Here is a 142500-nt window from a genome sequence, read left to right as displayed (position 1 = left end):
CACACTCACGACACCGCAGTCATTTAACGGCCAGAGAGACACTGACCTCATGTGAAGGAGAGATCATGAGGCGTTCAGTCACATGACTCGCCGACATCCAATCCCGACATCATGAAAGACGCGTTTACAGCCTGAAATCACAGGAAAACTGTCCTGAAGTCAGTTATATTAGACCGACAACACTTTACAATACGGTTCCAGGACACTGCAAAAAAATTATTTTCATAAACAGTATTTTTGTCGTTTTCCAGCACAAATATCTAAACATTCATAAATCAACATTTACTGGAAAAGCATTTATATAATTAAGAAAAATGTATAAAAATTTTTTTTATTTAAAACCAGAAATATCAATAAATATTAATATACTTAAGAAATAATTGAAATAATTTCATGATATAGGCCTAATTGTTTTTTCTTTAGATTAAGTTTATTTTTCTGAGCCCATTTTGCAGATATTTGTTCTTGTTTTAAGCACAAACTCACTTTATTTTGATACTTTTTCAGAAAACAAGTTAATATTTTCAGTCATTTTGCTTCTCCAGTAAAAGTATCTTCTTGATTAAAGAATTAGATATTTGAACTGGAAAACAAGACAAAAATACTGAGAAGAAATCAGTGTAGTTCCGTTAGTTTCCATAAGGTTCCATTAGCTTTTTTCCTTCCTTCCCATCTTTTTCCTTACTTCCTTCCTTTCAGTCTTCCTTCCATCTTTTTTCCTTCCTTCCCATCTTCCTTACCCTTCGTTCCTTCCTTTCAATCTTTTGTCCTTCTTTCCTTACCATCTTTTTTCCTTACTTCCTTCCAACTTTTTTCCTTACTTCCTTCCATCTTTTTTCCTTACTTCCTTCCATCTTTTTTCCTTACTTCCTTCCAACTTTTTTCCTTACTTCCTTCCATCTTTTTTCCTTACTTCCTTTCCATCTTTTTTCCTTACTTCCTTCCAACTTTTTTCCTTACTTCCTTTCCATATTTTTTCCTTACTTCCTTTCCATCTTTTTTCCTTACTTCCTTCCAACCTTTTCCCTTACTTCCTTCCATCCTTTTTCCTTACTTCCTTTCCATCTTTTTTCCTTACTTCCTTCCATCTTTTTTCCTTACTTCCTTCCATCTTTTTTTTCTTACTTCCTTCCATCTTTTTTCCTTACTTCCTTTCCATCTTTTTTCCTTCCTTCCTTCCAACTTTTTTCCTTACTTCCTTCCATCTTTTTTCCTTACTTCCTTCCATCTTTTTTCCTTACTTCCTTCCATCTTTTTCCTTACTTCCTTTCCATCTTTTTTCCTTACTTCCTTTCCATCTTTTTTCCTTACTTCCTTCCATCTTTTTTTTCTTACTTCCTTCCATCTTTTTTCCTTCCTTCCTTCCAACTTTTTTCCTTACTTCCTTCCATCTTTTTTCCTTACTTCCTTCCATCTTTTTTCCTTACTTCCTTCCATCTTTTTTCCTTACTTCCTTTCCATCTTTTTTCCTTCCTTCCATCTTTTTTCCTTCCTTCCTTCCAACTTTTTTCCTTACTTCCTTCCATCTTTTTTCCTTACTTCCTTCCATCTTTTTTCCTTACTTCCTTCCATCTTTTTTCCTTACTTCCTTCCATCTTTTTTCCTTACTTCCTTTCCATCTTTTTTCCTTACTTCCTTTCCATCTTTTTTCCTTCCTTCCTTCCAACTTTTTTCCTTTTTTCCTTTCTTCCTATCTTTTTTCCCATCCTTCATTCCCATTATCTTCGTTCCTTCCAGTCTTCCTTCCTATCTTTTTTCCTTACTTCCTTCCATCTTTTTTCCTTACTTCCTTCCATCTTTTTTTTCTTACTTCCTTCCATCTTTTTTCCTTACTTCCTTTCCATCTTTTTTCCTTCCTTCCTTCCAACTTTTTTCCTTACTTCCTTCCATCTTTTTTCCTTACTTCCTTCCCATCTTCCTTCCCCTTCCTTCCTATCTTTTTTCCTTTTTTCCTTTCTTCCTATCTTTTTTCCCCATCCTTCATTCCCATTATCTTCGTTCCTTCCAGTCTTCCTTCCTATCTTTTTTCCTTACTTCCTTCCATCTTTTTTCCTTACTTCCTTCCATCTTTTTTTTCTTACTTCCTTCCATCTTTTTTCCTTACTTCCTTTCCATCTTTTTTCCTTCCTTCCTTCCAACTTTTTTCCTTACTTCCTTCCATCTTTTTTCCTTACTTCCTTCCATCTTTTTTCCTTACTTCCTTCCATCTTTTTTCCTTACTTCCTTTCCATCTTTTTTCCTTACTTCCTTTCCATCTTTTTTCCTTACTTGCTTCCATCTTTTTTCCTTCCTTCCTTCCATCTTTTTTCCTTCCTTCCTTCCAACTTTTTTCCTTACTTCCTTCCATCTTTTTTCCTTACTTCCTTCCATCTTTTTTTTCTTACTTCCTTCCATCTTTTTTCCTTACTTCCTTCCATCTTTTTTCCTTACTTCCTTTCCATCTTTTTTCCTTACTTCCTTCCATCTTTTTTCCTTACTTCCTTCCAACTTTTTCCCTTACTTCCTTCCATCTTTTTCCCTTACTTCCTTCCATCTTTTTTCCTTACTTCCTTCCAACTTTTTCCCTTACTTCCTTCCATCTTTTTCCCTTACTTCCTTCCATCTTTTTTCCTTACTTCCTTCCATCTTTTTTCCTTACTTCCTTCCATCTTTTTTCCTTCCTTCCTTCCATCTTTTTTCCTTCCTTCCAACTTTTTTCCTTCCTTCCATCTTTTTTCCTTCCTTCCTTCTTTTTTCCTTACTTGCTTCCATCTTTTTTCCTTACTTGCTTCCATCTTTTTTCCTTACTTCCTTCCATCTTTTTTCCTTACTTACTTCCATCTTTTTTCCTTCCAACTTTTTTCCTTACTTCCTTCCATCTTTTTTCCTTACTTCCTTTCCATCTTTTTTCCTTACTTCCTTTCCATCTTTTTTCCTTACTTCCTTCTATCTTTTTTCCTTACTTACTTCCATCTTTTTTCCTTACTTACTTCCATCTTTTTTCCTTACTTCCTTCCATCTTTTTTCCTTACTTCCTTCCATCTTTTTTCCTTACTTCCTTTCCATCTTTTTTCCTTACTTCCTTCCCATCTTCCTTCCCCTTCCTTCCTATCTTTTTTCCTTTTTTCCTTTCTTCCTATCTTTTTTCCCATCCTTCATTCCCATTATCTTCGTTCCTTCCAGTCTTCCTTCCTATCTTTTTTCCTTCCTTTCTTCCTTCCAGTCTTTGTTTCCTTTGCTTCCTTCCCTCCTGTCGTCCTCCTCATCTTCCTTCCCTCCCTTTATAAATCACTAAAACCGCAGTCACACCAGACATTGAGCACAGGAAATTTATACGGACACTGTAACTATGTCACTCCACGGCGTCTTTTTTATAAATAAATTCAACATTCAATAAACAGTTATACATGATTCTATCCATTCCAAACTGTAAAAAAAAATACAGTCTACTCGTCTTTGCTGCAAAAATATCTTTCTTTTAATGCAGGAAAGAGGTCAGACCATGACATATCTTCCTTCTACTGGTCAAATGTCTTCACGTGATGCGAATTCGCAGGTCAGAGGTCACCAAACTTGAACTTTGGAACACAGTGAAACCTTTTGGATGAGCTTGCGTTTGCGGTCTTACGTATTCGAATGCGTATGAATGTAAGTCAAGGGAACGAGAAGTGTAGTGTGATGCCTCTTAAGCCTGTCAATCACTGAATTCTGCACTCCCTGTGGCGAGCAGGGCGGGACGGAGAGCCGCGGGAACGGAGCGAACACTAATGAGGGTCACCTGACTGCCACACCGGCCCCGAGTCCCACGGAGGAAAGGAGGAGGGACGACAGTGAAGGACGAGAGAGGACCAGGCCTGGACTATATGTTTTGTGGTTTATTTTAGTTTATGCAGCAGTCATCCCTATTGGCTGCCATAATATTAGTACTTCAACTTCAACTTATTTCAGTTCATTGGCAAGGTAATATTTCTAATTTTTTAGTTAAATATTTGGTAACACTTTACAATAAGGTTCATTAGTTAACATTAGTTGTATTAACTAACATGAACTAACCATGTTCAATACATTTGTTACTGTATTTGTTAATCTTTTTAATGTTACTTAATAAAAATACAGCTGTTCATTGTTTGTTCATGTTAGTTCACAGTGCATTAACTAATGTTAACAATATTTTAATAAAGTATTAGTAAATGTTGAAATTAACATTAACAAAGATTAATATATGCTGTATAAGTGCAGTTCATTATTAGTTCATTCTAACCAATGTAGTTAACTAATGAACCTTATTGTAAAGTGTTACCAAATATTTTAACTAATATTTATATTTTATTTAAAAAGATTTTTATTTTTGCTTCTATTTTTAATTGTTATTTTCTAATTTAATTTTCTATTTTCAATAAAAAAGGAAATTTTATTTTAAGAAAATTATTTTTGATTGGCCTCTAATTTATTTTCATTATGTTCTTAAGGTTTAATTTGGTGATTAAATATGTTTACTGTTCGCCGGTTCCCACCTCCTTTTTCCCTTAGCCTTTAACAAAAGTTTTTTTTTTATCATAACGGGATTGTAACAATGTTACAGTATTTTTTATCTTTAATAACTCTAGTTAAATACAACGGTTCATTGTCAGTTCATGTAAGCATAATAGCAACATATGGGGGTTTTTAAGGTGTTATCTAATGTTCAAAAATGAGACCTTATTGTGAAGTTTAACCCACTTGTTATGTGGTGAAGATATTTATGGATTTTATCTTGCTTTCCATGAGAATGAGTTGTTGGACAGGAAGGGCTCATTTCCCTTAATTGTCACTGTAATAAAGAAACACAGGAAGTTGATTTTGATTCAGATTGAATTGTAGAACGGAACAAGGACAGAATGCATTGTGGGTCGGCATGTTCTAAATGGAGAACCAATCAGAGTTGCGTTTCTGGCAGCGCTTGAATAAATCTGTCTCGTGAAGCTTCTCAATGGTCTGATTGGGTCCGGTGCCAAACGTGATGATGTATTCTGTTCAGATAAAGTACGGCTGAATGTTAATCAGATATTTGCTCCAGATTGCCAGAGTGGCCCCTCGCTCTCGGGATCAGAGAAAAATGCTCATCTTTGCTTTTCTTCTGGGAACAAAGAAAACTGGATCTTTTATGAAGGATCTTCTCTGTCCTATTAAATGCATTTCTAAATCACTGCTTAAATATATGTAATGGACGATGGACAGTCAGTCAGTTATTATCACACACTAGACGTGGACTATATATTTACTAGATACAAAATAGATGTAATACATTTTTTATAAAGAAATACTGATATGATTTGACAATTTTTAAGCTTCCACTAAGAGAAATATATTAGCATGTCCAAGTCCAGGGTTTATAACTAAAACTATTAAAAATATTTCTGTTAAAAGAAATATAGCTGAAATGAAATAAAAATAAAAATATTAGTTTGAAATATGCAACTAAACAACAACTAGAAATGTTGCTTTGGCTATAAAGTGGAAAAAAGTTGAAGTTAAAGTACTAAAATTATTATCTGGAAATAAATAAGTAAAAACTAACTAAAACTGAAAAATAAATTGAACCCTAAATAGCAATATTTATATTTTAAAAAATTCAATATACTCAATGACAAAAGCACATAAAAAATTAAACCAAAATTAACATGAAAAATAAAAGCAAACTCAAAATATCAATTATATTAACTATAATAAAACAGTGTCCAACTTTACCAACATGCATACAGTACACTCAAGTAAAGCGATATATATTCTATATAGCAAATCTCAACTGTTTGATTGTTTATATCATTGCAAAATGTAACTGTAATCACTCAGGTCTAATCTAAATCAGTCTAAGGCATGAAGATATTAAAATATTATAAACGATTTTCTGTAAAGCTGCTTTGAAACCATGATTATTGTGAAAAGAGCTACACATATTTAGCTTAATTTAATATTACCATTAAGCTAAGATGTAACATTTATTTCTCTGTTTAAGGTTCTCTCTCATTAGACTTTCTTATTGATTACTACTTGTTCTTCTGAGCGATGTTTTCCTTTTCCTACTTTAACTGGAGACTCCTGCGCTAGACATCTACAGTATCAAAACCTTTATGTTCATTACATATTTTAAAATTAATTTTCTGTCATCGTTTACTCGCACTCATGTCGTTCTTTATTCTGTGCAACACAAAAGCAGCTATTTTAAAGACCTTTAGGGTCTAAAAACAACATTGATTGGAGTCCATTGACTTTGATTGTATGGACAAAAAAAATTAACAGTAAAGGAGACATTTTTCTCAATTTCTTATGTCAAACAGGATAATTTACATTTTTAAGTGAACCGTCTCCTATGAAGATCTCCAATGCCATTTTCACTAGTCAGCAGCAGACAAATATATGGAAGCTTGTTTCCGCATAGAATTAAATAAATAGAAAGGTAATTGCAACTTTTTTCTGTCACAATTCAGACTCTTTAATCTTGCAACTGCAGCAAGTTTATATTTGACAATTCAGAATTTTTCTTATATTGTGATATAAACTCACAATTCTGATATAAACTTGAAAATGTGACAAAAAAGGTAGAACTGTGAGACAAACATACAATACACCAAAAGTTAGAATTGCAACTTGCGAGATAAACTCAAAATAAACTTAAAGTCAGAAAGAATTGTGAGATAAAAGTCGCAATTACCTTTTTTAAACAAGCTTCCAAATATACAATCTAGCCTCATTATTCAAAAATATTTGCTCGATTTCAGAAAAAATCCATTAAAATTTATAATAAAACAAATATAACTGAACACATATGTTTTTTACTAACGTTTCGGCAACAAGCCTTGATCAAGGCACCAAAAGGCTGGTGAAAATAAACTTAGTGAGAGTGCAGTTACATTCTTCTTTACAAAATCTTTTACACTAACTTGTACTTGTAAGGCAAGCGGAAATTTAACGTTTCATTCACTCACGCTGCAGGACGCTGAACTTTAGTACTTAGTGCTTGAGGTTTACTAGTAAAACCTAAATCGCAGGTATAGAGCTTAGCATGTGCTCAGTCAATCAGCTTTATAAGATAAAGAATCAGCGTGATACTCATGGTAATAAAATATTAGCCATAATCCGTCTGATATATATTCAACAAAATCATGGTCACAGACTCCCACACTGTTAAAATAATCATCGTAAGCTCTTTAATGAGCTGTAACGAGTGTAGTGTCCTCTCTGCGTGCGCCTGAGAACCCAGAATCCTTTGTAAAATGCCCCCTGCAGACGTCTACCCATCACGCACAACACACTGATACCCCTGTGTGTGCTGGCATCTGTGTGTGTTGATGGATGCGTTGCCAATTTCCGGTGTCACGTAAACGCTTTGGTGCTCTTTTTTTCCACTCTTGCATGCTTTTAAATATTTGGAAGCCTTTAGGGAAGATGCATTATTCATTCAAATTACATTTCATTTGCAGTTGGGGAAAAAAAGAAAACCTGTAAAGCAAAAATCTTATAAAATCAATTATATTCCTGCCCTCAGACGACAGGTCGGCCACACAGAGGGCCTGGCATCACATCAGACCCAGATCTTACCTTTTATTTCACATTTAACAGGAAAATAGCAGTTCTAATCAGGAAAAGAGTCAATGAAAGTTAGAAGATTAAAGCTGGAGTTGAATTAATGATGCCATGCCATGTTTGTAAAACTTCACTTCACTGACACATTCAATCATACACAAAAACAACACTTTGTAATACGCTTTCATTTGTTAACATTAGAGTTGAACTACACATTGAGGCATGACAAAAGACTATTGAACAAAACCTAAAGACTAATCAACATAATTCAATCAAAACACAAGACTCCTAAATAATAATAATCAGACAGGAAGTGGCAGAGAAGACCACAAAAACACTGCAAGGACAAGAAGTCCCTGTAGTCAATCATTTTATCCCTTATAGAGATAGTTCACCAAAAAATGAAAATTAGCCCATGATTTACTCACCCTGAAGCCATCCTAGGTGTATATGACTTTATTCCTTCAGATGAATACAATCAGAGTTACATTTAAAAAATGTCCTGGTTCTTCCGAGCTTTATACTGGCAGTGAATGGCTGTTTCTGTTCTGAAGTCCATAAAAGTGCATCTATCCATCATAAAAGTGCATTTATCCATCATAAAATTGCATTTATCCATGATTAAAGTGCATCTATCCATCATAAAAGTGCATCTATCCATCATAAAAGTGCACTTATCCATCATAAAAGTGCATTTATCCATGATTAAAGTGCATATATCCATCATAAAAGTGCATCTATCCATCATAAAAGTGCATCTATCCATCATAAAAGTGATCTACCATCATAACAGTGCATCTATCATGATAAAAGTGCATCTATCCATGATAAAAGTGCATCTATCATGATAAAAGTGCATCTATCCATCATAAAAGTGCATCTATCCATCATAAAAGTGTCTATGCATCATAAAAGTGCATCTATCATCATCATAAAAGTGCATCTATCCATCATAAAAGTGTATCTATCCATCATAAAAGTGCATCTATCCATCATAAAAGTGTATCTATCCATCATAAAAGTGCATCTATCCATGATAAAAGTGCATCTATCCATCATAAAAGTGTATCTATCCATCATAAAAGTGTATCTATCATCATCATAAAAGTGCATCTATCCATCATAAAAGTGCATCTATCCATCATAAAAGTGTATCTATCCATCATAAAAGTGTATCCATCCATCATAAAAGTGCATCTATCCATGATAAAAGTGCATCTATGCATCATAAAAGTGCATCTATCATCATCATAAAAGTTTATCTATCCATCATAAAAGTGCATCTATCCATCATAAAAGTGCATCTATCCATCATAAAAGTGCATCTATCCATCATAAAAGTGTATCTATCATCATCATAAAAGTGCATCTGTCCATCATAAAAGTGATCCATCCATCATAAAAGTGATCTATCCATCATAAAAGTGCATCTATCATCATAATAGTGCATCTATCCATCATAAAAGTGCATCTATCTATCATAAAAGTGATCTATCATCATAATAGTGCATCTGTCCATCATAAAAGTGCATCTATCCATGATAAAAGTGCATCTATCCATGATAAAAGGGCATCTATCCATCATAAAAATGATCTACCATCATAACAGTGCTCTATCCATCATAAAAGTGCATCTATCCATCATAAAAGTGATCTATCCATCATAAAAGTGCTCTATCCATCATAAAAGTGCATCTATCCATCATAAAAGTGCATCTATCCATCATAAAAGTGTCTATGCATCATAAAAGTGCATCTATCCATCATAAAAGTGCATTTATCCATCATAAAAGTGCATCTATCCATGATAAAAGTGCATCTATCCATCATAAAAGTGCATCTATCCATCATAAAAGTGATCTACCATCATAACAGTGCATCTATCATGATAAAAGTGCATCTATCCATGATAAAAGTGCATCTATCATGATAAAAGTGCATCTGTCCATCATAAAAGTGATCTATCCATCATAAAAGTGCTCTATCCATCATAAAAGTGCATCTATCCATCATAAAAGTGCATCTATCCATCATAAAAGTGTCTATGCATCATAAAAGTGCATCCATCCATCATAAAAGTGCATCTATCCATCATAAAAGTTATCTATCCATCATAAAAGTGCTCTATCCATCATAAAAGTGCATCTATCCATCATAAAAGTGTATCTATCCATCATAAAAGTGATCTATCCATCATAAAAGTGCATCTATCCATGATAAAAGTGCATCTATCATGATAAAAGTGCATCTGTCCATCATAAAAGTTATCTATCCATCATAAAAGTTATCTATCCATCATAAAAGTGCTCTATCCATCATAAAAGTGCATCTATCCATCATAAAAGTGTATCTATCCATCATAAAAGTGCATCTATCCATCATAAAAGTGCATCTGTCCATCATAAAAGTGTATCTATCATCATCATAAAAGTGCATCTATCCATCATAAAAGTGCATCTATCCATCATAAAAGTGCATCTGTCCATCATAAAAGTGATCTATCCATCATAAAAGTGCATCTATCCATCATATAAGTGTCTATGCATCATAAAAGTGTATCTATCATCATCATAAAAGTGTATCTATCCATCATAAAAGTGCATCTATCCATCATAAAAGTGTCTATGCATCATAAAAGTGTATCTATCCATCATAAAAGTGTATCTATCCATCATAAAAGTGTATCTATCCATCATAAAAGTGTATCTATCATCATCATAAAAGTGTATCTATCCATCATAAAAGTGTATCTATCCATCATAAAAGTGTATCTATCCATCATAAAAGTGTATCTATCCATCATAAAAGTGTATCTATCCATCATAAAAGTGTATCTATCATCATCATAAAAGTGCATCTATCCATCATAAAAGTGCATCTATCCATCATAAAAGTGCATCTATCCATCATAAAAGTGTATCTATCCATCATAAAAGTGTATCTATCATCATCAAAAAAGTGATCTATCATCATAAAAGTGCATATATCCATCATAAAAGTGCATCTGTCCATCATAAAAGTGATCCATCCATCATAAAAGTGATCTATCCATCATAAAAGTGCATCTATCATCATAATAGTGCATCTATCCATCATAAAAGTGCATCTATCATCATAAAAGTGCATCTATCGATCATAAAAGTGCAGCTATACATGATAAAAGTGCAGCTATCCATGATAAAAGTGCATCTATCCATGATAAAAGGGCATCTATCCATCATAAAAGTGATCTACCATCATAAAAGTGCATCTATCCATCATAAAAGTGATCTATCCATCATAAAAGTGCTCTATCCATCATAAAAGTGCATCTATCCATCATAAAAGTGCATCTATCCATCATAAAAGTGTCTATGCATCATAAAAGTGCATCTATCCATCATAAAATCAGAAGATCAGAATCAGAAAGAGCTTTATTGCCAAGTGTGCTTGCACACACAAGGAATTTGTTTTGGTACTGAGGCTTCCAGTGGACATATACAAATACAATATGAAACATAATACTACAAATTATAAGAATAAAAAATAAAAATATAAATATATGAGAATAAAACTATCACAGTTGGGTTTAGTCAGAATAGACATTTTCAGATTTACAGATTATGAACCTATTTACAGTGTTTTGAATATTATAAATAAATAAATCTACATATAAGTATCACCTGAGTTGTGGGATATTGCACTAAACAGTGGGAGTATTGCACTTACAGGCATATGCCTTGGGAGGAGTGTTAACTGTTCAGGAGGGAAATGGCCTGTGGGAAGAAACTGTTCCTGTGCCGAGATTTTCTTGTGGCCAGTGATCTGAGTCTCCGTCTTGACGGTAACAGTTCAAACAGGTGGTGTCCAGGGTGAGTGGAGTCTGTGATGATTTTACCTGCTCTCTTCCTCACTCTGGAAGAGTACAGGTCCTGGAGGTTTGGCAGGGGGGCACCAATAATCCTCTGCGCAGTCCGGACTGTCCGTTGTAGTCTCCTGATGTCTGATTTGGTAGCTGAACCAAACCAGACAGTGATGGACGTGCATAAGACTCAATGACGGCTGAGTAGAACTGAATCAGCAGCTCCTGTGGCAGGTTGAACTTCCTCAGCTGGCGAAGGAAGTACAGTCTCTGCTGGGCCTTTTTCACAGTGGAGTCAATGTGATTGTCCCACTTCAGGTCCTGAGAGATGATAGTGCCCAGGAACCTGAATGACTCCACTGCTTCCACAGTGCTGTTCATGATGGTGAGTGGGAGGAGTGCTGAGCTGTTCCTCCTGAAGTCCACGATCAACTCCACTGTTTTGAGCGTGTTCAGCTCAAGGTTGTTATAACTGCACCAGGCAGCCAGCTGTTCAACCTCCAGTCTGTAAGCAGACTCGTCACCGTTTCGGATGAGACCGATGACAGTGGTGTCGTCTGCAAATTTCAGGAGCTTGACAGTGGGGTCTTTAGAAGTGCAGTCATTAGTGTACAGGGAGAAGAGCAGTGGGGAGAGAACGCACCCTTGGGGAGCACCAGTGCTTGTGGTGAGAGTCCTGGATGTGTGTTTCCCCAGTCTCACTCGCTGCTGCCGGTCCGTCAGGAAGCTGGTGATCCACTGACAGATCGAGGATGGTATGGAGAGCTGGGTCAGTTTGGCTGTGAGAAGACCAGGCATGATGGTATTGAAGGCCGAACTGAAGTCCACAAAGAGGATCCTTGCATAAGTCCCTGGTCTGTCGAGATGTTGCAGGATATAATGCAGTCCCATGTTGACTGCATCATCCACAGACCTGTTTGCTCTGTAAGCAAACTGAAAGGGATCCAGCAGGGGTCCAGTGATGTCCTTCAGGTGGGCCAGCACCAGTCTTTCAAACGACTTCATGACCACAGACGTGAGAGCGACAGGTCTGTAGTCATTAAGTCCAGTGATTTTGGGTTTTTTGGGGACAGGAATGATAGTGGAGCGTTTGAAGCAGCAGGGAACTTCACACTGCTCCAATGATCTATTGAAGATCTGTGTGAAGACCGGGGCCAGTTGGTCAGCGCAGGCTTTTAAACAAGCAGATGAGATGCTGTCTGGGCCTGAGGCTTTCCTAGTCTTCTGTTTTTTGAAGACGTGTAAAAGTGTATCTATCCATCATAAAAGTGTATCTATCATCATCATAAAAGTGTATCTATCCATCATAAAAGTGTATCTATCCATCATAAAAGTGTATCTATCCATCATAAAAGTGATCTATCATCATAATAGTGCATCTGTCCATCATAAAAGTGATCCATCCATCATAAAAGTGATCCATCCATCATAAAAGTGCATCCATCCATCATAAAAGTGATCTATCCATCATAAAAGTGATCTATCATCATAATAGTGCATCTGTCCATCATAAAAGTGCATCTGTCCATCATAAAAGTGATCTATCCATCATAAAAGTGCATCTATCCATCATAAAAGTGATCTATCCATCATAAAAGTGATCTATCCAAGTGCATCTATCCATCATAAAAGTGATCTATCCATCATAAAAGTGCATCCATCCATCATAAAAGTGCATCTGTCCATCATAAAAGTGCATCTGTCCATCATAAAAGTGATCTATCCATCATAAAAGTGCATCTATCCATCATAAAAGTGCATCTATCCATCATTAAAGTGCATCTATCCATCATAAAAGTGCATCCATCCATCATAAAAGTGATTTATCCATCATAAAAGTGCATCCATCCATCATAAAAGTGCATCCATCCATCATAAAAGTGCATCTATATCCATCATAAAAGTGCATCCATCCATCATAAAAGTGTATCTATATCCATCATAAAAGTGCATCTATATCATAAAAGTGCATCTATCCATCATAAAAGTGCATCTATATCCATCATAAAAGTGCATCCATCCATCATAAAAGTGCATCCATCCATCATAAAAGTGCATCTATATCCATCATAAAAGTGCATCCATCCATCATAAAAGTGCATCTATCCATCATAAAAGTGCATCTATATCCATCATATAAGTGCATCTATATCCATCATAAAAGTGCATCTATATCCATCATAAAAGTGCATCTATATCCATCATAAAAGTGCATCCATCCATCATAAAAGTGCATCCATCCATCATAAAAGTGCATCCATCCATCATAAAAGTGCATCTATCCATCATAAAAGTGCATCTATATCCATCATAAAAGTCCATCTATATCCATCATAAAAGTGCATCTATCCATCATAAAAGTGCATCTATATCCATCATAAAAGTGCATCTTATCTTGGGATGCTCCGATTGATCGGACGCCGATCATGATCGGCCGATATTGGCTAAAAATAGATTGATCGGCGAACCCCAAAAGCGCCGATCAAAAAAGCCGATCAAGTGACGTAAATTACTCGCGCGACTTTTTCCCACCTGCATGCGTGGCGCACGGGCACACAACAGCAGAGTGGAGCTTGGCAGTGGCAACATGAGTTCTCCTTCACCGGAACGAATATGGAGTCTCCCAACGGATTGAAGCGCGCGTCCGAGTGAAGACCGTGCACCGCACGAGCCACAACAGAACGCAGTATCTGCGCCTCTGATCCCTGCGGCAACGAGCACTTTGATCACTTGATAAAAAAAAAAAACATTTCAGTGCTAGATCGCCTCTTATTTAACAAATGAACAAAATGTATGCTCTGAGTTAACTGGAGAAGTTTTTATTTATTTGTATTGGTACATTCCTGCCGCGAGATGTTTAAAAAGTGGTGGTGGTATTTAATTTTTTTTGATCTGACGTAGTTGGTTCCTCAACTACATCAGATTCAGATTCAGATTATTTTATTTAATGCCATGTCAGCATTCAAATTTATTTTCATGGCAAAAATTCAATTATAAAAATACAAATATCATATAAATACAATAAAACAAAAAACAACAAGAAGTCATTTTATACAATATATATTTTTAAATGAACATATGATAAAAAATCCAAAACCTTTTCAGGCATAATCTCATTAAATATGTCCTTTAATGAAGTAACTTCATAAAAGAGCATTCTGCTCAACTACATCAGACGTTCATATTAATAACAGAAAAAAAACTTGCCATAGTTTTGTCCTTTTATCAGTAGCCAGTTTTGGTGTAACAAGTTGTACATTTTGTTGCCAATTAGTAAATGTAGTGGGGGTATTAAGAGGCTACAATTTCCAAATATGCCTAAGTGTAACTTGATCCCCTCCCATTAGGCTGATCTGATGTGTGTTGGTCTGCCTGACCCCTCTTTGTTTGGAATAATTTAATGTTACTCTGCCTTATTTGGGAAAGCTGGCCTACAGTAGCCTTAAGACATCTAATTTTCTAAATACAAATAAATAAACATTTCTACAAATGGTGCAAACTCTGCTAGATTATAGATAAAACATTCAAATTCCCCTGCCATTCTGTGATCGGCAGTGATCGGCAGATCATGATTTTGGTGATCGGTAATCGGCCCCAAAAATGTTGATCGGAGCATCTCTATCAATATCCATCATAAAAGTGTACCTATCCATCATAAAAGTGTACCTATCCATCATAAAAGTGCATCTATCCATCATAAAAGTGCATCTATCCATCATCATAAAAGTGCATCTATCCATCATAAAAGTGTATCTATCATCATAAAAGTGCGTCTATCCATCATAAAAGTGCATCTATCCATCATAAAAGTGCATCTGTCCATCATAAAAGTGCATCTGTCCATCATAAAAGTGCGTCTATCCATCATAAAAGTGCGTCTATCCATCATAAAAGTGCATCTGTCCATCATAAAAGTGCATCTATCCATCATAAAAGTGCATCTATCATCATAAAAGTGCAGCTATCCATCATAAAAGTGCGTCTATCCATCATAAAAGTGCATCTGTCCATCATAAAAGTGCATCTGTCCATCATAAAAGTGCGTCTATCCATCATAAAAGTGCGTCTATCCATCATAAAAGTGCATCTATCCATCATAAAAGTGCATCTATCATCATAATAGTGCATCTATCCATCATAAAAGTGCAGCTATCCATCATAAAAGTGATCTATCCATCATAAAAGTGCATCTATCCATCATAAAAGTGCATCTATCCATCATAAAAGTGCATCTGTCCATCATAGCAGTGCATCTATCCATCATAAAAGTGCAGCTATCCATCATAAAAGTGCGTCTATATCCATCATAAAAGTGCATCTATCCATCATAAAAGTGCATCCATCCATCATAAAAGTGCATCTATCCATCATAAAAGTGCATCTATCCATCATAAAAGTGCATCCATCCATCATAAAAGTGCATCTATCCATCATAAAAGTGCTTCTATCCATCATAAAAGTGCATCTATCCATCATAAAAGTGCATCTATCCATCATAAAAGTGCAGCTATCCATCATAACAGTGCATCTATCCATCATAAAAGTGCAGCTATCCATCATAAAAGTGCGTCTATCCATCATAAAAGTGCATCTATCCATCATAAAAGTGCATCTATCCATCATAAAAGTGCATCTATCCATCATAAAAGTGCTTCTATCCATCATAAAAGTGCATCTATCCATCATAAAAGTGCATCTATCCATCATAAAAGTGCGTCTATCCATCATAAAAGTGCATCTATCCATCATAAAAGTGCATCTATCCATCATAAAAGTGTATCTATCATCATCATAAAAGTGCATCTATCCATCATAAAAGTGCATCTATCCATCATAAAAGTGCATCTATCCATCATAAAAGTGCGTCTATCCATCATAAAAGTGCATCTATCCATCATAAAAGTGCATCTATCCATCATAAAAGTGCATCTATCCATCATAAAAGTTTAGCTCACATGAACTGCTGTTGTGTTCAAGCTTTAAAAGTGACATAGCGTTGACAAATTGGTCCTAACAATTGTAAAAGATGAAATAGTTGCATTATTTTTGTTATCGTTATCACCTCTTATAATTACACCTGTTCAAATACACAGAAAAAAGATATTTAAAGATCGCAGATAGAAATCAATCAGTAGTGTGTTAAATTCCCAGCGCCGGTGTTAGATTCTCCGTCGAGTCCGTGCTAAACTGTGTTCCCTGTAACGCGAGCAGATCTTGGATGTGAAAGTTGGAAGGCTGAATTCCTGCATGTCTGAGGCACAGTGTTGATGTTACTGTTTATCCTATAAAACTTTGATATGACACATATAAATCATTCACTAAGGAAATGATTGCCTCAAACAGAATGCGCCGCCTCTCGCTGCATGCTGAAACATTAATGCTTTATAAGTCATAAATTATGACATGGCAATTTCTGTGCCGCAGGGGTAGAACTCCTCTTCCTCCACACACACACACACACACACACACACACACACACACACACACACACACACACTCTCTCTCACACACACACACACACAGCTGGGATGAACGGTCCTGCAAACACGACAAAGATCTTTTTTTATTGTGACCTAAATGTTTCTCCACACGAGAGAATCTCAATAAATAACCTTCTAGTTTTCCAGAACAGAAACAGCTCTTGGTCATCATATCAGAGAATATTTACATTAAAAAATGCAGATTCAGTGCAAAGCTTTTTGCACACGAGTCAATTTTTGTAATGTAAAAATCGTATATGTTGTTTCCAACCTGTATGACTTGTCAGTGAAGCACACAAAACTAAAGGAGGATTGTGCAGCTCCATCAAACCTGACATGAATATGACTTAAAAAATGTCCGTTTCAAGCATAAAACTATCATATGTAGGGCCCAATGATTTCTTCAATCAGACAGAATCCAGTGATAAAAATAGAATTTAGTGGGTAACGTGGAATGTCGTGGAATTTGGCAAGTTAAATAATTAAATCAAATTCAGGGCTGTACACTTAATCAAGTTGCGATTTGGAATAGTGTCAGGGAATATTAAACCACAAAAAGACTGAGCAGGGTTATCATTAACTAAAACTAAAACATCTGTTAATAGAAATTAAGCTGAAATAAAATTAAATATACATGTTAGTTGAAAAGCTTAAACTAAATGAAAATTAGAAATGTTGTATTGTCAATAAACAAATAAATTTAGCTAAAAACTAAAACATCTGTTAATTGAAATGAAATAAAATATAAATATTACTTGAAAAGCTTAAACTAAACGAAAATTAGAAATGTTGCCTTGGCAATAAACTGACATAAATGTATGTAAAAACTATAACTAAAATTGAAATAAAAAAATAAACCTAAAAAGCAGTAAAATGACAAAAGCACAACAAAATTTTAATTAAAAAAGTCATTTATCCAACTAAATGAGTAAGAATTTTAAGGCAAACTATTGCATTCAAAACAAATTCTACAACCTAAATTCTACATAATAAGACAAATAAGAGTCAACTGAAAGAGTTTTAAAGCATGATTGATGCCTTTTAAAACCTTCGTGTACCACAGATTGTCAGGCTCCACACTCTTGTCTGTGTGTTTTTAGTTCAGGTGTGATGTGTCTTAAGATGCTGTAGCATATGTGAAGAAGAGAGCGCACAGAATCCATATAAAAGAGACACAAAAGCTCAGCGTCTGCCATATGCCAGCGCTGACAGCCTTAATAACACACGCCGCTGATATCCCAGATCTGTGTGTGTCTCTTCATATCCACGGGTTTAAAACAACACGTTCTGTCCTCTTCCACTTCACTAGACACAACTAACGCTCTACGTGACACCGGGTTCATTCTAGACAGATTTAAAATCAGAACTGACCACACTGAAGAGCAGATGTACAAAACAGCAATGAATCAATGACAAATGCACTGACTGAAAGATAAACAGACACCAACCAGCAGTCCCCACAAAGAAAACTACTCAATAAACTATGCATGCACGATATATATCGGCCGATTGTTTTCAATGTTATCGTTATCGGCCTGATTAGAAAATGAGGCCGATATATTGATAAATAATGGGTTATTTCCTTCAGCTGAGACACTTCAGATGCGCACTGTTCAACATGATGGTTTTGAATTGCTTTGGAATCACTTCAAAAAAGAAAAATAGAGTAAAGTGTGACATGTGCAGTGCATATCTGTCATATAAGGCCTGGGCTACATAAAATGATGGTGAGAACGTTATAATTGTGTGCTTGAGACGTGATTTTAATGGTGAGACTTTTGTTTTTGTAATCAGCCTCTCAAAAATTATATAAAATTTTGGATTGAGATTTATTGGCCAATATATTGGTTAAATAAGGTATTTCAGACCTTTTTTTCTTATAAAATTGAATTGGTGTTATCTTTTGAACTCTTGGCATGAAAACAAACTGAGCTTTTTACCAATCTTTCATGAATTTTAATGTTCATTGCTATTTCAAAATAAAGGCCTAAACAGGCCTAATGAATATGAAATATTCTTGTTGCAAATTGATAAATAACTGCTCCTCTGTAATTTATTTAAAAAAAAACAGCCACCGAATATGAAAACTAGAGATTGTAAGCTTTCAAATGATATATAGTTTGTCAATATTACTTTAGGTTTTTACTAAGATATTATTGTTCTAAATATGTATATGTATATATATATATATATATATATATATATATATATATATATATATATATATATATATGTGTGTGTGTGTGTGTGTGAGTGACAATTAAAGGGTTAAGCCAATCACAAGCTTTTTCCAAAATACAGTGCACTGCACTTTTAAACATCCCACGAATCAAGAATAGACATCGAACGAGCAGATCATCTGGTCAAAACAACTCAACATTCATGATCATGTGATCTGTTTTTCTTTTAAATAAATATCCTGTGTGTGTCAATATAAAGAGAAACAGAATTTAGGTTACATCAGCACAAAGAAATTTGAGAAAATGTGCAAACATACATGATTAAAACCATGCTGTCAGGCATCTGGCTTTCTGTGAAACTTGTGCTTCGCATGATGAGTATGTGTTTGCGAGGTCAGGCTGAGACGCAGGACTTGAGACCCTGTGAGACTGATCACATGATTCTGAAGCGAGATCAGTGTGTGTGGTTGAAATGAGCAGTCACCTGGTGCGATGGTAATGAGCACCTGAGACTCGTTCACGATCTGCAGACCTGACTGACTGACAGCTGAATCTCAACGCCTGTAAAGATGCACCACAACTAGAACAACATTAGATCTAATCGACAGAGTCGTCATATGGACTGTTCTGAAGATATTAGGGATGCACGATATATCGGTCACGAACGATATATGATCATTTTTGATGTTATCGTTATAATTTATTATTATAATTTATAACTCAAAATTAAAAAAATTTGATTTAGATTTATAGGCCAATATATCGGTTATCGGCTATTAGAATTATCGGTTATTGGTATCAGCCAAAATTTCTAATATCGGTGCATCCCTAGAGGATGATTGTCAAGTCAAGTCAAATATATTTATATAGCGCTTTTCACAATACAGATTGTATCAAAGCTGCTTCACAGTATCAATCAAAACAACTTAACAATGTTTGTTTATTACTGGAAAAAAAGACATCCAAGTTTGGTAGAGCTAATCAATGGTATGATTGGTTAATTAATTTGAATATCCCCAATATTGTGACATTTAAATTCCAATGCAATGGAAAAATGACTCTGTATTGTGATGTACATCAAAGTCCAGGGTTATTATCGTTAACTTGAACTATAAAATACATTTCTGTTAATAAAATATAAATATTAGTTGAAAAACTTAAACTAAAATCAGAAATGTTGCATTGGTAATAAACTGGAATAAGTTTAAGTTGAAGCAATTACATTTTTTAAATGGAAATAAATAACTAAAATTAAACTTGACAAAATCTCAAAGAAATGACTACAAAATTTACTAAAATTAACATGAAAATAAATATATAGAGATTAATATTAATAAAAATAACACTGATCCCAGTGTAACAAATAATACTGTAACAATCACCATCAGAGGACAATCACCACACACCCACAAACTACATTTCCCATGATCCTTTGCCCAGACTATCACATTCACCTGTATGTCATTGTTTAGCTCACCCTATATAAGCCTGGTTTTCACATTCATTCCCGGCGAAGTCTTGTTTAGTGTTTATACTGCATTTTTAAGCAATTCCACTGTTTTCTATGTTCCTGGCTCTTGATATCTGCCTGTGTCCTGGTTTTCCCGTTCCGGTCTCACCCTCTGGATTTGTTTGTTTGATTGGATTGATTTACTGTGCTCTGTCTTTTACTACGGTTGTGGATTACACTTTCAATAAAGCTGCATTTGGATCCTCAATCTCCTTGTCTCGGAGCAGTTCATGACAAACACATTTAGAAAATGGGGTGAATTTTCAAAATGTTAATTTTAAATTAATTTATTTGTATTTATTGTAATATGTTTGAGTAAAGTGGATGTAGTGTTTTAATTGTTACATTTGTTTATTTAATTACTTGAATGTTACTGTTAAATACTATAGAGGAAACATTTAAAGCACGGTTTATTTAATTTGTAGATTACATTGTAATTTTTTCCCCCCTATTATTTCTAATTTGCTTCTTTGCTACAAAGATAAAACAATGAAATAAAGGTTATCATCTTCGCCCAGCCCTACTTTGGTCTAAATGTTCTGTCATTCTTTTTTTCTCTTATATTATGTTACCTTACATTCGGTGACATTTTTAAAATAGGCAAATAAGTTTAGCTGTTCTGCTCAGTGACTTATAATACAACCATATGAAAAAGAATCGTGATATTCGAGGGGGAAAAAACTTGATAATATATTTTTGCTTTTATATAACAAAGATAAAACAATGAAATAAAGGTTATCTTCATCCACCCCTACTTTGGTCTAAACATTCTGTCATTCTTTTTTTTCTTTTATATTTTCCTACCTTATAAGGTGAAATTTTTAAAATTAGTGCTCAATAATAAAACCAATATGAAAATGAATCGTGATAAAATCTCAACCTTCCTGATTAAAAAAACATGATATGATAGGCCTATTTTTTTTGTCATATAGCCCAACCCTAAAATTTTAAAACACTGTTTATTTAATTTGTATATTATATTGTAATTTTTTCACTATTATTTGTAATTTCCTTCTTTGCTCTTATATGACAAAGATAAAACAATGAAATAAAGGTTTTTATAAAGGCACCCCTACTTTGGTGTAAATGTTCATTCATTTGTGAAAATGAATCGTGATAAAAATCGCGATCTTCCTGATTAAAAAAACATGATATGATATTTTTTGCCATATCGCCCAACCCTAAAAAATGCAGTGCATATTGTGCAGTAGTAGCAGAACACACAGGCCTATAACTGGCAGAATCCGCTCCAGTATTGCAGCTCATGCGGGGGCACGCGGGCGCTGGCGGGCGGTCTGATGTCTGGTGGAATGATGCCAGTTGACTCCAGGGCATGGGGGGGGTGGGGGGAGGGCTGTGAAAGGAGTGTGAGTCTGTGCCAGGATCAGCCTGTTCTCTGGGCAACAAAAGGCGGCACACATTCAGCTAGTGCCGTGCCAACCGTAGGCCAGCGTCAGTGCCATCGAGGAGGAACTCAAGGGGAGGTGGTGTTTCTGAACAATGTGCCAGGCAGAGAGACGGCAGCCAACCAAAGATCAGTGCCTGACAGAAACATGGACAGACGACAGGAGAGAGAGAGGGAGAGAGAAAGAGAGATGGAGGCTCATGTCTGCGATGTATTTTTAAGTGATGAATGAATGAAAGACATGTAGAGACTCTCTCCTCACATGGGAAGATGGTGTGTTGAAAGATGAGGTCGGTGACCAGTAAAATGACTAATTTTGCTTTCGCTCTTCTTTTTATATTTATATATTTAGGCCGATAAGCAATTACTTAACTACGCCCTGGCAACCATACAGAAAACCTTAGTAACTGCATAGCAACGCGGTAAAACAATTCAGAACGCCAACTGCATAGCAATGCCCTGGCAACCTCCCAAAACACAACAATAGTGACTGTAGCAATGCCTGAAACCCAAACAGAACATCATAGCAACATCCTCTAAGGAGGACAACATAGCAACGGGCGCTAAAACCACTCAGAACACTATAGTAACGGTTTATAAAGGCTAAAAAAAAAAGCCTCAGAACCATAGTTGAACACACAGCTAAACACCATAACAGTTTTTTAAAACCACTTAGAATATCATATCAGCTGTTTAGCAACTCAGAACACCATAGCAACGGTTAAATAATGCACTTAAATCCACTCGTGGCATCATAGCAGCGGGTTGGAATTTGTAAACGCATTAAAACTACTCAGAAGATCATAACGGTTTAGAAACGCTATAAAACTCACTATCAACCCTTTAGAAAAGCGATCAGAACACCATAGCTGAAATCCAGCAAAACACCACAAGAAGGGTTTGCTAAAAACCACTCAGAAGTCCATAACAACACCTTAGCAACGGCACAGAAAAACACTGATTCCAGTTTTGCGTGTGGTTCAGGTAACGTTAGGCCTACAAACATTACTTAGCCTGCATTTTCTTCAGAACAAATATTCAGTTATCCATGCAATTTCACTTGTGTTTAACATCAAATCTACTTATATTTATGTGTATTATAATGCTGAATATTATATGTTCTGTATGTAACTTTAATTTAAACTTAGAAAACAATGCTGACCTGTTGGCATTGTTCTGGAAACCGCCACCATTTTGTTTAATTTTCAAACAGAAAATCCCGCTTGTTCCAACGGCACTTCAACAATCGCGAGCGCGCAAAATTATTGACCCTTATTACCGGTGAATGAGGAAATACATTAAATACATTTATTGTTTGTTCCCCATTTGCTCAAAAAGCAAAAGAAAAACTCCACAATAGTGTTTTCACAACTTTCAAAAAGAGGGAAAAATATATAGAGATTAAGATGTCGATTTAGCAGCAGTATTATTACACCCTCACAAGTTTTGTTTTTTTTGTTTATGCAAAGCACAATAATACAAAGAATAGTGTTATCAATGTAACTTACATTCTTTTCTTTCTTTTTTTTATAAAAAAAAATCAATTTATATAAAAAATACATATTATGCTCGTGACCGTTAAAATCTGTGAAAATAATGTTTCTGGTTCGGTTTAAATGAAAGTGGCGGGCCACTTCTATTTTTGCTCCTTTTTATAACGCGTGTCGTAGGCTGTAGTTTTTGAGACAGACTGTGTGATTTCACACGACACCTGCTTCATCTGTCAGCTAGTAGTGATCCGAATTCCTAAAAACCCTTTCAAATGAAAAACATCGCGTCTGATCTTGACTCCAGTGTAATGCGGTTTGAAAACCGATCGTTCATTTTGTTGACTCTTTTATTTGAACTACCGACCTAATCCAGAAAGCAGCTCCACACTGACCGCTAACGCTGGACTGAACCCTCTTTCATACACTTATTATTACATACTGAACATGTTTCATTGCCTTCCAACATCCTGTTTAACCAAACCATCTGACCTCGAGTCTGTTAAAGCGCTCAACATCTACAAGAACCTCAGTTCTGTTTCAGATCATCAGGCCTGTGAGTGCAGTCTCTTTTACAGAGCAAAATGGCAACATAACACCTCAACATTTATTACAGAGAAATGAACCCGCGAAGGTTTATGAATATAGGCTATGCTGAATCTGCCGTATTTAATATGGTCCACGTGTACATTTATAACATACGGCTTGAAACGTATGACTGGTTTAATTATAGAACATGAATGAAATTAAATTGTAAAAATGTGTAAATTGAAAATACAAATTTAACCTTTAATTAAAAAAAGCATAATTCGTTTTTCTAATGAACGTTTAACAAAAATAATGCATGTTGTCCGTTATTAAATTAGCAAAAAGTGTAATTTAATTAAATGTGTCGTTTAAAAAAAAGCTTTGAGCATATTTCATTTAGCCAGTGTTTAAAGCTTTTTTTTTTTATAAACAGAAATGTATTTTCATGTGTTATTTATGCTCGATCATAAGCCCAAAGAAAACAAGCGCGTTCATGAAAACACCTAACAAATAGTCACAAATTAACCCCCCAAAATCGCTTACAGAATTAAATTAGAAATAAAAAAAGATTTTGGTTGTGACCGGCGCTTGATATTAGGAGCATTATTACAGTGATCATTTAATAATAACCAAATGTGACATAAAGCGTAATTTAAATAGTGAGTTTATGCGCGACTTTTTCCAAATATTCATCTCGATCGATTTAAGAGACAATAAGATTCACAATCCGAGATTGAACAGATTTATCAATAATGTTTTTATTCTGTTGTTGTTATTAATATCCTGATTATAAAAGGCTAATTAAACAATCATGTCAAATTAAATAATAAAGTCACATATATATTAAATATTTAGTTTTTCTATAAATAGGCCTAAAAATCAATAGACCTATTTCCTGGAACAAAATATTCAGCAGAAACACTAAATTTTCCATTACTGTTTTTCCCTTATATTTTCCAAAGAAATATAGGCCTATAGTTTGCGTTTTCAATATAATGTTTTAAACATATGTTTTATGTAAGGATTTTTTATGTATTCCTTCATGAAAACACGCCGTTATTCAAATGATTTAATTATATCTATAATAAGTTTAATGTAAATTATTGTAAATTGTCAATTATTTGATTTAAACAAATGAAAGGATTATATTCTAACTAAACGCGATGGGTTTTGAATGGCTTTATCAATAAACCCGTTACCATTTTTCGTTTCGTTTTTACATTGCGAAGCTCCTCTCACAGGAACGCGCTCCAGACGCGCGCCCGCGGACACGCGCTGATTCCATGGCGTCTGCTGCCACCCAGCGGCCAGAACAAGAACAGCAGCACATTATTTTCAAGAAAAATGCCACAAAATACGCATTTAGAGTAATGTAAAATGATGTAAAGCCAAGAGTTTCAGCTCTGAATGTTAGGACAGATAGACAGTAGCCACATGCCTTTGAAAAAGGATCGACTTTATTTACAGGAACATTTTCAGGAGGTTTTCAGATAAAAATTATTGGTGATACACGGCCTCATTGAGACAAAGCTGTATCTTCTCTCGCTCTCTCTCTCTCTGATGGCGAGCTGAGGGACGTATCCGGCACTCAGCTCCGTGTGTGTGTGTGTTGATTCTGCCCAGTCATGTTGGCGGAGAGAGACGCCCGTGGAGAGATTGCAGCAATATGTCGTGTCGTCTTTTCCTCTTCAGTGACTTTCTCCCTTCTTACCCACAACCTGCATTTGACACATGCAAAACATCAAATGTACCACATTTAACTTTCATCATGCAAAGCAATACATTTTTAACCTGACAATAATTTCAGACAGACTGGATCATCAGGATTTGACAATGTTGGAAAGTGGGTTATGATATTGTTGGTTAATAACGTTTACTCACCCGTTTGAAGTCATTCATGTTTGTTGCCTGGACAGGAGTGCCGATAAACGTCAAATAGTTCACTTTTGTCGTCTCCTCGTCTCCTTGGTTTGACTTGATAAATAACTGAAAATAAAAACAGGTGGAAAATGAGAAACTCAAGAGGCTCAAAATACCATCATATTATTATTATAGATTATAAATATTTTAGTTCACCCAAAAATAAATTTTATCATCATTCATTTACCCTCATGTTGTTCCAAACCTGTGTGTTTCTTTCTTCTGTTGAATACAAAAGAATATATTTTGAATGTTGGAAACCAAACAGTAGATGGTTCCCTTGAATTTCATAGTATTTTTTTCATACTATGTTAGTCGATGGGCACCAGAAGTTTTTTTTCATACTATGGAAGTCAATGGGAACCAGCAACTTTTTTTTCATACTATGGAAGTCAATGGGAACCAGCAACTTTTTTTTCATACTATGGAAGTCAATGGGAACCAGCAACTTTTTTTTCATACTATGGAAGTCAATGGGAACCAGCAACTTTTTTTTCATACTATGGAAGTCAATGGGAACCAGCAACTTTTTTTTCATACTATGGAAGTCAATGGGAACCAGAAACTATTTGTTTCATACTATGGAAGTCAATGGGAACCAGCAACTTTTTTTTCATACTATGGAAGTCAATGGGAACCAGCAACTTTTTTTTCATACTATGGAAATCAATGGGAACCAGCAACTGTTTTTTTCATACTATGGAAGTCAATGGGAACCAGAAACTATTTTTTTCATACTATGGAAGTCAATGGGAACCAGCAACTATTTTTTTCATACTATGGAAGTCAATGGGAACCAGCAACTTTTTTTTTCATACCATGGAAGTCAATGGGAACCAGCAACTTTTTTTTCATACTATGGAAGTCAATGGGAACCAGCAACTTTTTTTTCATACTATGGAAGTCAATGGGAACCAGAAACTATTTTTTTCATACTATGGAAGTCAATGGGAACCAGCAACTTTTTTTTCATACTATGGAAGTCAATGGGAACCAGAAACTATTTTTTTCATACTATGGAAGTCAATGGGAACCAGCAACTTTTTTTTCATACTATGGAAGTCAATGGGAACCAGCAACTTTTTTTTCATACTATGGAAGTCAATGGGAACCAGAAACTATTTTTTTCATACTATGGAAGTCAATGGGAACCAGCAACTATTTTTTTTTCATACTATGGAAGTCAATGGGATTTTTTTTTTGTATTCAACAGAAGAAAGAAACTCATACAGGTTTAGGACAACGTGAGGGTGAATAAATTACAATTTTAGTTTTTGGGTGAACTGTCCCTTTAAATGTAAAAACTGTACATTTAAAGATGGACTATTTTTTACAAAATTTGTATTTTAAGAAAAACAGGCTATATGGTTTAAATCAGCTGTGCTACTGTATCAGCATTACGAGAATAACTGAACATACAGTCACACTGTTGACGTTCTGAAACTTGACGTATCGGAGCGGGATGAGTCCGTCATCTTTATAGTCTTCCTCGGACAGATCCAGCGCCTGCGTCGCTTCACTTCTCTCCGCGTCGTCGAAACCCATGGAACGAGGAAGATTAATGAAGATCTTCACACTCTTCGGGGCTTGAGCTGAAACACATGAAGAGACGCTTTATATCAGATGCATCAGGTCTGAAGGGGATACAATTAACAACCATTTGAACTTCTTGCTCAAAATCTCAAGAAACTTATTAAATGTAAACACATTAGGATTGTCTGAATGTAAACAGACGAGTATTAAAATATCAGATCATTTTGCATAATAAATGCAGCTGTTGTTTTCAATTTTTTCAGAACGGACAAAATAGAGAAAACCTCTAACTCTTCTTGATTTATTTATACAACTTACATTTACAGCATATATATTTTGAAATACCTGTACATATCAGTAGCTTTAGCTTCTTTTTTTAATTGTCTGTATTAGTTTTAGTAACAAGTTGAACTAAATAAAGTTAATTGCTGCAGTCAATTTAAAAACATTTTTAATTAACTAGTATTTATTGTTTTAAAACTCGGTTTTAGTGATTGATTCATTGACTCGCTCATAAAGAATTCACTCGTTCATTACTGGATGAATCAGTGTTTTTTGAACGAATCTCGAATGAATGATTCAATGACAAACACGTTTTAACAGTCTCTTGTCTCCACCTACTGGTGTAATGATGTAATGTTTCAATCTTTATTTGAAGTATCAAGTTACTTTCAAAAGGTGATTTACTCTATTTTGATCGCTACTGTAGAACATCAGTGTTTATATCTGAACTATAAACTTTTATTCCAGTGCTTCTGTGATAATCTGAATGATTGTAAGACAGAAATAATGAAACTGTGGTTGAAAAGACTGTTTGTGAAGCGGATTCACATCTACACAACATGACAACGGCTCTCTCAGGATCTGAATGTTCGCTGTGATTTTATCAAAGGTTTAATAGACAGAGGAGAATCACTGTCATTTAGGAATAAGATCACGTGTGTGTTTGCAGGGTTCCCACACCTTGATTAACTTCAAATTCAAGGACTTTCCAGGTCCAATACCCTCAAATTCAAGGACTTAATGTGTCCAACAACAAACGTTGAGGTATCATTGTAGACTTGGAATTAAGCCTTTCCCCGTTATCATTTGATTAACGGCACCGGACACCAGTTATCTTGCCAAGAAAAATCGTATATGTCCGGGGAGAAACATGAGAAGATGTTGTGCTCATGCCAGATCTATGCGTTTCCATGCCGTAGTGCAGTAAGATTGAGCTTTATACACAACTGAGAGACTTTCAACTTCCTTGTAAGTAAAAAAAACATGTTGCTTATGTTTAAAAATAAAATGTATACCTCATGCTTACACATGGTACAATTCACTATCCCTCTGTGTGTACATTAATGGTACATTTGCATCAGTTGAAAGAACTTGTAAAGAACATGTACACATTTAATATATCATCATCATTGGAAGATCTCTGCTCAGTGAACGTGGCATTGCACACACACCTCTAAACAAAATATAAAAATACGCTCCTAAAACACGTGTTTCCATGCAATCTATAGTCTAACTCATGCATTATAATACAACTGATTATGAATACTAATAAAGATTAATAATACAGATACATAATAGCAAATAATAAAATTGTTATCAAAGGATGAAAATTTAGTTTTCAAATCGTAGTAGTTACGTGCGCGCGTGAACGTCATGGCAACGGACAACACAAAGTACCTCACGCGTAAATGCGCGTAACTAAGGTAAATCAAGAAGCAAGCTAGTGTGCATAGGCCACGAAGTGTTGGCGAAATAACACATTAGCTGACCGGAGGGAATAATATGGAATATTTTTCCAGAAAATTTATTAATATAAATTCAAGCACTTTGAAGGACCTGTATCTATGCATGTTTATTTTCACAAACTTTCAAGGACTCGTGGGAACCCTGTGTTTTGAATTGAGATCCCGATCTTTTAATGTCAAGCAACGAGAGCTGGTGTCTTACCGAGTTCAGCAGAAAGCAGTTTCAGAGAGAAGAGTTTGACGGGTTGATTGAAGGAGATTGTGATGAGAAGCTGCAAACATATACAGAAGGATGAGTCATAAGATCAACAATACAGATCATAATTACACACACGGTCTGTCAACTCCAGAAACTCACACTGAAACTCTTATAACAGATCAACAGTACAGTTTCACTTTCAGAGTTTAACGGCCATTAGATACAGCAACAAATGACTAGAAATAAGCTAAACTTAAACTGAACTAAAGGTAAATTAAACCTAAATAGTAATATTAAGAAAAAAAAGGCTAACACTTTACAATTAGGTTTCATTTGTTGACATTATTTAACTAGATTTGTTAATTTCGACATTTACTAATGCATTATTAAAATCAAAAGTTGAATTTGTTAACATTAGCATAATGCACTGTGAGCTAACATGAGCAGCTGGAATTTTATTAACGAACATTAACAAAGATTATGAATACTAATTTATTGCTCGTAGTTAGTTCATGTTGGTTAATAAAATAACTAATGTCAACTAATAAAAAAGTTTTTGTAAAGTGCTACCAAAAAATGTAAAGGCACATAACAAAATTACACCATTGTTTAAAATGTAACAATTTACTAAATTAAACATTGGATGGATAGATATAAACTAAATAATAATATTAATAATAATTTAATCAAATTAAACTGAAAATGTAAAAATAAAAAGGTAATTCTAAATATTCATGAAAACTAGGAATAGTATTTGAATACTAAAATAACACATTATTCAGTGTCTTAAAAACAGTAGTTAATTTATAATAATTAATAAAATCATAAAAAGTCAAATAAAAATAAAAAAAACTATTTTTTTAATAGTTAAATATTTAACTATTTTATTTGTTGAACATTAGAGAACATGTGACTAAGTTGTTAAATTATTGAAATATTAACTTTAAATCTGAAATGGACTTTTAGCTCAAAGGGGTTCAACTGACAAAAGTTTGTGAATCCTTGTGACACCGGAAAAAACAACAACAACACACACGCCCTTATGTCAACATTGCATTAAATTATTACATTGTTTAAATTAATAAATGATTCGCTAACTGTGATTTTGTATATGTAGATTTCTGAAAAACTTAGTTTCCTCTGATAACAGATCACTCTAAATTGTGATGTGGACTCGTGCACTTTCAGTAAAGCTGCTTTGAAAAGATGTGTATTGTGAAAAGCGCTATAAAAATAAAGGTGAATCGAATTGAACATTGCATTAAAAGCCCAAGAGCGTGTTCACCTGTTCATCACAGTCAGACTCCAGGTAGGTCGAGTCCTTGATTAAGCAGTTGTCGAAGCCACAGTCGTCGCTCTCATTGAGACACTCACAGCCCGCTTTACTCACGAACGGCATCAGGTCCATCTGAACACAACAAACCACAGACATGACACTCTCAAAGTTCAAAGTTCACGAGTGAGAGGAACCCCATCAGACCCGGCCTGCATGGACTCACGTAGCCTTTGGGGATATCCGAGTCTTCGTTGCTCCCGGGATCGTTTTCCACGTGCTGTTTGATTTTCTCTTCCAGTCCGGAAGCGTCTGCGCCCTGATACTGGTCCACGCGCACTTTGTTTCGGAAAAACTGGAACGTCGGCGTCGCTGAGATGTTATTGGCTGCGGCTGTTGCCTAGGAGACGGGCAATAAAACACTTTGGTCACACTGTAAAAAATTACGTGATTGGTAAGTCATGTATGTTTTTACATAACATTTTAAGTCAATTTAATATAATTTAAGTTTAAATGACTTTACAGCAAATTTGTTTAAATAACACATACATTTTATGTTTTTACAGTGGTGTAATTTTAGTATCATAGAGATGCGATTATAGTTTTTATCCATATTTTAACATTTTAACTTTTACATCAAGTTTAAGTAATTTTGATGTGTGTTTTTGTCATTTTTATTAGTTTTTTTGGTAACACTTTACAACAAGGTTTCATTAGTTAACATTAGTTCTACTTTTAGAGCATTTATTATTCTTAGTTAATGTTAATTTCAACATTTTCTAATACTTCATGAAATGAAATGTTGTATTTGTTTATTAGTAAATGCACTGAACTAACATGAACAGCCGGATTTTCATTAACTAATTTTAACAAAGATTAATAAAAAGTAATTAAATGTATTGCTCTTTGTTAGTTCATGTTATGTAATACAAAAACTAATGTTAAAAAATTAGACCTTACGCTAAAGTGTTACCTCTTTTATAATGTCTAGTTTTTATACTATTAACTTTGAGTTCATCTGAAGGAAAATAATCTCACCTGACAGACGTGGACGTCGACTTCTAGAAACACAACCTGAGGGTATTTGTTGCTCAACATGTTGAACGCTGGAGCTATTCTGACACAAGGACGACACCTGCACAAAGAGAAACCATCATTAGTTAAACATCATTATCTCAGAGTCAGACCGAGAAATAGGAAACTTTTTCCTTAAAGTCGGCAATTCACATTAGTCTTTTCTTCTCTATTGTGCCATATATCCGAGTGAAACGCTTCTGGAACAAGAACAAATGTATAGGGCGGGGCTTGATTGGATGGTTGTGGTTTGCTATTGGTTGATCTCCTCTGATTGACAGGTTGCCCCGCCCTCATCATCAGAGAAGAGATGCTGCAAGATGGAGGGGAAGTTATTCTGATTCAACATTATTAACGCAACAATGATGTGCACCAATAAGTCATTTAGAATAAACACTGGAATATTACATAAAAACATAAGAACTGAAAGTGACACAGAAAAACACAGAAAATCATTCTGACAGATAATGTTGTTTGAATCATCTGAAAACACCTGACACCAAATTACATTAAAAAATAAATTTACTAAGAACATTTCTCCTAAATATTAGATTATAAACGACACAGTCAACCTGATAGTTATTAATTAATGTATAATAATAATATTAATAACAATTAAATCATAAAAGTACAAAACTAAAATAAATGAATACACAAATATGTATTATTAATAATAAGTGTTTAATGATTATTCTTTAATAGTTATACTTTATTGAACAATTACTAAAATATTTAAATCAGTGCTGGGCAACGATTAATCGCGATTATACACATCAAATATAACATACACATTAAATATACATGCATATGTGTGTATTTATATATTATACAAAATAGGTTTTCACAGTACAAACACGTATATTATGTAAACACAAACTTTTATTTTGGATGCGACTAAATACTTCGAAGTGTTTACCTGCATGTCATGTGACCATTATCCAACATGTGAATGTGTTAACTTTTTGAAATATCAGAGAGACTATATATGTTGGGTCAACGGAGTTCAGCTGACAACAGAGCAACAAAACACAGTTAGTTCTTTCAACACGCGTGCGTGTGTTCGTGTGTGTGTGTTTTGCTAAGTCATGCCGGTGTGTGTTCTGTTTGTGTCCTTCGTTCAGTCTTGTATCTTGAGTGGCGGGTCTGTCTGTGCTGTTCTGACCCGGCTCGGACTCTCGATGTGTGTGTGAGTATTCTCGGTTCTGTCAGGTTCGGCTACAGGGGCCTCACACTCACTCACTCACTCACTCACCCGCTCATGGTGAACTTCACCACGGCCAGCCTGGATCCTGCGCCGCTCAGCTCCGCCTGGAACTCCGAGTCATTCCCGATCACCTTCACCCCGACCATGACTCAAAAACACGGGGAACGAATCGCTGAAAAGCGTTATTAATCACCTATAATCGGTCAGATTGATAAAAATCACTGAGACGCTCGGCGCGGCACGACAATTGTCCCGGAACACACTTCCTGTGTAGTGATGACGAAGAACGGCGGGCTGACCAATCACAGGTGGCGTTGCCCGGTGTGCGTCATCACCGAAACCGTTCATGAATTGTCGCAAATCCTCAGCAACTGTCGTGAGGTACAACTAACTAATATTTATGTTTTTTTTATCTACATTTCTTATAAATTAATTTACACTTAGCCTCTATGTATCTATGTGAATGTTTTTATAAAAATAAGAGTAAACTTTTTTTCAGTACGTTTGTGTTTCTATGGTGACGGGTCAATTCAATTTGACCTAAACATGAGCAGGATCAAAACTTTGATGGTTTTATTCCTAGTTTCGTTAGTTGCGCTGAACCAGACGACCGCCGAGTACGGTGTGTTTTTAGTCTAAGAATATATTATAGATATAATACGAATATATTTATGGTATTATGAATGAACTGTTTATTTGGTTGCTAGACTCCAACCATTGCTGTCAATATAAGTTACCGTTTCATCCAACAACAAAACAAATCAGAAAGTTGACTAACGTTAGCCACAAAACAAAAGATGTTAGATGTATTTCTTTACATATATGGATTTACAGCTCAACTGTTGATCTGTCGTTATGAAGAAATTATTCTCTACTTTCAAAAATGTGAAATATTCTGTGATGCTCTTGTTTATATGCATGTTTCTTTGTTTATTTTTATAGTGAAGAAATCGCTGGAAAGCAGATTTGGTGTGGCCTCGTTAACTAAGAAAAATAAGGAGCTAACAAAGTTGTCTCCTTTCTTAGAGCCTTATAAAGGACGACAAGAGCAGGTATGATCATAACCAATGATCTATATATATATGAATGTATAAGATCAGTGATTAAAACTGAGAAGCTCAGGTCATTTCACAGTGAACTACTGTGTGTTAATGGTGTCTGTGTAAAAGTTTAGAGTCAAATAGTCAGTGTTAAAAAAAATTAAGATTAGAATAAATAAAGGTAACACTTTATTTTACAGTGTCCTTGTTACATATGTTACATGTAATTACCATAGTAATAACAGTGAATTATGCCTAATTACATGCAATTAACCCTCAACCAAATCCTAATCCTAACCTAACCCTGTAGTAAGTACATGTAGTTAATTAATATTACACTGTACTTAAATATTTAATTACACTGTAACAATGACACCTTAAAATAAAGTGTAACCTAAATAAATAAAATGATACAAATAATATATCATAAAATTGCTTAAAAATGAATAATAAAAATTATAGTTACAAAAATAAACTATAGACAGTTGCATTTTGCCTACATAAATAAATAATACATCTATCAGTGCAATACTATAGTGAGTAAAGAACAATATGAAACATTTTATAGAAATGCCCCCACAAAAAAATGAACACACAATAGCATTTAAAAGGTTTAGATTGGTAAGATTTTTTAAGGCTTTTGAAATAAGTCTCTCCTGCTCACAAAAGCTGCATTTATTTGACGTCATATTTACATCATATTTCAAATAAATTCTGTTCTTTTGAACTTTCTACTCCTCTAAGAATCCTGAAAAATAAAGTGTATCGCAGTTTCCACAAAAATATAAAGCTGTTTTCAGCATTGATGATAATCTTAAATGTTTCTTGAGCAGCAAATTATCATATTAGAATGATTGCCCATCCCTTCGCATAATAATATTTCAGATACAAATAAATCAAGCCTTGGTGAGCAGAATAACATTCTTTCAAAAATGTTGTAAAAATTGTAACACACTAGTATTATGTTAATTTTTGCACAGGCGGAAAATGTAAAGACTGCCTTTTTTACTGGAACGTTCTGTTGTTGAGTAGTGAAATATGACTTATTGAATGAATTGTTGTGTTGTTTCAGCTATTGGAGAAGCTGCCTGAGAATTTCCAAGAGCTCATTAAAAGCGCTATTTCCCTGGAAGCGACTGTTTTCTGTGTTGCGCTCCTGTATGGAATCTTTCACCTGCGTGGCTGGGATCCTGTAAGACTTACTTTTGTGCAAAAAAACATTATTAAAGACCACAGGGGCCGGTTGCATAAACACAGCCATTACGTTAAGACAGTGTCTTAAGTTCTAGTATGACCCACTAGCAGTTAGTCAGGGGCAGTCAGGGTTACTTTTCAGTATCAAATTAAGCCAATATACATTTTTATGTAACTGATTTTAAAAAATTATGAATTGTCTTAAAGAAAAAAAATGATGTCTAAGTTGCAAGACTGGTCTTAGAGGTTTATGCAACCGGCGCCAGCAGATAACTTTCAACTAACATCCTATTAAGGTTACAGGAAAAATGTTTGTCCAGAACGTTCCCTGTGAGCTGGGTAGAAAAACAGTGCTGTAAATGAAGTCTATTCATTATTCTTGGCTCATGAATACTTGTTCCTCTCTTTTTATTGTTGCTGAATCGCAGCTCTGCCGGAAATGGGTCCGGAATAAAGAATGGAACGAGGAGTTGGAGGAGTTGGAGATGGTGGAGATCGGATGATGCCGACAGTAATGTGAAAGTTCACTGTTGTGATGAAGAGATGTAGATGAAATACACAAAACACAAATTTGTTTCTTAAATTGCTTGATGTTTTATGGACTTTGAACTTTTTTTAATTATGTATTAAGTTTTTTTGCACTGTCACAAACTTTGATGAAACCTTCACCTAAATGTTTACTAAAGTATTTATATATTGTTTGTAGAAGTGTAATTAATATAAATAACATATAATCTTAATAAACTACTTGCTCAGTGTCTCTGATTTGATTAGGACTCATTCATATTTAAAATGTCACGTATTGAGACCTGATTGAAACCAGTTAGAAAAATTTGATAGATTAAAATAAATAAACAAACAAATAAACAGTAGATTTGCGATTCTATAATTGGTTGTACCTTTTACTGTCCTATTTTTATTTTATTTTTTTAAGTGACTGAACCATAGACTGTAAAGGACTGAACCAACGCAAAACGCTTTTATTTAAACTCCCGCCCCCCATCCTCAAAACCAACCAATCAGCTTTCCGGAAAAATCTTCATCTTGCGAACGGGCCAATCCCCAGCTGAAACGACAAAGTTGAACAGTTCGCACATGCGCACGAGTCTCCAGCCATCATCTCGTGTTCCCAGCGTGCGGTGACAGACGGACGAACCGATCACCCGAGCGTTTACGCGAAAACACCAAACACTCCCGAACCGAGCCGACTCAACTCATCTGAGGCCTAAAGAGCAGAACATGGCGGGCGAGGGTATCGCTCAGATGGCGATCAGTGAGTTTGATGATGATGATGATGATGATGTTGGTGATGAAGATGACGCTGCATATTGTCTGCAGTGTTGCGTCAGATTATGATCTAACTGTTACTGTACTATAATACACATACTTTATGCTATTTATATAGACTGCAGTACACAACATACTATATATATATATATATATATATATATGTGTGTATATATGAATGTGTGTGTGTATATATATATATATATATATATATATATACACACACACACACACACACATATATATTTATATATATATATATATATATATATATATATGTATATGTCTTAATATTTAATCATAAAGTGACAAGGTCTGTCAAATCTAACATGTGCACTACTTTAAATATAATGTGCTTCAGATTTTTGATTTCTCAGAAAATCTATAGCAAAATCTGAAGCAAACTTTCAAATGTTGATCAATTAAGTGAATCTGACTAATCAAAGAATAGTTTTAAATAATGATCCGGCGATATTGATTATTTTATAACTGATTTGCGTGTTTATGTGCCCGATAAATTATAATTATTTATTGTTTTATTTCTATTTTGACAATTATACCGACAGCACTGAACAAACTCATTTAACACTTTAAAAAAAAAATAACGGTAATTTCACTGGCATACAAAACAAAATAAGTAAAGTGTACTGTCACTAAAGTGTCTTTTTAAATAACAGTTAACAAATAAAGCATGTAAACATAATTCTCTAACTCATTTTTAAAAAGGATAAACATTCTAAACCGCCTGAATAAAAAAAAAATTGCTACTTTAACGTAGATTAGTACTCCATTTACATCTTTTTATTTATAACAACAGCAATGAATATTAATAACAAAAGGAAAAACTCATTTTCAAAGTAATGTTTTCAAATGGAGAACATGAATAAATACAAAACTTTTTTCATAAATATAAGCATTCATTTTGTTGCACGTAATTCTCAAGATGGCTCCATTTATCGGTGAATCCGATATTACAAAACTGCTTAAATATCGGGGGAAATATCCGTAAAACCGATTATCGGTCGATCTTCTACTTTTAATCCTAGTAGTGCTGGGGATGTGCGATACCAAACATTTTTTTTCTATGCTATACCGATGCTTTTTGTTACAATTTTTATTTTCAAAATAATGTACATTTTAATACACAAAAAACATCATTACACTTTAAGGAAATGTAGCCTACATCTACATGACATACTTGCCATTAATAAGAATGTATTACAAAAGCACATTCGAGCACAATTAAATAAAAAATGTTTGTAGCAATAGTTGTTATTAAATAATTAGAATTTTTTTTAATATTTTTTAAATAATTATAAAACATGCACATTTGCACCAGGCCATAATTTGTCCAGACCAACTTCCACTTTTTTTTACATATATTCATCTATTTATGCTTCCTGATGTTTTTAAAAGGAATCGATACCAAATAAATAGCTTGAGAGTGTCGATGTATAGGACATGAGCCTTTTCCTGCTCTTGCGAAATGTTAAAAGTGCTGTTGTTTGCTCCTGCAGAAGAGCTGTATGTGTCTGATAAACACGGCAGTGATGTGGATGGAGACGGATCCGAGCAGAAGCCCTTTAAAACGCCACTCAGGGTGCCTGGACATCATTCACATCTTCTCATGAAATATGATTCTGGTCATTTGTTGTATTTAGTTTCATACTTTTTCATTCATATTTCTTAAATGTTCTAGGCACTGTTGTTTGTGGGAAAAGAGCCATTCCCAGTGATCTATGTGGATTCACAGAAGGAAGGAGAGGTGTGTAAACCTTACAACTTACTCAACGTTACAAGAATAAACATATAAATATTAGGGCTGGGCGGTATATCGAGTTTGTACAATATATCGATATTTTTTTCCCCACGATATGGAATGAGGCAATACCGTTTATATCGATACAGTAGTTTGATACGAGCACATCTGAAAAATAGTGGAGTACGCAGTGTGAGCTCCTGCAGTGAAGGAACAGTACAATTAGTCCTAAACATGACACAAGCTTATTAAGCGCTTCAGAATAACTGGTAAGATAGTTAACAAGTTTAAAGCAGCTTGCCCTGTCAGATGCTCGGACAGATAGCCTACTGTTAGTGACTGACAGATAAATACTGGCGCTGTTTAATGCGTTTGAGACGTGGTGCTTTCTTCAGTGCTTGACTTACATTTCACAGGTATATTCTCCATCTGTAAATGTTCAAACAAATAAAACAAATATGTCTATTTCACTGTCAGGAGAGGACGAGCTTCTGCAAATGAATCTCCGCTAAAATTCAAGCTTCCGTGAATGAGCGCCGCCGCGCCAAACAGACGAGCACAATAGAACAGTAGCGCAATAATTCTGACTAAAATATATATTACTAAAATATTACTTGTTGGAGACAATAAATGTGCCATATGTGGAATTTTAAACCTACAAGTATATTTTTATGAAAGTGAGCATTATAATGGGTCAATCAATGCAGGCTAATATAATTAGTTTGTGCTTTTGTTTTTATTTACATTTTTAGTTTAGCCTTTAGTCATTTTTAAAAACAAAAGCATTATTTTTGTTTTTAGTTTGTAATGTTACAAAGTTAGAATGTAATGTGATTTTAACCACCTTTTTGCACATAATAGATTGCATAGCCTACATTACATTCCCTATTTGTTTCCATATCCTTCAATATCATTGTTTGGATATCATTGAGCAGGATGTGAAATATATATATTTTTTTAAATAAATACATTTTCTTTATCCAAATAGAAAAACGCAGAAAGTACCGAGATATATATCGTATATCGCCATTTAACCAAAAAATACCGAGATATGATTTTTTGGCCATATCCCCCAGCCCTAATAAATATATTGATTTAAAAGATTGGTTCCTGACATACACCTGCACTACACTAATTATTACAAAATTGCTTGAGAGAGAAAAAAAAATTTTCTAGACATTTAAAGATCTTACCTTTATTGAACCCATTGAAAAAATGAAGATCATATAGAATTTAATGATCAAAAAAATCATTAGAAAAAATGATAATGTAATGTAATTTTCTTTCAGAAATCTCAGCTCCCACCACTAAACATACATTTTATAAAGGGTTTATTTAGTTTTTACTTGCTGATACACAATTTGAGCAGACTCGAGTGAAGAAAATTATTTTCCCAGTCTATAGATAGCAGGGATGCACAATATATCTGCCACCATATCGGCACCGGACCATATATGTTAATTTTTAAAGTTATATTTATTGGCCCGATAAGAAAACTTGGCCGATAAATAATGGATTATTTCCTTTATTTGAGACACTTCAGATATGCACTGTTCACCATGATGTTTTTGAATTGCTTGAAATATGATTGAAATCACTTCAAAAAAGGAAAATACAGTAAAGTGAACATGTGCAGCTCAAGCCTGTCATATAGACTACATAGAATCATAATGAAAACATTATTATAATTGTGTGTTTGGGACATGGCTTTTAATCGTAAGACTTGTTTTGGTAATCAGGCTCTCAAAAATTATATAAAATTTGGATTTAGATTTATTTACCAATATACCGGTTATTGTCTTTCAAATATAAAGAATTATCGGTTATCGTATCGTCCAAAATATTCCCTAATAGATAATGTTTTGAAATTTATGAAATAAGGAAAAGTTATATTAGATGTATCTGTTTTGAAAAAACCTTTTGACGAAGATTGTCACACATATGCATTTTTTTTTCATGGTGCATGCAAAATGAGTGCATATGTATTTAATAGATGCATATTAGCACATATGCATTATTTGCATAAGAGAATGTTTTAAGGTGATTCATAATAACTTGGCAAAGTTTGATGGGAAAAGCATTTTCCCTGTAGCGTATGACCTCTGGAAATGATGATGTGTTTGTGTTGTCAGCGCTGGGCCGTCATCTCTAAGACTCAAATGAAGAACACGAAGAAGCTCTTCAATCGAGAGCAAATGAAGAGTGAGAGCAAAGACCAGAAGGAGGTACCTGGAACATTCTGGGGTTCACCTGTCCTCTAAAGACTTGTAATAACTCCTGTCGTATTGATCATCTTCTGACCTCATGATTGACAGGCTGAAGACGCTGAACGCAGAGAGAAGAATCAGGAAGAAGCTAAGAAGATCACCATCGAGAACGACCCCAGCCTTCCTGAACCCAAAACCGTGAGTGCTTTCTGAATTGCGTACAAAATATAATATTGATTATATATTAGCACTGAGTTACAATGGCCCTCATTTATCATTCTTGCGTAGAAACGGGCGTATATGTTGGCGTAAGATTATGCTTACACTCCTCTCACCACCTGATTTATGAAGCTGCGCGTACCTTTGAAATCCAGGTGTACGCAATACCTGCCCTTGATAAATGCCGCGGCTGAAAACGATCGTCATTAGAATAACACGCCCCTATATATTCAAGTATCCGCTTCCCCCAAACCCTCATTTTACGCCATGTACACACTAGGGATGGGCATTCGATTAAATTTTCTTAGTCGATCGTCGGGAGAATTAACGATCGACTATCGATTAATCATTAATATTTTTATATTCAAATTCATTATTTATTTTTATATTATATACTTTTTATAAATTAAAAATGCAATGAAAATACAAAAATACAGCGCGTTTTTCCTCGATTAGGTCTTTATTACACGATGATCAACTTGTGGCAGTAAAACTGGACGTTCGGTTAGGCTAAACTTGAAGATATATATGCGCTGCGGTGCTCGAAAGCAACGGAACCTGCAGCTGCGAGTTTGCGTTCTTAAACAGAGACCCTCGTTTGTTCCAAAATAATAAATAACAAAAAAAATCATGTTAAACAATAACTTAACCAAAAACATAATAATACTTAGATCTGACAGGTTTTGTCAAAATGTAACTCAAAACTATCCAAGAACGGAGTCGAGAAAGAGGGTGAGAGAGATTAGCCTACCTACTGTAACAATCAATTAGGCTAGGCTACTTAACAAAGCCTCATAAAAAATAACTAGTAACTCACATACAACTTCTACACCAGTCTACTGATTTTTGTTGAGAAAGATAAGCATGTTGATGACATGATCTGAGGTCAGACGCGACCGCAACCTGACCGTCAAGCCTCGTTTACACTTTCGCCTGGCTCTGCAGCGCGAGTCTCCACAGATTGCGCACGCACCTCCCCAAACAGACGAGGCGTTTATACTCGACGCGCTCGCCTGTGAAACACCGAATACCGCAATGACGTCATTTTTGCCGCGCTCACCTTCGCGCTCGTGCGGACGCGTCGAGTGTAAACAAGGCTTCAGTCCACCCGCTGAAAACACCCATTTGGACTGACGTTGCCGGGATGCACAGGTACCTCCGCGCTAACTTGACCAGCCCGGGGAGCACGTTCACTTTCCACTCACACTACGCAACGCAGCAGCATAAGTTTAATGATAATCGATAACAAATTAACGTGATCGACGAAATTCTTAATGATCAATAATCGATCGTCGATTAATCATGCCCATCCCTAGTACACACGGAAGACGGCAAAGAGGAGACACTTCTCCGACATGGAGATCAAGACCATCACCATCATGAAAAATTATTATTAAATCAAACAACAATATTGTTGATGATAAATTCAAAGTTAATTGTATTTCTTTTTCGAAAAACGCTATAAATCCATCCATTTTTTGTCTGAAAAAACAACAACAAAAACAACAAGAAGAGAACATGCAACATACAGGTCCTTCTAAAAAAATTAGCATATTGTGATAAAGTTCATTATTTTCCATAATGTAATGATAAAAATTAAACTTTTATATATTTTAGATTCATTGCACACCAACTGAAATATTTCAGGTCTTTTATTGTTTTAATACTGATGATTTTGGCATACAGCTCATGAAAACCCAAAATTCCTATCTCAAAAAATTAGCATATCATGAAAAGGGTCTCTAAACGAGCTATTAACCTAATCATCTGAATGAACTAATTAACTCTAAACACCTGCAAAAGACTCCTGAGGCTTTTAAAAACTCCCAGCCTGTTTCATTACTCAAAACCGCAATCATGGGTAAGACTGCCGACCTGACTGCTGTCCAGAAGGCCATCATTGACACCCTCAATCAAGAGGGTAAGACACAGAAAGAAATTTCTGCACAAATAGGCTGTTCCCAGAGTGCTGTATCAAGGCACCTCAGTGGGAAGTCTGTGGGAAGGAAAAAGTGTGGCAAAAAACGCTGCACAACGAGAAGAGGTGACCGGACCCTGAGGAAGATTGTGGAGAAGGACCGATTCCAGACCTTGGGGGACCTGCGGAAGCAGTGGACTGAGTCTGGAGTAGAAACATCCAGAGCCACCGTGCTCAGGCGTGTGCAGGAAATGGACTACAGGTGCCGCATTCCCCAGGTCAAGCCAGAAACAGCGGCAGAAGCGCCTGACCTGGGCTACAGAGAAGCAGAAGGACCTGTATAATCAGGGACTCATACTATAAATTAATATAAATTAAATGAGTGCAACTGCATGAAATAAATAAAAGCCAAACAAAATAAATAGTAAAATAAATTAAATTGTAAAAATAAAATAAATATTTCCAATGTCACGTTCCAATATTGTCCACCACATAAAACAAATAATTTAAAAATAAAAAAATTATTAAAAAAAGGACAAATACAGTCCTTAAATACAACAAGGTTAAAAATATATTCAAATCATTTAGTAACACATTTAGGCTAATAGTAATTCGTGCCGAACTTGAAAAAAGTAATGATAACAATATTCGGGCCTACTATTAGGCTACGTGTTGTAGCCATTAACTAAGTGCATTTAGTTTCATATTTGTTAAAAAATAATTATGTTATTTTTCCCCAACTATGTTGATTATGAAAAGTGAACATAGGCTAAGATAGGATGCGCAATATATCGGGAGACATGCTCAGACATGATGTTGGCCAATTAATTAAGTTTTGTTTTGTAGAAAGCCTTTCTTTAAAGTGAATTTCGTTTTGTATAAATTGTATCTTAATTTTAATATTTTTTTTCATCAACCAATTGCCTGGATTTAATAAATAAGAAGCAAGTAGCAGACAATATAATCATGAGTCGTGACATGGAGGCGTGGGCGCGGTCCCTTGAATTGCACGTGAACTGGAGTGCATCTCATCACAAATTAACCGAAACTCATTATATGCCTCACAGACATGAGAAATATATCTATAAAGAAAGCTTGAAATGTCTTTAAACAAAACAATTATAAACGAAAAGAAATAGGCTACTCTCTCTATAGGCGCGTTCACTACGGAGATGGTGATCATCAATTTCATCTTTGCAGACACAACAATAGTTTATTAATAGAAATAAAATACAAATTTATTTTTAAAAGTTGTGTCTATCGCGTTTTGGAAAAGAGCTCCTCATATCTTTTAGTTTGTCAGTGCGTTTTGTGGTGTTAGGAATTGTTTTTCTGCGCATTTCCGCACTAACTCAAAACGTGCGTACATGTACACCACCTCCTGAGCTGGCGTAGGATTTGAGCGTGCCGTACGCCAACGTCCATATTGATAAATATCAAAGTCACCGTGGTTTTGGGTGTACGCTGGAAATTTGGTGTATGCAGTTTTGATAAATGAGGGCCAATATGAGGATGAATTCTGACGACTTGGAATTCTGAGTTTTCATCCCGCAAATCTGACTTTAATCTAGTTTTGACTTTTCATATCAATTCTAATTTTTTTATATGCGAGTTTATATCTCAATTGGGACGCTGTATTACAAGTTTATGTCTCGCATTCTCATAATTGTGAGAAAAAAGTCTGAATTGCAAGACGATTAATGTTGCTATTTTAAAGATGGTAGGTACTTCAAATGTTGGCACTTCACATAAATTTGATCCGATTTCAGATTCAGTCATTGCGTTTGTAAGATGTAAATAAATATACGCACGGTATTTTTCAATCTGGTTGAGAAAGTAGCTAATATTTGCCTTTTAAATTGATTATGTATGGTCTCCAGCACCCCTGTTAATCAGATTTAAAACCTCTTTATGGATTGAGCTCCATCGGATCCATGCGATTATTAATGCATTTCTAGGTTGTGTTCTGATCTGCTTTATGAAGTTTTCAGTTTTATTTTGTGTGCCGTTCAGGTGAAGATTGATAAACTGGAGCCGTTCAGAGAGAAGAGGGTGAAGGTGTACGGTTGGGTCCATCGCTTACGCAGACAAGGTGAACACATTTTCTAGAATCAACATACATTTAATACAATATACATATAAAACAATAATATATATAATAACAAAAATGTTTTTGCTTATGTTTTCTCAGGAAAGAACCTTCTGTTTATTGTGCTGCGCGACGGAACCGGTTTCCTGCAGTGTGTTCTCACGGATAAACTGGTACTGTGTGTGTTCGTTGATATTTTACACCGTTATAAATGGGTAAATTAGTCCGAGTCTTATCTATCCGGTTAGTTATCAGAGATCTTGGTTATGAGGATAAAGGCTAGGCGATGCCCTAATTAAAAGAAAATAAAAGCAAAAATATATATAAAATATAATTATTATATACACTACCGCTCAAAAGTGTGGGGTCTGTAAGATTTTTGAATGTTTTTGAACAAAGTTTCTTCTGCTCACCAAGGCGTTGCATTTATTTGACAAAAAATACAGTAAATATTGTTCCAGTGTAAATCAGCTGTTTTCTATGTGAATTTATAGTAAAGTGTAATTTATTTCTATGATCAAAGCTGAATTTTCAGCATCATTACTCCAGTCTTCAGTGTCACATGATCCTTCAGAAATCAGTATAATATGATGATTTGCTGTTCAAGAAACATTTATGATTATTATCAATGTTCCATATTTTTGTGGAAACTTTTATAAATATTTTTTTTGCTGGATCCTTTAATGAATAAAAAGTTTACAGAAATACAGCATTTATTTGAAATAGGATCATTAGGTACATTATAAATGTTTTTACTGTCACTTTTGATTAGTTTAATGTGTCCTTGATGAATAAACATATTTTAAAGAAAGTTAGTGTATTATATTTTAACAGCCATGTTTGACGATTTTAAATGTAAGTGAAATCCAATGGGAGGTCTAGTTGAGATGATGGGTGTTTGTGTTTTCTGTGTTCAGTGTCAGTGTTATAATGGACTGATCTTGTCTACGGAGAGCACCGTCGCTCTGTATGGAACCCTCAAACCTGTTCCTGAGGGCAAACAGGTAATTTGATTTTAATATAATAATGATTCATATTAATTACCTATATTTTTTAAGGGACAGTTCATTAAAAGGAAAGTTTACTCGAACTTAAAAGGTCATGAAACCTGATTTTTTTATGGTTGTTGAATGTTACCATCCGTTAGTTTTAATTGTAGGAGAAAACTAATACATTTTAATCTTTTTTTTTTTTGCCCTGTTTTTCAACTTCTAGTTTTAAATTAGTCTTTGTGTCGACAGTTTTCTTGTACTATAGTACTTCATGACTGACCGATCACTGTCTCATAATTATTCATAAGACTGTGTGTAATTATCCAATGAGAAGGCACCTGGCTTAATTAATGAGGAGACTCCTTGTTTAATTATTCATGAACCTGCATGTCCTTATCCAATGAGAATATGCCTGGCTTAATTATTCATGCAAAAACATGGTTTCATGACCCTTAAAGCCTTTTCCATGCATGTTATAATTCTGAAACACACAAAAAAATTGTTTTTTTTCCCCATGCAGTTTATGTTTTTGTGTTTTGTTTTGCGAGGCTCCGGGAGGCCACGAGCTGCTCTGTGATTTCTGGGAGCTGATGGGTCTGGCTCCGGCGGGCGGCGCTGATAACCTGCTGAACGAGGAGTCTGACGTGGACGTGCAGCTGAACAACAGGCACATGATGATCCGCGGGGAAACTGTCTCCAAGATCCTGAAAGTCCGATCTGCCGTGACTCAGTGTTTCCGGGATCATTTCTTCAGCCGGGGTTACTGTGAGGTCATTCCTGAAGCACACACACACATTAAGCACACGCTCCTTAATTAGCCCATGATTTACTCACTCTCAAGCCATCCTGGGTGTATATGACTTTCTTCTTTCAGACGAATACAATCAGAGTTATATTAAAAAAATGTCCTGGCTCTTCCAAGCTTTATAATGGCAGTGAATGGCTGTTTCTGTGTTGAAGTCCATAAAAGTGCATCCATCCATCATAAAAGTGCATCTCTCCATCATAAAAGTGCATCTCTCCATCATAAAAGTGCATCTCTCCATCATAAAAGCGCATCTATCCATCATAAAAGTGCATCTATCCATCATAAAAGTGCATCTATCCATCATAAAAGTGCATCTATCCATCATAAAAGCGCATCTCTCCATCATAAAAGCGCATATCCATCATAAAAGTGCATCTGTCCATCATAAAAGTGCATCTGTCCATCATAAAAGTGCATCTATCCATCATAAAAGTGCATCTGTCCATCATAAAAGTGCATCTATCCATCATAAAAGTGCATCTGTCCATCATAAAAGTGCATCTATCCATCATAAAAGTGCATCTATCCATCATAAAAGTGCATATGTCCATCATAAAAGCTCTCCACAGGCTCTGATAGGGTTAATAAAGGCCAGTTCTGAAGCGAAGCCATGCGTTTGTGTTGGAAAAATATCCATATTTAAAACTTAATAAAGTAAAATAACTAGCTTCCGGCCAAATGAACATACGGATTCAACTTAGGTCTAAGCCCAACTTCTGTGAGTAATGCGACGCCCTGCTGATATTTACACTACTTCTGACATCTGAAGTTGCGTAAGTAGACTTATGTATGTTCGTTTGGCCAGAAGCTAGAATTTTACTTTGTAACGTGTTAAATATGAATATTTTTCGTACACAAACGGAAAACATTTTAGTGCATCTATCCATCATGGGCATCTATCCATGTTTTGGATAGATGCACATGATGGATAGATGCACTTTTATCATTAAGAGATGCACTTTTATGATGGATAGATGCACTTTTATGATGGATGGATGCACTTTTATGATGGATAGATGCACTTTTATGATGGATAGATGCACTTTTATCATGGATAGATGCACTTTTATGATGGATAGATGCACTTTTATGATGGACAGATGCACTTTTATGATGGATAGATGCACTTTTATGATGGATAGATGCACTTTTATGATGGATAGATGCACTTTTATCATGGATGGATGCACTTTTATGATGGATAGATGCACTTTTATGATGGATAGATGCACTTTTATGATGGATAGATGCACTTTTATGATGGATAGATGCACTTTTATCATGGATGGATGCACTTTTATGATGGATGGATGCACTTTTATGATGGATAGATGCACTTTTATGATGGATAGATGCACTTTTATCATGGATGGATGCACTTTTATGGACTTCATCACAGAAACAGCCATTCACTGCCATTACAAATCTTGCAAGAGCCAGGACATTTTTTAAATAACTCTGATTGTATTCGTCTGAAGGAATAAAGTCATATACACTTAGGATGACTTGAGGGTGAGTAAATCATGGGCTAATTTTCATTTTTTGGTTAACTGTCCCTTTAAGAAGTCCTGAAGTAAAGGTGGCGGTTTGTGTTGTTGTGGTCCTCAGATAACTCCGCCCACTCTGGTGCAGACGCAGGTGGAGGGCGGCTCCACCCTCTTCAGTCTCAACTACTTCGGCGAGAACGCGTACCTGACGCAGTCGTCTCAGCTCTACCTGGAGACCTGCATCCCTGCGCTGGGAGACACTTTCTGCATCGCACAGTCCTACCGCGCCGAGCAGTCCCGCACGCGCAGACACCTGTCCGAGTGAGTGTGTGTGTGTGTGTGTGTATGTGAGAGAGAGAGCACAGTCCTACCGCCTTCGAGCAGTCCCGTACGCGCAGACACCTGTCCGAGTATGTGTGTGTGTGTGAGAGAGAGCACAGTCCTACCGCGCCGAGCAGTCCCGCACCCGCAGACACCTGTCCGTGTGTTTGTGTGTGTGTGTGTGTGAGAGAGAGAGCACAGTCCTACCGCCTTCGAGCAGTCCCGCACGCGCAGACACCTGTCCGAGTATGTGTGTGTGTGTGTGAGAGAGAGCACAGTCCTACCGCGCCGAGCAGTCCCACACCCGCAGACACCTGTCCGTGTGTGTGTGTGTGTGAGAGAGCACAATCCTACCGCGCCGAGCAGTCCCGCACCCGCAGACACCTGTCCGAGTGTGTGTGTGTGAGAGCACAGTCCTACCGCGCCGAGCAGTCCCGCACCCGCAGACACCTGTCCGTCCGTGTGTGTGTGTGTGTGAGAGAGCACAGTCCTACCGCGCCGAGCAGTCCCGCACGCGCAGACATTTGATTTATATTCAAATTCTAGAGGAAAAAAGTACAGTATTGTCTCCTATGCCCACTAGAGGGCGCAAGCGAGCGCAATCAGCAAATAAGCATTGCATCTTTTGAAACAATTGTTCTGAAATAAAATATAATTTCCTTAATGTGCATGCAAGGAAAATTAGACTACAATATTGTGTAAAACTGTGTTCGTGCAACGGTTTTTGCATTCTGATGTGCAGTGGGTTTTTTTAATTCAAAGAATATTCTAATTTTAATTTGACTGCCCTAGTGTGTGTGTGTGGTTTAGATATTCCTTGCGTTGTGGGGACATTTTTTTGGTCCCCATGAGGAAAGCAGCTTATAAATCAGAATAAGTGGTGTTTTTTGAAAATGTAAGAATGCAGAAGTGTCTGTGTGAGAGAGACAGCATGTACAGTATAAAAACCATTACATCTATGGAGAGTCAACATGAAAACCCAATGTGTGTGTGTGTGTGTGTGTTTACTCTCAGGTACACCCACATTGAGGCTGAGTGTCCCTTCATGAGTTATGAAGACCTTCTGAACAGGTTGGAGGATCTGGTGTGTGACGTGGTCGACAGGGTCCTGAAGTCTCCTGCCGCCCAACTGCTCTACGACCTCAACCCTGTACGACCCCTGACCTCTCACAACATCATTATATACACAGTCATGGAAAACATGGAAACATCCATTTTAAAGGCCTTTAAACAAAATCCAGGCCTGGAATTGAAAATGAAATTGACTGGGCAACATTGTGAATATTCTTTTGAATAGTTATTATGTAATAATATGTTGACCTCAAAATATAATATATGATCTCTTTATTTTCCTCTTGCAGGACTTCAAGCCTCCCAAACGTCCGTTCAAGAGGATGAACTACACCGAGGCCATTGATTGGCTAAAGGAGCACAACATCAAGAAGGATGATGGGACGTTTTACGAGTTTGGAGAGGTTTGTTACATTGAGTCTCGTATGTTATTGCCAAGAGCGCTGAACTATGAAGAAACGCTCGAGTTATGATGATGTTTGACCATTTGTGTGTCATTTCCACAGGATATCCCAGAAGCCCCCGAGCGCCTGATGACCGACGCCATCAACGAGACGATCCTGCTGTGTCGTTTCCCGGCTGAGATCAAATCCTTCTACATGCAGCGCTGCCCTGAGGACCGGCGCCTCACTGAATCGGTCAGGATCACACACACTTTTCTGGCATTAACCCGTCATAACTAGGGCTGGCTTTGGCACCGGAGGAACCTTTTCATAATTCCTAGAACTATTGGCTGACAATGTTGTTGAACCTAGAGACAATGTAGGAACTCCTTTTGGAGGAACCGATTTACTCCTACTTCAGAGTCGGTCTAAACCAGCGCTATAGGAACTATCCGTGACGTTACTGTACGCTGATTGGCCGAACACACACAAAACACAAGCATCCGCCGTTTTTTAAAAGGCTGTGTAAACACACAGAATGCCCAAAAAAACTGCGATAGAAATATATTACTCTTGTGCATGTACATCTTAATGTAATACTACTACTAACAATAATAATACAATTATTATTAAAACTAATTTTCTTCCATGTTATAATTCTAACAATAAAGGGCTTGTTTAATTTTCATTTGAATAAAAGATTGATTAATGTTTAAATATTAATGTTTTATGCCTTCATTTACCAGAAAAAGTCAAGAACAAAAAAAAATGTCATATTATATTTGTATAATTTTTATATAAATTAATCAATTAAGTTGTTTTTATGAATTCAATTAATTAGATATGTTTTTGATTAAACCATTTAAATTGAATATTGACCCAATAAAGCTGAAATCAAAGAACTGGGTAAAAATAAAATGAAGTTAAGAATGTCATTTTTGTTAAACTGTTAATAAATTGCTGTTAAATTAAACAAGTTTCATGATTTTCAATTAATTGCACATACTTTTTGATTAATAAAATTTAATTTAGCCATCCAGAAAAATTAAAAAAGGGAGAAAAAAAACAGAATCCAGAAAAATTAAAATGGGAAAATGGAATTAACTCGCATTAAAGTTGGTATCTTGTAAAGTCCTTAAGGGTGGCTGCATTAACAGTGTTATAACATTATCTATTTAAAAAAGTTGTATCGGAAAAAGTATCGTTCAGTAAGCGGTATCAAAGTCATGGTATGGATAAAAATGTTGAACGATATCCAGCCCTAGTTATAACCAGCCTCGTAACAAAAATATCTAATAACATTATTTTTCCCTGTCTACACCAAAACCATTGCATTTACAGCCAATCAAAACTGATGTGGTGTTTAACATGCAGTTATGTGGACCAATGGGAATTCACTGTGGGCGGAGCTACCAGCCAGGCATTGTAAATGAGTTCTCAGTGTTGTGAAAGGCTGATGTGTGTGTGTGTGTGTCAGGTGGACGTGCTGATGCCTAACGTCGGGGAGATCGTGGGAGGATCCATGCGTATCTGGGACGCTGAGGAGCTCCTGGACGGGTATAAGAGAGAGGGCATCGACCCAACACCCTACTACTGGTACACTGACCAGGTAAAGTCTCCTGCCAATGGTTCATAGTCAGATTACAGAAAGAAATGAATATGTGTATTTTGCATGATTGCATTAAATTGATCAGAACTGATATTTATAATGTTACAAAAGATTGTATTTAAAAAAAATGCTGTTGTGTTTTATATTCATTAAAGGATCCTGAGAAATAAATTCTATCACGGTTTTCACAAAAATATTAACGTTTTTCAACATGTTTTCAACATTGAGAATAATCATAAATGTTTATAAGAAGCAAATCATCATATTATAGTGATTTCTGAAGGATCATGTGACACTGAAGACTGGAGTAATGATGCTGAAAATTCAGCTTTGATCACAGGAATAAATTACACTTTACTATATATTCACATAGAAAACAGATGATTTACACTGGAATAATATTTCACTGTTTTTTAATAAAATAATTCAGCTTAATAAAACATTAAAAACCTTAATGTACACTTTTAAATGATCGTGTACATCTTGATAGTTTTGTATTTTCCCTGAAATGATTTAAATAGTGAATTTTGTTTTCAATTAGCTATTCTTGGCAACAGTGTTTAATGTTAAACTAAAAACTAGTTAATAAATGTAATTCTATAATAATCAAGCCCTGTTTGCAGGAAGAATATTAAATAACATTTTAATTTACATACACAAGTGTACCAATACAAAATAAACAGCAATATTTACTAGCATATCAAATATTTTAATACATGACAAATGCAACGAGCAACTTCTTGCAAATGAATTGATTGATAGCGTAAAAACAATAACGCTACCAGAGTTATCTTGAATATTGAATATTTCTGCCAGCTCACAATGATTAAAACATATTGAGAGTGTGTGTGTGTGTGTGTGTGTGTGTGTGTGTGTGTGTGTGTGTGTGTGTGTGTGTGTGTGTGTGTGTGTGTGTGTGTGTGTGTGTGTGTGTGTGTGTTGCAGAGGAAGTTCGGCACGTGTCCTCACGGTGGATACGGTCTGGGACTGGAGCGGTTCCTCACCTGGCTCCTGAACCGGCACCACATCCGTGACGTCTGCCTGTATCCACGCTTCATCCAGCGCTGCCGGCCTTAACCACACACACACACACACACATCACTGCAAGAGACCAACTACAAAATCCCAGCACTTGCTTTCGTTGCTTCAGACCATACTTATATATTATAGACCATATTCATATTTACACGTCATGTTTAAAGATCTAATCAGAAGACGGTTTGAAAGATGATTGTGTCTGTAATGTTCATATGTGGATAATAAATCAACGAGATGATGCACTTGTGTTTTAATCCATTAGAGGGCATCAGAGAGCAACTCAACCGCACTGCTATGAGCTTTTTAAACCTATTATACACTTTTTTCTGTCTCTACTAGATCAGGTTTTCCTGCTTGAATGTTGATTATTTTCCTCATATTCTCCATTGTTGCGGCTCCTCTCTTCCCAGTCTGTCAGCAACGCTCTGTTTACTTCCTGTCTCTACTAAGCCCCTCCTCCTGAAAAGCACACTGTGCTCTGATTGGTCAGCTGGATCAGTGTGTTGTGATTGGTCGAGTGTGTTTGGGAAATGTCCCGCCCCTTACCATAACCACCAGTTTAACACACTACTAACTAACTCACCCAGGCCCCGCCCCTTTATTCTGCATATTAATTATTTAAATGTTCTTGAAACTCAAGACTACAATGGCGAGAGGCAATTAAGTTGTCAAATCTAATATTTGAATAAAGCAGTAAAATAATAATTTTCATAATAATTGAGCTAGAAATTGTGAATCATTCGCTAAATGATAGAGAATTTAATTGTCAATGACAAACTGAATATCAAAATAACTTATAAGAACAAATTGTGATCATTTGTTGGTTTGTTAAAGTGAAAGAGAAAAACAGTTTATATTTGATGGCTTATAGCAGAACCAGTTACAACAGGAAATTCCTGTTAAAACAGCTTTAAAATCGAATGTCTTTGCTTTTAATTTCCTTGTAGTTAAAAAAGCCATCAAACGAAAGATCGGGACAAATAAGTGATGCGTGAGGGAAAGATGAAATTAAGAAAGATTTTTTCCTCCACATACATAAATATATATATATTGACATGATAGACATTAAATATGGAGGCCATAACCTGCATAAATAACTAAAGTTGGGAGACAAAAAGGAATAAAAATACAGGAAATAATAAATACAGTATAGGGTAAAAGTAATACAAATAATTTTATTTGTTTTATGTCGTGTTGTTCTTTATTTTCGTATTACGTTTTAAAATATATGTACTATTATATTATGCTTGTGTGGATTGTCAAAGTTTGTTTTTTGTGCTGTTTGATTCGCCTTAATGAAGCAAGAAGCAAATTTTACACAAACCCCACGTCACTCCTATCCTGCGTGATGACGTGCGGGAGGGTGTGTGAGGGGCGGGGCCAGCGGCATACGTCACCACGTCATGATAACACTGACACCGATCAGCAGCTCTATATCGGAATTTCATTGCTTTAGAGAGACAAGAGACAAGCAAGTGCTTTAAATCTCCAGTTCAAGTGTTTCTTTGTTTTCTGCCGTTGGAATACGAGGAGATTTTATATCCGAGCGGTAAATAATGGCGGTTTTGGGAGGCGCGTGCCGGCTGATTCAGCGTAAGTGTGTTTATGAATCTAGATACACACGACATTCATTCATTGAGTTGATTATGTAATCATAAATGTAATTGATGTTGCAGAATGAGTAGTATGAGGGCTGAAATGAGCTGTGCTTATGTCAGCTCTGTTCCTGAAGGTTAAAGTGTTTTGATGACTTTGATCTGGTTTCTGTCTGCCGTTTTTAACCTTTTCGCTAAATATTCCCACAGCTGTTTTCATTTGCTGGTTTCAAAACGAGTGCATGAAGTTTACATGAGCGAATGGTCAACAAAAAGCGGGAGTTAAAGTTTCCGTGGCGTTAAACATCATGTTACACAACACATGCTTTTACAACTTGCGTAACTGCGCCATCAGCGGCCGTGCGGCGCTACTGCAGCGCTCGCAAACAATATTATCATATGCTTTTATGTACTTATCATATCATAACATGCCACTGGAATTATGTTTAGTCTGGAAGAATATAGACCAAAGTACATGTAATATTATATGTTCTAATCTTGATATGCTGTTAAAATAATATAATGAATGTAATATTTAAAAATAAAAAATGCAAGAAATATATTACATAGACAATAGACTTTAAAAAAAACACATAAAGGCAGAATGCAATATACATTATGTATAATGCCTTAACAGTACATTAATGCATAATTGCTTAGTTGGCATTGAAAATGATATCAAAATGCAAATATATATCTTTATTATTTAATTTAAACAATAAAACAATGTTTCATGTGCATTTGTTGTTTTAAAAAATAAATGCAAAAAAACAAATAGGCCTAAATATAATATAATAAAAAGTTCACTGTATTGTTTTATCAAGTCATGTATTCCTTTATTCATTTTCATATTATTTATTTATGTATTTATTTATGCAGTTTTGAGCCTTCGTAATAAAAAAAAAGTATGACCTTAAGCACTAAAAAAGATTATCAATGCTGGGTTTATTTTAAATGAACTGTCAAATTCATCAGAAAAATGATAAATACAGACTCATTGTATTTTTGATATCATACAAGTCTTGGTGGATTTGTAATGTTTGTTTTTTGTGTGTGTGTGTGTGTGTGTGTGTGTGTGTGTGTGTGTGTGTGTGTGTGTGTGTGTGTGTGTGTGTGTGTGTGTGTGTGTGTGTGTGTGTGTGTGTGTGTGTGTGTGTTTCAGTGGTCAGATGCAGTCCCTCCGCGAGTCTGTGCACGAGTGTGTTTCTCAGACGACAGTCGACGGCCGCTGCGTTCGCCACTTCACCCACTCCAGAGACTCAAGAGAACAGGTACAATTAAACACTCACCTCCTCCTGTGCGCCTCAAGGCCTGCTGGGAAATCACCTGATCGCACATGCTCAAAAATAAAACCCACACAAACACTAGTTCTGTAGAAAAACATCTATTAATTATGCTTTTAAACAGTATGTCTCTTTGTGTTTAAATGTTTTTATTTGGTATTTCAGCAGAAGATCATTTGCAACTACACTTTTTATATATATATATATATATATATATATGTATATATATATGTATATATATATATATATATATATATATATATATATATATATATATATATATATATATATATGTATATATACATTCAATTCAATTCAAATTTATTTGTATAGCGCTTTTCACAATACACATTGTCTCAAAGCAGCTTTACAGAAAGTGCATTTCGGAAATGTACATAGAAAAATACAGTTAGTTAATCATGTATTAATTTATGGCATAACATATATAATTTATATACATACAAACAAATAAAACTTACATCCTAACAAATATGCATGAAAAAAAAAAACATCCAACCCCACCCAAAAACTCAACCCAAAAGTGCTATCCAGTGGTAAAAGCTGGTGATGAAGGCAGAGTAAACATTAATCACTAGCTTGCAGAAAAGAAATAAAAGGTGACCAATTTTTTTCAAATAACAAAATCTTGTTTTTTAGAGCACACCTAATTCTTTCTAAATGTAGTGTACCAGTGAACTCTGTCAGCCATAATTTAATCGTTGGCACTTCCTTTTTCATCCAAAACAAAATAATACGTTTTTTTAGCAGAAAATAAACCATATGAAACAAAATGTGAATCTCAAAAACTCTTCAGAAACTCCAAATATAATTAATATAGGATCTGATTCAAATCATATATCCAATGTATTTGAAAAAACCTGGAAAATCTTATTTCAGAAACTTTGTGACAGAGACAGGCTGGCATCTTAAATTTGACATTTGTCACATAATGGAGACACTTCTGGAAATATTTTGTTCAGTTTACACTTGGAATAATGAAGCCTATGCAAGTGTCTCTTTGAATGAGGAAATTCTACATAGCTGTTCACCAAGCTTACCATATTTGAAATCGCCAATAAAATCTGGACTTTACCATTTGCTCATTGGCTCTTTTATTTAGAAGGCGGGGCTTATTCTGTGATATTGCACGTTGCTCTTTCTCCCATTCATATTAATACGAGCACACCGTTTTTGTATATCTAAAGTCTTTGTGTGCCACAGGGCTCCGTCTTAGGCCCTGTTTTGTTCTCCCTCCATTAGCCGATATTTGTCGTATTTTGCATCAGATTTCATATCATTGTTATGCAGACGACATACAGCTTTATCTTCTCATAAAACCAGATGAGAAGAACATATCTCTCGAGACATTGTTTGATTGTTTGTTAAAAGTCGGATGGCGGAAAACTTTCTTCCAAGACTGAAGTGCTAACATTTACCGTAGGCACTTGTACCGTACCATTTTTAACCTGGCACTTGTATTTGATAAACAAATAAACTCAGTTGTAAAGTCAGTGTTTTTTAAGCTTCGGATGGTTGCTTTCCTTCCATTTATGGACTTTTCTTCCAAATAACCATGCATTCATTTAATCAAGATTTGAATACTGCAATTTCTAGGGGTTATTCAATCTTGTTTATTTCGCCTCCAGTTTGTCCAAAAAAGTATTACTCCTATTTTGGCTAGTTTGCACTGGCTTCCCATTGAGTGTAACTTAAGTTAAATTGAGTATTGCTTAAAACTTAAGAGAGGATCATGAATGTTGTGCCTTTGTCTTAAGATCTGCCTCTACTGACTCTACAGGCTTTTAAATCTTTTCTTAAGACAAATCTTTTTAAAGTCCCCCTCTAGTCAATAATTATCCCTTAAAACTCATCTTTGATCACCAAAATTACATATTTAAACCTTTTTTTCCTTGAAAAAAATGCTTTATCTCTTAAAACAGCTTAAATGTAACTCGACACCCATTTAGTATGCACAGTTCTATGAATATGCAAATGAGCCCCGCCTCCACTCACTCACTCAGCTCAGAGATCCACTCGTTGACGATCACACGTTGATCTGATTGGTTACAAGTTCGTTTGTGATGTCAGAAACACCAGCGATTTCAAACTGTGTTTTTGAGACTGTCTTTGGTTCACTGCAGTTTTAAGGAGAAAATACTCAGCAATGCTGTCGACTTATGAATTTACACATGGTTTGTCTTGAAGCATATTAAAAACACCACATAGACACATAAACAACATTAAAAGCTGGATTTTTATTAAATTGCCAATGGGCTGGACAAACTGCTGTATACGTTTTTATTTTGTGTTAAGGTATTGTGTACTTTTGTTATTTGTTTTATTGCTACTTTTTTAACTAGTTACAACCACTTTAGTTTGCAATGCTGTTCGTTAGAACTACGGTTTCAGGAAATGCCAACTCATTTAACTATGTTGGTAACTCACAATGCTTTCTAAAAAATGACGCACCGCTGATTGACTCATTTCATCTGCAGAAAACCCAAAACAGGGATTCTGATGTTAAACATGGGCGGCCCGGAGAAACTGGAAGACGTGCATGATTTCCTCTTACGGCTCTTCATGGACACAGACCTCATGAAACTTCCCGTGCAAAAGTAAGAATTAATAAAAATCACACACAAATCACTGTGGCGTCTTTTAGGCCTTCTCAAACGTGTGTGTTTCCCATGTGTCTCAGTAAACTCGGCCCTTTCATTGCCAAGAGACGCACACCGAAGATCCAGGAGCAGTACAGCAAGATCGGGGGAGGCTCTCCTATCAAAGCCTGGACCAGCATGCAGGGCGAAGGAATGGTGAAACTCCTGGACGAGATGTGTCCAGACACGGGTGAGAGCGAACGCTTCAACCTCTCAACACATGCAGAAATACAGCTGCAATACAATATCAGGGTCCTTAAAAAGTCTTAAATATAATTTTCCTAATAAAAGGCCTTAAAAAGTATTAAATGTCTTAAATTCAGATTCAATGGGTCACATTACCGCTAAAATTTCTCCAGTCTGACGGACCCAATGTCCGTCAAATAACCAGTGAAGCATCGAATCGCGAGAATGATTCTGATTTTATTACATAAACAGCGATTGATAATGATATGGTATTTCTGGTATCTCTGTCATTCTGGTCTCTGTGAGAGATTTTATAGTGAGAAGTCAAAACAAATTAGCATAACAGCACACATAAAAAACGCACAGAAGAAACATACTGAGGTAAAAAATCTATATTTAGTTTTTTATTTATAACATATGATATAGTTAAGTAACATAACACGACGGGAGCTATTTTGCTGAATATTCTCACGATTGCAATTAAATGTTAAATTGATTTTAGTTCAATAAATGAGTAGTTAATATTAAATTAGTTCAATTACTTAGGTTAAACATTAAATATTACATATACGCATGCAATATAATGTGTATTTCCATCACAGGTTTGCTCTTAAATTTCCTTCAAAGTGGCATTAAAAAGGTCTTAAAAAGTCTTAAATTTAACTTGTTTATATCTGTAGACATCCTGAATATACCTCAGATCGTAAGGTCAAATGAAAATGACCACATGATTTACTCACCTTTCTATGTGTATATGACTTTCTTCTTACGCCTTTTTTTTTTTTTTTGCTCAGTTGGAGACATTTAATTTGATATTCAACAATATTATTGATCTGCCTACATTGACAGCATTATATGAGAACTGAACTGAGCTGGACGATGACATCACTGTTTTGTGATATGTGACCATGGTCACATGGGTAATTTTTTTTTAAATTTAGATTTATACATCATCTGAAAGCTGAATAAATAAGCGTTCCATTGATGTATGGTTTGTGAGGATAGGACTATATTGGGTCGAGATACTACTATTTGAACATCTGGATTCTGAGGGTGCAAAAAAATCGAAACATTGAGAAAATCGTCTTTAAAGTTGTGCAATTGTGCGGCATTCACTCACAAAAATATTTATGGTAGAAAATTTACAAAATATCTTCATGGAACATGATCTTTACTTTATATCCTAATGATTTTTGGCATAAAATAAAAATCTATAATTTTGACCCATACAATGTATTGTTGGCTATTGCCACAAATATACCCATGTGACTTATGACTGGTTTTGTGATCCAGGGTCACATATATAATATATATATATCAAATATATCTGTTTATATATAAATATAAATGAACTAAATGAAAACATCACTGAACTTTTGGACTGTGATGCTATTTTCTGCTAGAAACAAACTTTATTGCATTATTTTCCTGTTATTACTGTAACGCTGCTTTGAAACACTCTGTATTGTAAAAAGCGCTATATAAATAAAGGTGACTTGACCTTCAGCCGATCATGATCAGAGTTCTGAAGCTCCAAAAAGCACATCCATGCATCATGAAAGTAATCCATGCGACTCCATTGGGTTAATAAAGTGCTTCTGAAACGCCTGTTGCTGAAAGCCAGTGATTATAGTTCATAAAGTTTTAAATATGGATATTTTTCATGCAAGAACCCATGGCCTTGCTTTAGAAGGCCTTTATTAACCCACTGTAGTCGTATGGATTGATTTTATGATGAATAGACGCACTTTTTGGAGCTTTTACAAAGCTTGGAAATGCCAATATATTATTTAATTTTATATGTTCGGCTAAATGATGAGAGAATTTTCATTTTTGGGTGAACTGTTCCTTTAAGTCTCACTTAAAAATGTCTGAAGAAAATAAAGATTAAAAAAAACGATAAAATTAAATGTATGTGTAGAAGTATTCAAATAATTAATTTAAAAAAATGTATATAAGCAAGTAACAGGCATTCAATTTTACATTAAAATTTTTTTTTTAAAAAGTTACATTTACATAATGTTGTTTATAAAATACATCTCACAGTACAGTCATATAGTCGGTATAAAAAAAATGTAATACACTCTTAAACAGAAATATTCCATAATGGAATTTTCACTTAGTTCTAAGAACATGAATAATCTAATAAAAAGAACCTTTTGTGCAGTTGCAGGATTCTAAAGATGTTAAAAGTTCTTCATTAACACCAATAAAGAACCTCTATTTTTAAAGTCTAATAGAAGCATTTAATATAAATATTTGAATTATACACAGTATTATTGTTTTAGCAGAATTAATTGTCTTTATAAATGAAAACATATAACTTCTATTTGTGAGTTCTGTGGTATATAAAATATTGAAAACATCAAAGCAACATTCAAATTCTAATGCTGACAATCTTTGCATCGAGACAGTCTGATGGTGTCGAGTGTCTTTTCTGTAACGGATCATAAAATAATCAGAGAAAAACAGACAAACTGTCATCTTTGTTGAAAAGATATGCAGTCAGTGTTTAGTGCTGATAAAGACGTGTGTGTGTGTGTGTGTGTGTGTGTGTGTGTGTGTGTGTGTGTGTGTGTGTGTGTGTGTGTGTGTGTGTGTGTGTGTGTGTGTGTGTGTGTGTGTGTGTGTGTGTGTGTGTGTGTGTGTGTGTGTGTGTGTGTGTGAGTGTGTGAATGATAGATTAACCTCAGAGGAGTGTCTCACACACCCCTGTGACTCTCACACACACCTCTGATAAACTCATGAATGACTTCAGTGGGACTTCCTACTTGAAAAGCGACATATTCCTCTTTTCATAAGTTTAGCAGTTTTTCATTAATAGACAAGATTTAGTTATGATCCAGAGTAACCTGCTCATTAATATGTGCAGTAAAATAACTGTATAAATAAGGAAAATAAGTCATGGTCATAACAATAAAAGAATAAATAAATAATAAGAATAAATAAATAAAAGTACTCGATTAATTAATTTGCTAATGAGCTAATTAATCTTCTAAATAATAATAATAATAATAATAAAACTTAAGCAGGATGTGGAAATGTGCCAGTAACTGTGTTATGATTTGGTTCTGAGCATGAAATATTAAATATTTACAACAAAATGCTTGAATTTCCAAAGCATGTGTTGAACTAAACAAACAAATGAATGAACAAATAATATTAAGTGATAAATTAACTTAAATTAAGTATAATAGTAATAAAATTAAAAATCAGCTATCAACAAAAGAGATGATAAAGTTAATTGTACAAAACATATTATTATCATTTAACTAAAACTATTAAAATATTTCTGTTAATTGAAATAAAGCTGAAATTAAATAATATATACATATTAGTTGAAAAACTTAAACTAAACGAAAATTAGAAATATAGCTTTGGCAAAAAAATGGAATAGAATTAACAGGAAATACTAAATCTATTTATAACTTAAATAAATTAAAACTAAATAATAATAAATATTATAATAAATAATTATATATTATATTATAAATATTATAATAAATAATAATTATATGACATGACATATGATAATATAAATGACAAAGCACAGTGAAATTACTAAAATTAGTATGAAAAATAAAAATATTATTTCAAAATATTAATAAACTGGTGCAAAATAAAAATAAATTATAATAGAATAAAAACTGCAGAATAAACTAAGCAACTAGCAATCAACAAGTAAATCGATTTTTGTTGAACAAAAATCAACAAAGTAAAAAAAAATAACAATTAACCTTAAATGAACCTGACAAACTAAAGATGTAGTATAAGATGAAATGTGCTATTGATAATTAACGTGTGTGATGAAACGTGCCTGTGATAATCAATGTTAATCATCTGTCTCTGTGTGTTTGTGTAGCTCCACACAAGTTTTACATCGGTTTCCGGTACGTGAATCCTCTGACTGAGGAAGCCATCGAGCAGATGGAGAAGGATGGAGTGGAGAGAGCCGTGGCCTTTACACAATACCCACAATACAGCTGTTCTACCACAGGTGCCGCTCGCATACCACTGTTTTACCCCTCTAAAGCCTTTAACAGAGTTAGGGCGGGATTTATTAAACACGGCAAATTAGCAATCCCATGAAAGCGCCGATGGAAGTGGAAAGTTCTGCGGATGATCTACTGACAATGCACAAATTAAAGGTGCAGTAAGCGATTTCTGAGAAACACTGTTGAAAGTGGATCGGACCGAGCAGCACAACACACTTGTAGCCAATCAGCAGTAGGGGGCGTGTCCACTCATAATATGGAGGAGAGAGAGAGAGAGCCAATCAGCAGTAGGGGGCGTGTCCACTCATGATGAGAGAGGAGAGAGAGACAATCAGCAGTGGGGGCGTGTCCACTCATAATATGGAGGAGAGAGAGAGCCAATCAGCAGTAGGGGGCGTGTCCACTCATAATATGGAGGAGGGAGAGAGAGCCAATCAGCACTAGGGGGCGTGTCCACTCATGATGAGAGAGGAGAGAGAGACAATCAGCAGTAAGGGGCGTGTCCACTCATGATGAGAGAGGAGAGAGAGAGAGAGAGCCAATCAGCAGTAGGGGGCGTGTCCACTCATAATGAGGAGAGGGGAGAGAGACAATCAGCAGTAGGGGGCATGTCCACTCATGATGTGGAGGAGAGAGAGAGAGCCAATCAGCAGTAGGGGGCGTGTCCACTCATAATGAGAGAGGAGAGAGAGACAATCAGCAGTAGGGGGCGTGTCCACTCATGATGTGGAGGAGAGAGAGAGAGCCAATCAGCAGTAGGGGCAGTCCACTCATGATGAGGAGGAGAGAGAGAGCCAATCAGCAGTAGGGGGCGTGTCCACTCATAATGAGAGAGGAGAGAGAGAGAGACAATCAGCAGTAGGGGGCGTGTCCACTCATAATGAGAGAGGAGAGAGAGACAATCAGCAGTAGGGGGCGTGCCCACTCAATATGGGGGAGGGGAGAGTGAGCCAGTCAGCAATTAAGGGCGTGTCCATTCATATGGGAGGGGAGATAGAGAGCCAATCAGCAGGAGGGGGCGTGTCCACTTGTGATCAATGAGGAGAGAGCGAGCCAATCAGCAGGAGGGGGCGTGTCCACTCGTGATCCGGGAGGATAGAGAGTGAGCAAGAGGGAGATTTGAAGAAAGACTGAAGAAAGAGAGATGGCTGAGAGACATTACATATGAGAAGAGCTTAGAGAAATATACCAGGAAAATAGAGGAAAATAGCAGTAAACCTTAGTCAAAAGCTCTGCAAAGTTCCAAAGCACAAAGTCCCTCCAGCTGGAGTTATTCTCTATATCAGTGTCAGTGTTTCTGAACTCCTGAAATGCCTCCATTGTAGTCTTGAGTTTCTTACGGGAACGAACACGTCACAATATTCCTCATTATAATAATTAATGTGCAGAATAAAGGGGTGGGGCCTGGGTGAGTTAGTTAGTAGTGTGTTAAACTGGTGGTTATGGGAAGGGGCGGGACATTTCCCAAACACACTCAAAGCGCTCGACCTATCACAACACGCTGATCCAGCCGACCAATCAGAGCACAGTGTGCTTTTCAGAAGGAGGGGCTTCATAGAGACAGGAAGTAAACATAGCGTTACTGACAGACCGGGAAGAGAGGAGCCGCAACAATGGAGAATATGAGGAAAATAATCAACATTCAAGCAGTGGTGGTAAGTAACGAAGTAGAAATACTTCGTTACTTTACTTAAGTATTTTTTTCGGGGATCTGTACTTTACTTGAGTATGTTTTATTTGCATCTACTTTTACTCTTACTCCACTACAATATTGAAGACAAAGTTTACTTTTTACTCAGTTACATTTCCTCATGCCTGCTCCAAGTATTTATTACACTTGCTTTCCAAACCAATGAAAAACTTGGTTATATTTTGAAAAAAAGAACGCGCAAGCTCTTTGCCAGCATACGCTCACATAGCAGTCAGTTCGCCATTGTGGAAGATGACCGCAGAAACAGGTGAAGGTGCAGCTCTGCCCTGCAATGATCCCGAGATTCCCGCTTACCTTGTATCTTGCACATCTTCTGTTTGATGCAGCTAATGTTATGGAACATGTCTATTGCAGAGCTGCCAACTCTCACTCTTTCAGTGTGAGACTCACGCAATTGACACTTTCCACACGCTCTCACGTCACACATCCATTTTCTCACGCACAGAAAAATCGCGTAGCAAAGAGGACACTGACACCGACAGACAAGACAGAGTAGGTTTCTTTTGATATGGAACAAATTCTCAGCTCTCAGATTCTGTCAATTTTATTATGAAATTCAAACAATAAATACCGTTTTGGAGCTTTTAAATGTGATGTGACAGATAGCTAGCGCCTGCTATGGGGTGCCGTTAATCTCTTTACTACTAGTTAATTGTAAATAAACACAAATGAACAATAATAGGTAGCCTATGTTGAAAGATACAGTACAACTTACCAAAATGTATATACCTTATACATAATATCAATAAATCAGTGTTTTTCAACTGAGAATAGAGGTCAATAAAACAGCTGGAGAACAATGTCACATTACGTTAAGTTACATTTACCTCAGGAAAAAAAAAAAAACATTTAATGACCATAGTATGTTAGTTGGCTAGAAAAATTAGTATTTTATAATATATGTAATATTAGTATACATTAGTATTTTGTTAAATGTGCACTATATATTTATTATATTTTTACTTATATCATTAAAATATTATAAAGTTGTTATTATAATAAAAATCACATGTATTTTTAACATTTAATAATTCCAGCTGACAGGGCTCTCTGTAGCCTATGTTTACAGAATTAGGTGAGATTTTCTTAATTTAAAAATTAACATGTATCTACTGTACCAAATATTTATCAAAATGAATCTATTGAATCAAGATCGGAATCAAACCACAATAATTGAATTGAAATTGTAAAATTTGTATCAAAGAATGGCCTACCAGTCATTGCACCATAATATGCTGTCACTAAACTTAATGAAATTGTTTAGAATTGATGCAAGGTGCTTCATTGTCTCTTATGATTGCAAATCTAACAAATTCTTAATTGCAGTATCTAATAAGTTGTTCAAATAAAACAGATAAATTGTTTTGGGAGTGATATGCAATGTTTAATTATTGATATTTACAGTTTGAATATTTACTTTTTACTTTCGGTACTTAAGTACGTTTTAAATCGGATACTTTTGTACTTTTACTCAAGTGATGTTTGAATGGAGGACTTTCTACTTTTACTGGAGTCATTTTTTATTTGGGTATATATACTTTTACTCGAGTATAATTTTTGAGTACTTTTACCACCCCTGCATTCAAGCAGGAAAACCTGATCTAGTAGAGTGCTAAAAACACAATCTAGACTGTGTATAATGGCCTCTTTAAATACTCTCCTCCCATAAATTTTGCATCTGAAAAATAAGTTTCCTACAAATGCATATACAATAAGTTAGGCCGCAAAAATAACTGTCCATTGCTAATTTTTCACTGCGTGTCTTTAGTAAATCCTTTTAGTTTTTACCGCCCGAAGAGCATTTGCTCTGGCTCAAGCCGTTAGTAAATCTGGTCTTTAGGGTTTGAAAATGCTATATGTTTTTGTAAAATCATCTTTCTGATGCGTCTGAAGTGTAATCTGTAATGTGTGTGATCAGGCAGCAGTCTGAACGCTATATACAGATACTACAATAACCGCGCTGACAGGCCAAAGATGCGCTGGAGTGTGATTGACAGGTGGCCGACACACCCTCTGCTGATAGAGGTAACACATGATCACACTGTTAAACAATCTTTTTTGAGTTTAATAAACTAAACTTAATTTACTGTGTTTATCCAGTTGATTTGTCCAATGCATTTGAATTGACAAAATGTATTTAAAAAATTATTTTTTGAAGACACTTTGGATGCACATTTGACTTATTCAATATAAATATGTATTATCGTATTAAAATATATAATAATTTGAATTGACAAAATGTAAGAATTCAGAACTTTTGAAGATGCTTTGGGATGCAAATTTGCCTTATTCAAAATAAATTTTATTTTATTACTCATTTATAATTCATCTGAATACACTCTTGCTGTCATCCTATAGTCGTTTGCTGCTCTTTCCCTGTCATCATCATTATTACGTCACGTCTCTTGCTGCAATTAAAGATGATTTCTGTGTTTTCTCTCAGTGTTTTACTGAACATATTCGTAATGAGCTGGAGAAGTTTCCTCCAGAGAAGAGAGACGATGTGGTGATTCTGTTCTCGGCTCACTCTCTGCCACTCTCTGTGAGTCATTTACATTTACATTTAATGCATTTGGCAGACTTTTATCCAAAGCGACTTACATTGAATTTCAAGGTACATATTTACATTCTTATCAATTCTTGCTTTCCCTTGGAATCGAACCCATGACCTTGGCGTTGCAAGCGCCAACGCTCTACTGTTTGAGCTACAGGAAAGCTAGTCACACACAACGCCTGATGCACTGGTTTATTGTTTCCAATGAAAAGTAATAAAGTCTGTGTGTGTTTAGGTGGTGAACAGGGGTGACCCGTACCCACAGGAGGTTGGCGCTACAGTTCAGAGGGTGATGGAGCGATTAGGCCACTGTAACCCGTACAGACTCGTCTGGCAGTCAAAGGTCACAATCACTTCATAAAGCCACATGTCAATCACTGTGTTTCCATCCAAAATTGTGAATTTAACATTTGTGAATAAATCGTTTGCATCCCATGTGTTCAAGAGAACAAAATCGTCACTTCCTGGGAAATTGGCACAAAGTATCAGTAATAAAACTGTAAGTTTCTTCAATCGGGCTGTTTTTCCCTCCATCATAAATGAGTGCGTCTCAGAGCGTCAGAAGAAACTCAATAAACGCTGTCATGTTCTCTTGCGTTCGGATGCTGGTGTTTGTGAACACACTCGTGTGAGACGCGTCTGGAGGGAATTAAACCAAATCATTCTGATCACACACTTTGACTTTCAGAAACACCAAACCAACATTTGAGATGCTGCGACGCCATTGGTCCGCTGGTTACTCCAGTTATCCAATCACAGCCCCTCATGAGTTACTTGTTGCGCATCGAGGGATTTATGTGCATGTTTTTTTTAGCTGATAAAAATTGTATCCACTTCAATTGAGCGCATACGTTTTTATTAGCAATTTTAGGATTTATGCGCATCGTGGCGTTTCTATCCAGGTTTTTTTTTTTAAGCAGTATCCCAAAATCCGCATATTAATAGGTGGCTGGAAACACAACTGATTGAATTGGCTTCTCTGCATCTCATTTCAGAAACACCGAGACACATATCCAGATGTTATTTAACTCATGTAATGATTGATTGTAAAGAGTAATTTTTTACTGTGATGTGTGCTTTATTCTAGAGCAAGTTAAACTGACTACTAGTATTTTTACTTAATTGCGTTTCTGTCCTCCCTAAAATTTTATTTTTCGCCTTGAAAAAGTCTCTTTATTATTATCTTTATAATTTTTAGTTTTCCTCCTTTAACCCAAACCTCTGTATGTCTGTCTGACAAAATAATTTATGCAATTTAATTTACTTTGCATAAAGATGATTCAGAATGATAAAACAATTTTAATAGTTTGCACTTTTTTATTTTCACTCGAGTATGTTTTTGTCAGTTACGTGAAAACAAGTTTCAGATACATTTAATGGAGTAAAGTTTTCACTCAGTGTCTGTGCTTTCTGTAATATTTGAGGACTTTTTACACCCCTGGTGTTTTTTCTTAGCCTGGTTAAAACCAGACCATTCTCAGTTGTAACTGAGTTATGGTCTGGCAAAGCGTCATAGACAAATCATTTCCAGAGGGGCGTCACCAACGGACGTCACGGATAGACCTAAACCCAATCAGAGCGATGGAGATGACGTATGCAGACTCCGAGTGTTGTTCTTTGCTCGATTTTTAACAAAAAGGAAACGTTCAAAATCAAATCGCGTAAAACAGACGCGATAGCTGATTCGAACGAGTGATGCTCGACGGCGGCATCCATCTTGGTAATGTAAGCTACAAAATCTGCTTCAAAATCCCAGCGCTGTCGTCATCGTGTAAAGCCCGCCCCAACGTTTCTGATTGGTGCCTCGATTTCGACGGATTGGAAATGGGCTTGAATGAGCTCTTTGCCAGACTAACTTTCAGAGCAAATCTAATTTTGCCGGAAGTTGTCTGTGTTTTCCCAGGCTAGTTTTTTCTTGTAATGATTTTGAAACTGTAGTTTTAGACCAGCTGATAAAGAGAGACCTCTAGTGCTCATTTGCTGTAACTGCACTAGAGTATTGAAGCCCATTTCTGCCACATCTTCCTTTGGTAAATCTTAATTATGACATACTACTATTTTGACCTTTGATGTTGGAATTATGGCATGCGTTGAAATTGAGAAAGTCGAAAGTCTCTTTTTAAATCATAATTTCTTCTTACGATGTTATAATTGCGACTTGGGTATGTCATAATTTTACTTCTATGTCATAATTATGATTTACAAAAGCATGATTTTTTTTTTCCTTATGTGATGTAAATGGACTCCCATAGCTGAGCTGTGCGTGTGATGGTGAATTGTGTCCCTGCTGGGCTCCTGTAGGTGGGGCCGATGCCGTGGATGGGGCCGCAGACTGATGATGTCATCAAGGGCCTGTGTGAGCGCGGGAAGAAGAATCTCCTGCTGGTTCCCATCGCTTTCACCAGCGACCACATCGAAACACTGCACGAACTCGACATCGAGTACTCACAGATCCTCGGAGAAGAGGTGTGTGAATCATGTTATTTATACTGCCATTATAATCTTATTATTATTCAAAAATAATATTTATATTATGTTTATTGTCATTGTTATATGAATTATAGTTATACTATTTATATTGCTATTAATAGTAATAGTTATATAAATATTTAAAGTAATATGATTTTATACTTCCATAATAGTATTTATATAATAATACAACCCCAAATCAGAAAAAGTTGTGATATTTTGTAAAAGGCAATAAAATCAAGAATCTGTGATTTGCTCATTCTTTTTAACCTTTTATTAACTGACAAAAGTACAAAGAAGCGTTTTCCAATTTTTTCATTGACCAACATAATTGTATTTTGTAAATATGAACAAATTTTGATTTTGATGGCTGCAACACACCCCAAGAAAGTTGGGACAGAGACAAAATAAAAGTGAAAAGATTATCCAAATTAGATTATCCAGCTCTTTTGAAACAGTCCACAATGAGCAGGTGAACTGGTAATAGTTGAGAGTATCGTGTTTGGGTGTAAAAGTGCTTCTCAGTCTTTTTAAGCAAAGACTCATGCTTATGAGTCATGGCTCATCACTTTGTGCCAAATATCTTGAGAGAATTGTCAAACAATTAATCAAAAAATCACATTTCTCAATGCAAGATTGCAAAGAATTTATGCCTTTCATCATCTTCCATACATGATATTGTCACAAGATTCAGGGAATCCAGAGAAATCTCAGTCTGTGTAGGGTAAGGCAGTAGACCTCTGTTGAATGTGCGTGACCTTTGAGCCCTCAGATGGTATTGCACAAGATACCATCATGCTAATCTGTTAAATACAGACACATGTTCTCAGGGGTCATTTGGAAAACCGTTTTCACTGAACACAGTCTGACTCTGCATTAAGAAATGCCACTTGAATCTCTGTTACGCAAGGAGAAAGCTTTACATCAGTTCTATGTGGAGATGCCGGCGAGTTCTCTGGGCCTGAGCTCATCTCAGACGGTCTAGAAGACAGTGGACATGTGTGCTGTGGTCAGATGAGTCCATGTTTCAGCTTGTTTTTGAGAGAAAATGAACACAGAGTTCTCAGTCCCAAAGACGAAAGGGACCAACCAGACTTTCACCAGCGACAGGTGCAAAAGCAAACATCTGTGCTGGTATTGAGGTGCATCATTGCAAACGGTATGGATAACTTGCATTATTCTGAAGGTACCATGGACATGGAGGCCTATATTTGGATTGTACAGAGACATAAACTGCCATCAAGATGACATCTTTCCTGGGAAACAAGACAATGCCAGGCCTCATTCTGCACATGCTAAAACTGAGTGGTTTCTAGACACTCTGGACCAGAGAAGAGATGTGCCTGCCTGTTTACTGCAGTCCAGATAATGTCTCTTATGGAAAATGTATGAACCATCATGAAAAGGAGGATCAGGCAATGATGACCACAGACTGTTGAGCGGCTGTCTTGTATCAGACAAGATTGGGCAAATATTCCACTAGCAAAACTCCAACAATTAGTATCCTCAACTCCCAAATGATTAAAAAGTGTAATTAAAAGGAAAGGTGAAGTGACACAGTGGTAAACATGTCTCTGTCCCAACTTTTTTGGGGTGTGTTGCAGCCATCAAAATCAAAATTTGTTCATATTTACAAAATACAATTATGTTGGTCAGTGAAAACATTGGAAAACGTTTCTTTGTACTTTGTCAGTTAAAAAAAGGTTAAATGGAATTAACAAATCACAGATTATTGATTTTATTGCATTTTACAAAATGTCCCAACTTTTTCTGTTTTGGGGTTGTATGTATAATACAGTGGTGGTCAGAATTAATGGCACCCCTGGTAAATATGATCAAAAATAAAAAAGAAATCTGCATTGTTTATCCTTTTGATCTTTCCTTTAAAAAATGTGCAAAAATCTAGCCTTTCATTGAAGTAAAATAATTCATTTCATTCAAAAGTCTCTGTTTATGTACATGAACAGTAATGATCCAATAATATTGTATGCAGTATTATTGGCTTTAATGTTGACGTGTGTGTGTGTGTGTGTGTGTGTGTGTGTGTGTGTGTGTGTGTGTGTGTGTGTGTGTGTGTGTGTGTGTGTGTGTGTGTGTGTGTGTGTGTGTGTGTGTGTGTGTGTGTGTGTGTGTGTGTGTGTGTGTGTGTGTGTGTGTGTGTGTGTGTGTGTGTGTGTGTGTGTTCGTGTGTGTGTTCTCAGTGTGGAGTGGAGAACATAAGACGGGCAGAATCTCTCAATGGAAATCCTCTGTTCTTCAGGGTAAGAGTCTCTACAGCATCATTTCATATAATATCAATATTTACCCACATACATGGTTTTGATAGATAAATTAATATATATATATATGAGAGAGAGAGATATTTATGATGTTCCTAAATGTACCATTTCAAATAAATGCTGTTCTTCACAACTTTCTGTTCATCAAAGAATCCTGTAAAATAAAATGTATCAAGTTTTCCACAAGAATATGAACTGTTTTCAACATTGCCCTCTATGTAGTGCCCCGTATGTAGTGCCCTCTATGTAGTGCCCTGTATGTAGTGCCCCGTATGTAGTGCACTCCATGTAGTGCCCCGTATGTAGTGCCCCGTATGTAGTGCCCCGTATGTAGTGCCCTCTATGTAGTGCCCCGTATGTAGTGCCCTCTATGTAGTGCCCTCTATGTAGTGCCCTCTATGTAGTGCCCTCTATGTAGTGCCCTCTATGTAGTGCCCCGTATGTAGTGCCCCGTATGTAGTGCCCCGTATGTAGTGCCCTCTATGTAGTGCCCTCTATGTAGTGCCCCGTATGTAGTGCCCCGTATGTAGTGCCCCGTATGTAGTGCCCCGTATGTAGTGCCCCGTATGTAGTGCCCCGTATGTAGTGCCCCGTATGTAGTGCCCTGTATGTAGTGCCCCGTATGTAGTGCCCTCTATGTAGTGAACTCTTATGTAGTGCCCTCTATGTAGTGGTCTCACTAGGTTTTGTCACGGAACAAGCATGTAACCACTCGTCTTCTCTCAGGCGTTGGCTGATCTGGTTCAGTCTCATCTGAAGTCCGACGAGTCGTGTTCGCGTCAGCTGACCCTCCGCTGTCCGCTGTGTGTGAACCCCACCTGTGGGCAGACCAAGGCCTTCTTCGCCAGCCAGAAACCCTGACCTCTGACCTCTCATCAGGACCGTTCAGTGGTTTAAACCTGTATGATTGTGTTTCTTCCGTGGAGATATTGAGCTGAAAACACCATCAAAGCATCATGTGACTGAATGTAGTTCATTCTACATGTAGTCGTCATAATAATCAGAAAATTCAATGCAACATTTAAACATAAAGAATCTAAAAAAACAAAAAAAATGTGCGTGTGATCTTTGTTGAGTATCATATTTGATACATCAGGCTTTTATAGCTATTTATATACAGTATAAGATGATTAGATGATATTGAAATGCTTTGTTTTATGATCAAATCTCTGTAGCTTTAAAATATATAATGCAATGTAATACAGGATGTTTGAGAGATGAACATACTTTTCTATTAAATTATGTCTGGATAATCGTAAACCTGCTTTAGTCCAGTTGAAATATTACTTAAATATTAAGTTATTCCTATATTTACTTGATAAAAATCCATGAGGTGAACGTTTGTACAATTATACTAAATGGCCTTTTACTTGCTAAAAAACCTCATGATTGCATGCAACAGGTTTTGATCATGTTGAGGCGTTTGGTTATTAATTATGATACAGAGGCTTTATAGGGTTAGGAATGAAGTCATACGCGTTTGCTGTCAGAACTTCATTGATGGATGAACTCTTTCTTTGATAAGATCCCCTGCGCATCTGAAACCCAGTCTCTGACCTTTGACCCCTGCGAGTCCCCTCTCACTTTGACCTTCGACCCCTGTGGTTGCCCTCTCACTTGTGCCTAGGCTTCATAACGCCTCTGATATCTCGTGCCTTCGCGCGTACGTCAGCCTGGTTCTAACACAGTGTCGTGTTTTAGATAAGCGTGGATGATTCCTTTAGAAACCGCTTCAGTGTGTGTGTGTGTTTAAACATCTTTAGCTTCTTTTCCCGAGGAGTCACATGATCTAGAAATGATTGCATGTCTTCCGTGTCCTGTAACAGGTCCCTTGTCATTTATGTCATTTCCTGTTGTTTCTCTCTCTATATATATATATCATAGTCTGTTCTTTTCATCTGTGAATCTCAAGAAAAAATCCATGCCATTTTCACCTCAAAATGAAAAGAAATAATTCATATAAAATATATAATATATGTTATTTATAAATATAATATAAGTATATAAATGATATTGTGCATAAATAAAATTACTCTTGTTGGAACAGTAGGATTTTTCCCCCCATTATTTCCATGAAAATTATTTATTTTGCTATATTTATTATTTTAATTGTTTACTATTGTAAAATTATATATAAAATTAATTAAAAATGTATTGTTAATGATGTTTATAATTAAAATGAAAGTTAATACTTCACTATTGTGTGTGTGTGTGTGTGTGTGTGTGTGTGTGTGTGTGTGTGTGTGTGTGTGTGTGGCTGGCTCTGGGGCCACTGGATCCTCCTGGTAATTGAAAAGTGTAACTGCAGCGGCTCTGTGACCTCTAATTGAGAGAGAGCATCGATTTCTGCAGAGAGAGAGAGAGGGAGAAACAGGGGGATGATGGAGCAGAAAGGAGAAATGAACCAGTGAGTGATTCTGTAGAGGAGAGACTGATCAGATGGGCGATTGGAAAGGACAGATGTGGAGAGAGAGAGAGACTGAACGAGAAATCACTTTTTTACACCTTACAATCTTTGTGTTGCTGATTCTGCACCTCATGTTCTGCTGGGTACAAAACCTGAGAAATGCCTTTTAATTAGATTTTTTTTTTGTATATGACAAATATTATCATCATCCAAATTCTAGTAAAAATCTACATCAGTTGAAAATGTACTTAAAATCATTTATTGTTATTATTTGAGATGATCCAAAGAGCATCTTAAACAATAAACTGATTAAAAAGTTCATTAATTAGTTTCCATGGCGTGTCTTTGTGTGAATGTATAATAATTCAGCTTTTGAAACTGTACTCTGGATTTCTTCTGTTTCTTTCATCATACGGGTCTCAGATGAGAACTAAATCTTGCTCTATGTTTTCTCTTCTCTCTGTAGTAAAATGATGCCTTCATCATCTGTTCAAGAAGTGGTTATTAACTTGTTACCATTTTTCTCAGAATTAATTGAATTGCATTAGATTTTTTCTAAGAAGCACCCTGTTGACTTTCTGAAGACATGATTGTTTATTAATTAATATTTAGATGGTAATTAGTGCAGTCAAATCGATTGATCGTGATTAAAGCTCCAGTAGGTAGCTTTTGTAAACAAATATTTGTTAAAACTGTCATTATGTCCTGAAAGTAGAATATGAGACAGATAATCTGTGAAAAAAATCAAGCTCCTCTGGCTCCTCCCTGTGGTCCTACTGCCATTTGCAGAAATACACCGCTCCCGGTCAGAAACAACCAATCAGAGCCAGGAGGAATGTCTTAGCAGTGTCAATCACGCTCGTGTACGCGCTGATCACCCCTCTCTTGCACAGCGCGAGCGCGTACCGTCGTTCGTGACTCTCCTGTTCGAACTCGTTCATCCAAATGAACGAATCTTTTTTTGAGTCATTTTGTTCATTCAACGAACGAATGACTCGAAAAAAGATTTGTTCATTTGGATAAACGAGTTCGAACAGGATCACGAACGTGCATCACAGAACAGAGCAAGGCGAGCATTTGTGCTTATAAAACTTAAAGTTTTTTATTTATTTTTGAAATGACCGATCGTTTCGCTAGATAAGACCCTTATTCATCGTCTGGTGTCGTTTAAAAGCCTTTGAAGCTGCACTGAAACTGTCATTTGGTCCTCGAAACGTTTGTGTCCTATTGAAGTCCATTATTGTGGAGAAAAAGCCTGGAATGTTTTCATCAAAAAACTTAATTTCTTTTCGACTGAAGAAAGAAAGACATGGACATCTTGGATGACATGGGGGTGAGTAAATTATCAGCAAACGTTTTTTTTTAAAGGAACTAATCCTTTAACGTTATCTTAGTAGCTATAACTTATAGAAAGAGTGCAACCTTATAAAGTTACATGTATTGCAAAATACATAATGATTTGAGGACCAAGTTTGTCTTCGAAGTATGAGCAGGCCATAGTCCATGTAAAGCATATTGTTGATGCTTCGTCCCTATTAGTGAATGTTCCATAACTGTTTATAATCCGCCGTCATCGGTGGTCCTGCTTACTAGCCTGCGCGTTCACGGCAGGCTCCGCTGTGAGGGAGGAGCTGTGGAGGGAGGAGCTATGGAGGGAGGAGCTGTGGAGGGAGGAGCTGTGGGCAGAGGAGCTGTGGAGGGAGGAGCTGTGGGGGAGGAGCTGTGGGAGGAGTGGGAGGAGCTGTGGAGGGAGGAGCTGTGGGAGGAGTGGGAGGAGTGGGAGGAGCTGTGGAGGGAGGAGCTGTGGGGGAGGAGCTGTGGAGGGAGGAGCTGTGGGGGAGGAGCTGTGGAGGGAGGAGCTGTGGGCAGAGTAGCTGTGGAGGGAGGAGCTGTGGGGGAGGAGCTGTGGGAGGAGTGGGAGGAGCTGTGGAGGGAGGAGCTGTGGGGGAGGAGCTGTGGAGGGAGGAGCTGTGGGGGGAGGAGCTGTGGAGGGAGGAGCTGTGGGGGAGGAGCTGTGGGAGGAGTGGGAGGAGCTGTGGAGGGAGGAGCTGTGGGGGAGGAGCTGTGGAGGGAGGTGCTGTGGGGGAGGAGCTGTGGAGGGAGGAGCTGTGGGGGGAGGAGCTGTGGAGGGAGGAGCTGTGGGGGAGGAGCTGTGGGAGGAGTGGGAGGAGCTGTGGAGGGAGGAGCTGTGGGGGAGGAGCTGTGGAGGGAGGAGCTGTGGGGAGGAGCTGTGGAGGGAGGAGCTGTGGAGGGAGGAGCTGTGGAGGGAGGAGCTGTGGGGGGAGGAGCTGTGGAGGGAGGAGCTGTGGGGGAGGAGCTGTGGGAGGAGTGGGAGGAGCTGTGGAGGGAGGAGCTGTGGGGGAGGAGCTGTGGAGGGAGGGCTGTAGCGTAGCAGAAAGAAAGGGGGTTGGACCTGTAAGTTGTGCTTGTTCAAATTTTCAGGCTAAGTCAACATTTCCCCAAAACTCCTTACTGCAGCTTTAATCGCATCTAACATTGTGTGTGTGTGTGTGTGTACACGTACATATAGTATATAAACACAAACTTTTCTGTTACATCCAATTAATCGTGATCAATCGATTTCACAGCACTAATATTTATATATATTCATATATATATATTTTGATTTTTCTCTATTACTCGTACCTTGCACCAGATTTTATTCTGGATTCAACTGCAGAAACGCACAAAAACGTCTCGCTGCTGTTTGACGCTTTATTTCACCCCCCAAAAAAGGATTTTTTTAATATATATTTTACATAGAGTGAAATTTATTAGGCTGGGGTTCATTAAAATATTTTATATTGTGATGTTATTATCATGACAGTAAAGCACTTCCCCCTAAAATTCTTTTAACTCTTATGAAGGAAAAAATCTCATTCTTATTGCTGTAATGAAAATATGATTTATTATTCAGGCAGGATGCTTCATATTAGTATTTGGTGTATATTTGTCTATGTGTTGTTTGATTATCATGAAAGCAATGTCACAATGCAAAATATGCTTAATTTCTTCATTTTTCCTCAGTGAAATGTAACCCAGAATTATTATTTTTTTGTATCTATAAATTGCTTGTTTTCATGGTCGACTTCCTTACGGATCGTTCTGGTCTTTTACACGGAAAACACAGACTTGTAGAATCTTTATTATTTCATAACGGAGTGAAATCAGGAAAACTTCTTCTTCATCTGCTCTGCTCTGAGAGAAAACATAATGAAATGCTTCCAAACAAAACTTTCATTTCTAACAGGTTTTCTCTGCACATTTCATGCAGTTGCTGTGTAACAATTGTATCATATTCGTGTCAGAGGTCCTAGACTTGATTTATGTGATCTGTATTTTGTGTGTATATCTGAATTTATTAAACATGTAGTTACTGTGAATGCAGAGATGAATAAATCGTGTACATATGGTCAGAGATTTACATCTGTGTTTTATGGAAATAAATGTATTTGTTGCAAATTTATCAGTTTCAAGGTGTCTTTTGTTATGGAAACCAGGGTTGTTATGCTTAAACTAAAAAACATTTTTTTTTAAATTCCTTACTTGAAATAAAACAAACGTTACCTGAATATAAATTAATATTTACATCCGGCTCAACTTTAAAAGAACAAAAACTAAATCCCAAAATAAAAATGACAAAAAGGGTGAAAATAGACAAACAAAAACTATTTTCAAAATATTTTAAAAACTATAAGAGTGCATCAAGGATATTAATAACAATAAACACTATTGACTAGACATTTCTAACTTTAAAAGTTGCTCTAATCCAGCGTTAATATTGTGTCAGAATTATCATAATTACAAGAGTTGAAGGTTATTATAATGCCAAGGACATTCATGTGCAAAATCATTATTGTTGACAGCAAAATACGTAATATTGCTTATTAATTCACCTCGGCAAAACACTGAAAAGAAAGTTAAATGTAATAATACATGTAATAATATCTGTGTTTTTTAAATTGGTTATTCCAATCTGTAATTATGAGTTTACATGAGATTAATGTTTTTAACTGGTCATAAACACATTATAAATTGATGAATGCAACAGAAAAAAAATGTTTTGCTGGTTTTTTTAATTCATCCTGGCATTTCACTGAATGCCATGTTATTTTTTTTATTTTTTTTTAAAGAATCAGTATAATTCTAATAAATTATAATTAATAAATTAACTTTTAAGGACAGTGATGGTCCTGAAGCAAACCGTTTTTGAAGTACTGTTCATTTCTTCAGGCAGAAAACTTCCAAGGAAACTCAGTTGCACTGCATAAACTTCAGTAAGAAGGTGAATCTTGTCTGTGCTGGTGTTTGGATGGATTATTGTGGCGAATGTGCCCTTTTCCAGCATCAAACTCGTTGATGGCAGCTGTCAGCGTTTACTTTGACTGGCGTCTGTCTCTCACAACATGTGAGTATGAATGATCTCTTAATGTCACACCTTATCTCTCGGCTCTTATCCTCCTAACAAGTAATGAAAAGCCAAATGTCACCTGATAAGACGGGAACACGAGCGCTGTTACCCCAGAGCCATGACGGAAAGAAGGAACAGATTGAGAGAAAGATGTTTGACAGAACTCACACCAACATAAGCCACTTACCAGAGGAAAGCTGAGAGTGTCATGCATTTGATGAAGAAGTGCTTTGGTGATACAATGCAAATAAAAAAGTATTAAACATTTAGGCATAAGTTTACGTTTCGGTCTCTACTTATGTTTAATGAAATGCTTAAAATACATTGTTTATATTGACATGACAAACATTCAATATGAGTTTTTGAAAGAATCTCTTCTGCTCATCAAGAATGCATTTATTAGATCAAAAATACATTAAAAAAATGTGAAATATTATTACAATTTTTAACAGCCGTTTTCTATGTGAAAATATTGTGAAGTGTCATTTAATCCTGTGATCAAAGCTGAGTTTTCAGCATCATTACTCCAGTGTCACATGATCCTTCATGATCATTCTGATATGCTGATTTCCAGCCACCTCTGGTCTTGACTGGTCTTGACTACACCTCTGGTCTTGACTGGTCTTGACTACACCTCTGGTCTTGACTGGTCTTGACTACACCTCTGGTCTTGACTGGTCTTGACTACACCTCTGGTCTTGACTGGTCTTGATTGGTCTTGACTACACCTCTGGTCTTGATTGGTCTTGATTGGTCTTGACTACACCTCTGGTCTTGATTGGTCTTGACTACACCTCTGGTCTTGACTGGTCTTGATTGGTCTTGACTACACCTCTGGTCTTGATTGGTCTTGACTACACCTCTGGTCTTGATTGGTTTTGACTACACCTCTGGTCTTGACTGGTCTTGACTACACCTCTGGTCTTGACTGGTCTTGATTGGTCTTGACTACACCTCTGGTCTTGATTGGTCTTGACTACACCTCTGGTCTTGACTGGTCTTGATTGGTCTTGACTACACCTATGGTCTTGACTGGTCTTGATTGGTCTTGACTACACCTCTGGTCTTGATTGGTCTTGACTAGACCTCTGGTCTTGACTGGTCTTGACTAGACCTCTGGTCTTGACTAGACCTCTGGTCTTGACTAGACCTCTGGTCTTGACTAGACCTCTGGTCTTGACTAGACCTCTGGTCTTGACTAGACCTCTGGTCTTGACTAGACCTCTGGTCTTGACTAGACCTCTGGTCTTGACTACACCTCTGGTCTTGACTACACCTCTGGTCTTGACTACACCTCTGGTCTTGACTGGTCTTGAATACACCTCTGGTCTTGACTGGTCTTGACTACACCTCTGGTCTTGGCTGGTCTTGACTACACCTCTGGTCTTGACTACACCTCTGGTCTTGGCTGGTCTTGACTACACCTCTGGTCTTGGTTGGTCTTGACTACACCTCTGGTCTTGGTTGGTCTTGACTACATCTCTGGTCTTGGTTGGTATTGATTGGTTTTGACTACACCTCTGGTCTTGACTACACCTCTGGTCTTGGCTGGTCTTGACTACACCTCTGGTCTTGACTGGTCTTGACTACACCTCTGGTCTTGACTGGTCTTGACTACACCTCTGGTCTTGACTGGTCTTGACTACACCTCTGGTCTTAACTGGTCTTGACTACACCTCTGGTCTTGACTGGTCTTGACTGCACCTCTGGTCCTGACTGCACCTCTGGGTAGGGTTGCACCAGCCGTTCGTAAGTTCTTTCTTAAATTGGAACGTAAAGTCCACACTAGAGGCTTAGTAACTACTAGCTAGTTTGTAACTAACTCGGTACTATATTCGGTTGCACCATTTGTTCATAAGGTAGAACGTAGCTAGTAGGTCGTAAACTCTCCGTATAGTAATGCGTAGTCGCATAATATGACGTTTAGCCTTGATGAACCAATAGCAGCCTTCAGATATGTGAGCAGAAGTTGTGTTGAAATGCCATGAATTTCAGTTTATCCTTCATTCTAACTTTTTTTGCCTCACGTTACTAACGGTAAAAATAAGTTTCAATTAAGTACGATACTTGATCATAAATAACACAAGTGTATTTATATGTAAATAACATTAAGAAACTGTATTTGAAATTAAATTAATATGGTATTGGCTGGTCTTGACAACACCTCTGGTCTTGACTACACCTCTGGTCTTGGTTGGTCTTGACTACATCCCTGGTCTTGGTTGGTATTGATTGATTTTGACTACACCTCTGGTCTAGATTGGTATTGACTACACCTCTGGTCTTGACTGGTCTTGACTACACCTCTGGTCTTGACTGGTCTTGACTACACCTCTGGTCTTGACTGGTCTTGACTACACCTCTGGTCTTGACTACACCTCTGGCCTTGATTGGTCTTGACTACACCTCTGGTCTTGATTGGTTTTGACTACACCTCTGGTTTTGATTGGTCTTGACTACACCTCTGGTCTTGTTTGGTATTGATTGGTCTTGACTACACCTCTGGTATTGGCTGGTCTTGACTACACCTCTGGTCTTGGTTTGTCTTGACTACATCGCTGGTCTTGGTTGGTATTGATTGGTTTTGACTACACCTCTGGTCTTGACGACACCTTGACGGTTGGAATTGATTGGTCTTGACTACACCTCTGGTCTTGGTTGGTCTTGACTACATCTCTAGTCTTGGTTGGTCTTGACTGGTCTTGACTACACCACTGGTCTTGACTGGTCTTGACTACACCTCTGGTCTTGACTGGTCTTGACTACACCTCTGGTCTTGGTTGGAATTGATTGGTCTTGACTACACCTCTGGTCTTGGTTGGTCTTGACTACATCTCTGGTCTTGGTTGGTCTTGACTACACCTCTGGTCTTGACTACACCTCTGGTCTTGACTACACCTTTGGTCTTGACTACACCTCTGGTCTTGACTACACCTCTGGTCTTGACTGGTCTCGACTACATCTCTGGGTTGACTGGTCTTGACTACACCTCTGGTCTTGACTGGTCTTGACTACACCTCTGGTCTTGACTGGTCTTGACTAGACCTCTGGTCTTGACTGGACCTCTGGTCTTGACTGGTCTTGACTAGACCTCTGGTCTTGACTGGTCTTGACTAGACCTCTGGTCTTGACTAGACCTCTGGTCTTGACTACACCTCTGGTCTTGACTACACCTCTGCTTTTGACTACACCTCTGGTCTTGACTGGTCTTGACTACACCTCTGGTCTTGACTGGTCTTGAATACACCTCTGGTCTTGACCGGTCTTGACTACACCTCTGGTCTTGGCTGGTCTTGACTACACCTCTGGTCTTGACTACACCTCTGGTCTTGGCTGGTCTTGACTACACCTCTGGTCTTGGTTGGTCTTGACTACACCTCTGGTCTTGGTTGGTCTTGACTACATCTCTGGTCTTGGTTGGTATTGATTGGTTTTGACTACACCTCTGGTCTTGACTACACCTCTGGTCTTGACTACACCTCTGGTCTTGACTACACCTCTGGTCTTGACTGGCCTTGACTACACCTCTGGTCTTGACTGGTCTTGACTACACCTCTGGTCTTGACTGGTCTTGACTACACCTCTGGCCTTGACTGGTCTTGACTACACCTCTGGTCTTGATTGGTCTTGACTACACATCTGATCTTGGTTGGTATTGATTGGTGTTGACTACACATCTGGTATTGGCTGGTCTTGACAACACCTCTGGTCTTGACTGGTCTTGACTACACCTCTGGTCTTGGTTGGTCTTGACTACACCTCTGGTCTTGACTGGTCTTGACTACACCTCTGGTCTTGATTGGTCTTGACTACACCTTTGTTATTGTTTGGTCTTGACTACACCTCTGGTCTTGGTTGGTCTTGACTGTTGGCTATTGGTTGGTCTTGACTGGTCTTGACTACACCTCTGGTCTTGGTTGGTCTTAACTACACCTCTGGTCTTGACTGGTCTTGACTACACCTCTGGTCTTGGTTGGAATTGATTGGTCTTGACTACACCTCTGGTCTTCATTGGTCTTGACTACACCTTTGGTCTTGGTTGGTCTTGGTTGGTCTTGACTACACCTCTGGTCTTGGTTGGTCTTGACTACAACTCTTGTCTTGGTTGGTCTTGACTACACCTTTGTTATTGTTTGGTCTTGACTACACCTCTGGTCTTGGTTGGTCTTGACTACACCTCTGGTATTGGTTGGTCTTGACTACACCTCTGGTATTGTTTGGTCTTGACTACACCTCTGGTCTTGGCTAGTCTTGCCTACACCTCTGGTCTTGGCTGGTCTTGACAACACCTCTGGTCTTGGTTGGTCTTGACTACATCTCTGGTATTGCTTGGTCTTGACTACACCTCTGGTCTTGGTTGGTCTTGACTGGTCTTGACTACACCTCTGGTATTGTTTGGTCTTGACCTCACCTCTGGTCTTGGCTAGTCTTGCCTACACTACACAATTGCTCTGGTCTTGGTTGGTCTTAACTACATCTCTGGTCTTGGTTGGTATTGATTGGTTTTGACTACTCCTCTGGTCTTGGTTGGTCTTGACTACATCTCTGGTCTTGGTTGGTATTTATTGGTTTTGACTACACCTCTGGTATTGGCTGGTCTTGACTACACCTCTGGTCTTGGTTGGTCTTGACTACACCTCTGGTATTGGCTGGTCTTAACTACACCTCTGGTCTTGGTTGGTGTTTATTGGTCTTGACTACACCTCTGGTCTTGCTGTCTGGCTCTTGAATTGTCTTGGTCTGGGGTCTTGAGGTGCGTTTACTCCTGAAAAACTGTTCACCTCCATGTATTCATTTACATTTATTCATTTAGCTGACGCTTTTATCCAAAGCGACTTACAATTGCTATATATGTCAAAGGTCGCACGCCTCTGGAGCAATTAGGGGTTAAGTGTCTTGCTCAGGTGTCTCACAGTGGATTCGAACCCGGGTCTCTCACACCAAAGGCATGTGTCTTATCCACTGCACCATCACCACCACCACCACCACACATGAGCGTGTGACTTGTACCACTTTACTGCTTGAGTTCATTTCACTCAAATACTACTGAAAGTTCATTGTACTTAGAAGAAAGTTACATAAACTCAATAAGCTGAGCTTAAACAGGATGAGTGCAGCAACATTCTAGTTCCCAGCATGCTTTGCATAAGGTGTATAAATGTTGAAATTATGTGTTATTTCATGTTTTTGCACAAAAATAATGTAGGGAGAGATGCGTAAGTGTTAAATCTTTTGTTATGTTTGGATTTATAGGCCGTTAATACTTTTAGTGTGAAATTATAGTACATTCCAGGTTTATTGGTTTTACCAAATGTATTTAAACTCAGGAAATCAGGATTACTTTAGTAAAGACAAATGGCACAGTTTTTAACATGAATGAATCAATGTCATTTATTGAAGAGCAAAGAGCACAGCACTACCATCTGATGATAGGGACCAAAAAAACAAGAAAGTCAAACCAAAATAAACCTGTGAGAATGACGCGGACAGATACACCAACGCCTTGAGCAATGGTCAAATGTAATGCGGTAAAAGACAGGAACATCTGTGTACAAACACACAAACAGAATGTGCTGGAAGAAAAAAATATGTTTCACTTTGCTGAGCAACAACTTTCAACACTGCCAGAAAAAAAATCATGTGTTGCAGAAACAGTCGACAATGACAACACTGAGTTTGTAGTTTAAGTAGCATAGTTTCTTTTTTCAATTTCTTTTGTTTTTTTATTCAAACACAGATATTAATAGGCTATTGCACATATGAGAGGCTCAAATACTATTTGGTATATCCCACCTGATTGTAGGAAAGTTTATACACTGAGTTGATGGAAGCGTTCAAACAATCCATCGCCTGCTCAGATCGAGACGTGAAAACGACTCAAACACATGCAAAACAGCTGAAGAAGCTTCTTCTCAGGTGTTTAATGTACTGTTCTTGATATTCCAACATATATTCCTGTGAGATGTGAGCTGGTGTTTGAAGTTTAAAGGTATAGCTTTAAATTCTGATGTTAAGCTTAAGCTAAAATTTGCAGATGTTAATGGTTTCAAATGTTTTGAAAATATAATTTCTTCTATTTTGAAAATTGATTATTCCATTTGTTGAATGAAAATATTTTTTTAAACCCAATTACGTTCTCGTTCTATGTATCTGTGTTTGTTGTGTGAGTGTGTAAGGAAATTAACTGAAAACTCAAATACACTCTAAAACGGTTGCGTAAATAGAGCGCAATACACTCTAGTTCCGAATGCAAAAACTTAATTCATTTTCGCCATAGGGACACTGATTTTTAATGATAACTTATAAACCTTTAAAGACACCTCTACTGTGAGCTACGAGGTTGTTAATTGGTGGTATTTGCTTCTGTGGAAGCAGTTAGCACACATTATTTCAACTTATTCTTAAAATAATTTTGTTTAACAGCGGAATTCGTGGTGAAAAACTACACTACCCATAATGCTGTAAAGAAAATTCCACCAATCAGAGTCGAAACAAGCAAAACAAGCCAAAAGATCTTGTTAGCTCCGCCCACTCCCATCAAGCACTGTGAATGTAATCGAGTGCTTACTTTCAAAATACTTATATATATATATATAGGCATATTTATATTTCTCCCTCGTTTTTACTTATTCGCTTATGCTGTTCGCAATGCTTCATGGGATTGTAGCCTAGTTCTTTCCCTCACTAAAGTTGTTAAGTTCACAGTCTTGTATTTTTGTTTGATTTTCAAATACTTTTTTGCTTAAAACCAAAGTAATGTTGTGTTTCTCCTCGTAGCTGGTTGGTTTGGTTCACGGCTTATAACGCTTTAACAAATACTTTTTTTAAGATCCCTATGGGAGAAATGAATGGAGAAAATACTTCCGGAACCAACGGCACTGAAAAAAATCTACTCTATAAACTACTGTTGATTCGTCAATGATTATTTAAATGAAAATCTTTGGACATATCATTGTTTCGAGTTGTGAAACAATGCAAACATTTTTATTTACATCATGAGACAGGTTTTATTGTTGTGACTGACCAAACAAATGGTTTCGGAATAAAATCACTTGTTCTCTTTATTTATGGTCAAACATTTTGTGGAAGAACATGTACTTTGAATGCTTCAAAGACGTTGATCATGAATGCAAAACTAAAATTTGATCAATTTTCTCTTGTGATTCCAACAACAAATCCATTTTTTACATGAATATAATGATTTAACAAACCAACAAATGAACAAAATGTCAAAAGATGAAACTGATAAAGAAAGAAAAGAATCCATTTCCAATCCATTTTCAAAGCAGATCTTTGGAATACAGTCCATAATATCCTGCAGTCGGTTCAAGCGTTTCATCCAGTTAAACGCAATCTTTGGAATTTCCTTCAGTTGAAAACACAAGACGTCAAAACTCACTTTAACTCCTGCAAGGTCTGTGTGGACTTTCGTTCTCAAAAGAATGAAGTCTTTTTACTTTAGTAGTAGATTGTCTGGTACATTTCATCCTGTTTTTGAGGATGTTTAGCTGTTGTATTTTTGGACAGGATTGGTATAGTAGACACATCTAGAGCAGAATGATTAAGTACAGACCGTTAAACTGTCTAAACAAGTTCTTATCTGTCAAAATTAAGTCCAAACACACATACAGCTGATCGGTTTCTTTTTCTGAGATAATGGAAGATTAAAAGTCGAAACACTTGATCAGAAAGATTTGCTCAAATGTAAAGCGATCTTGGGTGAATCTGATTCACTTAGTTTCACGGTGCGATCGAAAACTGAACTGATCAAGTGCACAACATTTCTATACACATCCGAGATGAACTCTTCAAGAATTAGATCAGGCCAACATGCAAAAAATGAGGCTCAATTAAAGAAATGAAAATGAGACGGATCCAGAAATTAAAAGCTATTTAACGACAATGCATTATACACTAGCTAGAACCGCAAAGATAATCATGCATAAATCAAGTCTATGGCATTGAATGATGTCTGTATGCTAAATTTCCACACAGAACGAGAAAAGAATGGGAAGAAAAATGGATGTTGAAAATGAAATGCAAGCGAACTGTACAACAGAAGCGAAGTATGAAAACTGTAAACTTGAGGCTCATTCTAGCAACCAACTTTTCCCAATCCAAAAAATAATATCCTTGTTGAGAATATGAGCAACCCTTCACAAAATAAGAATAAAATCAGAAATTCGTAAAACTTGCACCACGAACAAAATTGTGAAAGTTGTCACATTAACAGGAGAGAAAAAGACAAGCATTGTGTTTTTGGTAAGCGAACCTCAGCTATTACAAAAATCACAACTTAAGATGTATAAAGCTTTTTTTCTTGGTTTGTCTTAAGTCACAGTTACTAAAAAATAAGAGTAAGTGAATAATTTAATACATACGCTATAATAACAATACCCTAACACTATCTTCTATGAGGTATATCCGAGAAAAATTTGGTAAGAAAAGTACGGTCTGCGCCCTCGACATGCTCAAAGGTTTTTCCTTTTCTTTTTTTAAAGCTTTGCAACCATTCAAAGGAGAGGAAAGAGAAGAGAAGTCTAGAAAGCCTTTGGTATAGAGTTATTCTTTGTTCTTTGCAGGATTGCATTGCAAAGCACCATAACACCCACGTTCGCCGGGTTTTTCCTGTCGCTGAGGTACTAACAGAAGAAGAAACAGAGGTTGAAACTTCGCTTTGGTTCAAGCAAGGCACTCATCCAACAATATATCATACTTTACAACAAAAGAGCTCTCTACGTCTATTTCAGAGGTTTCTTTTTAAAAACAATATGACTTTAGAGAGAATCTGTTTTGGTTTAATCACTGCAAAAAATAATTTGTAACAGTTTATTTTGATGCTCCACTTTAGGTATTCTACTCTAATACTCTTATGAGAGTTAGTGGACTTGTAGTTGCAAAGTTACTTGTAATTAGTTAGTGGACCATCAAATTTTTTTTTAAATCAAATTATGTTCTTCCTCAATTGTCTTGTTTTCCAGTACAAATACCTCAACATTCTTAAATCAAGATTTACTGGAGAAGTAAAATGACTGAATATATTAAGTGTTATTTGCTGAATGAAGTGAGTTTGTCCCCTAAAGGGAAATGGAGATGAGAAACTTTGCATTCGCTTGCAAACTTTTTGGGTTATAATAAACAAACAAAAAAGGTTTTGCGGGGAACACAAAGTTTCTTTAGGGGCTCCGTAAGTTTGTGCTTAAAACAAGAACAAATATTTGCCAATTTAACTCCATTCAAAGGAAAACTATTTTCTGACCCCATTGGCAGATAATTTGTTCTTGTTTTAAGCACAAACTTACGTAGCCCCTAAAGAAACTTTGTGTTCCCCGCAAAACCTTTTTTGTTTGTTTATTATAACCCAAAAAGTTTGCAAGCGAATGCCAAGTTTCTCATCTCCATGTCCCTTTAGGGGCTCCATATTACCTTGCTTAATTTCAGAAAATAAGTCATTTTGCTTGCAAGTAAATGCATCTTGATTTTATGCTGCCTTCACATGCTATCGGAATTATGGTGAAATACGAGTTTCCTAGTTAGAAATTGGACTAAACGCCCTCTCAAGCCATATTTACCACTGGGAAGCTGAGATAATTTTGATACCCAATTTCCCAAGTTGGGCATGCCATAATCTTTAAACATGGCGGAGTGGAGGACAACTGCTGCTATGACTAATATATTAGGTTTTTCTACAACAGCTACATCGCCTTGTTTTGTCGTTAATGTAGTGCATATTTCCAATCATTTGAAGTTGTTTTACACACAGTGAAAATAGCTTGCTGACAATTCTTGAATGTCTGTCAAATACAACCCATCTAGATAGCTGGAGAATGTTTTTGTTGTCAATGAATGTGACGCTAAATATCATTTTGGCTTTTATAAGATTTCACCCCCAAATAACCTGGTGTCCTTCATGATTCCTGTTCTTTCCGACTACAAAGCACTTGAACGAGTCGAGCTTGTAATCAAGACTGCAGAAGTTGGAAGTAGGAAATTTTTCATCGCATATAAAAGGTGGCATAAGAATGTGTAATCGCTTGAGTTAAAGGCTATATCTAGATACAGTTCTTACCCAGTGCTGTTTTGTGGGTTCATCACTGTATGGAGGACACACAACGACAAGGAGCTCCTCACAACACTCGTTCAATTATTCAATAGTGCGTCTCGGTTCTCTCTCCGCTATTACAACTGCCGCGCAAACTTGTTCTCGCGATATTATCCACCAAATCTTATTTAAAGGCGTAGAATATTATTTATAACCTTACATCTCAATCCCTACAAGTTCGTACTGGAAAACAAGACAAAACACCGAGGGAAGGATTAGATGTCTTCCACATCATAAATACAGAATTACTGCTAAGAATATTGACCTAATGACGATCAATATGTGACGCGCTCGTGTCCCTGTTAACAGATTCTATTTTTTGTTATGTTTTTCACGAGTAAACGTGTTACTTATTCCAACAGGACGGAATGATGTACGACCTACAGCAGGATCAATAGGATCCCATCTGTGTCTTTGGCTGCCGACGACAGCCGTGTTTCCCTAAAAACCGTCCAATATATCGAGTCCCTTCGGTCTGGTATATGAGAATATTCGATTTAGTCTTTGGTTTTTGTTGTTTTTAACAAAATAGATTTATAGCAGAATGGATTTAGATCTTTAAGAAAGTTTATTTTAAATGGCTAAAAAAAATAGTCAGATATGGGATGATTTCGACTTAATAAGGTTCGCCAAACTGGTTTCATCGACATGTGGTGTAAGAACTTTGACTAATTGATGTAGGCCTATTTTACTTGCTTATGTGAATGTCTATTGGTATTGTCTACACTACAAAAAAATATTTTCTTCTTGTGTTTTTGTCTTGTTTCCTAGTACAAATATCTAAACATTCCTAAATCAGGATACATTTACTGAGTCAGAAAGATAAACTTAATTCAAAGGGAAAACATGATTATTTTCCCGACTCCATTGGCAGATATTTCTTGTTTTGAGCAAACTCGCTAAGTTTTGATTCATCTTTCTTAATATCTTATAATTTTGCTAATGTTGATTTATGAATTTAAAATTTTTTATTAGAAATCAAGACAAATACTGATAAAGAAAGTTTCTTGGTCTGAAATGGCATTTTATTGCACTTTTCCAAGCAGGTAGGCTACACTGTAAAAATGTTTGTAAATAAAAGATTGTTGGAGTATGTTTTGCAAGAAAATATAATTTCAGTCTTTCAACTTGTTTAATTCAATGTGTTATTTATTTGTAAAGGGTTACTATCCATTTCTGAGTGTAAAATAGTTTGAAATGTTATTTTTCAGTGTTTTTGGAAATAAATGCAATGAATCATATTGGAAAGACTGCACTGAGAGATGCTTTGACTTAACCCATCAAAATATCTGATATTTGAAATATTTGAATATCTGAACATTTCCATCAGTTTCAATATTAGTTTGATTGTTAATGTTTCTGGGGCAGACAGATCTTTCTCAGCGGGTAGGTTTTTGCATCAAGGTCTTATACGGGCGATCAGAACCGCACAGCGCTAAAAAACTACAGCTCGATGTCGAGTCCCATCCACTCCATTGCACTTATTTTTCCGAGGAGAGGAGGAACTCACGTCTGAATAAAGAGGAAGAAGAGAGAAAAGAGTGGAACAAGTTATCAAAATATCCCAAGCATGGCGTCAAGCGCAGACCGTCCTCGAGAAAAAAGAAATCTTTGGTATCTTTGGTTTCATCAACACGATTAAAATTACAAATGGAAAATTCAGTGAGGTAGCCTCTGTGGTTCTCACTATAGAGATAGAAAGACTTTTATACACACACACAAATCAGTCTTGGAAGCAGCTTTTTCTAGTTTTTAAGGGATTCCTCTATGTCCTTCTACGAGTGAAGCAATGAATAAACGGCCTCTCAGCGTCCGTGTGTTTTATCTTTGGTGAGTCCTGCGTTGATCTCCGTTAACGTGTGGCCCCGTATACGATCTCGAAAACATCAGGCTTGAAATTCGGCGCTTGTCCTTCGACAAAACGCGTAATAGCGATCGCAAAGACAGATTGTTTTCATTCGAAAGAAAATCAACTAAACGATTTACATAAAATCATGACATACATACAAGAATACAAACATGTGAGTTGCAACTAAAACCTGATCGCAAACACTTTTCCAGAATTATTCTTTCTAAGAAAAATTAAATACACCCTTTGTCTTGCTTTTTAAAGTAAAGCTAACTAATAAATTAACAGAGCATCTTTGATGCACTAATAGTCATCCAAACAATTACGTCTAATTAAGTAACATTAAATAATCAAGAAACAAATAATAACAACCTTCTAGCACATTTAGTCATAAATAAATAAGTTTGATGGTGTCCAACATGCAAAAGAAGTTAATGTAAACTTTGGCAAGCTAATCGGGAAAAAGGGGGAGGGGTTTTGGCAACTTAAATTAAGTTCAATCATAGCAAATATAAATTACATAAATAAATCACATATTGCAAAACCTGGGTAAGACATTGTACAGAGGCATTGGCGAAATTTAAGTACTAAGACAAGCAAAAAAAAAGCTCTTTGGCCCTTGTATCTTAAGACCTGACTGTCGTGAAGAGCAGATGAATTCTCGTTGGAGAATCTTTGGACTAGAAGCTTTTAAATAGAGAAACCTAAAGGATAAAGCTATTCAACCTACAGTCTGCAGTTTCCTCTCTACAGAATTAAGTGAGCGTTTTTGGCAGATTATTGGCTTTTCAGTTGGAATATAGTGTATTCTGTACCAGCTGCATTGGTGCCTTGCAATAACGCTAACGGTTCTCTCTCTCTCTCTCTCTCAAACATGGGAAACGTGGGATTCGGCGCCCGGAAACCACGTGCATATGTGTTCAACGATGGCTGGAAGAGTGCAACTCTTTGGTATACTGATCCATTGGGATATGAAAACAAAACTACTTGGGATTGCATGTGCTTAAAGGTGTTTATCTTTGGTATGCCCATCAGGCTTGAGTTACACCTTTAGTTTTAGCTGTGAGACGGATGCGACTAGGGGGGGAAACCCAAAGCAGAGCCGAACCCCGAAACGTCCCATGTTTGGAAAGAGGCAACATCGCACCGATGCATTGTGGGAATGGAATTGCGGTGGGAGTAACTCTGAATCTTTGGTATTGTAGCTGATGAGGTTCTTGTTGTTCTTTCCATTTGGGTTGAAAAAACTGCATAGGCACACATTAAAGACAATCTTCAACTTCGTTTGAGAGACGCATCATTCGGGAGCCGCCGATGCCGTGGGAAAAGCTCCGTTGCTTTAAAACCTTTCCGATCCCATTCTGCTTCCTTTTTTCCAATGTTTCCACCGATCCCAACACAACAAAAGACGCCGGCTCGGCGTTCCCCGCTTTGTCGACCTAAGTTTGTTCGTTGCAGTTTTTTTTTTTGGTTGTTTTTTCCCTCTTTTTTGTCCTTTGTTTGCAGAACAGTTAGGTGCAGAAAAAGTTTCTTTGGTGTCGATTTGTCAATAAATAGAAAAAGTCTTTAGTGTCCGTTTTGAACGATCCGAAGAGGCCCTCAAGCCTAACCCGGGAGAGAACTGCTTACCGGCTCTCGGTTCAATCATAAATGAGCACGAGTGATGGAACTTGAGATGAGTATATGGAAGAGCTCAGTAAAGTGATTTTGTACTGGAAAGTAGCTAAAACTAAGATAGAAAGAACCTTTGGAAAGCTAAACTGGTAGGCGTTGGTGTGGAGATTGTCCTCTTAAACTCTTGTAAAGGCCCTGATCACCAATGCCAGTTTGGTTTCTTAGCATAATACATTTACAGTCGTTACAACGTGATACTGATGCGTGTGGTGTGTGTGTGTTTGCAATGTCATTTCATCAAGAGTGTTTGAGAGACAGAAGCTCATTCTTCGGCGGTATCATCCTGAGTTATTTTTAAACCAAAGAAGAAAAATCGGTGTGGTCCAGCCCCTGTTCTATTGCAAATTTAATGTGCTTCAGGATTGTGCTCACAAACCTGGCCGGCCAATAATGGTGAGAGAGATGTTTGTACGTGTTTGTTGTGCTTTGTGCTTCTGACGGTGTTTTTCTTGTTCACTGTGTTAGAAAAACCTGCAACCCAATGTCAACTTAAACATGTGCTGCTATCATGGGTGAATCTCACAAAAACCTGTCATATTTCTCTCCAAAATTCATGAATATTTTGTTTAATGAAAATTAATTCCCATTGCCATAATGTAGAAATAAATAATGTAGAAATCCCATTCTCATTACTAAAAATAACTCTTACAGTAATAAGAATATAATACTTTTAAAACTAATGGAAATTAATTATTATTATTTGTATTATTAAGTCTGTATATGCATTGCAAAAAAATATTTTCTTACTCAATATTTTGTCTTATTTCCAGTACAAATATCTAAACATTATTATATGATATTAAGAAAATAATAAATAATATGTATATATTAATATAATATATTTGTATATTTTATCATTATATATAATATAATAATAATAATATTAATATATTTAATTATAATTTTTTTTTAAATAATTGTCTCTTTGAATTGTATTTTTCTGACCTCATTGGTAGATTTTGTCTTAATTTAATAATATTTTAAAAATTTGTACTTGAAAATAAGACTAAAAAATTACATTGAATTTCATAAAATTTGACCTGGACGTGTGTTTATGAGATTTACCCTTGTAGTGTAAAACATTTCGACACACACACACACACACACACACACCCACACACACACACACACACACACACACACACACACACACACACACACACACAATGAAAATCAAAGCTAATTTAGAGTAAATGCAAATGTGAAATGTAAACCGTTTATCTTCTCTTCAGTTCAAAGCCAAATGGAAAGTTAACAATGTTTTTGATTTGCTTTAATTTTTCATTCCTGATGAATTATTCTTGGTTCGAACTGGAGAAGAGAAAGCCATATTTTATTTGCTGACGGTTCGCTCTTTGGATTTGTGTGTGTTTCCGACCGTAAGCATTGAGCCGGTAAGCAGTTTCTCTCCCCTCATTGCCCTTCGGAACGATTTTCTCCTCTTAAAAAGTTTGCACCCTCCCCGGTGCACAGGACCCTCATCCCGATCCCACGTCCCCCCCATCCCATCCCCTTCCCCTACCCTCCCATCCCAGGATCACGCTTTGGTACAAGTGCTGGAGGTGGACGACGTGTTGCCCGGACTTCCCTCGTCCAGCCATTTGTCCAGGCTGCGTCTGCGGGCGTTCATGAAGAAGTTGCTTACAGTGTTCAGTTCCAGTCCCAGCTGCTGCGAGATGGTCAGCTGCATTTCTTTGGACGGGCGCTTGTTCTCTTTAAAGATGGCCAGAAGTGTTCTTCGCTGCAGGTCTGTGAAAACCAGCCGCGATTTCTTTGGTGTATTGCTCCTGTCTTTGCTCGGGTCCTGCTCTTTTCTTTTGCACGCTTCGGGGGTTTCGTTTGTTAGAAAGGAGACACAAGAGAAAGAGAATAAACACATTAGAATCAATCACACGTATATGATGTTTTATATTTATGCATTTGGGGGGGAAAAAACTTGCATGCTATTACTTTGAAATGAGGATCAGCCCAGAGGTTTATTGCACCACCTACAATAAGATTACAATTACATAATACAATATAGCTGCATGCAAGTAAGGGGCCAGAGGTAAAAATCAAGGCAGAGACCAACTGCAACTATGAGAAAAGAAGAGAGTTTTAAGTTGAAAGCCCATAAATACAATCATTTGTGTAATCCCAGACAGCAACATTGTGTCGGCCCAGATCAGGCCCACAATTGGTACATGTGGAATCCACACGGCACCAGATGTGGGCTGGATCTGGGCAGACACTATGTTGCTGTCTGTGATGTGACATAATTGCTTATTACTTTTGACCAATAGGTGGTGCTGACAACAAATTGATCTGGTGTGGTCAGTGTTGGGTGACAATGACAAGTGTTTGAAGTTTGGTGTCAACATATCAAATCTTTCTAGAGATACAGCCTCAGATGCATTGTGGCAATATATCATCAAATTCGTTGATGTGCCGTGGTATATGAAATTTTTTTACAAAATTCATAACTTCTTGCTGGCATGGTCTGAATATGATCTGGCTTGAATTTGGTGAAATTCGGACAAACAGTTTAAGAGGAGTTCGAAAAGTAGGTTTTTAAAGAAAATAAAAAGGCGGAGAGAAAGTTTGTCTGACTATGGCTAGATTTGTAGGAATCTATAAATAACAGTTTCATTACAATAGGCAAAAGTTATCAAAAGCTATTAGCCTTTTTTGTTTTTTATTCATTATTTTTTACCACAAGTTGGCACTGCCCGGAAACTTTATGAGTACTTCCAGTGCATGGTGCTGATAACACATACAGGGTTTCGTAACATTACGCCAATGTATTCGTAAAACATAAAGTTTTACGATAAAATAAAAAATGTACAATAAGGGAAAATCGGATAATGTTCGACTCGGCATGCTGCACCGAATCTAAAGAGACCAGCAGCGCCGCCGCTCCCACCACGCGCATCACGCGCTGTGCGTAGGGCACCAAGTGCTGAGGGGGGCACCAAAAATAGCCTAATGAAAAATCAATCATCATATCATAGTCATAATAATTATAGTGCCGATATTATTTCATTATAGAAATATTATTAGGCACTTTTTAGGGATGTATATAACAAGACAGGCGGAACAAGAGTATTTAATTGCTCTAGAAAGTAACGATGGTGCCGCCGCCGCCTCAGTGTTCCGTTGGATTGCGCGTTAAAAAGTTAAAGTTAAACCGGCAAAAATAAACGTTTTTTTTTTTTCCCGGGGGCGGGGGGCACCATAAAGGAATTATGCTTAGGGCACCAAAATGTCTAGCAGCGGTACTGGAGACCAGTCTTGTGATTTTTGGTTAAACTCTTCAGAAGTAATGAGCAAAAATATATATCGACCACTAGGTGGCACTGTGCCGAAACTGTGCAGGTAAATCCTACACTGAAAAAAAATTGGTGTTTCAATCAAAAAATTGCAAGTAAATTTAAAAATAATTTCAAAGAAATAACAAGTAACAAATTGAATTAAAGGTGAAATTTTGAAGTAGTTTTAGAATTGTCTTTCCTTAAGTTTTTTAAGTTTAAGTTTTTCATCTAAAATTTCAATTAATAGTTTTAGTTAATTACAGCACTGCAATTAAAACAAACCTTCTCTGTGTTTTAATAGATACTAATTCCGAATCAGGACATCTAAACTGCTCTGGGATCAGTGTGTCTCACAGGAAAGCTTTAGATTATTTGAAGTGAGGGTAGATTCCCTCCAGATAATTACTTCTGTGACCACCAAGATTCCCAGAGTAATTCACTCGCACTGGTGTGCCGTTTCTGAGTTTATTTTTAGGGTCTTTTATCATGATTGAGTCCAGAGACCAAAAACACATGATCACCTGATAATTGGAGCGAGAAGTTGATATATGTGCACTAATATACTGTAACCCACAATGTAACGCACTTCCTTTTGCTTTTCAAATGCGATTAATTTACCTTCGATCTGTTTTTCTTTTTCTTGGACACAATATTTGATCAGACTGCTGAAAGTCCAGATGCTCAACAAAATTAAAATGCAAAACAAATCATCTTAAATATGATTGACTTATGAGATGAAAACTCACAGAACTAGATACACCAATGAGACAATTTGCCAACAATTTGCATGCACTGCAAAATATGTTTCTTCGCTTAGCATTTTTATCTTGATTTCCATTAAAAATATCTAAAAAATTCTTACATTACACCCATTTACTTGAGAAGCAAAATGACTTAAGTCTTGTTTTCTGAAAGACCAAAAAAATCTAAATTAAGTGAGTTGTGCTTAAAGTGGCTATATGTAGGCTATACTTTAGAAACCCTTGTTATTAGCGCCACCGGTGGCCATTAAGTGAATTGCAGCAGCGTTTACAGCTCGTGCACACGTGACGCACACGCACAAGAGACTGAACGCGAGTCAATGCTCCGATATACTCACAGCAACGTTTTTTTTCGTTCTTTGCTTATAAGTAAAAAGAAGTTGGAAATGCATTTGCGGCGATATACTATTAACAAACATCCTGATACAGCAGAGAGACCTTTAGATGAATATGTGAATATATGCTGTGCGCTTTCCTCTCAATAAACACAACAAAAATGACAGCGGTGTGCAACAGCAGTTCAGAATTTGCATGAGCTCTGCAACTCACCGGCATCATGTGATAGATGAGGTCATTCAAATTACACTGTTATGATACTTTCATTCTAAAGTAGGCTATTTTTGAGACTATAGATGTGAGACTATAGATTGAATTAATCCCCTTCCTTTGCATGCCACATTGACTTTACAGTAGGTGAATTATGGGGTGATTGGGACAGTTTTTGAATTCCTGAAGGTTTCTTGCCACAAATTAAAAACATCAGCCCATCACATGATACATTTCTGTAATACTGAAGATGTTACCTATCCATTTGAACAGGAAAAAAAGTTTATATTATAATGAAAGGATGTGTTACATACACTTTTATGTAAACTGAGCCAAAACCTATTTTTTTGGTAATATTTGGGTGATTGGGACAGCACATCTTTTCATTAATTTAGGGTAGTGTAAGCATATCTACTGTATTGCGCAAGTTAGTTCATACTTTGATATAATTTTATATGCAAATTTGCTTTTCCTGTTTATTTATTAGAGTCATTTTTATTTCTGTTTAACTTTATTCCTCAATGTTTATAAATCCACACACAATTCATACAGTAAAACACATGGAATTGAGGTAAACGAAGGCCAAAAGTCATTGAAAACATTTAAAAAATCAAGTAAACAATTTTAAAAAATGCTTCAGGACCAAAAATTCGTACAAAACAAATTAGTTTTTTTGTTAACAAATTAACAAATAAGGGGGGTTATTTGGATGAGATGTTGGGTGTCTCCATGAATTAACTGTTTGACAAATGCATTTAACCTGCACAAACCTTTAATGGAAACATGTATATGGTTTATTACTGCAACAAAATCACTAAAAAAAAAAGTTAAGTATAATGTTTCTATTTTCAGAATTTGGTCATTTCATTTTAGCAAAATCGATCTAGTTCATGAATATTTTTGTGGTAGATTAGGGCTTACACAAATAAAGAGGTTGGGAACCACTGATTTAGAGCATACAGAGCATAAACAATGGTTCTCTATTGCAAGGTTATTAAGGCTATTCTGAATATAGAAACATGATATTAAAAATTTTTTGTATTGATTTTGTATCAGTAGTGCATCATATTTGTGTTTCCATCAAAAAATTGTACAATATAGTAGCTGCGACAATTTTAGGACCTTATTGTGAAATCAGCAAAAGCTAATGTCATTTTCCTCAGTTCATGTATTTCAGGGTCAACTTCCTGTTTGATGCCCCGCCCACCTACATGATGTCACACCAATAAGGGCATCCAATTTTGATTATGGGGTTTCACAGCTAGGGCTCAGCAAAAAAATAATTTATTTTCACTCATTAGGTGAGAAAATAAACTCTGTATAGTTATACTGTCCCATTCACCCTTAATTCACCCTACAGGATATCTCTTTCGGCACTTTCCTGAACATAAGCATTAGTTTCATGTGTCATAGAACGGAACAGAGGCGCTTAACCATTACATCCTTAAGATTTTCCCGGGAAAAACGTCCCGAGTCCTTCACATAAAATCAGTCTTCATAGACATGGAAGGTCTCGTTTTTGAAGTTTCTCTACAAGCTGTTCACAGATTGGCAATACAAAAGTGATTAATGCATGAAAAAGTCCTACATATAGCCCCTTATTTGTGAATGGCGTTAGAAAAATAAACTTAAGGGTAAACAAGAACATTTCTGGCGCCATTGGCAGATATTTGTTCTTGTTTTAAGCAATTTTGATACATTTATCATGAAGCAAGACTTGTTATCTTCAGTCATTTTGCTTCTCCAGTAAATGTCTCTTTGTTTAGATATTTCTGCTGGAAAACATATTTGTGCAGGAAGAAAATCATTTTTTGCTCTGTAAGTAAAATCATTTATCATTGCATACTGTTCCACATGCTATTTGTAAAAATAGCAGGCAGTAAATAATGCTCAGTAAATGTACATTAAACAGCAGGATAGTCAGCTATTTCATTCTAGACATAGTCTCAATGGTATTCACAAACCGTCTAGCAATTAAAACATGACTTATGTGTAGAATAATAATGCAGACTTTTTGCAAAGCACTTCATATATATATGTATATATTACTAAAGAAGTGTTCTTCAGTCAGTCCATTTAAACCAGCTTTGCTTGTATCTGCAGGACTGAGTTTCTCGTGGCCTCGGGCATAATTTCTAATTAATGTATATGAAAGTGTTTCAGCAGTTTTAATGATTGTGGATTTTGCTGACTCGTGTTTGAGTTTGTTGCGCTGATCTCAGTAAACACAGCTAAAGCTAAAGTACAGATGTAATGCAAAACACACCATTGAACAAAAATGCAAATATCAATTCATAATATCAGACTGTCCAACTCACAACAGATTTATCACAACGGTTAAACTCATTTAAAATTTTTTTTTTTTTATTGTGTGTGTGTGTGTGTGTGTGAGAGAGAGAGAGAGTGTAAGTGTGTGTGTGTGTGTGTGAGAGAGAGAGAGAGAGAGAGAGAGAGAGAGAGAGAGAGAGAGAGAGAGAGAGAGAGTGTGTGTGTGTGTGTGTGTGTGTGTGTGTGTGTGTGTGTGTGTGTGTGTGTGTGTGTGTGTGTGTGTGTGTGTGTGTGTGTGTGTGTGTGTGTGTGAGAGAGAGAGAGTGTGTAAGTGTGTGTGTGAGAGAGAGAGAGATTGTGTAAGTGTGTGTGTGAGTGAGAGAGAGAGAGAGTGTGTGTGTGTGTGTGTGTGTGTGAGAGAGAGAGAGAGAGAGTGTGTAAGTGTGTGTGTGTGTGTGTGAGAGAGAGAGAGAGAGTGTGTGTGTAAGTGTGTGTGTGTGAGAGAGAGAGAGAGAGAGAGAGAGAGAGAGTGTGTGTAGGAGTGTACATGTGTCTGGGTGCAAATGTGTGTGTGTGTGTGTGTGTGAGAGAGAGAGAGAGAGAGAGATAGAGAGGGTGTGTGTGTGTGTGTGTGTGTGTGTGTGTGTGTGTGTGTGTGTGTGTGTGTGTGTGTGTGTGTGTGTGTGTGTGTGTGTGTGTGTGTGTGTGTGTGTGTGTGGGGTGAGTGTGTCAAGATTTGATTTGATTACTTCTCCGAATTAAGTATGCACAACCGAGTCTGGGCCAGATCAATAGAAATCAGGTTAAGAGCTCAATTGAGTACAAAACTATTATGTAAAAGGAAACTACGGTGTAAATAAAGGCGACACACACACCAGTGTGGTTTTACACAGTGTGTGTGTGTGTGTATTTCCACTTCTGCTGCATTCACACCCTCATTATGAGACTTGCTTTCTCTTTCTCTCTCTCTCTTTCTCTCTCTCTCTCTCTCTCTCTCTCTCTCTCTCTCTCTCTCTCTCTCTCTCTCTCTCTCACACACACACACACACACACACACACAGCGCAGCAGACCCATTTGTCATAAAATTAAGGCGGCAAAAAGCCAAGCGTAGAGAGAGAGAGAAAGCGCAGGTCTTGCACTCAGAGTAAGTTGCTGAGCGCTGCAGACAGACGTCCGAGAGACTCGTGTGTGTGTGTGTGTGTGTGTGTGTGTGTGTGTGTGTGTGTGTGTGTGTGTGTGTGTGTAAAATCTACACACACACCCCGTCAGCCCCTATCATAGCGCGCTTAAACTAAATATTTGATAAAGACAAATGCACAGCAATATTTCCACACTTTGCATGTATAATTGATGCAGTAACAATGGCAGCAGAAGCTCAGAAGTGAGTGTTTAGGGATCTGAAAGTCAGACACACATTCAGTGCTTTATCCTGAAGAACAATTAACCCGTTCATCTCCAGATTATTCCGGCATCTTAATCTCAATCATTTGCACAAGCAAATGTGACTAAATGACAATGCAGTTGCTCTATATTTTCCATTATAAAACAAGGGATAAAAGAATAAACATGCATTATTCTGTTAATCCTGCATGTGCATTTCATTATACAGTTATTTTTATGTAAAGATGTTTAAATACAGAAAACATGAAAAGACAAAGATGTGATAAAATTGGCCAGGTGCATTTCTGTATGAACTAGAAATGGCAAAAATCTCATCCTGAGATTGTCTCCACTCACATTTTCTTCATGCAAAAATACAATTAGACTGATATATCAACACCACAGATTATTTATTACAATGATGACTAATTTGTCATGCAATGAATATTGTAAGAATGGTCTGTAGACGTTTGCGATATGAACACACTCCTCTCTTCTCCAGTATATCAGTGTGTGCTCAGCAGTAGGTGGCGCTGTTCACCCATCAGACTCCAGCAGAAACATAATCAGTGAACGCCATTCCACTCAGTCCTCCATTACTGATGCGCTCATGAAAACATGCAGAACATTCACAACTTCTACATTCGCACAGGTCATGTTAATGCATATGCGTTTGCAGGGTTCTCTCCAAATATCCCATCATTTAGAGCTGATGTGTTTTGATCATATAGATATATAAGGAATATAAATACTAAATCTTACTTGGAGTGTCTGTGTGTGTGTGTGTGTGTGTGTGTGTGTGTGTGTGTGTGTGTGTGTGTGTGTGTGTGTGTGTGTGTGTGTGTGTGTGTGTGTGTGTGTGTGTGTGTACACTGTAAAAAATATAAACACACATACAGGTATATGTGTGTGTGTATATATATATATTACGAATATAACTAACTATTTTAAATAGTTAATATATAGGCCTACTATTATTTAAAAAATGTATTTTATCTATATTGGATTTTAAATATATACATATAAATTAATATTTAAATTATAATATTATAGTACAATTATATATTAGAAATATAACTATCAAAATTTGAATAGTATATATATATATATAGCCTACATATTATGTATTATATATTATATTATTATATATCACACAGACACACACTGTTCTAAAAAGCAGGATTAACAGATTAAAACGTTTATTCTCATATCTAAAGAGCAATTTTGTTTTATAATGAAAAATATAGAGCAACTGTATGTAAATTAGTCAGCAAACTCCTTAAGGAATAAATACAGGATTCGAAATGGAATTGAAATTCATAATTTGTAAGAACAAATCCTAAAGGATCCTAATGAGATCAATGAGAATCCTAAAAAAAGCAAATATAATCCTGCTGGATAAACCAAAGTCATTTTCTGCAATAAAATCCTATTTGAGGATTAAGAACCCTTAGGATGATAATTCAATATTCTATTAGCAATCAAATTATTTTTTACTAATTAATATACGGATTTCTATCCCTTATAAAGATTGGTTCTAAATGTTTCGACTAGCATCCCAATGGTTTAATGTTGAATTCCTCTGAAGACAGAGATTAATTCCAGTTGTGTTTGTTGTGCAGGAGACAGACTCTGTTCTCTAGTAAAATAAAGGATCAATGTTTACTTCCTGAAGCGCGCTCTTTACGATGGCTTCGCTTCAGTCTTGCTCTGGATAAAAGCTCAGACTGCCGCTTTTGTGGAGCAGTGAATTTCCCCGTCATCATTTGCTATTCTGCTTACTTACCCCTTTTCCACCAAAGCGTTTTGAGAGCCGGTTCGGAGCCGGTGCCTGCGCGCGAACCAGTTCTTTGTGTTTCGACAGCCAAAGAACCGGTTCTCGGCCAGGAAAACTGGTTCCAAAGCGGCACCAACTCTTTGCTGGACTAGAACCAGAGAACCGTTCTTTTACCACGTCATGCTTACGTCGGGGGCTGGGGGCGGGTTTAGATGTGTCCTAAACATCTTTTCTGACCGCAAAGCCAGGAGAAACATTTGCAGAAACACGTTGTAGTCCGGCATTGTAATTGTTATGCTTGAAGTTGGCGCAAGCGTTTCTAGCTTTTTTTTTTAATTTTTTTTTATTGAAAACATTATGTAAGCAAAGAAGAAAACAGTCACAAAATAGAACAAATAAACGGAGAGAAAAAAAAGACAAGACAGGTGTACATAACTTATCAGAAAAGATTACATATCAAAGGAAAAGATTAAAAGACTTACATATTTCAATTGTTTTTAAAGCCTTCTTGGTTCACGAGTAAGAGATAATCCCAAAGTAATGTTGTACTTGCAAGCGTTTCTAGCTGAGACGTAAAGCGACGTACACAGTGACGTAACGACGTCGTTCGCTGGGCGCTCTAGAAGTGGAAAAACAAACAGGTTCTGAGGAGGTTCGCAAGTTGAACCAACTCCGAACCAACTTTGAACCAGCACCAGTTCCGAACCCGTTCTTTTTTGGTGGAAAATGGGTAACTGTGGCCGAAACAATCACACACACACACACACACACACACACACACACACACACACACACACACACACACACACACTGAGACACAATCTCAGCCGTCAATGGTCGTCCACGCAACAGTGACTCCATCAGGACTGGCTCTCGTGGCGCTTTACAGTGCGATCCAAAAAGCAATTATATTATTCAAAGGGATTTACCATTTCCGCGGTGGGAGAGGGGTGTCAACTTTGGGCTTTTCTAAAAGGGGTAGGGTTCAATCAATCCGATCGATCCCTCAGGTTTCCCTGGCCTTTCATCAAACGGGTAAGAGTCGCTCTGGTTTATCTTTCCTCGCTGGCAAATGTAAATCAATGTGTGTGAGAGAGGAAACGTCCAGTGGAATTGTCCTAACCGCGCCGCCGTCGTTCGCTGGATGAAACCCATCAGTTCTTGCCTGTGTTGAGTATCAGTTTACACTCTCAGTAATTAATGAGGAACCCGAAGACCGGCCTGTTTTCTCATCACCTCGTCTATTGAAATCTGTATTCAATTAGATGCACTGGAATTTAATTTGTAGTAAAAAAAAAAATGCTAATGGCAATTTGGAAACTATACTAACACTTATAAAATCAAATAAAAATTGAATTTAACTGGCAGAATTCAACTGGATGATCTGAAGACAATAATAATAAAATGAAAAATGGAATTTCTTTTTGTTCTGAAAAACATCAAGCGGCTACATTAATAAATAAATTAAAATTAAAACGTGTACAGGATTGCTATTAAAACATGTATCATAATAATAATTTGGAAGTTAAAAAATTGAATGAAAATCTTCTAAGATCCAACTAGATCTACTGAAATTCAGAGAATAAATGAATTAGAATAAAAAACAAATTTCATATTATACAGTAAGACCATATTTGATCCGTTATTGATTCTCTGATGATTTTTGTGTGCATATATATATATATATATATATATATATATATATATATATATATATATATATTAGTGGTGCCAAATCGATAAATCACGATTGATTCCATCTAACATATAAGTATATAGCCTATGTACACACACCACACACACACACACACACACACACACACACACACACACACACACACACACACACACACACACACACACACACACAGGCCTGCCTACATTATAGTCTGTATATTGGCTACTGATTTGTTTTTGTTTTTTTGAAAAAAATTACCTTTAAATGTATTTAAATCAAACTGCCACATTTGTACGTCTTTGTTTCATGTGACTAATTTTGTATCAGTTTCTCCGTACTTTATTTTCTTTCACCTGGAAGTGCACTAATGCAGCACAACAAAAATTAAAGGCACGTTAAAGATATTTACATAAACCAACAATGGCACGCATGACATCAGCTGAGAAGAAAAGTCTTTTCAGAGATCAAACTGTTATAAGATTACAATTCTTTACAATAACAAGCGCCAATGAATCGTTCGCTATAAAACATGTATTAAGAAAGTAGATCTGGTGTCCCATTGTCGAGTCTTCTCATCACACGCAGTTTTACTCTCGGTACATTATGTGCCGTGACTTCACAAAAACTAGCACTGAATTATACATGCGCTGAAAAAACCCTGAGATCAGACGCTTTACAGGAACAATCTGCACTGAACCAGACACTTATGTGACCAGATTTACACAATGCAGACTGCATAAATAAAACAAAGATTATTGTAGAAATGCCACCTTTGATTCACTGTTAGTTGCTGTACTTGTGAAATTTCAAAGTAAATCCTACACCAATTCAGATTCAACTTAGAATTATTGTGCAATATACCGATCATCTAAAATATATCAGCCAATTAATAATATAGCATATCTATGGAAGCTTGTTTCCGCCACAGAATAAAAAATGAAAAAGGTAACTTTGACTTTTTATCTCCGAATTGCGAGTTTATATCATGCAATTCTGACTTTATATCTCCCAATTGCGTGTTATAAAGTCACAATTGTGAGATATTAACTCGCAATTGCAAGAAATAAACTCTTTTTTTCTCAGCATTGCATGTTTATATCTCGCAATTCTGAATTTATAACACACAATTGGGAGATATAAAATCAGAATTGCATGATATAAACTCGCAATTGTGAGATAAAAAGTCGCAATTATCTTTTAAAATGTTTTATTCTGTGGTGGAAACAAGCTTCCATACATATCACTAATAATAAGTCTGGTCTGAAACATTAAAACCTAAACCACTTGTAATACAATTTACTGAATCTTGGTCATTTTATGCTTTTTCACGTTTATCTTTCTTCAGTGTGTTTAATGTTGCTGTTTGAGCTCCAGAATTATCCTGTATATCAGTGTCAGTGTTTCTGAACTCCTGAAACGCCTCCATTGTAGTCTTGAGTTTCTTCCGGGAACGAACACGTCACAATATTCCTCATTTAAATAATTAATATGCAGAATAAAGGGGCGGAGCCTGCGTGAGTTAGTTAGTAGTGTGTTAAACTGGTGGTTATGGTAAGGGGCGGGACATTTCCCAAACACACTCGAAGCGCTCGACCAATCACAACACACTGATCAATCCAACCAATCAGAGCACAGTGTGCTTTTCAGAAGGAGGGGCTTCATATAGACAGGAAGTAAACAGAGCGTTACTGACAGACTGGGAAGAGAGGAGCCGCAACAATGGAGAATATGAGGAAAATAATCAACATTCAAGCAGGAAAACCTGATCTAGTAGAGACAGAAACACAATCAAGACTTTAAATTTCCCACCTCATGCATCTGATTAGAAAAAGCGAGAGATAGGCCTACAGTACAGCGAAACAGAGGAGGCGAGTGAGGGAGGCGGTGGGTGACATCAGATCAATATTTCGCCACAAAACACGATCAGTAATGATGTTTTCACTTGTTCGGGTGAAACCTCCCATAACAGATGAGAGAAAATCACTCTTTTTTTAATTCGGGTAGTGTTTCATACTCTCACAGACGTGTGATCTCTCGTGCTCAAACGCTTCCCATCTCGATATCAACCCTTTTCTAAGCATGCGTATGTGTGTGTGTGTGTGTGTGTGTGTGTGTGTGTGTGTGTGTGTGTGTGTTAGAGCGAGAGGACTTGCTAAATGCATTATGCTGTAGACTTGCACTTAGCTGTGTCATTCTGTGCATTGTGCGGATATCCTTAATGTGGAGGCCGGACACCTCGCCGAGAGATGGAGGAGGGGAGGGGAAGGAAAGAGAGAGAGAGAGAGAGAGAGTCACGCGTTCACTGCAGTTGATCATCGCTTCGGCCATCAGCACCGGCTCCACCAAATACAGCAACCCCAAAATGGTTTGTTATGCATTCATTCAATAAAGATGTGAGTGTGATTCATTAGATCAAGTATGTGAAATACTGCAGGATATTTTTTCTAGTCTTGATGTCTTTTAAAGTCCCCCTGTAGACAATCATTTAATCCTTTAAAACTCATCTTTGATCACCAAAATTACATATTTAAACGTTTTTCATCGAAAAATGCCTTAAAATATCTTGAATGTAACCCTTGCCACATTTAGTATCCGCGGTTCTATGAATATGCAAATGAGCCCCGCCTCCACTAATTTCACTCAGCTCAGAGATCCACTCGTTGACGATCACACGTTGATCTGATTGGTTGCGATTTCAGCGATTTCAAACCGTGTTTTTGAGACTGTCTTTGGTTCACTGCAGTTTTAAGGAGAAAATACTCACCAATGCTGTCGACTTATGAATTTACACATGATTTGTCTTAAAGCATATTAAAAACACCACATAGACACATAAACAACATTAAAAACTTGATTTTCACCACTGGGAGACTTTAATCAATTTTGGTTATTTTAGAACTACCAAAATGTTTCTTCTATTAAGAGTGTAGTTAATTTATCACAGTATTATCATCATATTTACAGTTTTTAGGATTAAAATATTCTGCCAAATGATAAATGAACAAACCTTCAGAATATAGATGAAAATAAAGGTTATTTTTTTGGCATCTATGGGTCCATAAAAAACCTTTAACATTTATGAAACCTTTTAATTCCACAACAGGTTCTTAATCAATGAATAAAATGTTCTATAAATCTGGCGAATGACATATGAAACCTTCAGAATATAATTGTAAAAGTACTGAGACTCTCTGATGCAACTGGATAAAGTGCAATAAAATAAACACTTAAACTGGTCTGAATGTTTTACAGAAACAAAACAACCCAAAATGAGCGGTGCATCGCTGTATCGCTTGATCTCCCTGAGGGACAAAACAAATGTTCCCTGATCAAGTGAGTAAGAGGTCAGAGTTCATCTGACATGATGACATCAGTGGTTCAAAGGTTTGTTGCCAGACAGAAACATCAGCACACTGATACAGCCAATCAGAACGCTCACAAACAATGCTGATGAGGTAACACTCGTCAACAACATCAGCCAGCCGTCCAATCAGCTTCACAAACACACTGAGTGCTTACGAGCGCACAGATAAACAAGCAACACTGATTACTAAGGATACATACATTTGGAGCTGAAGTTATTTTTTTACTCGTATCTTTGTTTGGCAAGAAACAACCCGTCTTAAAAGTCCACACTGATTGCATCACATCGTGAAAAAAATATTTGGTAAACTTTAAAATAAAGTCCCATTAGTCTAATGCATTAACTAGCAAAAACTAAAAATGAGCAATCCTCTGTATTTATTCACCTTTGTTAACATAAGTTAGTCTATGTCAGCTCAGGTCCTTTGAATAATAATACTAACAGATGCAACTTTTGATTTTAATAATGTATTAGCAAATGTTGAAATGTACTAAGATTAAAAAATGCACTTTCACTGTTAGTTCATGTTAATTAATGTTGATAACACAAATAGCGCAACACGTCCATAGGGACACAGAATTTTAATGATAACTTATAAAACTTTAAAGACAGCTCAATTGTGAGTTACGCAGTTGTTAATCAATGGTGTTTGCTTCTGTTGAAGCCGTTAGCCTGCATTATTACAACTCATTCTTAAGATAGTTTATGAAAACTACATTACCCATGATGCTATGCAGAAAATTCCACCAATCAGAGAGTTTAAACAGCCCGTTAGCTCCGCCCACTCCCATCAAGCACTGCATATGACGTAAAAAAGTCCCTATACTCTCAAAATACTTAATTATTTGAATATATATGCATATGTCATAATTTATACATCTTCATGTCATTCCAAATAAGACTTTATTTCATCCTCGCAACATAAAAGCAGATATTAAGATCCGCTCTTTTCCACACACCAACAGTATTCATTTAGCTCCAATAATAACCAAAAACACTATAAATCATATCAACAATCCATACTATGTCAAACAAACGTACTTTATGGTCTTATTTTTGGAGCTTGACAGACCCGCGTCTGCATAAAGGTTTGCATGAAGATTGAAGATTTCTCCTTTTGCGTTATAAGGAAAAATATTGCAGATGCATGAACTGCTTCAATGAAATGTAAGTCACTTTGGATAAAACTGTGTGCCAAATGCATAAACGTAAATGTAGAAAGAACTGCAATGGATTTTCTATCTATTCCTCGAACAAAAGCACTATTTAAAAGAACATTTGGGCCAAATAATGACTGATTCATTACGCAAGTTCTTATCAGCTCCTCTCCTCTGGAAAGCAAACATGAACCTTTCTCTTTCCTCATAGCTGAAGTTAAACGTTGTTGCCTATTCTTCAAGGAATAAACTTTGTCATGCAGCAGACACAAGTTTATTTCTATCATTCATTTGCAGATCACTAACACAAAACCAGTGCTGCCTGGAACACAAACCTCACGTAAAATAAGGCTGGAAGAAAAACTGAGAGACCACCGAATCCCCCACAGATTCCCTCAGTGATAAAAACATGTTTTTGCTGGATGTTTTCGGCAGCATTGCAGGAGGTTTTGTGGGATGAGAGACCAAAAACATTGGCCTTTGCTCCGACCGGTGCTGATGATCCCCAATCACGAGATATTCATAATCACAACCTCCAAACTGACAAACAAACACCTACTGCATAAACACACTGAGATAGAAGATATACGAGGAGGATAATACATACAACGCCACGCAAAAGCCTGAGAATACAGAAAATATGGGATTTAAATGTTTAAAATGTTAAAACGAGGCACTTCTGGCATAAAACAAAGCATGCTGTCATTAAAGCACAAGCTCTTTTCATCAAAATTACTATCATTTGTCATGAAAAAGTAATTTAAGCATTTTCCGACTTTCAGACCCGGCTGATTGATTGAAACGGGGCAAAAGGAAATATGTGGCAAAAAATAATAAAGACACTCATTTAACATGATTTAGTGTTCAGAAAGCTATTGATGAGTGAAACAAATACATTTCCAATATAAAACACCACACCATAAATAATATGGTAACACTATTTTTAGTTTTACACATGTACCTACTATAGTAATAACAGTAGATTATGCATAATTACATGCAATTTACCCTAACCCTACATGTTGTATATTACACACAGTACTTAAGGACACCTTAAAATAAAGTGCAACCAAGAATATTATTATCTCTATGGAATATATAGCTAAGTGAAACACAGATAAGTGTGAGTTTGGTCAATTTAAAGATATTCAAACGCCTAACAGTTTCAGTACCGTCTTATAACGTCAACTAGAATAACAAATAAAGCATAATCTTAGTCATATGACAGGCCAATGCTAATTTTCCATAACTGTAATGTAATGTCAGGACATCTTCCATGTGATTGAATTACCCTGTTTTAAGGAGATTGACAAAATCAGTTGTTCAATCGTATCTCTGCCGGGATTATTTCACTCTCTCGGCCCGGGTTACGCACGCATTGGCTTGAGAAGAGAATCTCATCACTGAAAAAGGTCCTTCAAAGCAGCGTAAAGCCATTATGATTATCCGAGGCGAGCGTCCCGGTCTCTGTGAAGGTCACCGGGCGCAGGCCTGCTAAAATTCACTGGAAAACATCCACGCTTGGTTATTCCTTCATTCCAGCGGCTTCATCAGCTCTAATGATCTTTTACCGGCGGCTCGCGGCTCAGAATAGCCCGTCAGGAGTCTCTTTAACGTGGAGTCAGTCGGTTTCTGCTGGGAACCTTCCTCCAGCGTCAGCTTTACTGGAACAGGTCCGGATCGGGTTCCAGATCAATGCAAGCTGGGTGCACACGTTTATGTTATTGTTGCCAGCATTAATGCCCTTTTAATCTTTAAGAGATTACACGCATTGATCCGCCGTCGTTCAGCAACACATATTTGTTTGAGAAAGTGACATAACTCACACACTGAACGAACAGGATGAAAATAAACTGGTATTTTGGTCTGGTTCTGCCCTCGTCAAGCAGAAACCGATCCATGACTGTCCTGGCATTGAAGATATGCTATGCTGGCCTATATTATTTCTTTGCATCTTTGCATCCAAACCAAAAGGTCACAACCTCAGTGGTCATTTAACAATATATCGGCCCGGCCTGGTCATTTGGAGTCTATGCACAATTTCCTACTTTCGAGTATTTTAAGAGAATTTTATAGTGCATCCTGTATCATTATAAATATAATTTGTTTGCATATAAACGAAAAGTTCACAACCTCAGTGTGATAGATAGATATCTAACAATATGCTATATCAGCCAGGCCTGGTTATTTGGAGTCTATGCACAATTTGCTACTTTCAAGTATTTTAAGAGAATTGCATAGGACATGCTGTGCAATAAAAATGTTTCATTTCATAGTTTTGTTTTAAATCACTATTAGAATTTATCATATGCATGCATTCTATTGATTATCGACCTCTTATTCTACCAATATAATAGACGGTGGTGTCCTAATGTCTGAGACTGCAGTGAAAATCTGGGACTTTTTTTTCATGCAAACCTGTAAATAAATGTTTTTGGATATTAAAAAAAAATGGTAAGACTTTACAATAAGGTTTCATTTGTTAATATTAGATAATGTATTAACTAACATGAACTAAAAATGAGCAACAAATGTGTTACTGTATTTGATCATCTTTGTTAACATTAGTTAATAAATACAGCTGTTCATTGTTTGTTCTTGTTAGTTCACAGGGCATTAACTAATGTTAACAAATACAACTTTTGATTTTATTAACGTATTAGTAAATGTTGAAATGAACATTAAAAGATTAATGAATGCAGTTCATTATTAGTTCACGTAAACTAAGCTAGTTAACTAATTTTAATGAAACCTTATTGTAAAGTGTTTCCAATTATTTTTTGGAAAAGGAGTATTTTTGGGATCAAATATCAGTAAATGAGTGTCACTGATCATGTGACAGACCACTCTTTCATAAAGTTTTGCTGTTGCAAATACTGAGACCTTCACAAATTCAACTTTTCACTCAAATTGTGACGCTGATAATATCATTTGTAAGTGATAGTTGTGATTTCAGACTTTCCACTGTATCTAAAGATATTTCATATCTCATATCTTGCAGTCGTTGTCTGAAAGAGTCATCGCAGAAGCTCAAATGGAGAGAGATGGCCTGGCATAGGTCGGAGGTATATTTATCCGTCTCTGGCCCCCGTGTTTCTCCAGCACCTGCGCTCTTTTTCAATCTCCCCGTCCTGACGGGTATAACAGCGCTTGTCCCCTTTGATCATGTAGTTAATAAAGTTGTTTGTGTGCAGTGGACGGCACAGGCTGAGGTTTGTCTCCGGGCTGATTGCTTGTGCGCTTCGACTGGAATGAGCTCCAGTCAGACGACACCTTTCATTTGACTAAATTAATAGTGCAAAGACAGGCTCGTTTCACCCGTGACATCATGCATCTGAACCGCAACAAACATTCTATTTAGAACCTTCAAGTGTTCCGAAGGCGCTTCATAGAGTATGTAGAACCTTTTAGCAGTTCCCATCATTTCATGGACTTTTTACTACATTTTATAATTTAGGACATAATTTACTTTATCACTTGAAATAATCTGTTAGACATTAAAGTATTATGCAATAATTTAAGACATTTCTTCTAGTATAGAACCTTTTAGCGATACCCATTATTTTATGGACTTTTTATAATTTAAAACATACGTTATCACTTGAAATAACTTGTTAAACATAAAAGTATTATGCAATTATTTAAGATAATTCTCCTTGTATAGAACCTTTTTTTATTTTTTGGCATAAAGTGTTTAAAATTAAGTCAAGAATCTGAGAGTTCTATATAGAACTACACTTAACCTTTCCATACAAGTGAATGCCTTAATAACTTTCATGAATAAGACATTACATAATTAAAATATGAATATCCATGACATTTCAATACAAATTATTGCAAATTGAATTTGAATTAAAATAGTAAATTGACTTAAATGACCGCGGCACTCAAGGACCCCGAAAAGTTGTGCAAATATACCTGAAGATCATTATTTAAATATTAACAGCTTCTTCAATGAAAGCATGAAAATCTGACCGTCACATGATCAATGACCCTCATTTCATTACATTTGATTAGTGACCTAGAAATAGTGCACAATCAGAAATATGTTGTTTATTTCCAGATTTAAATATTGAAGAATATTTTAGTATTTTTAAAAAATTGGTGATTTTGGACCCCACTATAGGTTCTAAATGAAGATGATAGTTTGCTGATTTTCCCCTAAAGACAGTTATAATCGGTTCAGCATTATATAAAGGCTTTTTGCCGAATGCCTGAGTTTACAGCGAGGTTGTTGTGCTTGCATACATGCACGTAAAGGTTTAATTCAAGCACGGTGAGCAATTCTCCCTTGGTCAGACATTTATGATGTCATTTATGATGTCATGATGTGCAACTCCTCATTGTTTGTTCACATTCTTTCCCGAAACGCTGAACAAAAGGCAGGTGCTGAGCTGCACATCTCTGCCTGTTTAACCCGAGACAAGGTGACGTTTTGTGCGTTGAGCTGAGGGTCACGCAGAGATTTCTATCAATAATTCATCGAGCCGCTGCAGCCTCTGTTCTTCTTTTCAATTCCCCTGCAGATCACATAATACCTTCCCCCCAACCCAAAGCCATCTGTGAGACCAGAGCCCTGCAGGGAAACAGCATTAAAGCACCTACCAACATCTCCAATGAAGCTTTACAGCCTTCTGTTTCAAATCATATTCTTGGTGAAAGAAAGATCCATTTGTTTGTTTACAAAACAATCATCTTACAGGGACTCTGGCTGTGCGTTTAAGGCATTTCATCAATGCATATTCAAAGAATAAATGACACTCACAATGGAATGTTTTGATAAATATGCCTGTGTTTCGGTATGTGCAATTTAATTTAACTATTGTTGGCTCAATCCTCGCGCTCTTTCTCCAAACCCTTTTGTTGACAACTGAAATAGTTGTTATTTAAGAAAGATACAGAAATGCACACGGTTTGTAGTTTGTTTTTAACAGAAACAGCTGAAGGCTTAATGCACATGCTATTTGCGTCTGTGTTGCACAATGCATGAGGCATCAGAGCTGTCCATTATTTCAGTGAATAATTGTGCATCACCCTACAAATTAAAAATCAATACGCACCAAGCTTTTATTTTAATGCACTGATAGGATGCTATTCAACAGCACGACACCTACAACACATCCAAACTACACTGAAGCTGGAAATCCAGCTCTTGCTTTTTCTTCTTCAGCCGAACAAAGGAAAAGGGGGTCTGCACCGCCCAGCGCTAGAGGGGGCAACAAGCCTGATGTAGCGGGGCAGGAGAGGGAATAACAGTCCAGTAATTACCAACACATCCCTATTCAGCACCTCTCTGAAAGGCTTTCTTTAACACACACACACACATACACACACTAAAGCACCTCTTCCACAACAACACGCCACATCCACCAGCCTAACTTGTGTTTACTGAATATCTTTATTATTTTAAAGTAAATGCGAATGTGCAGGTAAACAATAGACACGCTGCGGATCAAAATAAAACATCAGCTATTCACTCTTCAAAAATAAAGGGTCTTTATTGGATTCTAGTTCCATGAAGAACCTTGGAATCTCTCCATTCCACAAAAGGTTCTTTAGATTTTCAAAATGTTCTTTATACTAAGCAAAAATATATATATATTTTTTAAGAATTGATCATTATTCTATGTGGAACCAAAAATGGTTCTTTTAAGAACTGATAATTATTCTGGGGAACCCAAAATGGTTATTTTATGAAATCACTTTTGTAACCTTTATTTTTAACAGTGTGTATATATATCAACAACCTGTTTATAAGTAGTGGTGCAACTCTAGAGTCTAGATGTTTATAAAACAAAATAAAAACATTTGTGCATGAAATAAACAATGCACATTAAATGTCACATAAGCCTTTAGAAATAATGATGCACACAAGTCAATTAATGTGCATTGTCATTTAATAATATAAACTCAACATGATGATAAGGGTTGATCCTCCAGTATATTGCCAATCAAAATCTCCATTTACACGAAAGATTGTTTAAAAAAGCAGATACCTTGTCTTACCTGCAAGCCGAAGGGCCGACATCCTCTGAAACTCGGGCTCCTGTAACCACTTCCACATGCGGCGAAACGTCTCTCGGCCGGACTTGAGTTTACTCCAGGGTTTGGGGTTCCGCAGGAGGTCGGACAGGGTCCCCTGCGAGCGGCACAACACCCGCTGAGCGAAGATAGCTTGCGGGATACTATAGCGCTTGAGCTCGGCCGTGATGCGCTGCGCCACTTCTTTCGTGTTGATCTCTTCCAGCTGACCCGAGCCGCCAGAACCCGGCGCTCCGGAGGAGGAGGGCGGTCTGTCCCGGTTGGAAGCCAACACGGGCCCGTGGGATTGAGGGTGGCACCCGTGCATCCCGTTGAGATGCGGCATCATGCCCGCGGTGGGGCCACCGAGGCCTCTGGAGAGATGCTGGTCCCCTCTGGCCAGCATGGCAGTGTGTGCGTCAAAGTTGGAGCTTAGCATCTTATCGTGCCCGTGCGCCCCGTAGTTGTGGAGCGTTGGTTGCGCGTTGTGGATGTTACCCAGAGGGGACAAGCTTTGACCCATCCCGCTCATATCTTTGTGGTAGGGGCTGTAGATGTTGTTCATGGCTGGTAGTGTCCTCTCGTCCCGCATGAGAGTGAAGCTGCCGCTCACATTCCCAGAGAGACGCTGGTGGTGGTGGTGGTGGTGGTGATGCGGATGGTGGAATTTGTCGGATACTGTTGAGATGGGAGGCAAGGGCTGAAGCGGGGTCAGGGTGGTGTATGTGCCGCTCATCCCGGGTGGGGATGTGTCGCACGGCATGCTCATGGCGTGATGAAGCGGTAAAGAAAGCTCCGGACGATACTCTCCTCCCGCGCAACCTCCACCACCACCACCGTCCAGTATCGATGCCATACTGGACACCATCGCGGAGCGCGACGGCGCAACGCTCAGATCCTGGTGTATCCGTAGCGAATTGCGGTTGTGATGAGGGCTGTGGCTCATCAAGTCCTGCTCATGGCTTATTCCGGCATGTAGGTTGCCAATGTCCATTGTCATCTCTGGGTTCATGGCGTACGCATCCAAATCCTTGGCCAGGCATCGATAGGCGGTATAGGCAGTCTTCATTCAGTCCATTGATTTATGTCCAGCTTTGTGCTAGGGATGGGTTTTCTCTCCTTTTTTTCTTTTCTTTTCTTTTTTTTTTTTTTTTTTTTTTGGTTGTGCTAAGGCCTCTCGGTTTTTTTCCCCTAATAAATAAAAAACACCGATCTCTATCAGACGGGCCAGTGCTGATTTCTCCCCATGTCCGAGCCCTCTACTCCTCCTGCGTCTTCTGTTTGGGCAGCTGGAGGTGTTCGGGGTGGGCTTTGCTCCGCGCGCACCCGACCCTGCTGAAAGGGGAGGAGACTTCGCATTGACTGACGCGTCATCTGTCCAATCGCGTTGCTCGTGAGTGCAGCTCATTAGCGCTCTGGCCAATCGCTGAGCCCGTTCGGAGCGGCTGTCTTTGCATCTGGAATCTGGCGTCAGACGGTCCCTTTACTGCCATTCCGAACGGATCATTTACCCAGTTCATGCTCTACACAAACATAAGCACAATCACACAATATAATATGCAGTTTAACTATAAAATAACAAATGCAGAACAAATTTCTAATGTACTATTTATTCTATATTCTATATCTATGCATTTGTGTGTATTTTGCGTATTGGGCAAATTAGTGCATGAATATGTTTATTTTCCTTCGATGGATTATCTTACTGTAAAACAAATTATATGATCAATGAGTTAATGCAACATATGTTTTTACATTGTTTAAACTCAAATAAGTTAAGCAATTTTCAAAAAAAAATTATAAGTTATACAAGATTAAATTCGTTTTTTAAGTCAGTTTAATGTAATTTAACTTATATGACTTAAACATCCAAGATGATTGTACTTAAAAATTTAAAAAATATTTACAGTCTATCTATCTATCTATCTATCTATCTATCTATCTATCTATCTATCTATCTATCTATCATCGATCTATCAATCAAAACATAAATCAGATTTCAATCAAGTTAAACACATGCTTAAATGTCAAGTCTTATTTTTTGTTCGTGTTTTCTGATAATTTAACACTGGCTCATCACATAAAGGCCTACTTTACATTATTACTTAAAATATGAATTATGCAGATTAATTTCCCAGTGCTGTATAGTCCACAATAGGCCTGTAAATACAAGGATAGCAAACACTGTGAATACGAGCCGAATTTTCTCTTTTGTAGCCTATCTGTAGTACATTTGCGCGGGTTGATTTAAGGCTTTATTTTCCTTCGAAAGACTGTTAAATGCAGGTGTCTAAAAAACATGCAGTGCACGACTTTTTTTTAGTAGACCTCAGTTCTACATGTTTCACAGTACCACTGATCCTTTTCACGTTAGAGTTAGTCTTAATCGATCAAGCCTCTCGCAGAGTAACTTCTTCACGCGCATTATGGTCTGATCCGGCTTGAAGTGATTCAGAAGTAACAGATTTCTCGAATGCCGGTTGCTATTTTCTTTGGAGGATACGCAGATGTTGCTTTTGTTTAAAGCGACTGTAATTAAGGATGAGCGACAGAAGTCTGAAAAGCGTGACCTATTTTTCTTTTGATCAGCTGTCAGAGGAGGAGCAGGAGGAGCAGAAGGAGCGGGGGCCCGGGGTCTCCACAAGACTCTTCCCGGATTTTCAGCTGCCATAAATTGGAGGAAAAGTGTCCGTACCTGCCGCGCGCGACTGGAGCAAATCCAGCGACGGACATAGAAGAGTTTGATTCTGCTCGGGTGTTTTTGTGCTGCTTTGATTTGGCACACTTCAACACAATGCAAAGAATCACTGACTGAAAAAGGCCCTTATTCATGTCAAAGAAAATCGATATTTGAAAGAGAGAGAGAGAGAGAGAGAGAGAGAGAGAGAGAGAGAGAGAGAGAGAGAGATTCAACGTGCACGTTGTTTTCTTTCAAAATGTAAAACTCTAAACCCTTAAACTCGCTTTATACCAGCTTTAACAGGACAAATGATCAAACGTCCACTTAAAATAATAATAATTTAAAAAAAAACATGATATTATTCGGAAGTTCAAGTTCCATTTAGAACGTCTTTTTAATGTTTAAACTTTCATAGAACCTAAAAATCCCATGCGTTTTCCCACACTAAATTTACACAAAATTTTACTTTAAACATGATAACAAAAATATGCATGGCTATCTGTTACAATACGTTATAAATAAAATAAAAACACTGTTAAAACATAATATGATCAATAAGTTGACAATATATAGCCTACGTTTTACATTGATTTAACTCATCAAAAAAGTTGAGCAATATTCTACTTTTTTCAAAGTCTTTAATGTAATTTAAGCTGAAATGACTTAAACATCCAAGTTGATTGTATTTAAAAATTTAAGGCAGCAACTCTTTTTTTTATTTTTTAAAGTGAATCCGAGTAATGAAGAAGAAAATGGAGTACAGGTTATTAAAAATATGTTTACAGGTTAAACATTACATAATTATGAACGGAGTAAAAATGCATTTACTGGATTCATACAATAGCCTATATTTTAAAATTTGAGAATCTGGTGCTATTTAAACCCATTAAAATGCTAAACAATTCTTATTTCTCTAAGATCTGATATGCATCTGATTGCAATATGATCAAAGTTTGTGCTTCACATGACAAAACACTGAAACGACGTGATTTAGAGCAGAAAGGCTAGTTTCAGACAGATGTTCAGATGTGATGAGATTAACTCATCTGAATGGATTAGGTGTGTAAATTAAATACACTTGAGTTTGTTATCATCATGCAAAAGCTAAAGAGGCCCGAGTAACTGTTGGATTGGGCTTTTTCTCCCCGTGTTCCCTCACTCCGACCATCTGCTGTGTAAGAGCACTATATCGATCAGAATCAATGCGCCTCGGACCCCATGATGACCGTGTGCCGTTAGTGCCGTCAGTTTCTGCATCTGTTCCCAGTAACCCGGCAGCTCTCGGTAAGTCTCGGACTTTCCTCTCGCACTTTAAACACGCTCGTGCTGTCAGTCATAAGATGAAATGCTGTTTATGGTTATGCATGTCAACACGCACGCGGACGCTTCGCTTTACAGGAGCGCGAGTCAAAAACCCAATTACCCGCGTTTAGAGACACATCCATGCATGAGAAAGAGATCCGACCTTCTGAATGAATGTTTTTGCTATTAAACCGGTTTAATATTTATAATGGGATAGCTCTCTTCAAGTAATGCTGTTCAGTGATTCTTTGGGTGATAATATTAGGCTATGTGACGCTTGTGAAAACGGATGTAGATTGTGGATATTCTCGGTGATTTCTGCGTATTTAAAACGTCATTTAGGCTACATGAATGGACACCGTTAAGAAACACGTGTAGCCCTGAATGATATGCGACATGAGATTGTTTGAATGTTTAGAAAGTCATTTATGTCATTATAATGTCATTATACCAACATTATCTCTGTCTCTGTGTGAATTTTGTGACAGAGCCTATAATATTAATTTAAAATAATAATATCTGTGCCGTTTTGTCCTGCGAAAATAATAGCCTACTAGCCTACTGCATTTTTGTAGCCTAGCTATTATTTACATTTTTGCTTGAAATGCATATGCAATAAACTGAAATGAGCAGACAAGACAGGACAAAAAAACTTTTTATAAGCAGACCAAAGATATTTGAAAGTCCTGTGCTGGTATTACATGTCTCAGACTTTCAGAAAACATGAAACATGTTCACACACACACACACACACACACACACACACACACACACACACACACACACTCTCTCTCTCTCTCTCTATCTCTCACACACACACACACACACACACACACCTCGTGCTTGAAATGCATAACAGGTGCGCAGAGATTTTGTAAAAAAAAAAAAAAAAAAGAAGAAGAAACGAATTAAAAATTCGAATTAAATTCGACTAAAGTAAGGAAGTTTTTCATGCGTGTAAATTGCACGACTCGTATCTCACATGAGGATAATATGCAATAGATGGTCTTCAGAAAACGGCATTAGTTCAATTTTCGCGACGTTGTTTTTAGCGGGAGAAATCAGACTGAATTAGTGATGCATTTAAATAGACATTATTTTTTACGACTTCAAAATATGTACCGGATTATATGAGGATTATAGGATTCTTTTTTTTCTGTTATGTAGGCTACCTACTGGACTGAAAATTGCATTAATTTAAAGACTAAATTCTGAAAAAAGATTTAAACGCAACACGAGGTTAATATCCGATATAATATTACTTTTTATCAGTGTTTTTATTCCTTCCTTAAAGAATATGACGTTCACACGTAATTCCAAGTAATTAAATAACGTTTAATCTTCTGTTATACGCCGTTTATGTGATTTTTTTATTCGGATTTTAAGCTATATATGAGTGAAAGGTCATATATATATATATATATATATATATATATATATATATATATATATATATATAGATAGATACTTGACACATATGTATAAATGGCTATAGGCCTATCATGTAGGCCTATATGTGTATTGGCTGTATAGTGTTGAAGTCAGTGTGAAAGTGTGTGTGATGGTGCAGAGAGGGTTTGTGTTTCTCTGATGATCATATTGATTGTTTTGAGTGTTCAGGGTTAATTAATAACTGCTCTTGTTTTGCATGTGTGAGCGGTTTAACATGGAAGTGCTTGTTCTTCCTCTAGAAGAAAACATCCATATTGCTATGATAACGTCTCTATTGCATATTTCCACGCGATATCTTCATCATGTCAAATTCAGTATTGCTGAAAGGCTGTGCTTTGCTTGCTGTGTTTCAGGCACTGTGACCTTTAACCCTCGACACTTTCACCTCATTGTGGACAACAGCGCAGATTCTTCAGTCCTCTTATATGTGTCAGGCTAAATGAAGAGAATATCATAGAAAAATGTGTGTAATGTCCTAATAAACGAATGAACGCAAAAGTTATAATCTGAGCCTTTAATATTATTTCATAATATTCACTGAAGACAAGAAAATAAATTTTACTATTAGAAACTATTATAATTATTATACTATAAAACCTTGCTGTAACTAATATGACATAAAAAATAACACTTTACGACGGTTTCATTTGTTAACGTTAGTTGACTAACTATACTTTTAAATCATTTTATGTTAATTTCAACATTTACAGTACATTATTAAAATCAAAAGTTGCATCTGTTCATATTATTATTTAAGTGACCTGAACTAACATGAACTAACAATAAACAGCTGTATTTTTATTAACTAACAAAGATGAATAAATACTGTAACAAATGTATTGCTAATTGATAATATTAGTTATTAGCAGTGTTAACTAACCTTATTGTAAAGTGTAACTGAAAAAAATATATAATTGACAAAAAATAAACTCTGCATTAAAATATTAAATTGTGCATTAAAATTTCCAATTTAACACTGAAAAAAAGGTAACCTAAAATGGTAACATCTAAATTAACTATTACAGGTTATCTCTTCTTCAGTGTAGTGTAGATAAATTCAAATGTACAGTGTAGTTCTTCAAATGTGTAATAAATTAAAATGCTTCAAATACATAGTAATGTGTAAATATACGCATGTGTGTCGTCAAATACAATACAACAATACAACTGAGTGAGTATGTGAGTTTAAATGTGTGTATATGTGTGTGTGTGTGTGTGTGTGTGTTTGTGTGTATATGGTTCTGTGTGTGTGTGTGTGCGTGCGTGTGTGTGTGAGAGAGTGTGTGTAAGAGAGTAGTATTGATTATCTGAAGCTGGTTTGCATTTCAATCTTTTGCTCAGAACCACAGAAACTGTTCTGTACAGTAATGTTTATGTCACTGCTGATGAATATCAGATGTGAGGTGACACACCCAAATATACTTACTAATTGATCTCAGAGCTTAAATAAAAGTGTTTCTAATGAACATAAAATTGTAATTGTTCATTGCATGCAGCAGACTGTTGTTATCAAGATTTCTTAAGAATAATAAATGTATTATATAAACTGCAAACTCTTTCCATTGCTCATGTCTTACAGCAAAATCCTATAGGCCTGTATAGTTAAAACTAAAATTATTATTATTATCAATTATTTTTATCATCAAAAATAGGGTCTCATCTGTTAACATTAGTTAACACATTAACATAATATATATTATAAAAAATATACACACATGAATAAACAAACACTTGAATGAACCTAACTGTAAATTGTTACCAATTATAGTATTAATTTACATAGACCTTGTTTATTTAAGTCTCAAAATCATCGTAAAAGAAGAAAATGTGCACAAACCTTCACGATCAGAGAAAGGAAAGGATTCGGTTTGCTGCTTTTCCTTCTTCCTCCCCAAATTGATTTTCTATGAATGGAGAAGCAAAAAAACGGCAGAAACGTGCAGCGCACAAATGAAAGTATACAAGCCCTCCACTTTAACACAAAGAAACTGTACGATCTGTCTGAATAGAGATTAATAACTAAAAACTATTTCTGTATATTTCACATCCGACTGCCGATCATATCCCGATGTGATCCTGTCATTAGAGATAGCCAAGCGAATACTTAAACATCAGACAACATCATCAGAAAAACTGATCAAAACAACTAAAACAGTCAATGAGTTGTACGTGGAAATAAACGATATTTCTACGTTTCTGAAACAGTAAGTGAAAGATCTAAAGAGACAAAGCCGAGGGGCTGTTACATCATTCTGTTTGAACTTTGACCTCTCTTTTTAGGCTCAAAGGTCAGAGGTCAAAGAAGACACGAGAGCCAAACGCAGCCTGACACACGCCACGTCTATTTATTTCACATAAAACAAACTAAATTTAACACAAACAATGTGTGAGATGTCTATAATGTATGTATATAACTATATTTCCCGTTTTCTCTGTGTAATATATATATATATATATATATATGCTGTATGTTGCTTTATTTTAACGACAAAGCAATTTCATGTATGCATGAAGTGCATTGCGAATATAAAATAAAAATACCCTCTGACGGTGATCAATGTTTTCTCTTCCTCTGCATGGATTATCAATAACATTTCTCTTGTGCTGTTATGTTTGATTGACGTTTTGTGTTTTAAATCATGTTCAGAAGGACCTTTAAAGGAAATTTCGTCTTAAACATCCTCTTTAATGGTGAAGTATTGAACTGTCCTCAGCATATAACCCTGATTTATGACTCATAACTAAACAAAACAGCCAAAAATGATTGCTTAAGGAATATTTCTGATGGCCATTAGACCGTCAATCGAAACATCCACACATAAATCTATTTTACATGCTGGATATTGTAGAACAGAATATTGGTTGTGTTTAAAATATTGTTAAATTAAATAGTCATAATCATTCAAATGTTCAAAAGGTTGTACATGACATGAGGTTTGATTAGTGGTGATTATTATTAACTGGCATGTGACACAACGTGATGTCTGAAACGGAAGTTTATTCTCTCTGAAACAATCAAACATCGACAGGAGCTTAGTTCTGCGTTTACAATCAAAGTGATCCACATGTAAAGAATTAGAAAATAACACACACACACACACACACACACATACGGACACACTTTGCTTCTCTATCATGAATTAGTTTAGCTTAAAGTCCCCCATTATGCTTTTTCGATTATGACTTATGACTTGTATTATGAAATTTCGAATATGATCTGTGGTTTTCATTGGCTGAACAGCGTCTCTTAGCTCCGCCCTCAAACACTAGTTTATCTGAGACTGGAAGAGTTTGGTTCGTGTTGTCCGTGTCGAGAAGACGCTGTTTTCTGCTGACAAAGCAAATCCACTTTGATGAGATTGATACGGTAAAACCCACGACATCGTTACTGTTCGTATCACTGTGTGTCAAAAGCTGAGAGTCAGATATGATAATGAGCCTTTAGTTTCTGACCAATCACAGCACACTGGGCGGTCTGACCAATCAGAGCAGAGCAGCTCTCAGAGAGGCGGAGTTTAGAGAGACTGAATCTTCAAACGAAGCGTTTCAGACACTGTGAGAAAAGAGCTGATGCTGCAGTGGATATTATGAGGAAATTAAAGTGTGTTTTGATCTTAGATGAATGTAAAAATACTGTAGGAAATTAGGAACTTAAAAATAGCATAATAGGAGCACTTTAAATTTCTCTTAAATGATACTTGTGATCTCAAGATATGGTGCCAGAAACTCAGTGGTGCATCTTACAATCGAAACACGTTCAGAACATGGAAAGAAAGACAGATACAATCAAAAGAAGTCGGTATTATCAAAATAACAAACTGCATTCAACATTCAAAAGGAGTCCAGAATGATTCTGTGCGAGTCTCGGGTTCCTTCGGGAAAGAGTATACACAGCACAGATACAGATAATGTCTGTTTACAGTCAGAGAACAGAAGGAAAGAGTCCCAGTGAGGCTCGACTTTCTAAAACAGGCTTTCTAAAACTCTCCTGGAATATGCTAAACACAACATGAAAAAATAAACACAGCAGGGTGTTTTTCTGATGTTACTCTCTCTTTCTCAAAAGCTTGAACAGAAATACAGTAAAACAGCAATGTTTTGAAAAAGAAAACCCTGTTTTATATTTAAATATATTTTCAAAATGCAATTTATTCCTGAATTTTTTCGGCATCATAACTCTCATAACAGTCTTCAGTATCACATGATCCTTCAGAAATTATTCTAATACTGATTTGATGATCAAGAAACATTTATGATTAGTATCAATGTTAAAAACAGTTTAATATTTTTATGGAAACCTTGATATGTTTTATTTTTCAGAATTCTTTGATGAATCGAAAGTTCCAAAGAATAGCATTTATTTGCAATAGAATCTTTTGTAACATCATAAATGTCACTTTTGATCAAATTAATGCATCTTTGATATTAATTATTTATATTTTTGAATAGTAGTGTACAGTAAATAATGGAAAATTCTCACCTTTTAGATTCTGGATCAGAAAAACAACCCATGATGTCAAAACATATTGTTGAAATTATAATATCAGAGTGAGCAGTAATATCACAATTAAGTTTGGATGTGAACACTTTTGTATTATGGAAGCGGCCAATATTTTAAATGTTTTTCTTTAGCATATTTTTTCAATTAATTTCACTTATTGCACTTGAACCTTACATTGGGAAAAGAAACGAGGCCCTCGAGACTTTCAGACGTCAGCTGACAGACTTTCGCGAGGAAAGTTCTTTGGTAAAATGTTGTTTTGTTGATTTTACACTTCTCCAAGTTCATACTATATATGAAAAAAAATGACTCAAGAACATTTCTGTCAGTGTTAAACAGACAAATAAGCAAGACAAGATTAATCAAACTGACAACCGAGTCCAACTTTTTAGCCGCTCAGCGTTTTGCAAATGGATCATCAGTAATACGATCAGGGATTGGACCGTATCCACTGTCTCAGCCAATCACGTCGTCTGTTAATCATCTCAGCCAATCAATTTGTTTTTTAATCCGCTTGGTCTTGCAAAAACAAATTTGCATGCCCTGGTTAATGGACTGATCACCGTCAGATTAAATAACCAACATCTTCGACCAATATAAAGTATAATAACTTCAATGCAATAAAACACCATTAAATGTATCAAACAAATAATGATTATAAACTGAAGCTTCATTAATGGATGAAGATTCATATGAAAACTGAAGATGTTTTTGTTCAGGTAACAATCTGTGTCTCTGCATTCGCTTCAGCTTTATGACGTCTTACAGAAACTGTAGCATAATCTTTAACAATAATATATGTAGTGTTTATATTGTCATCTATATAATCAAATTACTTTAAATAAAAGAGGAATACATGTTAAAGACACGACACTTCACTGACTTGGTTTTCCACATGCACATTATGACTTCAGCGTGAGCGCGCGCGCACACACACACACACACACACACGCACACACACACACACACACGCACACACACGCACACACACGCACACACGCGCACACACAGTAATAGGCATGTTAATAATGTGTACACATTCATGAACACAGAATCAATCACAAATAAAATTACATCATTCATAACCCTTATATTCCTGAATTATACGTAAGGTAAACATCAATATTTCTGCAGAACTCTGACAGCTCACGAGCCAATCAGAGCCTCTAGCTGAGAATGCCCCACTCACTGGAGCTATCTGATTGATTGACACAGGGCGTGTCCAATCAAAACGCTTTGATTATACTTAACTGTGTCTATATAATAATTCAGAAACATAACCTAGTAGACCAGCATAAACCTGGCATGCAGAAAATAAGCAGTGTTTTGATTTTATGGAAACTTGGTTCCACAACGGAATAAAAAAAAAAGGTCCTCAGAATTTATTTATTTTTTATTCCATGGCAGAAATAAGCTTCCATACATTTATCCTCTTTCACAATATACAAAACTAGATTCCTCTGAAGAAAATCTGAGCGGTGTTTGCCATTGTGGGTCGTTGCCAGGGTGTTCCTAAGCGGTCGCTAGGGTGTTGTTGTTGGTTGCTAGGTGGTGACAAGCTCAAGTTCACCTCATATTCTGGTGTGCAGATATATATACTCAAAGAAAAACTTAGTATGAATATTAAATGAAAGCATTTCTTTGATATGCATCACATTTAGTAATATTTGCATTATATTGTGGTTATATTGTAACATGATGCTGTTTAATGTTAACAAATAGTGCACTCTAAAAAATGATGGGTTGTTTTAACCCAATTTTGGATCAAAAATGGACAAACCCAAACAGTGGATTAAAATTGCATTTTAAAAATTTAACCCAACGGCTGGGTTTGACCATATTTGACCCACAATTTGGCTTGAAACAACCCAGCATTTTTTAGAGTGTACCAACTATCCTCATCATCACTGACACTGATCTGAGCTTGATGTCGATAGTTGGCAGAAATAAAGCCTCGAATCACCACAAACGTCCATTAGCCAAACCAAACGACCCGGAGTCCTGACCGCTGACCCTTTGACCCTGACCTTTGACCTCTAGGCGCAGTGGGAGAGGCTGAGTTTCAGGATGCCGTCCACGTGCATCTTGAAGAGCAGTTTGAACTCGGTGGGCAGCTGGTGCGACTCCTGCCATTTGGTGGTGAACTTGGTGCCCTTCTTGTCGTAGTAATGGTACGGCAGCTCCTTCCCGGTGTTGGGGTCCCAGCCGAAGGGCCAGAACCCGTACAGGTGCACCTGATCACACAGCGACGAGGCCAGCGTGAACATGAGGATCCCCGTGCTCAGACGCTTCGGAGACAGAGCCTTCGTTTTCCAGTACCTGCAAACAAACAAGAGGAACTCCTTTCAAAGGTCTAAAATACAGTATTTTTCACATTCAGTTCTGATTTAAACCAGCTCTCTTTGGACATTTTGTGAAGTCACAAATTGGAAATAGGATTAACAAAATCAATACTTGTGTATTAGCTGATATAGTCTTAAATTCTATCTGTAGGTCTGAAGAGCATTTGGATGAATCTCACAAAACCTGTGATTATATATATATATATATATATATATATATATATATATGTATATATATATATTTATTTATTAGGGATGCACAGATAATTTTGCCTGATACCAATAATTCTTTATATTTGAAAGCCGATAACCGATATATTGGCTGATAAATCTGAATCCAATTTTTTTTTTTATAATTTATGAGAGCCTGATTACAGATATTAGCCTGATAAACAAAAGTCTCCTCATTAAAATCCATGCCCCAAACACACAATTATAATGTTTTCATTACAATTTTATGTAGCCTATATGACAGACGCTTCGGAGACAGAGCCTTCGTTTTCCAGTACCTGCAAACAAACAAGAGAAACTCCTTTCAAAGGTCTAAAATACTGTATTTTTCACATTCAGTTCTGATTTAAACCAGCTCTCTTTGGACATTTTGTGAAGTCACATATTGGAATAGGATTAACACAATCAATACTTGTGTATTAGCTGATATAGTCTTAAATTCTATCTGTAGGTCTGAAAAGCATTTGGATGAATCTCACAAAACCTGTGATATATATATATATAGTCCCATCCAAAATTATTGGAACAGTGAGGCCACTTCCTTTATTTTTTCTATAGAATGAAAACATTTGGGTTTGACTTTAAAAGATGAATATTTCAGGTATTTAAATCCAGGAAGATATAACCTTTTGTTCGAACCCACCCATTGCTCATGTGACCAAAAGTATTGGAACAAATCAACTTAAAATAGATTAAAGTGAATAAGACTTCATATTAAGTTGCAAATCCTTTGCTTGCAATAACTGCATCAAGCCTGTGACCCATTGACATCACCAAACCTTTGCATTCGTCTTCTGTAATGCTTTTCTAGCTTTCACCGCAGCCTCTTTCATTTGCTGTTTGTTTTGGGGGGTTACTCCCTTCGGTCTCTTTTTTAGCAGGTAAAATGCATGCTCTATAGGGTTTAAGTCTGGAGATTGACTTGGCCAGTCTAAAACCTGATGAACTATGTTGTTTTAGCTCTGTGTTTTGGGTCATTCTCTTGCTGCATGATGAAGGATCTCCCAATCAGTTTGGTTGCATCCTTCTGTAAATTGGCAGACAAAATGTGTTTTGTTCATTTTGCTGCTGCCATCATTAATGAAGATTAATGAGCCCGTCCCAGAAGAAGCCATGCAAACCCGAGCCACCGTGTTTCACAGATGAGCTTGTATGTTTGGGGTCATGAGCAGAACCTTTTTTTCTCCGAACTTTAGTCTTTCCATCACTTTGGTAAAGGTTAATATTTGTCTCATCAGTCCATAAAACTTTGCCCCAGAATGTTCTGTACTTTTTGGCAAATTCCAGCCTGGCCTTCATATTGTTCTTGCTAATGAGAGGTTTGCATCTTCCGGTGTAGCCTCTGTACTTTTGTTCATGAAGTCTTCTGCGAACAGTAGATTGGGATCCTTCGCTCCTGCCCTGATGATGTCACTAACACTTGTTTTAGGATCTTTCTTTACAGCTCTCACAATGTTTCTGTCGTCAACTGCTGATGTTTTCCCAGGTCTACCCATTCGAGGTCTGTTACTTAGTACACCAGTGGTTTCTTTCTTCCTTCTAAATGGTTGTACTGGCTATGGCCAATGTTTGTGCAATGGCTCTGACTGATTAACATCTTCTCTCAGCTTCACAATTGCTTGTTTTTCACCCATAGACAGCTCTCTGGTTTTCATATTGGTTACACATCTAACTATAAATGCAGTCTGCTCAGGCAAAACCCAAATGTAAAACTGAGCGCAGACATTCAGTGCTATTTATTGTTTGAAAAATCATACTGTATGTACGATGTAATAGTAAAATGTAATAGTACACACCAGGGCAACAAAACACACCTGTCAGTCACATGTTCCAATACTTTTGGTCACATCACTGTAAAAAAGTGTAAGCTCATACAACAACAAAAATCTTGGTACTAATTTCCCCTAGCTTTTTCTTGTTGACTCAACTTTTGTAAATAACAGTTATATGAACTGAAAATAAGTTGTCTGTGGCACACACACAACAAAACAAAAACGTTTAGTTGAGTCAACTTGACATTATTTGTTTTCTGGAGAGGTGCAACTATTCTGTGTCAAATCTAATTTGTTGCTGAGAAATAAAGAACCAAAATGATCAAGTTTTCAGCCTCATAAACTAGAATAAATCCCAAACCTTATTTCTGACCAAAAGTGATTATTTTCTCTATTACAATTTTACCAGCAAAACTTTCTTGCAGCAGATCAGACATTATGAATTCATATTTTAAAATACATTATGGGGAAAATAGTCTTTTGAAACACACACAGACATCAGGAATCAGCATATGATTCTCAACAATGGTGACGTGTCATGCTGCAATGCATGCTGGGACCCACCATAGTATTAAAATCATGACTCCCAGCATGCATTGTGGCATGAAGCATGTCACCATTATTGAGATTCATATGCTAATTGTTGAAGTTTGTGTGTGTGTCTAAAAAAATTCCCACAATGTTTTTAAAATCAAAATTCAGAATGTCTGATCAGTTACATAAACGTTGTGTTGGTAAATCTCATATATTGTTCACAAATAATATCTTTTGATCAGGAATAAGAGTAGTGAACTATTCCCTTTATAATGCTGTTATCTAGATCACCTGATCATTTTTTATGGCTTTCTTTGCAACAAATTATGCGTTTTGCTAAACACTGTTACAAAGACCACAAACTCACATAAAATGCCAAGAGTCAAACTGACCAACTCAAGGAAACGCTCATCACCAAAATGGTGACCAAACATTTTCAATAAAAAAGCTACATCTGAACCCGTTTATTCTTAATAAGAACTTCTGATTCCAATAGACAAAAAATGTTGAATTGGTTCAACTACAAAAGATTTGTCACAGAATAGTTGCACCTCTCCAGAAAACAAATAATGTCAAGTTGACTCAACTAAACGTTTTTTATGTGCCACAGACAACTTATTTTCAGTTCATATAACTGTTATTTACAAAAGTCGAGTCAACAAGTAAAAGCTACCAAGATTTTTTTTGTTGTATGAGATTTTTACAGCGTAGTTTTTTGCCGAACCAACACAACAAAATCAGTCATTTCAACTTTTTTTAGGTTGTGTTTTTTACAGTGTGAGCAATGGGTGGGTTTAAACAAAATGTGCTATCTTTTAAGCTGTGTATCAGATCCATTTGCAAATACCTGGAAATAAAAGCTGAAATGTTGATCTCTTGTCTCATTCATCTTTTAATGTCAAACCCAAATGTTTTCAGTCTACCGAAAAAATAAAGGAATTGGCCTCACTGTTCCAATAATTTTGGAGGGGACTATATATATACATTGGAATAATATTTCACATTTTTTACTCTATTTTTGATCAAATAAATCCAGAACTGGTGAGCAGAAGAGACTTTTTTCCCCAAAAAACATACTGACCCCAAACATTTGAACAGGAGTGACATATAATTTTGACCTGGGCGTGTTTATGTGATATTAGGGTAATTTAGGTTAATTAACCATCAACAGTCATAAACATGTTTCCCACAGCCGAGCGCTGACACAAACACAAACCCTCTGTGATCTTCCCTGGAAGACCCCTCCAACACAGAGCTTCAGCTTTAAATGAATTGCGATTCAGAGAAATATCCTCATATACATTTAACGGCGGTAAACCACTGCATACACACTCAACCGTTTACCCATAAACCCCCGGGTAACACACTAATGCGTTTCACCCAAAGTGGCACATGTGTCTGCAGGAAAATGATGACAACACATCCATGAAGGTCAGTTGCTCCTGTGTGTGTGTGTGTGTGTGTGTGTTCAGAGGTTCATTCGCTCAGAGCAAGGTTAGTTCAGCCACCATCTCTAATAGAGTCACAGTGCTGGTGAACAGTGAACACTGGACTACAGGCTGACCTGTGTGTGTGTGTGTGTGTGTGTGTGTGTGTGTGTGTGTGTGTGTGTGTGAGTGTGTGTGTGAGTGTGTGAGGGAGAGTGTGTGAGGGAGAGTGTGTGAGGGAGATGTGGGGTCAAATGTTTGGGGTCAGTATGTTTTTTGGGGAAAAAAGTCTCTTCTGCTCACCAGTTCTGGATTTATTTGATCAAAAATAGAGTAAAAAAATGTGAAATATTATTCCAATGTATATATATAGTCCCCTCCAAAATTATTGGAACAGTGAGGCCAATTCCTTTATTTTTTCTGTAGACTGAAAACATTTGGGTTTGACATTGAGTGTGTGAGGGAGAGTGTGAGTGTGTGAGCGAGAGTGTGAGTGTGTGACCCCGTTTTCAATTTCTCATTGAAAATTATTTTGAAGATGTCTAGATGGTAAAACTGTTCTGAGCTTGTAATGAGTTTTGGGTCGGTTTTTGAAAGAGTCTATTCTGGTCACCAAGGCTGCGTTTATTTGATAAAAAAAATACAGAAAAGTTGTGAAATATTATTACAATTTAAAATATCTGTGTTTTATATTAGTATATAGTAAAGTGTAATTTATTCCTGTGATCAAAGCTGAATTTTCAGCATCATTACTCCAGTCTTCAGTGTCACATGATCCTTCAGAAATCACTATAATATGATGATTTGATGCTCAAGAAACATTTATGATTATTATCAAGGTTGAAAACAGTTCATATTTTTGTGGAAACCATGATAGATTTTTTTTCAGGATCCTTTAATGAATAAAGTTCAAAAGAACAGCATTTATTTGAAAAATAATCTTTTGTAACATTATAAATGTCTTTACTGTCACTATTCATCAATTTAATGCATCCTTGATGAATAAAAGTATTAATTATTTTTAAAAATCTTACTGACCCTAAACCTTTGAACTGTAGTGCATGTACTTATTTATTAAAGCATTTTTAAAAGATTATAAAAATTACATTTGAATCATTTTCTATTTATTTACTTATTTTAAAGATTTAATTTTTAAATTATTATTAATATTATTAATTTAATGTGCATACTATTAATAAAATGTGTTATTATTCATTAATATTATAAAAAATGTATCAAAACAAATGACAAATTTTCTGATTATACTACTTTTTTAAATTATAATTAAAACACGTATATGCAATCACGGAGATCCTTTTTCGTCACTGATTGTTAAACCAAATATCCATTAAACTTCCTGGGGATAAATCTATCCAATCGGATACAGCAAATCGCTTTAATGGGATTGCAGAAGATTACAGGACAACAGCTCAGTGGATGAAGGGTTAAACCGAGCAACTCTCACTCGCTCTCTGTTTGTTTACATTCAGCGAGTGTGATCTCATCTTTTGCTTGGTACCATGTCCCAAAAATACAGTTTACATCTCGCAATTCCGACTTTCTTCTCAGAATTCTGAGTTTACATCTCACAATTCCGACTTTTTTTCTTGGAATTCTGAGTTTACATCTTGCAATTCTGACTTTTTTCTTGGAATTCTGAGTTTACATCTTGCAATTCTGACTTTTTCTTGGAATTCTGAGTTTACATCTTGCAATTCCGACTTTCTTCTCAGAATTCTGAGTTTACATCTCACAATTCCGACTTTTTTTCTTGGAATTCTGAGTTTACATCTTGCAAATCTGACTTTTTTCTTGGAATTCTGAGTTTACATCTAGGAATTTTTACTTTCTTCTCGGAATTTTGAGTTTACATCTCGCAATTCTGACTTTTTTCTTGGAATTCTGAGTCTCGAAATTTTGACTTTCTTCTTGGAATTCTGAGTTTACATCTTGCAATTCTGACTTTTTTTTTGGAATTCTGAGTTTACATCTAGGAATTTTTACTTTCTTCTCGGAATTTTGAGTTTACATCTCGCAATTCTGACTTTTTTCTTGGAATTCTGAGTCTCGAAATTTTGACTTTCTTCTTGGAATTCTGAGTTTACATCTTGCAATGCAGACATTTGTCTCTGAATTTTGAGTTTACATCTTGCAATTCTGACCTTTTTCTTGGAATACTGAGTTTACATCTTGCAATTCTGACTTTTTTCTTGGAATCCCGAGTTTACATCTTGCAATTCTGACTCTTCTCTCGGAATTCTGAGTTTACATCTTGCAATTCTGACTTTTTTCTTGGAATCCCGAGTTTACATCTTGCAATTCTGACTCCTTTCTCAGAATTCTGAGTTTACACTCACAATTCTGACTTTTTTTTTGGAATTCTGAGTTTACATCTAGGAATTTTTACTTTCTTCTCGGAATTTTGAGTTTACATCTCGCAATTCTGACTTTTTTCTTGGAATTCTGAGTCTCGCAATTTTGACTTCTTGGAATTCTGAGTTTACATCTTGCAATGCAGACATTTGTCTCTGAATTTTGAGTTTACATCATGCAATTCTGACTCTTTTCTTGGAATTCTGAGTTTACATCTCACAATTCTGACTTTCTTCTCAGACTTCTGATTTTATATCTAGGAAATTTGACTTTTTTATTGGAACTCTGAGTGATTTTTTATCATACAATTCTGACTTTTCTGAGAAAAAAAGTCAGAATTGGGAGACAAACTTTTTGTTTATTTAAAAAAAAAAAAGATTTTAGTGTTGAATTGTTTATTACGTGTCTTAAACAAGCTTCCATACAAAACTCAAAACAACACCATAGTATTTTTAGAAGAGAGATTCTCAAATGAAGCTTAAACAGGTACAGATATACGTACAGAATCTCTTACCTGTTCACATACTGCATAATGTTTCCCGGCCAGGCTAACTGCACTTTCAGCTGCCCCTTGTGCTCTACGAAGAAATCTACGAGTGTGCGTGTGACAGTGGCCGACGTGTGGAAGAAAAAGGCTGGGATCCACAGGATCGCGCCGTCCAGCTTCTTCAGACTCAAGAAGAAATTGTTCCTGTCCTGGATGGTCAGCAGGTTGTTGTAGTATTTCTCCAGAATACTGGGGTTGAAGGTGGTGAGGTTGGTCCGGCGACCCACATCTCGACGGAAGACTTCAGTGGGTGCGAAGTTGCAGCGGAAAACAAAGTCATACTTGTCGATTTCGGGGCCGCAGCGGCTTCCGGTGAGGATCCCACTGTTTCCCACCACAGCGCAGGTGTTGTAGCGCTTGTTGAGGACCGGAGAAGAGTCCGGAAGCAAAGACCTGAGGTTCTCGCCGATGGAGAACACGTATTTGTGACTGGAGTAGTCGTAGTGCATTAACTGACCCACACGAACACTGCTCTTGGTCAGGGTGAAGTTGTGCGGGACGTCGATGTACTGACCGATCTCTTTACTGGAAAACACACGCAACAACATCAGAGTGAAGTGAACAGAATCAGAAAGACGCAAGATAAGTAAATGAATTAGCAGTTGTTTTAAGAGAGATTTTAGGCCCGTTCAAAATACATACACATATGAGAGTTGACATTGTATGAAAAATACTGTTCTCAAAAAATGTTGTACATTAAAATGTAAACATTAAAAAACCAAACTCTTAGAATAAATAAATAAAAATAATGAGAACTATAACATAACATTTAACATGTGAGATTTGATGTTTTTTTTAAATTCGGTTATTTATTTATTTTTAGTGTTTATACAAAAAAAAATTTAATTAAAAAATATATGAATAATATTAAAAAACTAAACTCAGAATAAAAATAAAAATCTATCAAGAAACGACAACAATAACATAAATTTAAATAATATTACTATTAAAAATATTACCAGGCCTATTTTTTATATTCAATATTACATACACATGTGAGAGTTAATGGGTTTTTATTCTTAAAAAAAATATGTCTTCAGAAAATTTGACATTTTATTTGATACATTTATTAATAATATTAATAATATTAAACTTCATTAATCATATTTTAAAACTAAATACATTAAAATAAACAAACATCAAGAAAAATAACTATAACCATAAGTTTTAATAAAATTACAGTTTTAAATAGATTTAAAATATTAATCATATTAAAAAATAAATATATAAATAGTAACATATATTCATATTAATATTTAATATTACATAAACGTGAGTTGACATTTTCTGATTTATATAAATAAGAATGATACATTAAGAATCATAACTATAACCATAAAGTTTTAATAATCATTCTAACTAAGGAAATAGACTATAAAGACTAAATCATCATATTATAGTGATTTCTGAAGGATCATGTGACACTGAAGACTGGAGTAATGATGCTGAAAATTCAGCTTTGATCACAGGAATAAATTACACTTTACTATATATTCACATAGAAAACAGCTGATTTACACTGTAATAATATTTCACAATTTTGCTGATTTTACTGTATTTTTAAACAGATAAATGCAGCCTTGGTGAGCAGAAGAGGCTTCTTCCTATAGTGTAAATATCGTTTACATTTGCATCTACCTATTAATTCTAACCCTATTCAGATACTCTCATCTTCTGCACTGTGTGTGTGTGTGTGTGTGTGTGTGTGTTTGACGTTCACCTTTGCTCTAAATAAGCGCTCTTGTTAAACCTCCAGTTGCTGGACTCCTGTATGTTCTCGTTGAGGGCATTATTCAGGGACGTGAATGCAGGATCCAGAAACTTCATTGCCAGTTGGGACCTGATGAGAAGATGGACAGACAGAGGAAATAAAAACACTGTTTCTGTTCCAGCAGATCCCGATGTCCCGCTGATGGCAGATGCTGAAAGTGGTCCCAATCAATCCGACCCATACAGAGTCCTGTCAGTCACGACCCGCCCGGGGCAGTCGATGCCCGCTCTAATTAAACAGCCTCTTTTAGACTCCACGCCTGCTCGTTTCCTCACTCTCGTTTGTTAAAGCTTGTTCCGTTTCATTATCTGAGTCTGGGTTACGGCCTCAGAGGTCAGAGCGCTGTGTTGGTTTACAGGACGACTCAAGTCACTCCCAGTAAAACTCAATCAATTCATACACTCTTTTTTTAGCGATCCCATAGAAGAACCATTTTTGGTTCCCCAAAGAACCTTTCATTGATCAGTTCTTATAAGCAGCATTTTTTTTTCTTGAATGTTTTAATATTCTAAAGAACCTTTTAAAACTATAAAGAACCGTTTGTGAAATGTAAAGATTTAATGGATGTTACAGGTTCTTCATGGAATCATCAATGCCAATGAAGAGCCCGAAAATTTGAAGTAGTTTTGGTTTTAAGGTTTTAATTTTGAATGGTTTTTGGTTTTAGTTTAGTAGTTTTAAAAGCTAGAATTTTGGATTGATGCATGATTTAGCATGTTTCTGTCATTATTTATCACATTTGCTAGCACGACTTAGCATGTTTCTAGCATAATATAACATGGTTAAAATTTTTTAGCATGTTGCTAGCATTATTTAGTGCATTGTTAGCATGTTTCAGACATGATTTAGCATTTTCATAGCATGCATTGACATTTGCTGGCATGATTTAGCATGTTTCTAGCCTGATTTAACATTGTTGACATGTATTAGCATTTTGCTAGGTTTACTTAGTGCACTATTAAGCACTAGTGAAAATCAAACAAAAATGTTGCTTGCATTATTTGCTGAATTGTTTGCATTTTGCTAGCATGTTTTAGCATTTTGCTAGCATTATTTAATATATTATTAGCATGATTTAACACATGGCTAATGTTATTAGCATTATGTAGCATATTCTAACATGTTTCTAGCTAGAGTTAGCACATCGTTAACAGATTTTTACGATGTTTTTATTTTTATATTTTTAGTTTACAAATTATTTTTTTGTAATTTTGTTATGTGCTTTTGGCATTTTAATATATATATATATATATATATATATTTTTTTTTTAAATATTGCTATTTAGATTGAATTAAGTCCCTTCAGCTGGAGTTAATCTCTATATCAGTGTCAGTGTTTCTGAACTCCTGAAACGCCTCCATTGTAGTCTTGAGTTTCTTCCGGGAACGAACACGTCACAATATTCCTCATTTAAATAATTCATATGCAGAATAAAGGGGCGGGGCCTGCGTGAGTTAGTTAGTGCGTTAAACTGGTGGTTATGGTAAGGGGCGGGACATTTCCAAACACACTCGAAGCGCTCGACCAATCACAACACACTGATCCAGCCGACCAATCAGAGCACAATGTGCTTTTCAGAAGGAGGGGCTTCATAGAGACAGGAAGTAAACAGAGCGTTACTGACAGACTGGGAAGAGAGGAGCTGCAACAATGGAGTATATGAGGAAAATAATCAACATTCAAGCAGGAAGACCTGTTCAAGTAGAGACAGAAACAACAAAGACTTTTAACAAGGGCATAACAGATCAGACATTTTCTGTAAACCTGTTGGTATATGGAATTACTTACACACTGAAATTATTCAAATCAAACTTAAGCAATTCAAATCAAGCCTCTCGTACACTATTATCTGATCTGAACTTTACTCAAAACACATTTGAAGACACTTCTGCTAGTTTTGGCCTTTTTTCTCTTCCCTGGCGGAAGTTCAAATGACGAACCGCTGATGAATAACATATGGTCATACAAGAGTGCTGGATCAAAATAACTCCTGCTATGTAACCTTGACTGTAGCAGAAGCGTCTGATTACTGACTGGAAATGAAACTGCCAGAGGAGTAAATCAGGACCAAGGACAGCGCTCAGGGCCTCGATCCTTCAGTTTCAATCAAACACAACATTAAACCTGGACTTTGGTTGCACTTTAACCACTTTAACATTAAAAAACATGCACTTCTGTGCACATATTTGATTTCAGCCAAAAGCTTAAGAAGTGAGACTATTGTACATAATTGGGTTGCAAGTATTTTTTTAAAAAATATTCTTGATGGTCAGCAAGGTAGACTCAGCAAGGTAGACTGAGAAATGATGCATTAATCAAATGTAAAGTAGTTTATCACTCAACATTCGCCAAGAAACCTTTCTTAAAAGAGCCTTTTTCTTGATGTGAAGAACATTTTAATTTTCTAAAGAACCTTTTTCAACTATAAAGAATTCTGTGGATGTTAAAGGTTCTTCATGGAACCATTGGTGCCAATAAAGAACCTTTATTTTAAATGTGTAACACTCTTAAAAATAAAGTGGAATGTGATCTTAATCCGTCAGGTGCTTCATTTATAAAACCTTTTAGGAGTTCCATCATGGATCATTTTATGGATTTAGTTTTAATTACTTAATTTTTCTAATTTAATTAAAAAGGTGTGAATTAAACAGCTCATAAACATTCTTTATCACAAAAAAACCCTTTAAATATTAAAGTATTATGCAATAATTGAAGACATTTCTCCTTATTTAGAACCTTTTTGTCAGATACCGTTGCTAAAAATTTAATCAAGTACCCTAAATTTCTATATAGAACCTTTTTTTATATATAAGAGTGTAGATGTTTATTATGGAACCATAGATGCCAAAAAAGAATATGCGTTAGAATAGAATGCATGACGTATATAGAATATGAATGCAGCCAGCTGGCTGTTCAGAAATCATTACTCTGCGAAATATGAGAATGTAGGTTAGTCCATCTTCATGATCCAGGACTGAACTGCGCATGCGCACTGAGCATCATGACAGAAGGACAAGAGGCCTTTCCAAAAAATGTGATCAAAACACACGCTTATTTACCAGCATGCGCATTAGAAATGCTCCCCTATTGATTTATAGAAATAAACAACACCTATATGACATTTTTAATGAATGCATGTGGAAAAATCACGTGTTCACTCACCGAAACCCCGCGTGAAACATGTACATCCGCGGACCGCCGCCGTTGGCGTATTTCGGGCCGGTGAAGATGAAGTCTTTCTTGATGGACACGTAACTGATCAATGACAAAATGAGCAAAGCGACGCTGAACATCACCAGACCCAGAACACTGACGACCCGAACCATCTCAGCCCAGAAAACACTGCGATTCACACACGGAGAAGGAACATGATGGATGTGAGCTGCATCGTTTCAGATGCTGATGATGATGAAGATCCGGGATCCGCGGAGTCTCTCATCAGCACCGGCCGCTGCCATGTGCATATAAACGTCGAATATGGGCGTTTAGCTGTAAACATCTGCGCTCACATCCGTCTCATGCAAAAAACACCGGAGATATTTAAAGGAGACTCGATCATGTTCAGAGAAATCCAAGAAATAAACAAGTCACTGCAGCAGATGGAGGCGCTGGAGCCTCCACCACGGTCACTAAAGGGTTACACGGATTATCCTGACGACCCCCCCCCCACCCCCCACCCCCCCCCCACACACACACACCTGCAATATCCTCATAACTAAACCATTATGCCTTTTAGACCTCTGCATAAGTACAGAATATTTTTATTACATGAAATCATATTGGTTTTATATAGGGCCAAAAGTGATGTCCGGACAAGGAAAATTGACATCTTCACAGTATTTTTGAATATTATTAAAAGATTTTGTAACCATAACCCAAAAAATATTAATAACTTATTATGTTGCCTTTTTTTCAGCTTTTTGTTTTTCTATGCATTTTTTATTTGCATAATAAAATAAAACCTGAACCTGTAGTTTGCCTTTTTTGACAAATAATTTTGTGAGATAAATACCTTAACCAAATTTAGAGTAAATCATTATATAATATATATATATATATATATATATATATATATATATATATATATATATATATATATATATGATGTGATATAATGAATTCAACAATAACAATACAAAAACCTACAATGTCTGAGCAGTAATCTATAATTTTAATATGTGCAGAGATTACTGTAATCCCAATACAAAATAAAGGTCACAGGGATTTTGACTAATGGATAGTTTCGGGCTGTGTATAATCTCATATCGTTTCATTTAGTTACGGGTTGTAAGTAACTTGCAACGTCATAAATTACAGTGACATTTGTGGTTACTGGAGAGCTTCAAGCCTAGTTTGTTTTTATGGAAATTAAAAAAAATTTTAACATCAAAATCTCCTTCTGCAAGTGAAAACGCTAATTGATTTCTCTCAAAGCATCCAGATAAAACCAGGATTGTTAGCGGCCGCTAACAGGGACTTAAGCCTGCTGAAACCTTTGGATTAGTAGCTCAGACTTGAAACCATCATCTCAACAGTTCCAGTATCTGTTTTGTGTGGAAACACTTAATGAGGAACAATCTAAAGCAGCTCTAAATACAACTGAAGCTCATAAGTGACTGATCCGAAACACTTTTTATAGAAAGCAAAGGCTAACTAATGCTATTGTTAACCATCACTAAACTAGTGCTTTTGTTAACCATCACAACACTAGTGCTACTGTTAACCTTCACTTAACTATTACTAAAATAGTGCTACTGTGTAAGGGATCCACTGGAGGTAAGTTGTAGTTGAGAACCCAAGAGCAGTTTATTTAAAAACAAACAAGATTTAACATCAAACAAAAACATGGCGTGGCATGAAAACTCAAAATCAAGACATGAACAGAACGTAGACTTACCCACAGTGGACAACAGGAAACAATACTTGACAAAGACACATGGCAAACATGAGGGCTTAAATACACAGACTAATGACAAGACAAGGGACACCTGTGAACAATGAACAGACGATTAACCAATGACAAAACACATGGCAGGATCACATGACAGACAGGGAATCACATGACAGACATGGAACATGACATGAACAAACCAAATCGTGACATACTGTTAACCACCACTAAACTAGTGCTATTGTTAACCATCACTAAACTAGTACTAAACTAGTACTACTGATAACCATCACTACACTAGTGCTACGGTTAACCATCACTAAACTAGTACTAAACTAGTGCTACTGTTAACCATCACTAAACTAGTACTACGGTTAACCATCACTAAACTAGTACTACTGTTAACCATCTCTACACTAGTGCTACTGTTAATCATCACTACACTAGTGCTACTGTTAACCATCTCTAAACTAGTGCTACGTTAACCATCACTAAACTAGTACTAAACTAGTGCTACTGTTAACCATCACTAAACTAGTGCTACTGTTAACCATCACTACACTAGTGCTACTGTTAACCATCTCTAAACTAGTGCTATGGTTGACCATCACTAAACTAGTACTAAACTAGTGCTACTGTTAACCATCACTAAACTAGTGCTACTGTTAACCATCACTACACTAGTGCTATGGTTAACCATCACTAAACTAGTGCTACGGTTAACCATCACTAAATTAGTACTAAACTAGTGCTACTGTTAACCATCACTACACTAGTGCTACTGTAACCATCACTAAACTAGTGCTACCGTTAACATCTCTAAACTAGTGCTATTGTAACAATCACTAAACTAGTGCTACTGTTAACCATCACTAAACTAGTGCTACGGTTAACATCACTAAACAAGTACTAAACTACTGCTACTCTTAACCATCACTACATTAGTGCTACTGTTAACCATCTCTAAACTAGTGCTAATGTTAGCCATCACTAAACTAGTTCTATGGTTAACCATCACTAAACTAGTACTAAACTAGTGCTACTGTTAACATCACTAAACTACCGCTACTGTTAACCATCTCTAAACTAGTGCTACGGTTAACCATCACTAAACTAGTACTAAACTAGTGCTACTGTTAACAGCACTAAACTAGTGCTACTGTTAACCATCACTAAACTAGTGCTACTGTTAACCATCACTACACTAGTGGTACTGTTAACCATAACTACACTAGTTCTACTGTTAACCATCTCTAAACTAGTTATAAACTACTGTTAACCATCACTACACTAGTGCTACTGTTAACCATATCTAAACTAGTGCAACGGTTAACCATCACTAAACTAGTACTAAACTAGTGCTACTGTTAACCATCACTAAACTAGTGCTACTGTTAACCATCACTACACTAGTGCTACTGTAAAGCATCTCTAAACTAGTGCTGCGGTTGACCATCACTAAACTAGTACTAAACTAGTGCTACTGTTAACAGCACTAAACTAGTGCTACTGTTAACCATCACTAAACTAGTGCTACTGTTAACCATCACTACACTAGTGCTACTGTTAACCATCAGTACACTAGTGCTACTGTTAACCATCAGTACACTAGTGCTACTGTTAACCATCACTACACTAGTGCTACTGTTAACCATCACTACACTAGTTCTACTGGTAACCATCACTACACTAGTGCTACTGTTAACCATCACTACACCAGTGCTACTGTTAACCATCACTACTGTTAACTACATCACTACTGTTTAGTGACTACACTAGTGCTATTGATAACTACACTAGTGCTACTGTTAACCATCACTACACTAGTGCTACTGTTAACCATCACTACACTAGTGCTACTGTTAACCATCACTAAACTAGTGCTACTGTTAACCATCACTACACTAGTGCTATTGTTAACCATCACTACACTATTGCTACTGTTAACCATCACTACACTAGTGTTACTGTTAACCATCACTACACTGGTGCTACTGTTAACATCACTACACTAGTGCTACTGTTAACCATCACTAAACTAGTACTACTGTTAACTATCACTACACTAGTGCTACTGTTAACCATCACTAAACTAGTGCTACTGTTAACATCACTAAACTAGTGCTACTGTTAACATCACTAAACTAACATCACTAAACTAGTGCTACTGTTAACCATCACTACACTAGTGCTACTTTTAACCATCACTAAACTAGTGCTACTGTTAACCATCACTAAAATAGTGCTAATGCTAAAAATCAAGTCAAGTTAAGTCACTTTTATTTATATAGCGCTTTTTACAATACAGATTGTTTCAAAGCAGCTTTACAGAGATAACAGAAAAATAATGATGTAATAATATTTTTAAATATAAGATTAAATGTCCCCAACTAAGCAAGCCAAAAGCCAATGGCGACAAAGGCGAAAAAAGGTGAAAAAGACGACAGTGGCAAGGAACCAAAACTCCATCAGTGACAGAATAGAGAAAAAAACCTTGGTAGATCCCAGGCTCAGTCGGGGGCCAACGAATGAACAGATTATGATTATGATTCAGGCAGCATTATAGGTCAGAAGTCAGATAGGATCAGAACTTTCACAATATTTATCCAGTTCATCTGTTTGGGGTCGGAGTCATCACGACGGTATAGAGACGAGTTTGTTGATGTGTCCATGATGCCTTCACTGTGTTGATGAGGCTGGCACTTCAGGGATGTGTTGTCGTCGTGTCAGGGCGCAGGTCCTTCATCAGATCTGGATACGGCCTGGATCCGGCGGACTGCGGTAAACCTCGGGATAAACAAAAAGACTAATATTAGCGTAGACGCCATCCTTCTTATGATGTACCAAGTACATCAGGATTTATGGGAAGTGTTCCCGGTTCCGGCTGATATAAACTATGCAGCCTAACATTGAAT

General features: G+C 36.5%; 6 protein-coding genes and 1 long non-coding RNA gene across 10 annotated transcripts in view; 3 read left to right on the top strand and 4 right to left on the bottom strand.

Moving 5' to 3' along the window:
- The window catches only part of LOC143730780 (uncharacterized), a 61432-nt gene extending 61303 nt beyond the window's left edge, over positions 1-129 (bottom strand). For both annotated transcript variants that reach the window (XR_013200600.1, XR_013200603.1), the window contains exon 1: positions 47-129. This is a non-coding gene — a long non-coding RNA (uncharacterized LOC143730780). The remainder of the gene's footprint in view (positions 1-46) is intronic.
- Positions 130-25410: 25281 nt separating this feature from the next.
- On the bottom strand, positions 25411-33231 carry txnl1 (thioredoxin-like 1). The gene is made up of 8 exons (XM_077221352.1): positions 32973-33231; positions 31685-31781; positions 30873-31046; positions 30659-30781; positions 29377-29446; positions 27313-27485; positions 25855-25959; positions 25411-25691 (listed from the first exon to the last, which is right to left on the bottom strand). The coding sequence occupies exons 1-8, from the start codon at positions 33068-33070 to the stop codon at positions 25662-25664; spliced, it is 870 nt and encodes a 289-aa protein (XP_077077467.1). The 5' UTR covers positions 33071-33231; the 3' UTR covers positions 25411-25661.
- Positions 33232-33449: 218 nt separating this feature from the next.
- Positions 33450-35871, top strand: LOC143730777 (uncharacterized). The gene is made up of 4 exons (XM_077221365.1): positions 33450-33546; positions 33867-33976; positions 35037-35156; positions 35587-35871. The coding sequence occupies exons 1-4, from the start codon at positions 33471-33473 to the stop codon at positions 35659-35661; spliced, it is 381 nt and encodes a 126-aa protein (XP_077077480.1). The 5' UTR covers positions 33450-33470; the 3' UTR covers positions 35662-35871.
- Positions 35872-36233: 362 nt separating this feature from the next.
- Positions 36234-52588, top strand: nars1 (asparaginyl-tRNA synthetase 1). Its single transcript, XM_077221342.1, has 15 exons — positions 36234-36431; positions 37963-38045; positions 38145-38210; positions 40337-40429; positions 40520-40609; positions 44562-44640; positions 44740-44810; positions 45555-45641; positions 46178-46399; positions 48046-48245; positions 49260-49395; positions 49607-49720; positions 49823-49954; positions 51177-51308; positions 52254-52588. The coding sequence occupies exons 1-15, from the start codon at positions 36398-36400 to the stop codon at positions 52383-52385; spliced, it is 1671 nt and encodes a 556-aa protein (XP_077077457.1). The 5' UTR covers positions 36234-36397; the 3' UTR covers positions 52386-52588.
- A 788-nt stretch (positions 52589-53376) lies between these two features.
- On the top strand, positions 53377-72335 carry fech (ferrochelatase). Its single transcript, XM_077221347.1, has 11 exons — positions 53377-53939; positions 55104-55212; positions 57720-57839; positions 57923-58071; positions 61930-62064; positions 65692-65798; positions 66217-66315; positions 66563-66670; positions 68629-68793; positions 70998-71057; positions 71802-72335. Exons 1-11 carry the CDS (start codon positions 53903-53905, stop codon positions 71934-71936), a joined length of 1224 nt encoding a protein of 407 aa, XP_077077462.1. The 5' UTR covers positions 53377-53902; the 3' UTR covers positions 71937-72335.
- A 20710-nt stretch (positions 72336-93045) lies between these two features.
- onecut2 (one cut homeobox 2) lies at positions 93046-115159 on the bottom strand. Of its 2 annotated transcripts, none has more exons than XM_077221315.1 (2): positions 113747-115158; positions 93046-93342 (listed from the first exon to the last, which is right to left on the bottom strand). In XM_077221315.1, the coding sequence occupies exons 1-2, from the start codon at positions 114828-114830 to the stop codon at positions 93056-93058; spliced, it is 1371 nt and encodes a 456-aa protein (XP_077077430.1). In that variant the 5' UTR covers positions 114831-115158; the 3' UTR covers positions 93046-93055. The 2 variants fall into 2 exon arrangements, with proteins under 2 accessions (XP_077077430.1, XP_077077431.1); XM_077221316.1 differs by having other exon boundaries at positions 93095-93342; positions 113737-115159.
- Positions 115160-122173: 7014 nt separating this feature from the next.
- On the bottom strand, positions 122174-138335 carry st8sia3 (ST8 alpha-N-acetyl-neuraminide alpha-2,8-sialyltransferase 3). Of its 2 annotated transcripts, XM_077221349.1 has the most exons (5): positions 137857-138325; positions 134643-134762; positions 132890-133447; positions 126490-126547; positions 122174-126015 (listed from the first exon to the last, which is right to left on the bottom strand). In XM_077221349.1, exons 1-5 carry the CDS (start codon positions 138018-138020, stop codon positions 125935-125937), a joined length of 981 nt encoding a protein of 326 aa, XP_077077464.1. In that variant the 5' UTR covers positions 138021-138325; the 3' UTR covers positions 122174-125934. The 2 variants fall into 2 exon arrangements, with proteins under 2 accessions (XP_077077464.1, XP_077077463.1); XM_077221348.1 differs by lacking the exon at positions 126490-126547 and having other exon boundaries at positions 137857-138335.
- Between the last annotated feature and the right edge of the window lie 4165 nt (positions 138336-142500).

Source organism: Siphateles boraxobius, unplaced genomic scaffold (assembly GCF_051911475.1).
Source record: "Siphateles boraxobius isolate OS27281-9 unplaced genomic scaffold, OSU_SipBor_1 81, whole genome shotgun sequence".
Lineage (NCBI taxonomy): Eukaryota > Metazoa > Chordata > Actinopteri > Cypriniformes > Leuciscidae > Siphateles > Siphateles boraxobius.
Note: the sequence above shows the minus strand (reverse complement) of the source record. Positions and strands in the feature narration are given on the sequence as shown.

Coding starts and splice junctions, on each gene's coding strand:
- onecut2 (XM_077221315.1), bottom strand. CDS start 114,830: ATGAAGACTGCCTATACCGCCTATCGATGCCTGGCCAAGGATTTGGAT. Junction 93,343..113,746: donor GTCGGCCCTTCGGCTTGCAG/GTAAGACAAGGT, acceptor AAACCCCCGAAG/CGTGCAAAAGAAAAGAGCAG.
- st8sia3 (XM_077221348.1), bottom strand. CDS start 138,020: ATGGTTCGGGTCGTCAGTGTTCTGGGTCTGGTGATGTTCAGCGTCGCT. Junction 134,763..137,856: donor ATGTTTCACGCGGGGTTTCG/GTGAGTGAACAC, acceptor TCTTCTCATCAG/GTCCCAACTGGCAATGAAGT. Junction 133,448..134,642: donor AGCGCTTATTTAGAGCAAAG/GTGAACGTCAAA, acceptor TGTGTTTTCCAG/TAAAGAGATCGGTCAGTACA.
- LOC143730777 (XM_077221365.1), top strand. CDS start 33,471: ATGAGCAGGATCAAAACTTTGATGGTTTTATTCCTAGTTTCGTTAGTT. Junction 33,977..35,036: donor ATAAAGGACGACAAGAGCAG/GTATGATCATAA, acceptor GTGTTGTTTCAG/CTATTGGAGAAGCTGCCTGA. Junction 35,157..35,586: donor ACCTGCGTGGCTGGGATCCT/GTAAGACTTACT, acceptor GCTGAATCGCAG/CTCTGCCGGAAATGGGTCCG.
- nars1 (XM_077221342.1), top strand. CDS start 36,398: ATGGCGGGCGAGGGTATCGCTCAGATGGCGATCA. Junction 40,430..40,519: donor AGAGCAAAGACCAGAAGGAG/GTACCTGGAACA, acceptor CATGATTGACAG/GCTGAAGACGCTGAACGCAG. Junction 51,309..52,253: donor ACTACTGGTACACTGACCAG/GTAAAGTCTCCT, acceptor TGTGTGTTGCAG/AGGAAGTTCGGCACGTGTCC.
- txnl1 (XM_077221352.1), bottom strand. CDS start 33,070: ATGGTCGGGGTGAAGGTGATCGGGAATGACTCGGAGTTCCAGGCGGAG. Junction 31,047..31,684: donor TCGACGTCCACGTCTGTCAG/GTGAGATTATTT, acceptor CCCGTCTCCTAG/GCAACAGCCGCAGCCAATAA. Junction 30,782..30,872: donor CGGATATCCCCAAAGGCTAC/GTGAGTCCATGC, acceptor TGTTGTGTTCAG/ATGGACCTGATGCCGTTCGT.
- fech (XM_077221347.1), top strand. CDS start 53,903: ATGGCGGTTTTGGGAGGCGCGTGCCGGCTGATTCAGC. Junction 55,213..57,719: donor CCAGAGACTCAAGAGAACAG/GTACAATTAAAC, acceptor TTTCATCTGCAG/AAAACCCAAAACAGGGATTC. Junction 62,065..65,691: donor ATACAGCTGTTCTACCACAG/GTGCCGCTCGCA, acceptor GTGTGTGATCAG/GCAGCAGTCTGAACGCTATA.